Genomic DNA, 123,162 nt, shown 5'->3' on the forward strand with positions numbered 1-123,162 from the left:
CTATGAGCCACTTGGGAGTTAATTTCTGTGTATGGTTTAAGGAAGAGGTCCAACATCATTCTTTTGCATGTGAATATCCAATTATCCCAGCCTCGTTTGTGAAAAAACTATTCTTTTCCTATTAAGTTGCCTTGATACCCTTTTTGAAAATCAATGGACTATGTGAAGTTTCACTTCTGGATCCATTTCCAGAGTTTCAATCTATATGTCTATCTGTATGCCAGAGTCATACAGTATTAATTACTGTAGTTTTGTAGTTTGCTTTTATTCCTCCAAGTAGAATTGTTTTTTAATAAAGAGAATTACAAAAGATGAAGAAATAAGCTCTGAAGGTCCAATGACTTGGTTTTTTCCCAATGTGTATTTTTGAGAGTGAGAGAATGCAAATAGGGGAAGGGCAGAGAGAGGGGAACAGAGGATTCAAAGTAAGCTCTGCATTGAAAGCAGCGAGCTTGATGTGGGGCTCGAACTCATGAACTGCAAGATTATGACTTGAGCTGAAGTTGGAAACTCAGCTGACTGAGCCACCCAGGCACCACCCAATTACTTCCTTTAACAGATCAATTTTTTGACAGAGTAACATCAATTTTAAATACTATTACATAAAGCATGATGGAGAAAAGAAATGTTGCTTTATAATTAGAAAACTTACAATAAAACTTCCCATGAGAAACAAAAACAAGCCATTTTGAAAATAAACATAGTCCATGCCAAGCTAGTATAAAATGAAACCAGGGGTCTTCAAAAAGAAAAAAAATTCCTCCCAATATTTTCTCTCCTTTTTATGGTTTCTGAAATGGGTAAAACTCCCAAACTCAAAGATTGCTGAGCTGTTCTGATTTGGTTCCTTTGGTATCTGTTTTTTCATTATTCTTGTCCTTGGATTTCTCTTCTTTCTTAACATCTACTTTTTTGTTTCCTCAGTTTTTTTCTTGACTTGAGTCTAGCTTTCTTTACTTTTTCATTATGATAGCCACATTTCTATGATCTCCTTTTCCTTCATCCTCAGAATCTTGAGAATCCCTCATCACAAGCTATCTACTTATCTGATGTTCAAATAGAAATTCTCTTGTCTGAATCTTCTCCATCTTCATCTCCACTGTCTTTATGAACAGCATCTTCTGGAACAGTCTGCACCTGGATGCCATGTGCATGAGGTAGCATGTGTAAATTTTTGAATAAATGCTGTTTTATCTTTTCCATAAATTCTGTAGTGTTCTGGTTTGATGAACTAATATGTCATGTTTGAAGAACTAACATGCAGTTTGAAGACTGGTCCAAAATACTCAAAGCAATCATTATATGACAATTCACTGGTAACTTCACAATTAAGGGCAGCTCAAATCTTACATGTTCAATATCAAGCAACATTGTAGACTGTCTATCCACCTGCCCCAAGCCATCAGTTAATGATAAATTGAAAGTTTTTACAACTACTACAATTTAGTATGACCTTTGACCATTAGATTGAAGCAACCAAATCTCATCAAACAGTGAATCTGCACCACACTGTAACCACAGCACTAGGCTGATACATCTCTATTACTTTTGAGATAATAAGCTTACATACCTGCCCATGTGACTTATCATCTATACCATCTCTCATTGGAAAGTTGACAGCAGATTATTTGCCTTTTCTTGGACCAAGATCTCTCAAATCTCCTGTTCCAGGTAAGTATTCCCCATATTTATGTAATGATACAGTCATTACATGGTCTGTTACATAAAAAGCTTCTTGAGCACCATCACCATCATGAATATCAATAATAATATATAAGATTCTCTGATGATACTTCAGAATTCAAGGGTGGCAAGTACAACATCATTAACATAACAGAATCCTAATTCTTCAGATTTCTTAGCATGATGTAATCCTCCAGCCAGTTAACAGCCAGCCAACAGTTTGTGGCCCCAAGTACTAACTGAAAGCTGACAAAATTCAGAGTCTATGAAACTCTGGACAATTGTCTCCATCACCAAATTTCTGCATCTACTTACTATAGTCAGACATGTTCATGTTACCTAGTCTTACTGAATGCAGACATTTGAAGTACTCATCACTGTGGTATTTTGTCATTTCTTCATCCGTGGTTTTATGGGAACTGTATATTTCCATTTTTCTATATAAGCCATAAGTTCGCAGCAGGTTATAGGTCATGAGGATTCTATGAGATTTCATAGGCTGATCCTGTCCATAATAATTTCCAGTATCACTATTTTGGTAATAGCCTTTTCTTGGCACTTATCTAATAGGAAGCCACGTACTCCCAGGCCATTGCTGGCTCCCAGTTCTGGCTCCCCCTCTCCCTCTGCTGCTGGGGCCTCAACCTGACTCAGGGCTGGCAGTGCCAGAGAGAAGGGCAGGCTGAAAGGTGGAGAGAAGAGAGTGAGACAGGAGGGCTCAAGAGCACCTAGTGTATATAGTAAAATTCTGATAGTGATTATCTCTGTTGGGTAACTTTTTTTTCGGTTTGCTTTTCTCCATTTCCCATTTTTTATGTTGAACACTATTCATTGTGATTAGAAGCAAAACATATCAACTGTTAAGTTTTGAAAATACCAATCAAATGACTGGATGGGATAACAAGGGGGAAAAAAAATGTGTGCCGACCAATCCTAAACTGTCTTTATGACCTTATGGGGAATAGTAATTGGAGCCAACCAACCAGCTTCTGCACAGAGGCAAGGGTATGTGGAGCCCTGAATTTCAGGCCAAGGTCCCTGGCTTCAGGAATCAGAAAATTAATAATGGTTAATAGTTTGCAAAAAACAAAGAAAATCATACATTTTGTTTTGGCAAAGTCTGTATTACAAAGGGGAGATCAACAGACAAAAGTAAGCAAAAGCAAATTCCTTTGTCATCTGGTGACACAGGACATCTAAATTGGACTTTCTTTGGTTTCTTTAAAAACCTGCATTGGGGGCACCTGGGTGGCTTAGTGGGTTAAGCATCCGACTTTTGGTTTCAAGTCAGGTCATGATCTCATGGTTCCTGGGTTTGAGCCTGCTTACGGCTCTGTGTGCACTGTGGGTATGGAGCCTGCTTGGGATTCTCTCTCTCCTTCTCTCTGCCCCTCCCCCACTTGCGCTCTCACACTCTCTCTCAAAATAAACAATAAACAAAAAAAACCACCATGATTATACTCAATTACCAAACACAAAATAGTTCCTGGATGACTTACCTGATCTTACTGGTGTACAAACTTTAAATGGCTTCATGGAGATTTGGAGAATTAAAACAATTTGATTCAATTGACTTGGCTATCACCAGTGGATTACTTAATTATGCCATAAATTCAGTGAAGCTAGCAATTGTCCAGAATGTGCATGTGTATGACTTGGGTGGATTTATTTGTATTAACCAAGGGGAAAAGGCACAAAGTATTCTGTTTACCTGAAGCTGCTATTTTTATCCAAAAGTGTCCTGGATCAAACCTCTGGGTTGGGAAACTCCTTGCAATTGAAAAAGACCAAAGACAGTAATGCAATACAGTAGTACCCTGGAACCAAGAAATGGAGAGTGAAATGGTACTTTATCACACTTATCTTTGGTTCATAAAAAAACACTCTTAATTATAGTGGATTGACTAGGCCTGAGCACTCTTAAACTTGCCTAATGAGTGATTTTCTAGAGTTACGGCTATTTTACACACACGTTCAAACATTATCTTTTATTGAGTAATAAGATAGTTCTTAGTGGTAAGAACATTATGGTCAATGTGCAATGATTAATTGTTGAAAAACCAGGGTCTGCAACCCAAACTGCCTAGTCACGAACTTTACTGGAATTGCTGCCTCAAATCGGGAGCTTAGATATCACAATTTTTTCTTTCTGAATTCAGATGTGAATGGAAGAAAATGGGATATGAAGTTTTATGAATCAAAACCCCCCTTTCCTCACTTGTAAAATGGGGTGGGCTAACCAAAACAATAGGTTTTCTTCCTTGTTTCACAAAAGGTTTTTATGAAGATTAAATGACAAAATAATAATGATAGCCACAATTTATACTGGACCTGTCATATTTACCTGACACTGCACTTGTTTAGAAATCTCATTTACTTTTCACTTCAACCATGTCCAGTAGGCTCTTTGTTCACAAGTATAAATGAAGAAACTGATATTCAGAAAGGAAAAATAATTTGAGGTTAGACTTTTCACAAGAAGCACGATTAGAATTTGAACCAAATTCTTTTTTTTTTTTTAATTTTTAACATTTATTATTTTTGGTAGACAGAGTGCGAGCAGGGGAGGGACAGAAAAAGATACAGACCCGAAGCAGGTTCCAGGATCCGAGTTGTCAGCACAGAGCCTGACATGAGGCTTGAACCCATGAACTCTGAGATCATGACCTGAGCTGAAGTCGGTGCTAAACCGACTGAGCCACCCAGGTGCCCCTGAACCAAATTCTGATTATAAAGCACCTCTATTTAAGTGAAGGCTTCCTTTTACCATTTCTACTTTATTTTGTATTTCCTTAAACATTATTTTATAATTATTGGAGTAGGTATTACATGCACATGGTATAAAATATTTAAAAATATACGAAAGGGTGTAAAGTGGAAATGAAGATCTTCCTATACTCTTCTGGTTTCCTTCTTGATATAATCACTGTTACTTATGATGTACACTTTGGGAGATAAAATAGATTAAAAAAACAAAAAAGACACACACATATACATCCCCATTTTCACAGCATCATCCTATAGCATTCTGTTGCTTGCTTAGTAGTCTACTTTATTAAAATAAGGGAATCATAAAAAATATTTTAAAATGAACATTCAAGGATCTTCTAGCCTTTAAATATCATGAACATCAATATGATGAATATTCTTACTTGGGGATTTACTCATGAAGGATAAATTCCTAGTAATAAAAGTGCTTTTTAAATTGTGCATGTGTTCTGAATTTTGATAGATACTGTCACACGGCCTTCCATTAAGGTATTTTACAGTTTACCATTCTATGTGTATATATTTGAGCCACCATGAATACATTTCCATGTAACATGTGAGATACGGGTATTTTTTCCAACTCCCCCAGAGTTTTTCTATTTCTATTGAATAGTCCATCTTTTCCCTCTAAGTTACAAGGAAAAGGCATCCTTATCCTGTACTAAGTTTCCATATATAATTCATTTCTATAATTTAATTGATTAAAGAAGGTATAGTACACTACCTTCAATAACTGTGATTTTTAATTTTAATATTAGGTAGGGTTGTTGTGACTTTCCTTTTAAAGTTTTCACTATCAAATTTGGAATGTTAGATCAAAAAAAGATCTGGTTGATATTTTTATTGAGATCTCATAAACATATAAATTGACTTTGGGAGAATTGCTATTTCTTCTTTCTAATAGAGTAAGTTAATTTGTTAAAAATCTTATATTTCTCTTTAACAGTTTTTTTTCTATAAATCTGAGATTTCTTGTTTATTCCTAAGTATTTTGTTCTTGTTTTTATTTTTTAAATGTTTCTTTATTTTTGAGGGGGGTGCAGAGAGAGAGACAGAGACAGAGACCGAGAATCCCAAGCAGGCTCCATGCTGTCAGCACAGAGTCTGACACAGGGCTTGAACTCACAAACCACAAGATCATTACTTGAGCTGAAATCAAGAGTTGACCACTCAACCGACTGAGCCACCCAGGCACCCGATCCTTGTTTTTATTATTAAAAACTTGCCTTCATTATATTTATAAAGGTTTTATTTTATATAAGGCAGCAATTTATTTTTCTTAAATAATAAATTTGTATCTAACCAATGAATAGTTCTATCTTTGCAATCATTTTCAGATGATTTTCTTGTATTTTCCAGGTACAATTATAACATCTATGAATTTGCCTCCTTACAATTTTTTATCTAGTTCCCTTTTTTGAATTCTAGTAATGGTAGACAGACTTGTTTTATTCCTGATACCAATGGGGATCCTTTTATAAAGTCTTTTATCAATTAGCATGATTTGAGAAGTAGGTTTTCTCTGGCTAAGGGGGCATTCATCTATTCGCATTTTATTAAGGACTTAAAAAATTAACAATGGATGTTACTTATCAAAAGCATTTTCCGTGCAAGTGAGACTACCATGTGATTGTCTCCTAAATACTATTTACATGGTGAGTTTTACTAAACTAGGTTTCCTGGTGTTAGACCATTCCTGTGTTCCTAATTATCGTCCCGTGGTGGTGGTGTAGTTTTTAATGTGATACTAGACTATGTGTTACTAGACTTTTGCATTGATATTTTTAAGATTGGTAGCTGTTTCTGTTTTGTAGTGTTTTGGTCATGCTTGGCACCTTTTCTGCCTCTTCTTTTCTTTGGAACTGTTTAAATGTAAAATCCAACCCCTTGGGGCACCTGGGTGGCTCAGTCAGTTAAGCATCCCTGTTCTGGCTCAGGTCATGGTCTCAGTTTTGAGAGTTCAAGCCCTGTGTCAGGTTCCTTGCTAACAGTGCCATTAACATGGAGCCTGCTTGGGATTCTCTTTCTGCCCTCCTCTGCTCACTCTCTCAAAATAAACAAACTTAAACAAACAAACACCAACACCAGTTAATCACTACAAAAAACTGACATCTTCAGTGTGCATCTAAATGTTTTGGTAAATGCAAAGTGCTCTACAAATATTAACTGTTAGTAACAAATCAGCAATAACCAAAATGCTATGGCATGTGAAGTTCTGAGAGAAAATTTGGATTCAAGAAGGCTGACACTTGCCTTATCTTACAGCTGCAGACACATTTTCTATCCCTTCTTTTTCAAATCTATCATGAAAAATCAGATTCCAGTTCCTATGTGATTCTCATTACTAGAAATCACTGCTCCCTTAATACATTCTGTATGAGTGGAGAGGGCCCTGGAAACCCCAGATCAGCCTTCCCACTCTAGGAAGGCAAAAATGCACCCCAACAATTGCCAGGCACAAATCATTATGCTAAGTGCCTAAACATGTTGTTGAACCCACTTTAAGAACGCTGTAAGGATGTATAAACAGGTTCAGAGACGTTAGGTAACTTCTCACGGTTACAGATTAAGTCCTGACATAGACACTCTACCCTAATCTTTATGTCCTTTTTTTCCCCACGACTCACTTTCCTGCATTTCACATTCATCCTTTTGTTCTGTCATGCAACAAAACTGACCAATACCTGGGCCAGGTCTGAGCAACAGATACCACTCCAAAGTAGAGCAGAATCAGTCCCTGTCCCCAGAAGCTGAACACTTAGGAGAACAGACATTGAACAGGTAACATAAAGTGTGTGAAATGCTACAAAGACAGAAATGTGGAATGTTGACTTAAGCCAGCAGTGTAGGGTGACCTGTCTGAAGACATGAAGACTCACCAGGAGTTAGCAAAGGAAAATCAGAGCTGTATTTAACGTTAAGGGGGAAAAATTGGCCACGTGGATGGAACAATATATGCAAAGGGTCAGAGAGAAAGCACAATGAAGGACCCAGGCTGGAAAGATCAGTGGGGGCCAGATCACAAAAAGCCTTGTATGCACACATCTGGGACTTACTAATCCCAAAGCAACGAGAAGCCATAACTTCAAATTCACAAAATTCCTTCCTCACAGCAAGAGGCAGAAATCACTTAGTACTAAATCACTTCCATTTAATACCCACCAAAGCTTACAGGATAACTGGTTTGAATTAGTTAAATTTCCCTGGTTTGCAACAGCAGATATAGGATACTACGAGGTTGGATTCCACAAGAACCCAAATAAAGAGCTGCTTTCCCTGAAACTCCCCCTTACTGAGCCCCACTGCCCCAACGTCACTGCGAAGTTGTTCCCTACGAGGGAACGGGGAGAGCTTGGGAAGAGCAGGTCCAGGCCTGGCTCTCGAACTAAGACCTGAATTAGTGAATTTAGTTCTACTTTGCACAATTTGCCCTTCCTCCTTCTCAGTGCAACTGCCTCTTCCTTTCCTCCCCTCTTAGACCCACTTGGCAGGGCACGACACTCCAGACTCTTTCCTCTTCTGCTGCTGGCCACATCCCACCAAGAATCAGAACATTCCTTGTTACATTCTGAGTCAGAAAGAGCAGAAACCCTTCTTTCAAGATTCCTCTACCCAGGTAGCAGTGTTCTGAAAAGAGTATAAGAAAAGCCTCAGCAGTTGAGTTAAGCTAATAAATAAACTGGTTACCTAGTTGAAATGAGCAAGATAGCCTTAGGGGCATGTGAAGACAACAGAAAAGAATGGAGACATAAGGAAAAAATACAAATGACTGATAGTAAAATAATTTTATTCAGTTTCTTTTTTAAAAAAGGTAGCATTTCACATATAAATTTAGACTTCAAGATTACAGTGTATATTTGCCAAAAGGAACATCCCTGCAGGAGGGATAGACTTAGAGCCTGAGCGAGCACTTGGAAGCACACTCCAGGGAGAGTTTAAGTGGAAGTGGTTACTTTACAACTTCACAATGCTAGTTCCCTGTTCCTCAACTCTGCCACCAGGGGGCTTATAAGAAAACCCATATCCAACCCTTTGGGGCAACAGCTTTTAGCTTATGGGAATATGAAACATTTCTAGGAAAGAAAGCACAAAGGTCAATGACCCAAATTTCCCACAACAATCATTATTACCTATCTGCAGCAACAATACATGACAGGTGAAGAGTTTATTCTTATAATTCAAAGGTTTTTTGAAGGAGGACTAGAGAACATAAGATTCATTCATAAAAAGACTATATAATAAGCGAAAATGAAACAGATTCTCTCCATATTACAAATGCCTCTCTACTATAAGGCCCAGGGAAAAGACCCACACAAATCTGGGACTCCTTCCCCATAGAAATTGTTTGGCACAACCCGCAAGCTGTCATGAGACTGACACGATCGACAGTGGAAAGATTTCTGCAAGTGGTCCCATGACTTTTCTGTCTGGCTTGAACATCGTATACATGAAAGGTGTCTTAACAAGCTGCACAAACTCAGGCCTAACTATGGGGCACACCGTTTTAGGAAAGCTAATCTGAAGGGGAAAATGGCCCAGATGGAATAGGTCTCCCATAGCCACAGGCTAACTTATAACTCCCTCTGTCATCCTCTCAAGGGATATTAAATCCCCTGGCTGCTCAGGAAGTCAGTGGAATCCTGACTTCCTAGGGAAGGTAAAAGACAGAGAACAACTTTGATTTCAGCATCTCCGAGCCAGGAAAAAAGGAGACAAAGATGACCAAAGATGCTTTCTAAGTTACTCTGTCCCATACTACGTAGGCTCCAGAAGAACAATATTGAGGAGAATCAGTGTGCTAGTAACCACAGCCCTAGGATTCGGCCTTCAGGCAGAGGTACTGGGGCAAATAATTGTACCCCAAGTCCAGTTTTAAAAATAAAAACTTCCTGCAGTTATGATACAATACTGTGCAGTGAACAGCTGGGAACTGTATGATGCTCCTATTTCTGGTTAAAGCCCTGTCCCGCTCTTGGCCACCCAGAGCTGAGAGGTGACCTAAGGAAGGAGTTGTCTGTGGCTAAAAGCCAGGCACCTTAGTTGCAAACGGCCTGGGGCAGTGACGCAGACAGTCATCATTCAAAAGAGGGGAAGTTGGGCCCCAGAGCTGTGGTTCAAAGCGAAGATTTCATCTTACCCAGAACTTCAAACCAAGCTTTATCTCTGAGCCTACTAATGCAATAATAACTAGTGATTAGGAATCCCTGATTGGGTGGCAAGGTACATATCCCAGCATGCCACCAACTCAACTATAGGGAAAAAAAGGTGCAAATAGTAGCAAGTAAATCGTTGCTCAAGTGGAAGATCATTTCCTGGAGAACTTCAGTGGACTAGATACTAATCACATGGATGAATACTGGGACTGGACCCCAAAGAAAGCCTGGGTCCCAGACATGATCAGTCTTTTTTATTTTTTACACTTACCGCATCCTGGCCATCTTCACTGGCCTCCTATGTCTTGAATGGCTGAGCACACATTTCCCCAGGGACCAATGTAAACATTATTCAATAGATCTCAGCTTAGAAGAACACAGCTTGTTATATAATTAATGTCTAACATTCCAGTGCAGGCAGTATCTTAGCATCAGACTTTCCCGGATTTATAAGTACCAGTTTAGAAAGGAACACACACAGGATACTTGATGAACTGTGGCTGAAAAGACATTTGGGTGCCAGGCAGCTGGTTCTACCCTGCAATCAGTTGGTAAGCCAGGGCTATCACAGGAGAGGCAGAACAGAGCGAGCACAGGTTCTCTGTGAATCTGAAGAGTCATATAACCATTGTTCCCACTTAACCCCTTGGGCCACATCTTGATATGGGAGTACATTTCTACCTCTTGCATCAACCTGTGCTCTCCTTGTTTTGGATGGGGCTGTCTCCAGAGGGTTCAAAAGCCTCCTTAGAGAGGAGAGAGCTTTTTCTTTCAGTCCTAACATCTGAATACTTCGAAGCACAAGACGAGTCCATGAACATGCTAGGGATGTTGTTGCCAAAGTAGATCTTACTGTTAGAAGCAATGGCCTGGTACCTTTTGAGCTCCAGATATTCCGGGGTCAATTTGTGCTGTGTGGGGGCAAACAAGAGCAAAGGCATCAGGATACGTGGGTCCAATACTCGTCTCTTTCCTTCCATACATTTCCCCTACTGCTCTCCTGAAAATCACTACTCGACTCTGAGTCATTGCCAATGACCTTCTCTCAATTTGAAGTGTGGCTATCATATTAATAGCTATGTTTTAGACTTGAAGTTCCTTACACAAGCTCCTGTCCTAATGTCAAGAGAAGCTGTTCTTTAAAAAAAAGAGAAAAAAAAAAGATTGAGGAGATGGATTTGGGGGAACAATGGTAGCTAACATTTCTATAGTGACTTGGGCCTAAAAAATGCCTTCATATATACCTTCATATTTCATCTCGCTGAGTTCAACCTAGAATTAGTCTGGAATCTCTGCAGATTCTCTTAAGAGGTAAACAGGTCAATGGATGAGAATGGCAGAGCTTCAAAGGGGCTGGGCTCATATCCTTATAATCAACCATTTGTGACTCTGCTTTTCTTGACCACATTCTAGAAGTGGAAAAGATCTCAAGAAATCACCTGGTCTGGCCTTTTGCCTCTACTTAGAAGCTAGATGTTTAAACTGATTGTGATAGACAGAGGTTTGTCAATCACCAGATCTGTCACAATTTTTGTTGTTTTAATTTAAATCATGGTGCCGAGATGTATCCAACCAAAACCTCTCAGGGTTTTGCTACTAAAACTCATTTCTACTATTCCCTGGAATGTACCCTGGAATGTACTTCCCCCAAAGCCTCTCATAACCTTCCCTGGTAATCGTCTCTTCATCTCAAGTTCCTGGCCTGTCCTCTAGGCCAAAGCCTGTCTTGGCCGTCATAGCCCCCCACCCAACACCTTCCACCCCCTGGGTCTACACTCTCTCCAGTTGATTCATATCTTCTGCTGAAATACTGCCGTCACATCTGGTCACAGTGCATAACCAAATTACCTCCTAATGCTTTATTAATATAATATCAATGTCCGAATAGCATTTTTCAAAATGGCATAAAACTGCTGTCCCTTTCAGCACAAGGCTAACCTCAAGGACGAGATCTTGATACTTGTGCCTGGCTAGCTTCTCCCATAACAGATTTGGATTGCTAGTTTCAAAACTAAAGTTTCTTGGGGCACCTGGGTGGCTCAGTCAGTTGAGCATCTGACTTCGGCTCAGGTCATGATCTCACGGTTTGTGGGTTCTAGTCCCGTCTGGGGTTCTGTGCTGACAGCTAGCTCAGAGCCTGGCGCCTGCTTTGGATTTTGTACCTCCATCTCTCTCTGACCTTCTACAGCTCGCGCTGTCTCTGTCTCTCAAAAATAAAGAAAAAACATAAAAAAAAAAAGGAAAAAACCCCTAAAGTTTCTTATCTTGCCTCCATATTGACCAAATTCCATTGTTTTTATAGAGCTGTGTCTCCAATATGTTAAATTTACTTCTAAATTATACTGGATTTCAAAGTACTGACAACTCTCACTCTATCAACCTATCATACCATGTCTTACCATTTCTTCTGAGCCCAGAGCATGCTGTTCCTTTCTAAATTGAAAGAGTTTAAGACCTGTCTATTCCTTAAATCTTGAACCTAATTCATCAAACCACACCAAACACCCTGGCAACCTCTTTCTCAACTCTTTCAATGTTCTAATCTACAGTGTTCTCTCTGCAATTAATAACTTTATAAACCTTGGTCATATTCTTCTCTGCCCAGAACACACAGGGTTCTAGTTGCCTCTTACCAATTCTGCTAACTAGGCCTGCATTCTCTAGTCCTAAATTAACCTGAGTCCCTATACAAAAACTGTTGACCCATTTCACCCAACCTCTTATCTCAAAGTGTCACACGTGAAATTCTTTACAACTAGAATATTTTTCAAATCTAGTAAACAAGCAGTATTGTTAAGGACTTTTGGAAATGTGTGTCAGGGGAGGGGGTGCTGACTTTCAAATAACTGGTGAGCACTACTGACAAGTCGCAGGCAAGGGCCATGGATGCAAAATAGCCTATAATACACAAGATACCCAGTTTTCAACCATGAAAACTGTTGAAAATTCTATCTCAAAATGCCAAGAAAGTTTATGAGAAAGACTGCACTAAACGAACTTAGCATCTGTGCATAGCTACCTGGAAAGCAGCTCTAAATGGACTTTATTCTTCTCTTGTTACTCCTGTCCTTCCACAAGAAGACCCTCACCTTTCCTGATTACTAAGCCCTGACACAGCAGTACAGATGAATGATTTATAGCATTTGACCTGTGTTCATAGATTTGTCTTTTATCCTAGCTCCCCACTTTTACGAGGAACTATACAAAGTTGTCTCCCCAGTGAGTATGCAATATGACTTGATAAGTGATTGGTTGTTTCTAGAGTGTGTGATGTTAACTAATCTTCTTTGACACTGGACAAATCACCTCTATCACATTAAAGCCCCCCACAAAGAAAAACAAAACCCCAAACACCATAGGAGGGTGGCAGAAAGAGCCAGTCACCTTGTTTGAGGTGGCATATTTGTGTGCAGCATAATACTCAGCATCTGCCTTCGCCTTCTCTCGGGCCAGAAATGCGGCATCTAGCAGGCAAAACAGAGTCAGGGTGTTTAAAACAAAGGAAAATTGCAATCTATTTCCTCAGCTGTGTAAGAGTTCACATTCTATGTTAAGTAGAAGTCTCTTTCTCTACTGCCTGATGTTTTGATCACTTATTTTATTCATTTATTTTTAAAGATTTAATTATTTTGAAGTAATCTCTATACCCAAAGAGGGGCTCAAACTTAACAACCCCAAGATCCAGAGTCATATGCTCTACTGACTGAGCCAGCCAGGAGCTCTTCGATCACTTATTTTAAAGGCATTTAATAGCATTAGCAGTTTTCAAAACCCAGTCCCCAGATTCTTTTCCAAGGGGAATACTCTTGTCATTGTTGAAGAACTCTGCTCATCGGAGCCCACTTCATTTTTCACCTAAAGCTGCTCCTTTTCTCTACCCATCATCACCTCAAAGCCTCACACCCCACCCAGGCTCTAGGCTTCAAGTAAAATAATGAGGACCAGACATGAAAGCTCTGCTCTATGTATTGCACTGTCCCCATCCCCTCCAAACTGGATCGAGAATCAGTTAATGCAGAATAACAGGAAGGAGCAGCACAGAAGCAAAAGAGGCTGAATGTCTGGGCTGGCCTTCAAGACTGTGAGCTCACAACATCAACATCTCCTATATGAAATCTAGGAGCTTGAGAGCCTTTTATGAAAACTGGGGCTGCTTTTTTCCTGGCTAAGATTTTTGTTATTTTTTTGGTTGACAGGTAGGAAAGAAACTAGTGGTGGTAGGGATTTCTTATATATTCTTTACAACTGATTATGGGTAATTCTCATACTGTGCAAGGGCAAAGTGGTAGCTAATAAGCCATAACTTAAGAACAGAAAATGAATGGATGCGTTACCAATAGTCACCAACCAAGAGCAAAACATGTAATAGTAACTAAAAAAAAAAAAACCTGTCTACCAGCATAGCAGGCCAGCCACTTCCTCCAGACCAGATTACTCGGTCTATGGCCCTCCCATCCACCATAATCAAGAACCCAGTCTCTGAAGCAGAGAGGTAGTTCAAGATACTCGGAGCCTCTTTTCTCCCTGATGTACCTTCAATTTCAGAAATGCGCTTTTCAGTTTCTTTCTCCATCACCTTCTGCTGAAACCGAATTTTTGCCACTTGTGCAATCTTCTCTGCTTCTATAATTATACACAAAAAAAGATACATTCAAAAACATTTCTCTAGGTCAGGAAATATTTAGAATCAGCAGCATATAGTCTTAACATTAGTTATATAAGGTTTTATGGGCTGTTTCATTAAGCTTTAAACATCCAGACTGTAAACAACTCAACAAAAAAAAGGGAATTTATTTCCTATTTCACTGTTGACAGTGCTGGTTTTGTGAGAACTGGGAGGGAGTACAAAAGGTAACAGTCCAATCCTTCATGGGATTACACAGTAGCAGTCCACAAGCTAATGGGGAAAATTATACTTTGTGAAAGTACTCAAACCAAAAACAGAGCAACATAAATGCATGGCAACATAGGACAATCTTATAAAATGGCACAGGAGAAAGTAGGAATAAACAAGATAAGTTAAACCAAGAAAGGCCTTGCAGAAGAAATCCTAAAGAAAATAACAGACATGACCTAGGAGGACATGGCAAAAGGCATAAAGACAAGAAGAACAAAGAAGCAGTCACAATGAAGAGGTAATTACAGAGTCACATGACAAGAGAAGACAACAAATAATTAGAATAGAAAGAAAAGTAGAAGACCTCCATCTTGAATAATGGGCAGAAGCATCTAACTTTAATATACTCTGGATCAACTGTTAAGCTACCAGTAGGGAAATGACAAGATGAAAATAATATCAGAGAAGGAGAATTCTGACTATAGACCTTAAAAAAGAAAGCAGGCTAATTCATCTGACACTGTGAAAACAAGTGTTAGGGGTAAACATGTTGGTTGCAGAAGGCAATTACAGGCAGGGAAACCCTCGTCTAATCAAAGGATCGAGGACCAGGGAAAAAAGAGTCTTATTACACTTTCAATTCAATCACTGTAATTCTTGAAGAACAGTCTCAGTTCTCCTGTTCAGCCAAAGAGGCTTTTTTTTAACGCATCCTGGGGAAAGGGTAAAATAGAAAAAAATTTTCTAAGCGTTTTCCTATTTCCAGAAGATCCAGTATTCCTTCAGCATTGACCCCAGTGCATACTTCCCTATTTCCTAATTAGCATAAAAATCAATCTATCACCCCACCTCCCAAACAGACTAAGATGTTCAACTGGGAATAAGAGTAGGCATTTGGAGCCTACAGCTATAACCCAGAGAATCATGTCCCAATGTAGGGAAACTGTTGTGGTCATCCCACTTAACACTATTCTCTGACATGCAGAAATAAACCAAAAGGGAACATGAATAGGGTTCTAGTTCTAGAAAAATGGTGGAATAGGCTGATGAGAAAACCCTTCAGCTAACAACACCTTAAAATATATCAATCTTTTTTAGTGTATGGCTGAGATCGTAAGAAAGAATGAGAGATCCTCAAGAGACATAAGCAAAGGAAGAACTGAGGGGTACAGTGGCAGCTCTGGGGGTGGTTATTAGACAAGTGAGGGAGACGGACCTGGGTTGTTGCCCATTCAGGGCCAGGAGGTGAGGCCTTGAGGCATTAGAACTGGGACTCTCACATAAAACTGACACCACTAACGGGCTTCAATTCCACTGAGACTAAAAATTCCTACCCACCAGACCAGTGAGGAGAAGTAGCCTTTTCTCTACCTAGACACACCACAGTGAAACTGGAATGCCCAAAGACAGAGAAAAATTATAAAGGTAAAAAGAGAAGAGGAAGCCAAACAAAAATGAAACAGTATCACTACAGTGACCAAAAAAAAAGTAAGTTTTGTTGGGCTTAGAACTGTAAGCTAAATTACTAATCTGAGAATGAATAAAATCATTTTGGACCAAGGAAGAATGAGTAAGTTATCCATTCCTTAACATTCACTGAAACAAAACAAAACAACAATAATAAACCAGTAGAAAAAAGAATGAATTGCCAAAAACAATGGAGAGGGAAAAAATTAAGCAGCGCCTATAGATCAAAAAGGATGTATATTGTAAGAATAATAGTAACAATTAAGGAGGGAATAAAAAGAACATAAAACTAAAATACAAGGTAACTGTAAAATTGAGGGACTGTGATAAGAATTAAAGCATTCTAAGGTTTTAAGAGGATAGAATGATTAGCTTTAGACTCTGTCAAGTCAGGTATGCTTATTAACATTTTACAGGCAACGACTAGTAGTTACACATTCTAGAAATGACATAAAACTTCCAAGTAACAGGAAGAAAGGAAAGAATAAAGAAAATCCAATCAATTCAATACCAATTGGAAAAGAGTAAAAAAAGAAGCAAAGGAAAAAATACATGGTAAATAGCACAAAATTAAAAGATACAAACAAATCCAAATATAGCAGTAGCCACAATAAATATAAAAAGACTAAACTCACCAGTTAAAAGACAGATTCTCACATTGGATAAGATAACAAAATCCAGCTATATGCTGTTTACAAGAGACACACCTAAAACATAATGACATAGAAAAGTTGAAAGTAAAAGGATGGGAAAAGATACATCAAGAAAATAACTAACCAAGAGAAATCTGGCATAGTTATAATTTCATTAGACAAAATAGATCTTAAGCCAAAAAGTGTGTCTGGGATAAAGAGGGTTATTACATAACAGGAGCAATTCTCCAGGGAGATGTAACAATCCTGAATGCTCTTAATGACACAGCTCTAAAGTACGTAAAGAAAAAAAATCACGAGTCAACAAATCTATGGTCATGGTGGGAGATTTTAACACCTCTTTCAGTAATTGATAGCTCAAGAAGGCAAAAATTAGAATAGAAGATGTAAACAACACAATTCATAAGCCTGACTGAATGGATATACAGAGAAATTGCATCCAACAAAAAAAGAAAACATATTCAATCTTTTCAAGCACACATAGAACATTTACCGAAAAAGTTCCATGTAGTGATAGGCCACAAAGCAAATTTCAACAAATACTGTAAGGATCCATATAACAGATCATATTTTCTGACTCTCATGCAATAACATTAGAAATCAACAATAAAAAGGTAGCCCCCTATAAGCCCATTCAGTCAGAAATTGAAAAATATACTTTTAATACTTCATAAGTAAAAGAATAAATCATAATGGAAACATTTTTTAAAAATTAAAAATGAACATCAATAAACTACATTTCAAAACATGAATAGAAAAAAAGAAACTTTATAATCTTACATGTTTCAATCAGAAAAGACTGAAAACTAAAAAGCAATTCAAGAAGTTAGAAAAAAACCAGTTAGAAAACTCAAAAAAAAGTAGAGGAATAATACAAATAAGTATAAATAATGTAACTGAAAAGTAAGTGACAATAGAACCAGCCAAATCAAAATGCAGTTCTCTGAAAAGATGAATAAAGTATCACAGACCTCTGGCAATACTAATTCAGCAAAAGAAAAAGCACAAAAAACACAGTACTAGGAATGAAAAGGGGGCAAGCACATTTGGTAGCAGATTTTAAAAATTATAAGGTAATTCTGCAAATTTATGTCCCCAAGTTTGAAATTTCAGATGTGAAACAATTTTCAAGAAAAACATAACTGCTCAAACTTACAAAATCAAATATCTGAACAGATCTATAGTTAGTATAGAAATTAAATCAACAGGCTAAATGTTACCAGCAAAAACAAGCATACAAGAAAGCAAACCCCACTAGACTAAGATGGTTTTTACAAGAGAGTTTCATTAAATCTACAAAGAGGAGATAATAACATATTTTATACAAAATGTTTCAGAACACAGAAAAAGAAGAATGCTTTCCAAATCATTTTGAGGCTAGTGCACCATTAAAAGAAAAAAAAACCAAAAACCAAAACAAAACACCTGACAGTAGGAGTACAAGGAAGAATTATAAGCTGAAATTCATAAACTACAAGTAAAAATGAAGATATATAAAAGTAAAAATTTTAAAGAAATTATCAGCAAGACATATAGAGAAATGCACTGAGGTGCATCTCGTACATCATGATCAAATGGGTTTATCCCAAGGAAGCAAAATAATTCAGAAACAGAAAATCTATTAATATAATTCACATTAAAAACTTTAAAAATAAAAATTAGAAAAAAACATATAGAAAAATATTCTAAAAGTTTTAACAGCCATTCATGAGAAAAACTCTTGACAGGCAAGAAACAGAAAGAAACTTCATGAACCTGAAAAATGTTAAGTACAGCAAACACCACTGGAACTATTTAAAGTTAGGAACAAGACCAGAATACTGGATGCTACCTTTCTTTTCAACACTGAACTCTCAGTCATAACCCTGAAACCAGGAAGATGAGAAGAGTCCAGAGGTGTGGGACTACAAAGGAAAAATGACAACTGTTCTCATCTGAAGACAGTTTGACTGCTCACAAGAGACTATTAGAAACCATAACATTAAAAAATAATAATAATATTTTCAGCAAGATTGCTAAATAAAAACAATGAACAGCAAACCTATACAAAAACAAAAAACAGTTAGAAAATGTGCCTTCAAAATAGATCCTATTGATAATGGCAAAAAGCTTGAGGAATATACAGGAATAAATCTCTAAGACAGAAAGTGCCAGAACTTTAAGAAGAAAATTACGATACTTTCTGAAAGACATTTCTCATAAATGGAGAAATACAACAGATTTATAAGACTCAGTATAAGTCTGAATAAATAAATAAATTCTCTCCAAATTGACATGTATAGGTAATGTAATTCCAATCAAACCTCAAGACAGCATTTTGTAGAACCTGAGCTGGTTCTAAAATTTATAAGGAAGAATAAATGGCCTAGGATAGTCCAATACAATTATAGGAATATTTAGGATAGTAAAGAGGAATAGTTAAGGAGTAACTTGCTCTCCCAAGTAGCAAGACTTGACATACAAAGCGACAGTAATTAAAATAAGGTAATTCTGGAGGACAGACCATGAAATTAAAACAAAATAAAGGTCCCAGCAACAGAACAAATGATATACAGTATCTTGTTATATGCTAGGTGTGGCATAAGAAAAAAGTAGAGAAAAATAATAAATTTTTCAATAAATAGCCTAATATAATTGGCTTGCTATTTGGAAAAAATAAACTGAATTCCAACATCACACTAAACCCTAAAATAAATTCCAGATGGACTCAAGATTTAAATATAAAAAACAAAACTTTAAACCTTTTAGAATAAAATTATTACTTTGGGGTTGGGAAAGAATTCTTAAATAGGATAGAAAAAGTATAAATCAGAATGGAAAAGACATGAATTTGATCACATGAAAATTAAATATCTATGGATATCAAAGACATAAAGTTCAAATGCCACAAAGTGAGAAAAGATATCTGCAATGCATATATCTGGGAAAGGATTAATATCCAGAAGATACAAAGAACTCCTATAAATCAGTTCAAAAAAAGTAATCAAATAATAATATATTAATAAGCAATTCACATACAAAAAAAGAGATCTGTATGACCAATAAACAATAGTCAACTTTACTAGTTATCAGAGAAATACAAACTGAAATTAAAGGATATATGTCCACCATCAAACTAACTTAAAATTTAAAAGGTGATGGTGGTGGGCACTTGAGGGGAAGAGCACTGGGTGTTATATGGAAAACAATTTGACAATAAAATATTATGGAAAAAAAAAATAAAATAGCTTGGGTACAAAAAAAAAAAAAATAAATAAATAAACAAATAAATAAATAAATAAAAGGTCTAATGACTCCAAGAATTGAAGAGGATATGCAGAAATGGGAATTCATTATGGCAGCAAATGAATTGGAACTCAGACTCTGCTGAAGAGAAGGTAAAATGGTAGAATCACTTTGGAGAGCAATTTGGCAATAGCATATATTATAAATTTGAAGATGTATATACCCTATAACCCAGCAATTCTATTTGAAGGTATGTATTCCAGATCAGTGCTTCTTCAACTACCTATGGAAGAGCACCCCCCTTTTTAAAATATTTTAATTTGTTAGGAAACAACATTTTATAAATTATAATAAAAAATTTTTAAAAACAGGGTACAGTTTTTTATTTTAGATTTGACACAAAATAACTATATAATGCTGTAAGAACTTCTAAGCATTCATTGTCAATTTCTGTCATCTCATTATGGATCAGAATCAAAAAGCTGGTGATGTAGGACAGTGACCAACACTACAGGTTGAGCAGCACTACTGCTGGAAAACTCCAATATGCGCACAAAGATATATGGATACTGGTGTTACTGCGGCACTATTCATAATAAAAAAAACCTAGAAACTACCTAACTCTTCAACAGTAATCCATCAGAATGAACTGAGGTTTATTCATAGAATGAAGGTACAAGAGTTAAAAAAAATATGAATAGAACTCAAACAATATTGGTAAGATAAAGGCAAGCTGTGAAGTAAAAGGTAAAGTTTGATACCATTTTTATGGTTTAAGACAATTCTATGAATTATTATTACATAGTTATAATAAAAATATAAAAATATGGACAGAAAGATTACATAAGCTTTCGAATAAAAGCTACTCCGAGAAGACAGGTCAAGAAATAGGACCAGATAAGGGAATACAGGGGGCTTCCAACAGATATACAAACTTATTCTTAAAAGAAAATATGACCTGAAGGAATGTGGCAAATACTAAGCCTTCATTTTATTATTCTCTATACATTTCTGCATATTTGAAATTGTTTATAAAACACTTCTTAAACTTTCAGCATCCCAAGGAACAAACAACCGAGAGACTTAGAGGGCAGTCCAATACACAGTATCCTAGAGTGTTTGGGAAGTCACTGTGATTCAAGTAAGGTGAAAGCAATCCCGCCGCCGTACTGTTGAAGACGGCAACCTCTATCCATCCAGATAAAACTAGGTCCATGTCAACAGCAAGGATGCATGCCATAAATCTGCACTTTAGCCAAAAAACTTCCCATTCTTAAATTGTATGCAAATAAAAACTCTATTCCACAGAGGCTAGAGCCGCCCAAAAACCCTATCCATTTTCCTTGTCCTTGAGAAAAAAAACACATGGTCAAGAGTCAAACCATTTCATTAATTACTGGCACCATCTAGTTTTAAAGGCTGTAGGGCATCTGAATGTACATAAGAGTTTCCAGAATTCTCTACTATGTACAGTGCAATCTTATTTTATCCTATCAATAGCCATCATCAGACTGACAAAGAACAGGACAACAAAATCGTAACACATGTACTTAGAAAGATCCAACTCAGAAAAAAATCAAAGTACCTATAACAGCCTTTTTCCTCTCTGTCTCAGCTTCTTTCTCCACAACCTTTTGTTTCTGTGCAGCTATAAGAAGTTTTGTCTTTTCAGCCTCCCTGTGAAGCAAAATATTGTAAAAATTAGAAATGATATGCAGTCACAGGTAGTAATTCTAACTCTATGGTGAGTCAGAGAACCATTTGCAACAAGAACTTTCTGATCCATTACAGTGCCAAGAGAGGTGTTACCTTATTTTACTTATAATAAATCTGAGGCTGAAAAGTTAAATGATTGGCCCAAAGTCACCCAGATATATGAATCAAATTTATACATTTAAATTTAGTCCGACCTTTTCCTAATTGTATCATGGAAAGGCCTGTGATCTGGAAGTACCCAGAGTATATAAATCTTTCTTTTACTGAGGCCTCCAGCTAGCCCATATAGCAAGCTGGGCCAATTAGCAAAATGCAACCACCTCTGGGCAGATGCAGTCCCTCAGGTACATGGTCTGGCCAGCATAATGGAGCTGGATTTCAGCCCCTCCTCGAGCACTCTTGTGCAGTGGCCCTGTTAGTTGTATGAAAGATAAAATTAGATGGTAGTTATTAAGTAGTGAACTGGTGCTCAATGTAAAGAAGACTTTTCTGAGAACCTGAGTATTCTAATAATGGAAATGGCAGGCCCATCACTAAGCATGTACAAGTGGTAACTGGGTGAGCACATGGCAGAAAAGGTATATAAAAGATTAATATTAGATGGGAGGTTAGTCATCAAAGTGGCTTTTAATTCTGGGATTTCAATAGTCTAAAAAATTAGGAAAGATCCAGATTTATCTGAAAAGTAACTCCAAGAGTTTCCCTAAAACATTTCCCCCTAAAGATCTCTCCTTTCTTCCTGCCAAAATTGATAGACATAAAATAGCATTCTGGATACTACAAATTTTTTGAGGGCAGAGATCATACAGTCTTCATGTTTCCATCACGAGAAGCTATCATACTGAGAGCCTAAGATATTCTGAGCCTTCAATTAAAAAAATTTTTTATACCAATGGATCAGACTCATGATCTACCCAGCCTGGTACTCTGTGCTTTACAGCTTCAAAAGATGAGTTCCTTTTCTACAGATGAAAAGAGCTAATAAAACTGTATAATAAAAGATGTAGACTTGGGAACAGTAAGGACTCAGCAGTATATTACCCCAGGAAGAAGTATTATTACTTCTTGGGCCTCCTATACTTATACAATCTGTTGTATTCTTTACTTGTGCAAAGTTACTTTTCCAGCATTTCGTATTTTTCCTCTTAAAATACCAGCCAAATTTCCTAAAGACTTTTGTTTCTTCTTTTCACACCTGTCATATAAGAATAATACTATCATTTCAACTACAATAGGTATTCCCCTAATATAGATCTTCAGAATACTTTAAAAAATGAATTTCATGTCAAGCAAGTAACTTCTCATTCCCAGTCAGCCCTGGACACAAAAGAGAAGACTACCAGTAGTCCGTCAAGGCAAAGCTTCCCCAAAGCAAATTATAAAGACCTAAGTGTCATTTTGGATACACAACCACATAAAATAAAAAAATCAAACTTTATGCCAGTAAGGTGTTTCTATTCTTACCATTACAACACAATAACACAATATAGGCACTCCCTTCAACCTTACCAGCCAGGACTCCTTCTCTTCTCTATTAGTATTTAATTCAGGATATTCATGTCCAAATTATAGTTCCTTAGCCTTCCAACAATAGTTCTATAGCAAACTGCATCCTTAGCCTCTAAAACTGCTCCTGAAATGTTCATATATAAAGGGAAAACTAATAGCAATCTAGTGATTTAAGACACAAGAATAGATAGCATTATTAGAATTAAAGAATGGAAAATATACACCCCACCCAAGAATGCAGTATCTCATATAGGCGTTTTCTCTACACTGCTATATTAATAAGTAGCCCAAATTAATAAGCCCAAAGTATTGGGCTCCCAAGCATATTACTCACATTAACTCAAAATTTCTTCTTATGGCTTCTGGGATTTTGGGTTTTGTAACACGCACAGCCTAAAAAATAAAAGTGAAAAGCCAAAGTATATTTGAAAAATAAATCTTCAAACTAAATCTACAGAGAAGCTCCTCATATGAAACTAATAAAACAACTATGACATAGCTGCCTATTAACACGTGTGGAGATTCCACTAGAAAATCTGTTTTTCATGCCATCACACCAAGAATCAAAGATACGCTACTTCTCACTTCCTTAAAAAAATGCTTGGCCACGGGAAAAGCCACTCCTATCCACTGAGGAAATAAAACTCCTTTAGGGGAAACGTTCTCCCTTAAGGACCTCTACAAAGCTCTTCAGTTGGATACTTTTGTTTCCTTTTCAGGCCTGCAAACCAAAGAAACAGAAGGAAGGCAAAATTCCAAGATTTAAATTGTAAAGTAGGAAACAGTCAACAACAAAAATAAAAGCAAACTAAGTTCAGGTCCGTATATGCAACTTAATAACAGTGGACAATAAATGTATTTACCACTTCCTAAACCTGTAATCACTCAGTACTGGCTATACATAAACAGTCCAAAGCTGAAGGACAACAAATACGAGTTAACAGCTTACATTCTTTCTTCCTAGGAACTCACTTAGAACAAAGTCTACTTGTCTTTTTTAGACATTGTTTACTAGATACTTTGTTTCCCTAACCATGGTATACTTTGACATTAATTAAGATTATCTATTTGGGAAGTGCAGCTTTTTGAAGGCAGACTTCTTCCTCAGGGACCTGATCTCTCAAATGCTTTTGACTTAACTAGTTAAATATCACTCACCCCCATCTGTATTACAAACACACACAACAAACTCCTGAGCTGAAGAAAGTTTTAATCTCCCTCTGAAAACTGGCTAAACTTTTATACAAAGGATCTAGGTACATAACCTTCTTTTTAAGGCTTTTAAAAGACTTTTGAAAACTTTTAAGCAACACAGCCTTTCCAACACGTGAGAGAACAGTCAAATCTGTAAAGAATTTAAGAGCTATCATAAGCAAATACAAGAATTTGTGAAATGGAATAAGAAGTTGGGGACTGTAGTGAGAAAACTCATTACATGCTGAAGGTGGAGCATGTGAGGCCGTAAGGAACAAGTCACAGAGAAATAAAAATTCATAACAAGCATTTGTGAGAGATGCAAGATTTCACGATGTGACTACCAGAAACACAAATGACTTCCAATATGTTTTAATATGCTCCAGGAGGAAGCACCATTATTTTGCATTTAACTAAGAGACTGGCCATATATTTTTAGTCTTACATTTAAAAAAATTTTTTAATGTTTATTTTTGAGAGAGTGTGAGCAGTGGAGGGGCAAAGAGAGAGGGGGGACAGAGGGTCCAAAGTGGGCTCTGTGCTGATAGCAGAGAATCCAGTGTGGGACTCGAACTCACAAACCACGAATGAGATCATGACCTGAGCCAAAGTTAGACTAGCTCAACCAACTGAACCACACAGGTGCCCCAGTCTTATTTTTTAAAAAGCATAGAATAGAACTATCTTCTGAAGATTTCTAGTATGCTGTATGAGGGAAGCTGAGGAATATACTATGTGCTTGTCAACCTTGGGAATCTCAAAATTTTGAAGTATGTAGTATATCCAAAAACAACGCCCAAGACACCTGTGCGTGTGCATGCACGTGCGCACACACACACACACACACACACACACACACACAGTGAGTAGAGGGGGGGGAAACTGATGAAATGAATATATCAGAATATGTATAACCACTGGATTATAAGCATATATATATTTTTTAAATGCTTATTTTTGAGAAAGAGCACGCACAAGCAGGGAAGGAGCAGAGAGAGAGGGGCACAGAAGACCCTAAACAGGCTCTGTGCTGACAGAAGAGACCCCAGTGTGGGCCTCAAACTCACAAACCATGAGATCATGACCTGAGCCAAAGTCAGACACTCAACTGACTGAGCCACCAAGGTGCCCCTAAGCATATATTTTAAACAGAAAGCTAGCATATAATATAGTCACTCTCTTATATAACACAAGAACAAAAAATTTTAAAAAATATCAAAGATGTATGTTTTCACCACTCAAATTTGCCACAGCAGTTGTTCAAGAAGAAAAATGGAGTATAAATACAATGGGAAAATTTAACATACTGATTATTACAGAGAATGTTTATAAACAAGTATTAGCTGGGTACCTTATCTGTGCCAAGTACTGTTTGTTCTAGGCACTATGAATACAGCAATGAACAAGGTGAGACTGCTCTCATGAAAATGAAAATTTTAAAGGGAGAAAACACAATAGATAACAACAGAAAGCAAATAAATGAATAAAAAAGTTTCAGATAGCTATGAGTGTTATGTGAAGAATTAAAATAGGATGGCTTGGAAACTGGGAAACACTAGGTTGTGGAGGGGAAAATTAAGATTTGTATTTTGGTATAATTATATAAATAAAAAAATCTAAGAAAATTCATAACATTTCAGTCAAGTTAAGATAACACAAATCTAAAGATCTGTTGTATAACATTGCACATACGGTCAATGTATTGTGCACTTAAAAATTTTTAAAGGTAGATTTTGTGTTAAATGTTTATACCACATATACAACACACAAATCCAAGGAAATTAACCAAAATTTTATTAGAGACCGTGAAGTCAGCAAACTACTAGTAGATACATAATAAATTCACCAAGAATCATTTGCATGCCTCCTGTTTATGCAAAAAAAGACAACATATTTAATAGCATTAAAATTCAGTAAATCCATGAGTATTAATTTAATTTGAGATATAGGTTTTTGACCTAGGTCAGAAATTCTAAAAGAGACAAAAATGATGATATGACTAAGTAAAACTATAAACTGTGTTCCTAATTTTAAACTTATATGCCAATTTAGGTACCTGATATAGATTGAAAATATCAATGAAAACTCACCTGGAAGAATAAGCTGGCAGAAATATCAAAGCCCACTATTTTTGAAAAGATAATCTATATTACAAGATTTTAAAAGTGAATAAAAAGTTGAATTATCATAACATATAGTAATATGTTAAAGAAAGAAGGCTGACAAATAGCCTGGAAGTTCTAAAAATGCATTCCAGCTCTTAAAGAAACTTTTAAGACAAGATTAAGCAACTAAAACAATGGAGAACTTGATCAACCGGTTTAAAAACATATTACAAAGTGACATTTTTTTCTTTCAGTAACTGTTTTTATAAAAACAAACTAAATATAACTAAATTTGAAAGATCCTTCTCACAGCTATGCAGAAAATGACATAGATAAAGACAAAAGTGAAAGCGGGCAACATGAAAGGAGGTGAGATGGTATGAGATGGCAGCTTGCCTTAAGGAGGTGACAATGAAGATTGAAGAGTGAACAGTTTTACTTGGATTTTGGTGGTAAAATCAGGAGGATATGGGGTCTAACTAGGTGTCAAGGGTGAGAGCATTGTCAAAGATGCCTTCCACACGTCTAAATTTGTCTGAAGAGAAAGAGGGATTATTACTGACAAGAAGGAAAAAATAAGGGAGAGGCAAATTTGAAGGGGAAAGATTTAGGGCTGAAAAACTAATGAAGGAATAGGAAACAGAAAGATCAATGGAACAAAGTCCAAAAAAACAAGTGCTACATTAATAGGATTTAGCAGGCAATACAAATGGCATTTCAAACAAGGGTACTGGGGGCATAAATTATTCAGTAATTCTTGTCACTACCAAATTGGGGGATGGAGAATTGGAGCCCTACCTCACAACTGACATCACAATGGATTCCAAATGAACTAAAGATTTAAGTCTATTTAAAAAAATTTTTAAACATTTATTTATTTTTGAGAGACAAGGTGTGAATGGGAGAGGAGCAGAGAGAGAGGGAGACAGAATCCAGGCTCCAGGCTCTGAGCTGTTAGCACAGAGCCTCATGTAGGGCTCACACCTACCAACCGTGATATCATGACCTGAGCTGAAGTCGGACATTGAACCGATGGAGCCACCTAAGCACCCCTAAGGTTTATTTATTTTTGAGAGACAGAGAGAGAGAATGCGAGCAGGGGAGAGCCACAGTGAGAGGGAGACAGAGGGTCCAAAGTAGGCTCTGTGCTGGCAGCAGACAGCCTGATGTGGGGCTTGAACTCACAAACCATGAGATCTTGACATGAGCCAAAGTCAATGCTTAATTAACTGAGCCACCCAGGCGCCCAAAGATTTAAATCTAAAAACACAATTGTAAAAGCAGAGAAAAATGTGGTAATTTCCAATTTTATTTAAATTTCTATATTATAAAGTGATGAAAGTGGCTTAAACTATGCCAGCACTGCAAAACACCATAAAGAAAAAATACTAAAATTACTACATAAGTTTAAAGCGTCAGAATTGCCGGTGGGGCTGAGGGAAGACTTAAATGGTAAAAAAAGAAATAGGAGAAATGTTTCCCATGCATTTAAGAATTCTAATAACTGGGGTGCCTGGGTAGCTCAGTTGGTTAAGCGTCCAGCTTCAGCTCAGGTCATGATCTCACAGTTCGTGGGTTCAAACCCCACGTCAGGCTCTGTGCTGACCACTAGCTTAGAGCCTGGAGCCTGCTTTGGATATTCTGTCTCTTTCTCTCTCTGTCCCTCCCCTGTTCACACTGTCTCTGTCTCTCAAAAATAAATAAATGTAAAAAAAAATTTATTTTAAAGAATTCTAATAACATAATTCACAAATGAAGTACAAATGGCCAATAAATGTCCTAGGGCATTCAACCTCAATAATTAATAGAAAATATCAGGATAATTTTTCTAAAAGGATTGAGGGGCAGCAGGCATCTTTTAATTATTTGGTACATTCACAATCTAAAGTATAGGAAACTACAGCTCACCAACACTAATAATGACAGATGTTTAGATACTAAAATTTCTGGAAAGGCCAACTGGCAATATGTATCAAAAAGCCTCCACACAGGGCATACACTTTAACTCATCAATCTCACAATTTATTGTAAGGGGGGTACTTTTTGGGAATAGCACTGGGTGTCATATGTAAAAGATGAATCACTGGGTTCTACTCCTGAAGCCCAAACTACACTGTATGTCAACTAACTTGAATTTAAATTAAAAAAAAAAATAATAAACTAGAAAAAAAAGAATTTATTCTAAGGGAAGGATTGTATAAGTCTGTCATTGCAATGTGTGTGATGGTAAAAACTGGAACCACAGATTGATTAAATAAAACCATTAAAAGGTAGATAACGTAGGGAATCTGTATTTTTGACTTGAAAAGATGTTTATATATGCTGTTAGTGAAAAAGCAGCTATGGTATGATTCCACTTTAGTTTAACATTATTTATACCTATAAATAAATATATGCTCCTCTAGATTAAGAACAATCTAGAAAAATACAACAAACTGTTCTCTCTCCACCAGTATGACTACTGGTGAATTTCATTTTATTATTCATCTTCTTCCCAGTATCTAATTTCTTTACAACATATAGAACATATTTGTATAAATATATTCATAATATACAAAATACAACTACAAGTAAGAAAAAGTAAACAATACAACATAAAAGTGGGCAAAGGATATGAATAGGCAATTGACAAAAGAGCCAAAGAAAAAAATCAAAAGATGCTCAACTTCATTAATAATTAAAGAACTGCAAATCAAAGAGAGATATAATATCACTCTATGGCAAAAATTAGCATGTCTAATTGTTTCAAATGCTTGTGAGGTTTATATAGAAACAAGTATTCACATATACTGCTGGTAAAAATACAGATTTATACAGGCTTTTGAAAAATAATTTGTACATAACAAGGAGATGTGTCAAGAACGTTCACTACCCTATTGCTTATTAATAGCAAAAAATTGGCAACAACAGAGAACTAATTACATAAGGCAAAGAATTCTAGGCAGCTGTTAAGAAGAACGATCTAGATCTCCCAAGTAACAACCTGAGGAGAATCTAAGAATCTGTGACATTCATATTTTTTATCTTTATTTTTTTTCTCATATTTTTTAAACTTTAAAACTGAAAAGCAACTTAAGCCACAAATGAATGGACAACTAAGTGGATTTTATGAAGTTAGCTCTGGACTTTTCAAATGACTTCTTAACTCTGGCGACTCCCCTTCAGTTGGAAATAATGGCACAGCATGAATGAGGAAAGGGAAAACCCTCACCATCTTTCCAGTCTTGTTTCTGAGATCACACATGATCACTCGCAGTGAACGTACACTCTCAACGGTGCAACACTTGAGATATGGGACACCAAAGAGACTTTTCACTTTAGCTGCAGTTAACATTCATCACCACAATAGTCAATCTCCTAGAAACTCTAAGAAAGGACACTAGAGAAGCCATATTATCACTTCTCAGGTAATCCAGACCTACAGCCACACCTTTTAAATGTTGCTGACCATGAATGACCACAGCAAGACATGCATTTTACAGTGACACCCAATATAAACACCTACATACTGACATAAAACAAACAAAAATTCCACAGAATGACAAACTCAGTACATGTCATAGGCTCTGATTTCTTTTTGTCTTCAATTTCATTTTATTTAAAATGCTGGTCATGATTTACTAAAATTAATTTTAGAATCTACTTATGGATTTCAACCCAATCTGAAAATATACCGACCACAAAAGCAGGCAGATAACCTCTCACCATTCTACCTCCTAATGCTACAGCCGCCGCCACCACCGCCACCAAATTCACCTACTACTGTAGTGTTATTCAGGCCATTCTACCCACTTGAAATACTGTCCTTATTCCTTCCCCCTATATATCCTGATAATTCTTCCAAACCCATCTAAAATCCCAACTCAATCATAGTCGCTTCCAGGCAGACTCTCCTGAAATGTTCTCTAACTCTAAACTCTTACAGCAATAATCATCCAATCAGTTAATCTGCCAATTAATCATATGTGACATCTATTTTGACAGAATTATTATTCACATTTTATATTTGAAATCCTCATTCATAATCTTACTGAGACTAATGCCTTACTTTCACTGACTTGTAACCATTATTGTATCTTAATAATGCCTCATGCATAGCAATACATGGATTTCATTTCCTTGTAAGAGTCTGAGCTTATCTGTTCCCATAAGAGTTCAGAAGAAAATGACACCTAGGGTAAGCTACAAGACTATTTTATTTTGCAGAGACCTAAAGTCAAAGTGAGAAAGCTATTCTATAAAGTATTTTAGCACTTCAATTCAATAACTGCTGAATAAACAATGTCCAATAAAATAATAATTAAATTCAAAGCCCTCAAAATTCCTAGAGGATTTCCCTAAGAAAGGGGCTTACCTGTATGGTGAGGCCTGGAGCCATGACGTTCAAATCTTTCTGCAGAGCTTGCTTTAAGTTTTCATCTATTTGATCTGTTTTTGAGGCCAAGAACAACAATTCTCATGATACTCAAAAAAATTTTTTCATTGTATTAATATTGAAAAAAATCCAATCATTATTAGACCTAAAGTTTCCATGGTACTGTTCTTTTGTAGAGCTTAAACCACTTCACATATATGTGAAAATAAAACTGTATATTATAAATGTATAAGTTATTACATATATATTTAAAATTAATATTTAATTTTCCTTTTCTTTGGGAAAAAGTGAAGAATTGTCAAAAAAAGAAATTAAGAAGAAAGATGATAAACAAGTTGTTTGTTGGAAGAAAAATGACAAACATGTTGTTTATCTAATAAATGGAGACTCTAAGTCTCTCTTAATTCAGTGTTGTTACTTTATATGTGTCCTGATTCTCATAAAAAAACAAATTTCTATCCTCAATCTTTAACCCAAATCTCCAAATAACAAAATTTCATTTCCATGGACCTCTGCCTGTTATTTTGGATTTTAAAAGGGAAGGGGTAGAGACACCTGGGTGGCTCAGTAGGTTAAGCATCCAACTTTGGCTCAGATCATGATCTTGTGGTTTGTGGGTTCGAGCCCCATGTCAAGCTCTGTGCTGACAGCTCAGAGCCTGAAGCCTGCTTCAGAATCTATGTGTCCCTCTCTCTCTGCCCCTCCTATGGCTTGTGCTCTCTCTCTCAATAATAAATGTTAAAAAAAATTTTTTTAAATAAAAAGGGACGAAGTAAGCTCATAGGAAGATCTTTGAAGTATACAAGAATGAATAATACACCTATCACTTCACTTGGCCTTGTAACTCATGAATTTTCTACCTCAACAGTACTTTCACTATTATTAAAATGACCAGTGATATGAAAAATCAGGAGTTTTTCTCATACATCTAGTAATTGTCAATCATCAATGAGGGATCAATTAGTAGATCTCTAAAATGATTAACCATCCCTATGCCTGTCTCTCAGAAATTCACTAAGAATTCCAGGAGGAAGAAGTGAGCAATCAACAGCAGCAACCCAATTACAGGTCACAGCTTTCACTATCACAAATGAAAAGTAACTTGAGCAGAAAAGAGTTAACATAGCAGTCCTGAAGCTGTGACCCTTAGAAAGGCCTGTCTGCAAGCTGGCCTTTGGCTGTCACCTGGGAACTTGAATTTGGAAATGATTCCCACTATTCCCAGACTGGTAAGAATGACTCACTGTGCCTAAACTGTTTATACAACCAATGTGGTTTATACTGAACACATGCCTCCCTTCTGGGAGTCTGGAATTTCGTTAGGTACTAGGCAGAGAATGTCTATATGTTAGCCCTCCCCCCCAAATTCTGGGCAATAAGTATCTAATAAGCTTCCCTAGCAGACAACATTTCAGATGTGTTGTAACCTTTTAATACTGAAGTGTATCCTGCATGCCACCACTGGGAGCAGACTCTTGGAAGCTTGTGCCTGGCTTCCTCCAGATTCTACTTTATATCTTTTTTGCTATAATACATCTTAGCTGTGAGTAGATCATATACTGAGTCTTGTCAGTCTTCCTAACAAATCAGCAAATGTGGGGGTGGGTCCTGGGAAACCCCAAGAAACAGACTTCTACTAAATTTCCCCAAATTATCTATTAAAATACCAACAAAGCTAATCTTCACTAAATTATCATAATAAAACAGAATATAGTCTGTAAATAATGATCTTTTTCTAATCTCTATCAAGTTACATATAGTACATTTCAGAAAATGGTTCTCATTCTTAAAATATCTTTTGAGTAACTATTTGCTTAATTTAATCATATGAAATTTTAAACTTAAAAGAAGAGTTTAAAAATAAACGCTCTATTATAAATTCAGAAGAATGTTGAAATAACATAATGTTTACTAATATTGTTATAGTGTCCAGAGTTGACTAAGCTTTCCAACTGATTATTCATATATTTAAAACAAAGACACTCACCAAACAATTCAATGTAAACTTCTTGAAGTGTATGGGCACTGCAAAACTGGTTCAGTTCATGGTGGATTTTATTGAAGATTAAGGTCTTGTCATAATCTGCAGTGTAGTTTCTGACGATATCAAACACTGAAGGAAAGGTACAATCCATTTTTACCCATGTAGCTTCTAACTCAGCCAAGGTAAAAGTTACAATATATATGACGAAAAGTGACAATAGAATAAGTGAAACACAATTCACAAACCTTGAGCATTTCTTGTGCTCAATTTTCAAGATGTTACTACATTTGCAATTCTAATGGGCAAATTTTGAATTCCATATTAAGAAGAGTCTACATTATCTTGGAGGTAATAAGGAACTGTCAAAATTTTCACACAAGGACATGACACAATCACATTTGTACTATGGCAGCAGTATAAAGATGCACTGTGGGTCAGGGAAAGTATAAGGCAATTACTGCAAAGCAAAAGTTTAGCTAAGAGGTAAAGAGGGCCTGACTCGATTGAAGAATAGCTGCGAATAAAAGAAGGAATCAGCTGCTAATGACCATTTTGGAAAAGTGATTATTTGTTTTTCTTCAAATTTTTATTTAAATTCTAGTTAAATAACATATAGTATAGGATTGGTTTTAGGAGTAGAATTTAGTGATTCATCCCTTACATATACCACACAGTGCTCAACATAACACATACCTTCCTTTTTTTTTTTTTTTAATGTTTTTTATTTATTTTTGAGAGACAGAGATAGTGTGAGCAGGCAAGGGTCAAAGAGAGAGGAAGACACAGAATCTGAAGCAGGCTCCAGGCTCTGAGCTGTCAGCACAGAGCCTGATGTGGGGCTCGAACCCATGAACCGTGAGATCATGACCTGAGCCGAAGCCGGAAACTTAACTGACTAAGCCACCCAGGCGCCCCAACACATACCTTCCTTAATACCCATCACCCATGTAGCCCATCTCCTGCCTAACAAAAAGGTAGTTTTTAAAAGCTGTAAAAAAAAGATACCAGGCTAAAAGGAAAGAAGCAAACATTCACTAGGTCAGGCTTTATATCAGGCAATTTACACACATTACCACTTAATCTTCACCAAAAGAAATCCCCAAATTTTGCACAATAGGAAACAAAAACAGAATTTGAAAAATTGCCTAAGGGGCACATACTAGATCACACCAGAATCCGTGCTTTACCTATTAAAACACTGTTTTCTTCCTCCAGACCCAAAGACTAGTTCTACTAGTCTAGGTCCATGGAGGATATCAGGTGTAACTGGATTCCAGATCGCAAGTGATGGACAGGCCATCACTAAATACTTGCTGACTAACTCATTTGCTTGGTCGTTTCCAAAGGAATTGTTGATCCAATAGTTTTCTTATCTCTGGTTAAAGAACCAGCAATAATTTCCCTTTGTCTACTTTTCCAATCATAATCCATTCCACTGATTTGTGGAAAGTAGATGAAAAAAAAGACTAGGAAAATAATTACTGAAAAATATAATCCAAATCCACTTGACAGTAATACAGCTTGCTCTCTACTCTGAAATTCTTTTGCTATCTGTGCCTGTACCAGTGCCATGAGATTTAGCATGAACTTACATTCCAACATACATCTATGTATAATAGTGTGTTGGTATCATGTCTTCTGAAGTAAAATTAAAAAACCCTTAGGGAAAAGGCTCTAACTTCACCTTTTTAAATTGTTTTTGTCAAACACAGTATCTTTATGTATTAATATACATGCAAATTTTAATAATAAGGATACAAATAAAATGACAGATCTTTCAAATACACGGGGTCTTCAAATACAGGGTCTCAAACAGACCCACAAATACATGTGTTCATAGCAGTATTATTCACAATAGTTTAAATGTGGAAGCACGTCAGGTTTCCATCAATGGATAAATGGACAAAATGTAGTATATACACAAAGTATTATTCAGCTTTAGGAAAAAAAACCCTGAAACACATACTACAACATTGATGAACCTAGAGGACAATATGCTAAGTGAATAAACCAGCCACAAAAAGACAAATACTATGATTCCACTTCTATAAGGTACTTAAGAGTAGCAAAATCATAGAGACAGAAAATAAAATGGTAGTTGCCAGAGGCTGGGAAGAAAAGGAAATGGGGAGTTAATGTTTAACGAGTAGTTTCATTTTTGCAAGATGAAAAGAGGTAGATAGTGTTAATGGCTGCACAACAATGTGAATGTTTTTTTTAACGTTTTATTTATTTTTTGAGACAGAGAGAGACAGAATATGAGTGGGAGCAGCAGAGAGAGAGGGAGACACAGAATGTGAAGCAGGCTCCAGTCTCTGAGCTAGCTGTCAGCACAGAGCCCGACGTGGGGCTCAAACCCACCACCGAGAGATCATGACCTGAGCCAAAGTCAGAGGCTCAACCGACTGAGTCACCCAGGTGCCCATGTGAACTTTTTTTAAGATTTTATTTTTAAGTAATCTCTACACCCAACGTGGGGCTTGAACTTACAACCCCAAGACCAATAGTCACATGTTCTACTGAGCTTGCCAGGTGCCGCTGTGAATGTATTTAATACCACTGAATCATATACTGAAAAATACTTGAGATGGCAAATTTTAAGTTATATGTATCTTACCACAATAAAAAAAAAAGGTTGGGGGAAAAACATCAAACATTAAAAAAAAAAAGCAAATCTTTCTTCCTAACTTCTAAGTTTTTGATTTGAATAGTATCCACTCCATCTCTGTGAGTTTTCATCTTTTACCAAGGAAGTGTTTTCCCCATACTGAGAACGTTCATATCACTTTGTAAGTTATAACAAATATCAACTAGAAGTTTTCTATGGTTATAAATCATTGTGGCCCTGGAATTCATCTGTTACCATTTTTAGCATGTGAGAAAATGCTCTCTCATCCTGAGTGGATAAAATGCTACTTTCTAGAAACTCTAGAAATAATTAATGACCATCTTGCTCTTAGAAAACTCAGATGAGAGAAGCGTAACACATCAAGTTGCAGAAAGTCAAGTTGTTTAGGACCTGTGACCTGTTTTCTGTCACCATTCCCCAGAAAAGGAAAAGATTCTCATTTTTTTATAAACACCAGAAATGAATGAGGTCATAACACTCTAAAACTACCCTTTTATTCCTTAAGGAATCTCTTCAGACATAAATACTCTAATTGTAACTACAAAAACAACAGAATATATGGGTACCATACCTGCACAAGGGGCCAGCATATTAACCACTTCTATTCGGTCAATATAGATCATGACCCCACCACTAAAAACAAAGAAATGGAAATAGTGTGAGCTAAATAAAATTCATTTTAATCTCAGATGCCCACAGTGTCAAATATATCCCACATGGTAGAAATTTAGAAGGAAAATCTAAAGACATACACTATTCAATGATTAAAATAACCACTAACCACTATTCAATCACCACTTAAATGTCCCTATATACACTTAATCAGGCTCCTCTCATACCAAGGCTCGCCTCTGCAACTGCAGTAATCAAATCAGCTCACATGAAGACTAAATGTATAACCTAGGGCTACTTGGGCACTCTGTCCTTATTAACTGAAGCCAAGAGCTAAAGCAGTGCACTTCTCAAACTTCTCCATCAAGGAACCAAGTAAAATGGTTCTCCAAGGTGTATTAAGGCCGGCCATGGGCTGACATTTTTTTTTGGTTTCCTGCCTTATCTTAATAATTCATGAAGATTTTTAATCTTTTTAATCTGTATTTATTTTAATATGAAAAAAGACTTTCTCCTCAAACCCTCAAGTAAAACTGACACTCCAGAAAGAGCTTATTAATGGCTTTCTATAATTCCTGGGCTATTAGCACAGACCCCGAGTTACATGTGAACCTCAGTGCAAGATAAATGAAGTTAGAGATTTTGAAATTAAACAACTAGGTCTTCCTAACAACTTACAATGACCTTTTTTTCTTATATAAAAGGTAATACCTTCTCACAGAAAAAAATCTGAGAAAATAGGGAAGCATGAGGATGAAATTTACCCCAAATCTCATCAGCTGCCAATTTTGAGTCCTCTCTAAAGGAAATCCATAAAAGAGAGTTACAGAAAGACCTAGGAAGAACCTGATATCAAATATTTAAGGGAAAAAATAAAAAGAAATTCTCCCTTTTTACAAGCATTTCTGTCTTTCCATAGATGGCCAAGCCTCTATGGCTGTAATACTGATAGTCATTTGAAATAGGGCATTTAAAAAAATACCTTGAATTTTACACTCTTCTTCTGTTACACAATTCGATGTACTGATTATACTCTAGAAATTATTTGGGCTTTGCTTGCTGTTCTGTCCCTAAAATTCTTTAGGGCAGACTTTCAAAGAAAGGTCCCCAGACCAGTAGCAGCAGCAGCATCTGGAATCTTCTGCCAGAAATGCACATTCTTGAGCCTCATTCCAGACTTAATGAGCCAGAAACCATAATCAGATGGCATTAAGTAGTACAGATGATAAGAGGGTGAAATGATTTCATTCAAACTATTTGTTGAGTCCTTCCCCTGAGTCAAGTGCAGGGTTTGGCACTTCATATACATTAACCCTAATCCTCACAATAACTCTGCAAGACAGGTCTCTTTACTCAACTTTTACAAACAAGGAAACTAAGCCTAACTAAATCCATAAAGGCATATATGGGAACAAGGACTATATGGGAACTGTCGTTTTGCTTAGCTATGAAACTAAGTGCTCTAAAAAATAAAGCCTATTAATAAAGCAGATATGGCAGTGCTGATATATGAAGTTAGGTCAGTTGGTTCCAAAACTACTTTTTTCAGTATCCGAATGGCTTCTAAGACAGAAAGCTCAGAGACACGGCTTAACTCAAATAATACTTTAGAAAATAAATCTTCCTGGGTTACTATTATGTCTATCCGAAAGACTAGTTTAAGTAATCACAGTTTATGGACAGAAACTCCACCTGAATTAAAGGGAGGTTGATAAGCAAGGAGAAAAGCTTACCTTGTTCCGCAAGGCACATTTTTAACTTCATCAGTTTGTAGTGTTGTCTGGGGAAAAAAATATTTCATGAATACTCAGGACACACACTGTCAAAGAACCACTGGTCCCAGAAGAAAACCTACAGAGAACTGCTAAGAGGTAAGTATAGAAGAGCTCCATTACAATTTCAGTCCCCAAAGATTAGCTATCAATTTCTTTTTGTATCCTAGTAGATATGAAAAATAACCCAAAATATTTTATGTCTATGTCCTAATCAAGATGCATTTGGACAATCTAGAGTGGGAAGGTTGATTGGGGGTGGGAGCTGGGGGCAAACAAACAAAAGGGTGTCCTTAGAAAGTTTCAATGTTTAGTCTCTCAGAGTCTCTTATTTGCCTGAAGCTGGCCTGGGACTGCGAACTACATGGCTTATCCACAGGATACTACTATTAGGACTTCTGCTCCGAATATGAATTCCACTGCATATTCTGGACACACTAAACCTTCTTTAAGGACACAACAACATATTACTTTATGGAATACAAACGAAAAAGGAAGCATGGTCTGTGTTTTCAGAAGCTCACAATCCAACATAGGACAAAGAATCCTTGTAAAGCAATCTATGACACGTACACAGTAACAGATTATAAACGGAATTGCTGGTATTAAGTGATAAAGAGTAGAGTAATAGTTTGGAAAGCTCCCTGAGGTGAAGTATTTATAAGTCACATCTAGAGGGGGAGAAATAAGAACACATCTTAGGTTCAACAGCTCCTCGTGCCAGGAGCTTCTCCAGTCCTGTGCATAAAGACTATACATTATGAAGAATACACAGGAAGACCTTGTGACTGTCCCTGGCTTTTTGCTTTTTCTGTGCTTAAGTAACAAGTGTTGGCAAATGACTTTCTCTTGGCCCTGCCCATGGGGACCAACACTGTTGTCCTTCCAGTCCAAACCATCCATCTTGCTCTTGCCTGAGTGGGAAGGGAGGCCGGCTCAGCAGAAGACAAAATTAGAGGCAGTCCATCTAGGAAATGGGACCGTGAGGCTCCACTTGTAGAACATCTGGACTGCTATTCTGGGGCTCTTATTTCTGGTGTGTTTGTTGCACAACTGTTGAAATGTTTAATAAAGCTTCATAAACTTAAAAAAGGAGCTATCTTATCAAATACACAAAACTGAGGACAAACCACACGTATAAATGACAGGAAGCAAGCTGGCTTATCTGGAGCATAAGGGGCAATATACAGGAGAGTACAAATTCTGAGAAGAGAACGTGAAATTAGAGGGCCCTAAATGTTCAGTGGGGGCTTGGGCTCTCTCTCCCTAATCCATCTTACATAGAGCCACAAAATGGACCTTTCAAATGTGTTTTTCCTAATTCCTATGCTTATATGTGATGCAGTCCTCATTATCCATCTTATTTGGAGGCAGGAAAACCAGCTGAGAAGCTAAAGTATTGATTTATTTATGTTAATATACTAAAGCCCATGGAAATTGAAAGCTGTCAGTCCAGGAGACAAAACAGGAAGGATGTAATAACTGGTTGCATATAACATTACAGGGGAGAAAAGAACAGAATATAACCCTAGGGTTGGGAGATTAGGGTGATGGTAAACATTAGTGACAGGTTCTAGGCAGAGTGAGGGGAGTCAATGAAGAGTTCACCTTATTTCCTTCAAAACATTAACCAAATTCAATTTCCATATTCCACGTCAACTTTTAATATACATCCCTATTTAAACCTAGAGGAAAGGGACACCTGAGTGGCTCAATAAGTTAAGTGTCCAACTTTGGCTCAAGTCATGATCTCACTGTTGGTGAGTTCAAGCCTGACGTCAGGCTCTGTGCTGACAGCTTGGAGACTGGAGCCTGCTTCTGATTCTGTGTCTCCCTTTCTTTGCCCCTCCCAGACTTGTGCTCTGTCTCTCTCTCTCTCTCAAATAAACAGTAAAAAAAATTAAAGAAAACAACAACAAAAAACCTAGAGGATATTCCCTAGCCAAGAACTAGGAAAGAGTTCAAACATTAAATCCTCAATATCCTATCTTCATGTCCTTTTATAGTTCTTTTAAATTATCCCAAAAATTATCATCTTCACAGTGAATATTTATTTTAAAAGTCTTTGGTTACGTTATATACTTTAAAGGCTGAAAGTTTTCATATTTCCCTAAGCAGAGCTTGTTTTTTTTTTTTTAATTCATTTACAGGATTTCATATTTCCCAAGGCGCTACTTATATATTCCTTTCAACTGCCAAGTTCTTAAGCCACTTGTTTATAAAAGTTGTCTTCTCAAGTGTTCCAAAAATTCCTAAAATAAATTTATGTCTTGTTCTTATAATAACTTTCTTAAAAGAGTTTTATTAATGTAATTCTTTCCTAGAATGTTGTTGTGACCTGTATGAAGAAAGAACATTACTACTGCGCCACAATGAATCTAGCCTTTAATATTTTGTAGATGCAAAGTATATTAGTCTACACTAAAATCTTTTTGTGAATTTCATGTCTTAATAGTTTGACAACTTATTATTATATATGTGTGTGTGTATATATATATATATACACACGGTATATCTGTTACATGCAGTTAATCTCTAGCCCTGTTTTAATGTTACTGTCTGTATCTCTTTTATGTCTCTCTGCATCAGTATGACTCTAAATACTAAGCTCCAAGAAAGCAGAAACAGGTTTGCCTGACTTTGAACAAGGTTTTTAAAAAGCTCCTTATCTCTAAGGATGTATGCAACTGCTAACATCATTAAGGACTGGGCTTTTGGTGAGGTCATGTAACCCTTCTTTCATGGAGTAATAACAACAGTTAAGTGATTTCTGTTAAGTTATATTACCAACTAGTGCCAGAGCCAGAGTCAGAGCCAGAACCTAAGTCTCCAGGTTTCTGGCCCCATGTTCAGGACATTTTGTAAAAAATCAGCTCAATTTAACAACTTTCACCACAAACAGAAAGGTCAGAAATACAAATGTGTTACAACCCCTGCCTTCATGAAGTTTGGAGACTCTCTGGAAAGAAAATTCACAAAGAAACTTCGAGAATACAAACATTATTAAAGGAAACATGACTAAGAGCCAACATTTACCATACAGACTTTAGGAGCTATAGATGAAAAGGATTTGCGATGAGACTTTAAAAGACTGACAAGATTGAGACAGGAGAGCAATAATGAAGGAGAGTTGGTGAGAGAAGAGGTGACAACATGAACCAAGGCAAGAGTGAAAAAATAAACAAGGGAAAACAATATGGAAATAAATCTGACTCGGGAAGAACATTACATTTCACTTCAACAAACACAATTCTTGCACAAAGCCCTCTACAAGGGAACTGGAAGGGAATCTGGAGGGTTTAAGTATTCATAATTAAACTCACTAGCAGGAAGCCTAGACTTAAATTACAAGATTAAAAACACTGAATGTTCCTGAGTTCTGGAAAAATTAGTAGCAGAGATACTACAACAAACTTCTGAATCCAAAGATTTATGATCACACTGAGCTTGCAAAGTAGTCACATATAATCCCGTTATAACAAAAGATATTTACTAAGTGTCTCCCATAGCCAAGATACTGTTTTCAATGAACAGACGCTTATTTCAAATATCCTGGGATGCTGTCATAATCGAACATTCCAAAAGGTTCCATATAAAATTGTGCTTAAGCAGAAAAATTGTGTATAAAAATTCAGATCCTCCTTGTTAACAGTTGCCCAGGAGCTGGCCTCTATGGAAACCAAACACCTTTCTAAACCTAGTAATCAATAGTTTGTACTTCTAATTGTGTTTCAAAGTCCTATTTTATTTTGACATGAGGTACAAAAAACCTGCTGCACACCACTATACAGATGGGGGAAGTCAGTCCTTCCAAGTTGCCTGGCTCATACTTCTACTAACACTTCGAGGGAGTGAGGTGGTTCAAAATCAACCTGTGCTGTGACAGTTGTACTCTGAACTTTGTAACGCCTGCATTTAACTAACTACCACCATTTGCTTAAGCAATAAGGAAGTCCATCTCCACCCATGAATGTGGTAACTATTCTTGTCACACTTGTCTATCCAGAGTGGAGGCTTCCTCGGGAATCACTCACCTGCACAGATCTGAATGTAGTAATGAAAGGCAACATGATATGATAGCCTGGTCCACTGGGGCTAGTTAGTAAAGCTCCTCCCCTGCAAAAAGATGTTTCGATTCAACAAGATTATAAAGACAGAAATCCTCTTTCCAAATCTAAAATGCTATAATAAATATTCACCCTTACCCATGCTATTGACCTACTGAAGCCTCACACAGGAGTTACTCATGATGAACAATAACTGGTATCTAAAATATCTGCCAAAGGTTAAAAAGATCAAATTAAACTGCCAATGTTACACTGTGTTTCATAAGCTCAAACAAGGATACCTCGTCTCCAGCACTGCTCTTGGTACAAAGGATACTCCCTGGTCTTTAAGCTTCTGAGAAATAATTGTGAAAAAGTCTAATGGCTCTCAGTTGTTGTACTTTAAGTGTGTATACATGAGCCAGATTAAAACATAATACATTTAATCACCAAGTTGAAAAAAGGGCAAACTTTCAAATAAAGAAAACTTCTGAGGCTCAAGACTCTTTTATTCTACTTACCTGTATTAAAATACTGAAGGCATAAAGTCTGTGTTATAAATAACAACAAAAACTTGGCATGGAAAAGATGAAGGGTGAAGGGATAAAGCTATAAATAGATGGTATATAAGTTGGGCTTGTTCACCAAATTCTGGAATGTGAGAAATATTTAAGTACATCTTGGAAATTCTAAAAAGGAGGCCTTTGGCAGGCAGCTATAAAAAAGAAGTTCTCTTTTACATAAGTGAATAGTAAATTCATAGAACCTGGCTTATCTTGAAAACATTAATATGCCTGCAAATAATTCATAACAAATAACTAAGAAAAAACGAACTGAAGCCCATCCCTAATTCTTTGAGAGCCATACCTTGAAATGTTCTTTCCTTTGTTTCACCATTAGGAAGACAACACTGAACCAGATGGAAATCTGAACGACTCTGTCATTTGTTATGCTAGATCTCCATCTGCTAAGTCCTATCACTAAAATTGCATTTGAAACTAGCACTTCACGGGTAAGACCGTCTCTAAGATTCAGGATGGATCTGAAAGTTGAAGCTCTTTCAAATACATCATTATTGCAATTTCTCCAAATTGTGCTCTGTCTACATCAAAAGGAACTGGTTGTAACTATGCTGAAAGAAAAGCGATTCCAGCTCCACCAGAGAGCAACACATCCCACGCTATTCCTTTCCTCAATCTGAAAAGAAAGGGTAAGGTGGGAGGAGGATGACCCATCAATGCTATATTTATGTCTCTCAAGGTCCAGAGATTTAACAACTGTCACGGTAATCATGGCCTCCTAAGCCAAAACCAGTCACTGGGGGCTATCAGAAGAAAAAATCGAAGGAACAACCGCAGACAGGACCAGAGTTTCTAAATGGCATCTAGGACTACAAACTAAAAGCCTGTACAAGTGTATGGAATATAACAATGATTTATCCACCTCTTCAATCACAGTGGAGCGACAACTGCCTTCCTTTCTTCCTTCTTCGTTTTTCCCACAAATAACTGAGTTGCTATCTACTAGGAGTAACTGTAGGAACTTCTTAACCTCTGCACAAAACGCACAGAGCACTTAAACCCTTAACTAGAGGGTGCTTGGCCCCCATCCTCCCCTAGGGCTGGGACGACAATCACTTCCTAAGTCTGGAGAGCTCCTCGATGTGCAAGAGACAACTTCGTAGACTCACTCGTCACGGGAGTCCCCTTTCAACCTACTCGGGAACCTGAACTGACTGCACCCGCTGCTCACCTGTAGTACACAGCCAAGTGTCCCTCCTCGATCTTGTGGATGGAGGCGTAGAGGAGGACAACCACCAGACCCACCACTGCGGCCACCAGAACCCGGGCTTGAGTCATATTCATCCTTGTTCCTCCTAGATGAGGGAGGAAAGGATCCCCAGTCCCGTGAGTACCAAGCCCACCCCCTCCAGTTTCCACCCGGTCTCCGGAGACCCGGCGTCCTTCCGCAGGCCGAGGCGGAGAGTTCTGTGCCCCTTTTCTCGCATTCTGCTCTCCTCACACAGCCTACTTCTCCCTCGCCAACTCCTCCGCCCGAAAAGGGCCGCGCGGGCCGCCCCTACTCGGTGAGCGTCCTGACACCCCCAATCTCAACGACCGCTCCACCCCCCCCCCCAACCTCCGCGGAAGGCACCGAGAAGGGGCCAGCCGCAGACCCACGGGGAGGCCGACCCTAAGGCCGCGCCTCACCTATCAGTGACGCATCGCCCCCGCCTGCACGTGCAGCCGCCTCCCCGGCCGCGCCAACCGCCGCCAACAGCCGGCCCCGCCCACTCGCCCGGCACTGCGGCTGCGCAGCCACGCACGCCGACGTACCTCTCGCCGTGCCACTAGAGAGACGGGAGAGCGGGCGGGACAAAATTATCCCGGCCGCCCGCCTCCGGAGCTACTTGCGCTATGCTGGTTTCCTGCTCTGAGAGACAAGGGAAGTCGGAGGTCTGTAGGAAGCAGGGATATAGAGGAAAGGAGAGGGCGCCTGGGACAAGGGATTGGTCAGTTTGTTCATGTGCAGAAACCCACTCCCGCGCTCTCAGTGTGGTAGCTGCTCCGTTTGTCCCTGTGGTTTATACCCTGTGACAAGCACGTGCTTCAGGCACGGATCCTGCACGAATCCATGAGCAATAGACCTGTTGCAAAAAAAGTATTGTGGACATTCAGGAGAGGAAGATATTCAATCTGACTACATCTTTCGCTCTTCAGGTGCCAGAATATTGATACAGTGAGGGCTTTATGAAGATCATCCCAACAGAAACAGAATAAGTACGTGTGTGTGTGTGTGTTTGGGGAGAAGGTCATCCAGGTAGATCAAAGAGTATTGCACCTTTCTTGAAGCAGGAGTGATGGAAAGGAGTGGGATGACAGGCTTGCATGCATTTTTTTTTCTTCAGGGAGAGGGAGCTGGATGATTAGAGAACAGAAAGGCGTTCTTTGTGTTGCAGTCTTATATTCTTTCGAGTTATGGATCATGTGCATATTTTTACCAAAAACAAGACAAAGTAAAGAGATGGGAATGAAATGGATGAGTACAAGGGGAATAAAGGTAGTATATTAAAGTAGGTTGGCAGTAATCCTGTAAGCCTCAAAAGGCTCTGGGGACCAAAACTGGACAAGGGAGATGAGGACCCCGGGGCGCTGTAGCCTTGTGCAGTGAAGTATGGGAAAACAGTACTTAGGGCCCATGGAGTCTGCAAAATGGCTTAGATTGGAGGCAGAGAAGCCAAGTGGTTAGGAAACTTCAGGCCCAAGGCTTACAAAGGTAGTAATGTGGAAATGGGAAGCAGTAAATAGGATTTCAACCCTTCATTAAAACAAGTCCACTCTGCCCTCTCCAATAAATGCACTTACCTATATTGTCCATAGGACTTTTATTACCTACAAATGTCTCGGACTTTGTCTGTTCCAGACACATAATATTAACAAAGCTTAGCTATTTTAACTTCTAGAAAGCAAAATGAAGGAACAACTTGTTCCAGCCTCTATTTTCTGGATGGTTTCTTAGTTTTTCATAATATTGCTGTAATTAGAGAATGAAATGTATACAATTCACAATGGCCATTCCACTCTGAAAAGGTGTGACCCAGTAAAAAATAGTCAACTCATACATCAGAAACAAGTCTGAGGTGGGGCACCTGGGTGGCTCAGTTGGTTGAGTGCTGACATCAGCTCAGCTCATAATCTCGCAATTGATGGGTTCGAGTCCTGCATCAGCCTGCTTTGGTTTTTGTGTCTCCCTCTCTCTCTGCCCTCCCCTCCTTGTGCTCTCTCTCTCAAAAATAAAACAAAACAGGGGCACCTGGGTGGCTCAGTTGGTTAAGCCTCCAACTTTGGCCCGGGTCGGATCTCACGTTCGCGGGTTCGAGCCCCGCATCGGGCTCTGTGCTGACAGCTCAGAGCCTCGAGCCTGTTTCAGATTCTGTGTCTCCCTCTCTCTGACCCTCCCTCTCTCATGCTCTGTCTCTTCTGTATCAAAAATAAATAAAACATTAAAAAAATTTTTAAAAAGTGAGCAATTTAAAAAAATAAAACAAAACATTAAAAAAAGTCTGAGGTGATCTCACTATAATTTACTGTTCTGATTCAGAATAGCTCCCTATAGCACATGGATCAAGCTACACTGACATCACTCCAGGGTAGCCACACCATGTCATAGATCTTTTATCAGTTTATCAGTTATTACAGTGATATTTAGAAAATATGCAGTCATCTAAAACAATAAATTCCTCTTAACAATCATTTCAATGCTTGGATGGCTTGCAGTGTTCAAACTCCCAGATAAGCATTCTTGTAGTGCCTTTGTTAGGGGTTTCTGATTTTACCATCTAGCTCAAAATTCTAACCAACAGGTATCCAATAAATGTTTCATTGATTAAAACCTTCTAGAACTAGAGGGGTGTCTGGGTGGCTTAGTCAGTTAAGTCCGCTCTTGATCTCAGCTCGAGTCCTGATTTCAGAGTTGGGAGATCAAGCCCTGCACTGGGCTCTGTGCTGAGTATGAAGTCTACTTAAAATACATACATACATACATACATACATAAAATAGGGGCAAATGGCTCAATTGGTTAATCATCTGACTCATGATTCTGGCCTAGGTCATGATCTCATGGCTCATGAGTTCAAATCCTATGTTGGGACTGCACTGTCAGTGCAGAGCCTGCCTTGGGATTCTCTCTCTCCCTCTCTTTCTACCCCTCCCCTGCTCTCTCTCTCTCTCTCTCTCAAAATAAATAAAAACAAAAATTAATAAATAAATACATAACATACATACCTAGAACTAGAAAAGAGACAGACTGTCTATTAAAACAGCAGACACAATTTCCATATTTAGAGAAACAGTAGTACCACATGACTGAAAAGTTAGAAGACAGCCCCAAGATTTCAAACTTAGATGATGGAAAAATGACACTACTAACAAAATGAGGATGATGTAACTAAGACCTCAGTTTATACAGCAAGATATAAGCATGGTTTTTAGACATGGAAAGTGATGACAGGATATCACAGGAGAAAAGACTGTATTAAAAGAAGCTACCCAATGCTGTTTTTACTGAAAGTCCTGCTTAATTCCTAAGGAAAGTACAATGAGGGCCCATTATGTGATTCTGTGCTCCAGTTCCACTTCATGGAACCATCGCATTGCCAAACCATATTCAAACATTGTTGTGATCTGATTATAATGAATAAAGATTCTAAAAGTAATTTAAAAATCATTTAATATACAAAGTGGAAATCTGTGTCTACAACATAAAAGCATTTCACATATTTTAAAAAACACATAAGACCTTCTAAATTATTTATTTAACAGATGATAGATCGACAATCCTTTATCTGAAACCCTTAGGGCCCAATGTTTCAGAATTACAAAATTTTCAGATTTTAGAAAAATAATTCAGTGCATATACCATTGTCCATAAACACCCAGAAGGGTCTGTGGCAGCATCCCTTCCCCCCATAATCAAACATGTTAATATTTCCACAGCAAAATAAATGAATATTCACACTAAATGGGATAGGTATATTCAATGTCAGTTCAGGTTAGATTTGCAAGCAAATGAGTTTTGTCACCAAGCTTATGAAAAACGTTATTTTCAGAACATTATATTTGGAATTACAGATAACAAAATGTAGATCTTTATACACTTGTAGGACAAGACATGAAAAATTCATTAAACAAATGACCCATTTTTTACAAATGAAAAAAGTTTTCAAACACATTATAAATTAACATCTTCTTGATATTATTAAATGTACATCTTAAATACATATACACATAGTACACTTAAGATTTATTTGAATCAACTGATTTTAAAGGCGCAGATGCTGGGGCATCTTGGTGGGTCAGTTGGTTAAACCTGACTTCGGCTCAGGTCATGATCTCATGGATTCTGAGTTTGAGCCCCACTGTGGGTTTTGTGCTGACAGCTCAGAGCCTGGAGCCTGCTTCAGATTCTGCATCTCCCTCTCTCTCTGCCCCCTCCCTTGCTCGTGCTCTATGTCTCTGTCTTTCAAAAATAAACATTTAAAAAAATTTTTTAAGACAGATACACAATTCCTTCTCTAAGAAAAGGATACTGTCAAATGTGCAGTGAAAATGAAAATGTTAAAATTACGTTAACTCCTTATGATGCCAGGAAGAGCATTTTTTGTATGCAACACAAGGAGGTAGAGTTTAGTCTTCATGGAGTAGTTTTACTTGTGAGCAATCTCTTCCACAGAAACAAAGGCAAACAACTTTATCTTTGAATACATGTCAGCTGAGGTTTTGTCTTTTGCATATATATATATATGTATATATATATATACACACACACACACACACACACATATATATATATATATATATATATATATATATATATATATATATATAAAACTTTTGGCCTTATGCCCAAAAGTTAAACAGTAAAAGATGTTTTTAGTCAGTTAAATGTTTTGTCAAGTTTGAAGACAAATGGATTGCTGTGCTTGAGTAGCTATCATATTTAAACAAGTCCACTAGCTTAAAAGATTCTGTCTATTCAGAGATCAAAATTACCCAAAGTCAAAATACTGTCTTTGTAAAATCATGCAAATTTTCTGATCATAGTCATTTCTTCCATTTGTTGGTGTCTGAAGAATGATTTCATGGGAGAAAAACAAATTTCCAACACGTGCAGCAACAACTTCCATAGGTTTGGGGACAGTGAATAAGTAGCAAGTCAATCTGTTAACCAACTCCAATCAAGATTCTAAAACAGGCATGAAAAAGTTACAATCAGATGTTGACTATAAGTGGTAGGTTTATGGCTGTTACTTTTTGCAAGTTTTCTGTTTATTTGGACATGTTAAAATCAAAAGTATAAGTAAAATTACAAGTAGAGAGTTTAGTTTTACCTTCTTTCCTGCTCATTAGAAAAGTATTTCCAAGAGTTTCATAAGTATTTGAAGTAAATAATTAATGAAAGGAAATATGAAGAGTTGACCTTGAGACTAAACATAGTAAAGTTCATTAAGTAAACATTTTATTGTAGTTTCTCTAAGTTTTAACAAATCAATAATTCACCATAACAAAATCTTACTATAAATACTTCTTTTATTACTATATTAACATCATTCATTTTGCACACAGTGGTTACTATATTTGAGTTATAGTATAATCCCTGCCCCATCTTCTTAGAGAAAATCGAGTGCTGAAGCAAAAAGGCAGAAACCATTCAATTTCAGTGGTCACATTGCAAAAAAATGTTCCCCCTCATTTAATTTGACCAAATATGCTACTGTTGAAGACTGCTGATGATATAATCTTAGTATATCCGTAACAGAAGACAGGGATTTGAGGTCAAGGATACTCCTCAAATGCTCTTTCTCTTTCTTCAATTCTCCATGTGCATCCCAAATGCCAGAGAAGACTCACATGGAAAGTTTAAAGTGCTTTGTATCCAACAAACCTAAAACGCACACCCATAGTCCATATAAAACTTACCATCATACTACTGCCTTGTTCCTCCTTTGCTTCATGAATAATAGTGCTTAAATGGCCAAGACAGTTCAAATTTTCTTCTATCATTTGTGCTATAGTCTCCCTGTATGATGAAAAAACAAAGCTTTTTCAAATTCAGCAAAGGAGCATATGAATTTTCTCTACCTTCTGGTGTTCAGGGTCAGGATGATCACTGGCTTTCCTGCAACCCTGCAACCCAGCACCCCAATGCAGGTGATTCCTACAGTCTTCAGTTTCCTCATCCCTCTTACCCAGAGGCGGAGTCCTACTCATTAATCCAAGCTGTTGCCTCTGCCCAGCTCTAAAGACAGGAAGTCTACTGTAAGGCCAATCTGACTTTCCTCTGAAATATAAATGGTGCTTACATACATTTTTCTCTCCTGAAAATGATAACTAGAGCACAGCGGGGATAACTGTAGCACAGACAGATGAAAAATCTCTGTTTCTGGAAATTTCCTTTTCCTTACAAGCAGTGAAGAAACATCAGTGTGCTTACTTCAGAGACACAAATATAGGGGTGAAGATACAAAAGATCAGGGAATGTGAAAACTCTGGTTTGAAACTACAGGTGACAGCAATGAAAAAGAAAACAAGCAAGCAGATTCCTGAGGATAGCAAAGAAAAATAGCATCATAGGGGAACTTCCCAGAACTGACAAGTATCCCTGGAAATTAATATTTGAAGGAAATCCTGATTCTTGTTTCCACCTTGCCCACTTTCCTCTTCCATATGGCCTTTATCCTCACCGTTTACCAACTCTCAGTCTCTACCCTACTAGAATCAGTTCTAGGACATGGATTATAGCACTATAAGCTTAGAACTAAATTCTAATTTAGCTCATATTCAACAGATGAAAACATTGAGGCCTACAGATCCCAATCCTTGATGGTTATGTACTATGTGTACATTAAAACTGAAATCAATTTTACTTTCTAACGTATTCCTACTGGAAAATATATTTAAAACTCCTGTCCGACATGCTTTTGCTAACGACCACAACCTCAAATTAGAAATTACCTGTACAGAGGTGACATTTGCAACCATCAGCATCTCCTAACAAACCTAAATGCCTTTAATGAAAGCAAAAAGGTTAGGAGTGTATTAAATTTTATTTGCTTCAACTCTGATTAATGGAGTATTTCCTGATGTCAATCAACTTATAGCCTATGCTGCAGCTGGACATATTGCATTGGGCCAAATCTCTAATGACCCCCAAGATATACCCTGCAACTTGCTTTCTTTAAAAAAATAAAATACCTGATATCAGCTTTCCTTCCTGCCATGTGCTTTTCTCTCATAAAAGCAGAGTACAGAACGTGCAAGTGCATGACTTCCTGAGCAGTGATGTAACATGGCTGCACGTCTGCAAAACTAATTATGGGCAGAGCTTCCAGGTCATGCTGGTGCTGTTGTAGAGGCCTCCATGACTTGTGAGAAAAGCGACAATACACAAGCTAGCAAAGAGCCACTGGCTCTGGATACGGCACATCTTATGCTGAGAAAAATAACAGAAATGGATAGTCATTCAGCTTTCAGCAGAAGAGTAGAAATTAATAAAAGAAAATACAGGGTTTAAAACTTGAAGTTATTATTTGCAAAACTGATTTAAGGCACTGAAAAGTCTGATTTTAGAAATACCAAGTTATAAAACAGAGTAGATTAAACTCGTAATTCATTAGAGGGGTGGCGATCAAGCACCCCAAAATGATAAATACAAAAGACCATAATTTCTGAGATAAATGGTTAAGGAAGAAATAGTTTGGGTAAAAGAATTGATAAGCCAGTAACAGAGAAAGAACTTAGAATATGGATTGAGCTAAATAAATAACATTTGCTGAATATTTACTTCCCAAGCACCTTATAAACATCATCTAACTGAATTTTCACAGTAGTTCCCATTTTATAGGTGAGGAAATGTGGACATTAAAAGAAATCAAGTTAATTGGGGCTCCTGGGTGGCTTAGTTGGTTGAGCGTCTGACTTCAGCTAAGGTCGTGATCCTGTGAGTTATGAGTTCAAGCCCAGCATCAGGCTCTGTGCTGACAGCTCAGAGCCTGGAGCCTGTGTCAGATTCTGTCTTCTTCTCTCTGCCCCTCACCCGCTCATACTCTCTCTCAAAAGTAAATAAACATTTTTTAAAAACTAAAAAAAAAAAATCAAGTTAATTGCACAAGGTTATTACAAAGGGATAATCAGGATTCAACCCTGGTATAAGGTACTGAAGGTAAGCTTTAACACTTTGCTCTCCTGCCTCATTTCTACCACTGCTCTTGATAACTATCTATTGTTGCAAAGTGAACCCACCCATCTTGAGGAGTTACCACGCATGACAGGGGATGTTCACGTTCTGCTGAAGTTGGGGGAAGCCATGCTGATGCCTGAGGGGTTATTGCACCTTCCAGACTGGATCCTACAAGGGACCGGGCAGAACTCTGTGTCTAAAGGGGAAAAAAGTAAATAAAAAGATTACAGGCAAGCACCTCCATTGATTCATACAATTTCCTGTAATATTCCTAAGATTTACACTTCTACCACTACTTTTATGTACAACCAGAATTTCTGTAGTCAAATGCTCTACCACTGAGCTATACCCCCTACAACCAGAATTTCTGTACAAAACTATTCTCTACCTTTATATATTGACCCCTTTTTTTTACTGACTAATACCAAATGTAGCTACCCTTCTCATTCCACTTTAGTTGGAGAAACACAAACACCAAAACCAGTTGAACAAGGGGTTACTTTTTATTAACTGGCCAGGCACATCTACCCCCAAATTGGATTGAGATACTCCAATGGTCTAGGGCTGGAAGGAGTAAATATGAGACTGCAGAGAAGAGAAATAATGAAGGATGATCATAAAATCCTCCATCTGAATTGCTAGTTAGACACCAAACAAAGAACATGAGCATCAACCTAACACAAAATACACACGTCTAAAACTACCCAGATCATGCTGATAAAAAATCCTTTTTGCAGGGAATACCAGCAAATCAATGTCACATTAAATAATTCATTACAAGTTACTTACACAGGCAATTTTAAGGAGATGCCATATTTCTTTCTGCCTCTTTCCCTGCATAAACATGACAGTATTGTCAGCTTCTTTGATGTTACTGAGGGCCATTTCCACCTTGGGCAGTAGATCAATAATCTTCTGCTTACAGCCCAATAACTTGCTGGAGAGATGAAATCAGTGTCAGACAATTATACATCCCCTCCCCCAAACACCATACTCCCACACCCAGCTGGAGAAATGAATCACAGTCAGCATATTTCGTGACTGATCCCCAAAGCGATGCACACAAACAGGACACCTAAATGCACACAGTTGTGGTCCAGCAACACAAGGTATTGCCAGATATCTTCCTGGGTCTAGTGTATGTACCAAAAAGGGATATTACACTTTGAAAGGAACATGATAAAAGTATCCTTGCTTTTCAGTAGGAAATAAAACAATTTTTCTACCTCAGATGACCAAACAGCTCCTTGAGAACCCGGTCCTGACTCTGAACAGTATGCACAATGATCTTCACCATTTCTGTGCTGTCGCTGTAGGAGTGATCTATAAAAGATCTCAGTCAGTAGGTATAACCTTTCTTCTGCATGAACATACAGCCTCCAAACAAAAAAATTCCTAAAAATCTGAAACTAATTTTAATTAATAAGCATCTCAATTTAAATTTAAAACTGGACTTAAATTCTAAAATTATATAATGTAAATATATATATAAATAATTATATATATCAACAGAAAGTATGTGTATTTGTGTGTGTATAAAGCATATACAGGGCGCCTGGGTGGCTCAATCAGTTGAGCATCCAACTTTGGCTGAAGTCATGATCTTGTGGTTCGTGAGCTGGAGCCCCACATCGGGCTCACTGCTGTCAGGATAGAGCCTGCTTGAGATCCTCTGTCCTCCTCTCTCTCAGCTCCTCCCCTGCTCACGTTCTCTCTCTCTCAAAAATAAAAAAAAGTGTATGTAAATTTATCACTGCATCTTCAATAAATCTTAGTTGCCCGTTTTAAGAAGAATGTTTCGCTATCTTTATCCCATATTAACCCAAACCTCAGACACAAATGCAGCTTTCTGGCCAAGAGATCAATTTTTCTTGGATGATTAACATCATTTATTTAGAAACAGTAGGACAAGACATCGAACTTTCACTTATTAAAAAGGAGGTCCTTGGGATTTCATGTTTATCCATCTGTTTACAGCCCATGAAAACTTGGAAAAAAGTGGACTAGCTTAAGCCAAATATGATGCACTAATAATAAAAGGACCTACAGACACCCTGACAGTTCAGTTTGAGGGTAGTATGACATCTTAAACTGCCAGCTGACAAGTGTTCTCAAAGACGATGGCTATGTGGACACAATGAGGTCTACAGTTTACAGGAGATGGTACCTCAGTGAAAACAACAACAACAAAGCATTAATTGTTCTCTTTCAGAAGTGGCATTCAAAGTTTTGAAAAACCCAAAGACTCTTCATAGATTATGCTGGTATTTCCTTGGACAATAATTAATCTCGAATGCAAAAATATTATTTGTTATTACCTACTCAGTTTTCTCATTTAACTCTCACAAGAGCCCTGTGAGATGCCTACTACTGTTACCCACATTTTACTATGAAAGGGGTATCAAAAAAGGTTTTTAAAAAGTTCAGTGTCCTCTGTTATCACTGCAAAGACCTCCCACATAGCTCAGGCTTATTCCACATACATCTCCCTCTTTGTCTCTCCGTTACCAACAACCAGAAACAGGAGCTTCAAACAAGCTTCTCTCCCAACAGCACTCTTTCCTAAATCCTATAGACCAGGACACTTCCCCATAGTACTAGCTCTCTTAGACAGAGACCACAGAACATTAACCTTCTCCAACATATAGAATAAAGAAAGTTGCTTTTCACCATTTTCAGCAGAACAAGCGTCTCAAGTCAACTCTAAATCAGAGAAGACACCAGAGACCATGTATCAAGTATGATTACATAAGCCCCAACAATGGATAAAACAACTTATTACAATTAGTTTGTCACTCAAGGCAATGATCAGTTCAAAGAAGCAACCCAGATAGCAAGTTTATTTCTGGGCTCTATGATATGTTAATATGCTGACAGGACTGCTGCAAAGTTTTTATAAAAAATAACCCAGGGGCGGGTGCCTGAGTAGCTCTATCGGTCAACTGTCTACTCTTAATATCAGTTCAGGTCATGATCTTGAAGTCATGGTATCAAGCCCTACCTCTGGCTCTGCCCCTCCCCTGCTCACTGGCACAGGCTTGCACGTGCTCTCATTCTCTCTCTCTCTCTCTCTCAAAATAAAAACACCCTTAAAAAATAAGTAAAATAAAATCTTAAAAAAAAACAATCCAAACAAATGTTATCACTTACTATAGTGAGTTAATATGACTGAGCCAATGGATGGAATTTTGTATACCTATACCTGCAATACCCAATTCATTGGTCAGAAGACTGGGAGTAATGAATATTGATTAAGGGGGGGGGAAGAAGAAGAATTAGACTTGCTCTATTGGAAGTCTTAAATTTCAATATTTTATTCTAACCACAACTTCCATCACTTAAATCACCTTCTGTCAATATCTTGAACTTTTTTGTCCTTTTCTAAGCAAAATCCTAACCCTGGATCAGTCTAACCATGTGCTCTATCAGTTCCTGCAGCCATACCACTAAACACCAGCAACAAAAATTTATTTTTGGGAGAGAGAGCATGTGTGCCCAAGTGGGAGACGGTCAGAAAGAAGGGGACAGAGGATCTGACACAGGCACTGCACAGTGAGTACAGAGCCTGACTCAGGGTCTGAACTCATGAACTGTGAGATCATGTCCTGAGCCAAAATCAAGAGTCAGCCACTTTACTGACTGAGCCACCTAGGAACCCCTAAACTAAGTATTTAAATATCTATTTATTTACTTAAGAATAACAACAAACTCAACAAACTAAAAACTATTTTCCAAAAACTTTTATTGAGAAAACAGGCTTTGTTTTACCTTTTTGCTTTTGTTTTTACCTTTTTAATCTCACTGCTGATCTTGTCAAAAAAGTTAAAGTACTGAGAAGCTGACAAATTTTAGTTGCTGGGTACAAGTTTTCTTAAATTTGAATTTTTTACCTGAAACATGGAATTTTATCACAGACAACTAACATTGTTGGTTTTTTCCCTTAAAGTGACAGTCATGCTTCATTAACTTTTGAGAAAATACCTGTCACAGTGGCTTTCCTTAATTATTTTTAATGTTTATTTATTTTTGAGAGAGACAGAGCGCAAGCAGGGGAGGGGCAGGAGAGAGAGGGAGACACAGAATTCAAAGCAGGCTCCAGGCTGTCAGCACAGAGCCCAATGCAGGGCTCGAACCCACAAACTTCGAGATCATGGCCTGAGGCAAAGTTAGGCGCTTAACTGACTGAGCCACCCAGGCGCCCCACCACAGTGGCTTTCTTTAAGAAAAACATCAGACTAGTATGCAGCAGAAGTACTTTAGGAGTACTTCCCATTTCATCACACAGAATATTTAAAAGACATGTACCCAAGGGTTGAGATTTAAATAAAATTCTTATTTATGAAGGACAAGCTTAAACGAAGCTTTTTTTAAAGACTATGAATCCATAGAGGTGAAAGTACAACGGCTACTCGCATAGATGGTACTAGTACTTTGATTAATGCTAAGTAAGGAGTAAGCCATTTACCCACCAATGCTTTTGTAGCATCAGTGAAAATGTCAACAAAGTGAAAAAGGCAAATGATGTCTTAGTGTAATGAAAATAGTTTTGACCTCATTGACTCCCTGAAACGGTTTCAGGAGTCCTCAGGGGTTCAAGAACCAGACATTGAGAACTGCTGGTCTAGACTGATTGACTTCTCTATTTCTTCTTGTCTCATTCCCTCCTCACCCTTCTATAATCAGATTTCTGTTTCCAAAATGCCATATTTTGCCAAGATCAACAATGATGTCCAAATTGGTAAGCTGAATGAATATTTTCATCATCATTTTTATAACCCTCTATTGCATTTCATCCTATTGAACACTTTCTTCTTGAAACTCTCTCTGTCCTGTTCCTATAATATCATTCCTTCTATATACGCTACTCATTCCTCAGCCATCTTTGGAGGCTCTTCTGCTTTTAGCCATTTCTTTAATGTTGGTATTCCCTGAGATTCCATCCTTGAGGTTACTCAACCTACTTTTTCATGATTATCACTCTACTCCTTTAGCTGATTACTCTTAAATAGCTAAATATCTATTCCCAACTTGTTTACTAAATCCATATACATATATATGGGTGTGTATGTGTGTTTATACATACACACATACATATACATACCTACAAATATATTTAATACTGTTTATTAGACATCTCTACTTGAATATCCAACTGACATCCTAATGTCAACATGTACAGAAATGAATTCATCTTCTTTTCCCATCAAAACCGTCATCTTTTCTATACTTCCCATTATAGCAAGTGGTCCTTCTGACCATGCACATGCTGCCATAGCCAGAATCTTGAGAGGCATCATGACTGCCTACTCCCGCTCCAGACACTCATATTCAATCTATCACCCAACACTATCAGTTTTACCTCCTAAACGTCTCTCTTGCCCTTACCCTCCTCTCACCCAGCCTCTACAGCTCAGGCTCTCTACCTTTAGCTCATGGCCCACCTTATACTGAGTTATGATTATTTCAAAAGCCTCATAACCAATGCCAGTCTCTAATCTAGACATATTTTAATCCATTATGTGCAATACTACTAGAGGAGTACTTCCAAAATGCTAATCTGATCATGCCATTCTCCTGCTATAAAACTTTTTAAGGTTTCTATTTGCCATCATGATAAAATCCAAACTCATTCCCATAACATACCAGATGCTTTATGATCCAGCCTTCCTCTCCTGAAACTCTATAATCCTGTCACTGCACTTCCTCAAACATGCTAAGTGTTACACGTACATATCTTTACTGATTATACTTGTACATATAAGAGCCTACCTCCTTCCACCTAGTTACTGCTACTTATCCTTTAAGGCTCATCTCAGATGTCATCACCTGCAGGAAAGCTCCTCTAACTACCCCTGACCCCCAGGCAGGGTTAGGGATGTATCTTCTATGTACTTCAAAAATGTCTATAGAAATAAACTGAACAAATTCCATACCACTAAAACCCAATGTAGAGAACATCATGTTATTTGTTAAAATAGAATTTCATATGTATATTAATTTCCATGTGTCTATAAATTTTAAAGTATAAAACATATCTTTTACTTTACTTCTATATTTATAATTTAGGTATATGTAGCTAATTAGGGCAGGCTTCACCTTTCATTTCTCATATAACCTATCAAAACAAATCAATTTTTAATAGAAGGATCATATCTTGCAGATACATACTTTATACTTTCCAAGGCATTTTCACAAACATTCTCTCAAATATCTCACTATACACATTCACTGAGTTAGGAAAGCTAGGTTTCAGCCCCACTTTGCAGAAGAGAAATACAAGATACAAGAAAGTTAGGTATGTGGTCAGTAAAATGCCCAATCTAGAATTCAAGCCTTCTAATGACCACTCCAATGCTCTTGTCAACAGACCATGCTCTGTATTTAGCAGCTGTTCAATAAGAATTGTTTTGCCAATGAAATAAGCAGTGACGTAGTACAGATGAAGGAATCGTTTTAAGATACACCTGCTTTGGGCTAGCACATGGGCCTTTCACTGATCATTCTACACCTGAACCCACCATCTCAAATTCTTTCCAACCTCTCTAATCTTAAGCAGCACTTATTTTTTCCATCTTTCCACATATTTTCTTGCTTCCTTCCTTACCTTTCTTTGAGTTCCTTTATTTCTTTCATTCCTTCCTTTCACTTGCCTTTAACAAATTTTCTATCTCAGTTTTCCCTGCTGCTTTTCCTTTCTAATCTCTTAAATTCTTACCAACTTAAAAGCTGTTGTACCATAAACATCTCTTTAGCAATACCAAAACTGGAATTTATCCTGAAGCTTGTTTAAAATCCAATCCCCTGGATTTGTTAAGTTTATACTGGTCTCCTAAAATGCCTGTGTACAGTGATAAAAGTGTCTTACCTGAAGGTCTGTGCTTTAACTGTTTATATAGATCAATGGCACGCTGTTCCCTAGAAAGAGAAATCATGTGAAGATAATTCAATGATTAATAATCCACAACTTGAAATGAAAAATATTACTTGAATAGAGTATGATCCCATTTTAAAGCAAGTATATATTGCCAATGAACATTTTACAGAAAGTATTTCACCGAGTCATAAGCAAGATCTAAAAAACCAAAGTTAGGGGTACCTGATGGCTTAGTCAGTTAACATCGACTCCTGATTTCAGCTCAGGTCACAATCTCAGTCATGAGATCAAGCCCCACGTCAGGCTCTGTGCTGGGCATGGAGCAAGCCTGGGATTCTCTCTCTCCCTCTCCTTCTGCCCCTATCCCCCCACTTGTGCATGTGCTCTCTATCTCTTTCTCTCAAAATAAATAAATTAATTAATTAATTAATTAAAAAATGGAAATTATATATACTTCATATCTGCTCTGATCTACCATCACATACACAACATCCTTGCCCCAGAAACAGTTAAGTGGGAAAAAAATGATGGCCTGTGATTAGGGGGGGAAAAAAACTGAAATTTCTATCTAGACACTTAGGAAGTTAACCTCATTTAGGACATTTATTAGACAATAATTTGGCCTAGAAGTATGTTAAGTAGGGAAAGAGTCTGTAACTTAGAATGCTTGGAAAATTCTTAACATTCACATGAAAAGATGCTTTTATTAAAAAAGCAAGGGTCAACCCTGAAGTTATTTCCAAAATTTCCTGTGACTAAAAAAAACCTTCCTTTTAAAATATGATGGCAATATATTTGGAGAAAGAAAAACTATAGAAAAGAACAAATACAGGCTTAATCTGCCCAACACACAAAGCATTATCTGCTACAAAAAAAAATTATAGACACTCATACCAATAACACAAGACTTTCTTACAGAGATTCCATCAAGTCTCCCTGACGTCTTCCATAAGGGCTCTTCTGTAGCTCCATGATTTCAGTGTGCAGGGACATGATCTGATCCTCCAGGTAACCAATGACACCCACCTAAAATATGGTGAAACACAAAAGAAACGACAGGCTTACTACTACACAAACTGGAAAAGAACTCAGAGATTAACTTGCTGCAACAGTAGAACTAAATGATTTAATATGAAACACTGATTTTGTTCAAGCTTTTTTATCTTTCAGATTCTGACGCTTAATCTTTCATGCAAGGACAGACTTAACCTATGTTTCTCTATTTTCTCTTCTAACAACAGTAAATTGCTAGTATTTGCTTTCTCCCCCTGAGAAGCAAAGATAGATGTGTCACTAACAAGACAGAGAATTGGCCATCAAAACCACTGCTTCTCAGTTCTATGATTTTTCATTGCCTCTTGTTCCTGACTGCCTTTAATAAGAATGCAGAAAGATAAAGACACTGGATTTCCTACCCAAGGATATCAACTGCCTTACCCAAGTCCTTAGGGTAAGTACTGGCATCCAGGAGAGTAACAATTTAGTGGCACCATGGATAGCTGTAACCAGTAAGAAAGGAGTATGCCACCTAGAGAATGACCAAAACTAGCATGACCATATATATAATTTATTGTTCAAACAAGCATAATTTTGAGAGCGAAAGGGAGTACTATTGCTAATTATGGCAAGGCAAGTATAAACTAGACAGTATAAACCAGGATGTACAGCTACCTATCTAAACCAATCATAAAAATAACAGTGATAACTACCATTTCTTATTTACTCCCATGTAATCTGCATAACCCTACTAAAAAGGTTAAGTCCACATAAAATGGAAATTGAAGTTTAAGTGAGCTTTCAGTTTAATCTCATTTGACCAAAGCCCTTGTTTTTGTTATTAATTAGCTATGGTACTTCCCTCTGTATACACAAAGCATCTACTAGGTTTTTGTCTGATATGCAGGAGTAACATGAAAAATACCCTACATATCAAAACCACAATTTCTAAGAATTACAGAATGAGCTAGTGATTTTTACCTCAGCATAGTGGATAGCCTTTTCTTCCATTTCCTTCCATGCTTTTAACATTTTTTCTGAGGCTAAAAAAAAAAGTCTTAATTGGTTATCTCAGAAATATCCATAGCTTTAATTACTGACCTACCCACCTCCTTGCCATATCAACATCAAAAATGGTGTTAAGGTTGAACTGTCCCTCAAAAAGATATACTGAAGTCCTAATTCAGTGCCTCAGAATGTGACCTTATTTGGAAATAGGGTCACTGCAGATGCAATTAACTAAATTAAGATGAGGTCATCCTGGAGTAGGGTGGATTAATCCAGTATGACTAGTATCCTTATAAGAAGAGAAGAGACACAGTGGCCCAGACATATGAAGGGAGAGCTCTATTTTGACCACAGAGAGAGAGATTAAAGTGCTGCAGCTATAAGCCAAGGAACGCCAAGGAATATTGGCAAACTGTGAGAAGCTAGAAAGCAGCAAGGAAGGAGATTCTTCTCTAAAACTTGCAGAGGGATCATGGCCCTGCCAACACCTTGATTTTGGGTTTTCAAACTTTCGAACTGTGAGACGGTAAATTTCTGTGGTTTTAAGCCACCAGTTTTTAGTAATTTGCTATGGCACCCCTAAGAAGCTAATACAAATGGTTTTCTCCTTAAAAAATGAAGCAAAGTAATACATGAACATGATTTTAAAAAATCAAACACTATAAACAGAAGATAAAAAGAAAAGACTCTCTCTCCCTCCCCTCCACCCTAAGGGTGTTACATAGACATCTACCTTTTTCCCTCATAAGAGAGACCATTTATATACACTTTTCTTTCTTTTTCCCCCCAACTTGAAACATCGCTGCTGTTAAAGATCCAAGTGTTCTTTTAATATCAGTACACAGTCTATGCCATTCTTTTTTAACAGTCATATAAGGCATGCAATTGACAAGTCAAAGATAATTTGATGTGGGGTGCCTGAGTAGTTCAATCAGTTAAGGGTCTGACTCTTCATTTCTGCTCAGCTCATGATTTCATGGTTGTGAGATCAAGCCCCGCTTTGGGCTCTGAACTGAGTATGGGGCCTTCTTGGGATTCTCTCTCCCTCTCCCCTAGTCCCTCTTTCACTCACCCTCGCTCTCTCAAAACAACAAACCAAAAAAAAAAAAATTTGATGAAATAATTATACTGCTTCGCCATTTACCAGAATGCCTATTATACACAAATAGAAATAAAACATTAATCATAGAACCAGGTCTAGTAGGCGAACTTACTTGCCCAGTTGGACACTGCTGATCATTTATTATGAGATATACACCTTGCTCAAGACAAGTATACAAATAGGATTTGTGACAGAATTTGATAGAAAACAAGTACTGGTGGTGACCCCTTCAGCTTATCATTTGAATTTTAAATCTTTTTTTTACATTTCCTTAATATATCTGAAGGGAGAGAGCCTGGAGTTAAATACTGAAAACCTGGAGGCTGTATATTTTTTAAAAATGGGACTCCACAGTGGGTGGTTTGATTGAAAGGAAAAAAAAACTGGAATTATTTGTGTTATTATTTATAGAAAGGTAAGAAGTTTAAGATTTCCCTGGCTAAGGAGTCATCCCAATACAGACGTTGTATCTATTTTAAAAATGAGGCATGAAAATCAAAAGTTCTTAAATTGCCTTTGAATTTTTCTGGAGCAAAACAATTTTAGTACAATTATAGTCCAACTGGGCGGCGGGGGATAGTAAAGTTGCTAAACTAAAGGTTAAAAGAAAGAGCTACTATTCAGTACAAACACCGCTTATGATGACTTGAGGCATCCTGTCTCTTCTTCTAACATGAATATAAATCAGACAATAGGCTATGAGGCAAGAAAGAAAAATAGCAGATGGCTTCGAGACCTGACACTTCTTTCAAACACGTTATCCAAACACTCACATATCCCGTAAGTCATCTGCTCACTGTATCTTTCCAAATCAAGCTGAATGCTTTTGTGGAAAAACTCCAATTTAGCTTTCAGTTGCTGAGATGCTGAGATCAAAGTGTTCTTCATTTTTGTCAGGTTTGCATTATATCTAAGAAGACTTAACCTAAACCATAGCCAAAAAAAAAAATCAGTATTTCAGAAACACTGGACAAAAACTTAATAGCTTAAACTGCCATAAGCCCAAAGCCTAACTTTCTATTACCAATCTATGAGAAACAGTTAATCTCTAGTATCTGCTCTGTAAAGACTCCCTACTTGTGACATCCTAAGATAAAACAATCATCTTATACTAGGACCGTTCAGGAACTACTCTCAAGCCATTGCAATTGGATGATTTTGGACCATTAATAAGAATTCTTTAAATCTTTTAAGAATATTACATTTCAGACTAGCCAAATATTTTAGTATTGCATGAATACTGATTAGTGAAAACAGCAAGATTAATTCTTAAAAACTGATGCACATGACACTGCACCTATAAACAACAGAATCTGCTTACATTGCTGCTCTTTGTCCCTGGAAGAGCCTGCTATAGTCTTCTTTTAGCCCAGACACATAATGTACTGCTTCAGCCCATACTTTACGCAGCTGTATAATTGGAAGTTGTATTTTACTGTCCCGTACTAAATGTAAAAAGATGAGAAAAAGAAGATGCTTGTCACTCTTTGTGATTTCCTGTCCATGTAAATATCATTCCCATAATTCCATTCCCATTGGTTCTAGAAAGAACCAATTGTTAGCATTTCATTCAGTTCAATAGACATTTACTAAGCATCTGCAATCCACAAGCCCTATTCCAGGTATGAGGGAAAATAAAAATGAGTAAGACATAATCATTAAACTTGCAATCATTCTTTTATCTGTCTTTTTTCTTGCTTCTCTCCATCCATAAATACTTTTGTTCTCTATTAATCCAAATTCTTTATTTCTTTCAAGTTCTAAATCAAGTCCCATGTCGTCCATAATCTGTTATGGTCTTTCCTGCCTCTAAATAATAAATTTCATCTCCTGGACTACCAACCCAGGTTCAAGAAAATATATACAGTAAACAGCAATTTAATAAGACATGCTTTCTTCACTGCCGGACTTGCAAAGTTATTTATTGATGGTTATATCTTACCCTTGGTTCTTTAAAAAACTAACAAAAAGGTAACACAGAAAAAAGATTACATAATTTTAGCTCTATGTCCAGTTTTGTTCTTGATTTTACAATACTGCGCTTGATTTTAGTTTTGGGTATACAGAAATTGATCACTTCTTCCAAAGAAAAGAATTAATTCTCACAGGATAAATGAAAACATTTGAACACTGAGCAGTATTCATACAATGAAATGAAATATTTGAATATGTTTAAATAAGGAAGAAGCAACTAGAAAGTAGGTTTAATTAATAGTGGAGATTCATTCTTCTGTGACAGCCCTATTTCACAGAAAGTAAGTCTTTTTCCAAATGACGAATTTAGAGGTGATCTGAAATCTACATTTCACCTTCCAAACTATAAATGCATTTTTAACCACACTTAAAAACCTGAGGTATGAAATACAGAACAGAAATACCAAAAGACCATTTCTACTAACCATATTGAGTCAAAATATTATTTCAGATTTAAACCACACTCAGTGAATGGGCTATACATACTTACCAATATAATTTACACAGTCAGATAAACTTCTGGAAGCAAACGGTCCTTCATATACAGTCTTACTTTTATCAAACAAATATACCATATAGCTATCACAGCCTCTCTGAAAAAGAAATAATTTTTTAAAAAATCCTTGAAAATTCTAGGTTCTCTAAGTACTTGAACATCATATTTCCTAATGTGAAATGCAAATGATTAAAGTCAATGTTCACTAGCATATCTTTTACACATTTAAGATCTAGACTACTATCTAAGAAAAAGAACTGTAGTATGGGCTAAGGTGAAAAAACAATCACCAGACCCAAAAGAACAAAAGTAAAGTCTACCAACATATATCCATACAATGAATACTAGTCAGTAATCAAAAGGAATGAAGTTCTGATACATGCTAGGACATGGATGAACATCCAAAACATTATGCTAAGTGAAAGAACTTAGACACAAGAGACTAATAAAATCTATGATCCCATTTATATGAAATGTTCAGAAAAGTCAAATTACAGAGATAGAAAGTAAATTAGTGGTTGCCTGAACAGAATGGAGATTAGGAGTTAGTGGACATGAAGAATATCATTGGGATGTAAATGTTTTAAAGCTGATTTATAGTATGGCAGCACAATTAGGTAAATTTACTAAAAAAAATGTACACATGAAATGGGTAAATTGCATGAAATATAAAATTTGCCTTAATAAAGTAAAAAGACAAACAATAAGAGGCATGAGCACAATATATTACCATCCATCTATCCTCTGGCAGGATCTATGAGACTGCTTCAAGTACAAAAGAGGAAAAAAAGAGGGGAGAGAACTGGCACCAAAGAGAAAGTCATACAAAGTTCAAAACATATCTTGTTCATCTTGCAAAGCAATGATAAGAGTAAAGAGCAGGATAAAACTAAAATAAGAATTATAAGGTGTGTACCATCACCTCCCCCCTGGGGATTCCAAGTATGCATCAAAAAAAAAAAAAAGCAGGGCATTCAATCCCTCCATGTTAACAGACTTCTCATACTCTTAAGTATATCAGAATTCTCTTACAACTCCATCTAGAACACATTGAGAGGCTGGTTTCCGAGGATCCAGAGAAATTCCTGTCTCAGAAAGAAGCTCTTGTGAACCAGTATTTATTCCAGTTTCACGCTCAATACGAGACTGCAGTGAGTGAAGACTTTCATCAGGTGGTAACAGAAAAGAAATTATCTTCGCAGAAGTCATATTTAGGATGTGTACTATCTGTTAAATGGGAAAAACAGTATTATTGATCATTTACTACATAAACGATTCAGTGTTAGATATTAAAGGGAATATGAGCAAAAGCATTATCTCTGCACTAAACAAGGCTTAATCCTTTTCCAAAGTAAGATCTCCTTCCATAATTATGAAATGACATTCTGAAAACTGAAGAGTAGAGTCTATTTTTCTGTAACAGATGTTAGTTCCAAAGAATAAAGTTTCAAAATTATAGGCATGTACAAATCTAGAAATAAAAACCCTAATTTAAAAAAGCAACATTTATTTATTCTCAGAAACTTATTGTAGATCTGGAAGGAAATGTTCTCATTATAAAGTCCTTAATAGATGCCAACCACAGAGTTAAGTGTTTTCACATAACGTCCTGTTGATTAGATCTTCTAGTTTCCACTTAGGCAAAGAGAGAAACCAGAGCCCTGAAAAGTCTTTTGAAGACATGATTTTAAGTTCTCTTCCTTCTGTTGTCCAGTGTCTTACATGGACTCTGTAGGATAATGGCCAAATAGAAGATATTAAGAAACACTAAAAGAACTAAACTATAAGTCAAAATGCTGTATGTACCATAATAATGTAAAGTATTGTACAGATTCCAAAGGAGTTTACTTGGTGGGAGGAAAGGGATGCTCTCTAAAGGGGGCAATTATGAACTATACTTTGGAAAGGATAGAAAATTAGAACAAGAAAAGATTGAAAGAAGAAAGATTCTTCTAGGTAGAAAACAAGGTAGGCAGAGGCAGGGACGTAAAAAGGGATGACCATAACTAAAGACTATAAACAGTCCAGTTCAAATGTACCTAAAATGATGCCCCTTTATAATAGGAGATAAGGCTACAAGGAGACCAAGACAGATTCTGAACACCAGCGTAAGAGTTTGGACTTTATTCAGTAAGCAAAGAGGAACTACGGAAGGCTTTCTAAATTGGGAATTTGACAAGCTCAGAATTGTTAAAACATCCAAAGAATAAATCTGACAAAATAACTGTATATGTAATTAGAAGAGAAGGAATAGTCAGAAAAGCCATCCCACCTAGGTAACTAGAAAGGTGATAGTACAGGAGTCACAGGAAAAGCTGTAGGAGATTTAATGGAGCAAATGTTCAGTTTTTAATAAATTAAGTCTTGGGTGCCAGTGAGACCACCAAGTTTGGTTACAGAATAGTGATAAACTGAGGAAATTCACAACTGAGGAAATTAATTTGGAAGTAACCCATATTCAGTTTATAGTTAAAGTTATACAACTAAAGAAATTACTAAAGAAAAGATGAAAAACTAATATGGAAAAAGAGAAAAAATAAGGAGAGAGAGACACTTAGGTATAGTTACACTTAGAGGCATATAAGAGGAGGCAAAGAAAGGAATAATTAAATACTTCTGCATTACCATTATCTTCAGTGGCAAGTTAGTATATTTTTTTCAACTTTCCTGCATATTTAAAGTTTTTCATAATATGTAGTTGGAAAACCATGCAATCAGATTCTCTAAAATTTTTAAAAGAAATATTCCAGTAACTGTTTTGATTTTTTTTATGAAAACCAGACATCATTCCTTCTTTGAACAGCATAACACCTTAGAAAATGTTCTACAATAGCAAATAGCAAACCATTTTGCAGTTCATGTGTCTGTGTTTATGCTATTCCCCTACCCGTCTCTTCCCCTGCTCAGTCTCCTGATTAACTCTTAGTTGTCTTTTTTTTTTTTTTTTTTTTTTTGAGAGAGAGACAATGAGCAAGCAGGGTAAGGGGCAGAGGGCAAGAGAGAATCTCAAGCAGGCTCCATGCCCAGCACGGAGCCCAATACGGGGCTTGATCCCATGATCCTGGGATCATGACCTAAGCTGAAATCAAGAGCCAGGTGCTCAACTGACTGAGCCATCTAGGCACTCCAATTAACTCTTTCTTATCTTTCAAAATTTAGTCCTATTATCATGAGTAGGAAGCATCCCTGTATTAATAGTATCCTACACATACCTTATCCTGCACAACTGCACAATAATTATGAGCCTTTAAAGAAGATATTACCATACCTGGGCTATAAAATAAAATAAATTAAATTAAATTAAATAGATAAACATTTGCCCAGATTCACAAATAGGTAAGTCGTGGTCCTACAAACTGAAGTCTACAGACCAGAAGACATATCAAGAGAGCTCTTTCCCTATGCTCCATAACAAGCATTGCTCACAGACCCCACAGAGTGGAAATGATGCTATGATTACCATGATAAATCTGAAAAAATCTGGGATAAAAGATAAAAATTTTCAGGGGCAACAAAGAACTAAGAAATGTTATCAAGTCCTGCTGGGCTAACACACTGAGGAATGATTCATTCCTTGGCACAATAAAAGAAAGCCAAATCAAAAAGGCAGATAACTTTTCAGTGTTAGCCAAGAATGACATCAACAGAGCCCCAAGTTCCTATTTAATAAAGTATGCCAAGATTATAGCAAAACCTTACACGTTATAATTTCTCATTAAAATTTTTTTTTTCCAAAAATAAAATTTAGCCCCATCCTCAACTGGCCTCCTTCCACCTGCAGGACGGCCTTGGATACTCACAGCCAAGCCCTCACCACAGATTCCGCCCCTTCATGTTTCCAGTTTGAGAAACCCTATCTATTCCTTACTACTCAATCAAACAGACATGGAAAGACTGCAGATGAGAATTGTTTCTGGGTATACAGCATAATAGAGCCTCTCATTAATATCAGTGAATATTTACTGAGAACTTGATATATGCCATGCTCTGTACAGAACACAAGGGTAGAGTGGTAGTAGGGTGAGCACTTGTTATTAAAAGAAGTAAGAACCATCCCAGCATTAAAGAAGATAACCTATATAGAGAGGCATGAATGGAAGATGGGAAACAATTAGAAAATATAGTAAATATGATTACATGACAAACTATGTGACAGAAACCAATCAGAGAAAAGGAGAGTTGAATATGTGCCAGTGTAGCTGAGGAGATACAGAGACAGAGACTGAGATCATTTTGGGCAAAGGACGACATCTGTCAAAGGACAGTAATGGATAATGTTCTTGATGGCATAAGGAGCGCTGACAAGCTGATCCTAGCAAAGTAAAGGGTAAGAGAAGCAGGTCTGGGGCAAGCACTTCGTTGGGTGGAACTGTATGAGGAAAGCTCCAAAACCCAGGTAGACCAGTTTAGACTTGACTTGGTAGGCAAAAAAAAAAAAATATGTTGGTTTTTGGGACAGGAGAATAAAAAAGCATTTTCAGAAGATGAGCTGGGAAGTTCATGCTTCATGGACTGGGATGGGGAGGAAGTACAGAGGCATGAAAGCCAGGCAGGAAATTTCCACCACACCAAATCCCATCAGATTATACCTAAATGAAGGAGGCCAATGGCACCAATATGAGAAAGGGGAAAATCCAAAAGATGTTTCATAAAATCAACAAAGACCACTTAGAAGTAAAACTGAGGGGCGCCTGCGTGGCTCAGTCAGTTAAGTGTCTGACTTTGGCTCAGGTCGTGATCTCGCAGTTTGAGAGTTCAAGCCCCTCTGTGCTGTCAGCACAGAGCCTGGAGCCTGCTTTGGATTCCATGTCTCCCTCTCTCTCTGCCCCTCCCCCACTTATGCTCTGTCTCTAAGTCTCTCTCAAAAATAAACATTAAAAAAAATTTTTTAAAGAAAGAAAACTGAGAAGAAGCGCCTAGTTGGCTCAGTTGGTTAAGCGTCTGACTCTTGATTTCAGCTCAGGTCATGATTTCACAGTTCATGGGTCTGAGCCCCACGTTGGGCTCTGCACTGGCAGCATGGGGCCTGCTTGGGATTCTCTCTCTCCCTCTCTCTCTGCCCCTCCTCTGCTCATGTTCTCACTCTCTCTAAAATAAATAAACATTTTTTTTTTTTAAAAAAGAAGTAAAACTGAGAAGGCTTACTAAAGAAATAAAAACATCAGCTCTGAGAATATCATTTTCTTTTCAAATAAGCATCAGGAAAATATTACTAAAATATATTTATGCTTCTTTTCCCAATAAATTTGTAACTTCAATGCAACTCCTATGAAGTAGACCACATTCAAACTAACCTTCAAATTCAGAATGTGATCCATTAATACAAAACATCTCGGCTGCTTCAAAGAAAGATCAACAGGTCCTCCTCTTTGCTGAGGATCCCAATTCAGCATCAACTGAAGCCAGTTTTCCATGGGTTCTACTATTAAACTAGAAAGCATACAAAAATAGGGTGAAAATCTTTATGTTCCAATTTTCCTTTAGTATTATAAAAAAGGTAATTATATAGGTTTCCCATGTCCTTTCTCATTACTCATCTGTGCCATTTGGCATCTTACTTTCAAGTAATTCATGAAACGACAAACTTTTTTTCCATAAAAAACAATCCCAAACCTACATATGTAAGTACTAGCGACTTCAATAGGTGCGCCCAGTTACATTCTCCAAGGAACTCCTTTACTTCAGCATCCCAGAAGTCTTCGTAAAGCAGGAGTTCTTGTTCCCACCAGACCTGTGTTGTCCAATATTATAGCTTCTAGTCACAGGTAGCTATTTGCACTTATACTCACGTTAATTAAAATGAAATAAAATTTAAAATTGAGTCCTGTCACACTACAACCTTTCAAGTGCTCTACAGCCTCATGTGGCTATCACAGATATAAAACTTACTCATCATCACAGAAAGTTCTACTGCTCAATACTACTTGAAACAGACAACAACTCTACTGTTCTTTTATAACCCCAAAGAAACAGAGGTGAACTTCCTCAACTACAATATACTTACCTACAAAGGCTATTTGGTTGAGGTAAATGGCTACTAAACCGAACTTCTCCTGTCATCTCTTCACATGCAAATATACACTTTGGATCCTTCTTCTTAATCTTCTCATGCCTATAATACAGGTTACCTCATTGACAACTGATTCTCACAAACATTCTAAGAGTTTTTGCCATGTAATTTTATTCAATTATGGATTTAAAAGGCAACTGCACAATATAAAGAGGGATAGAAGGGGGAAAAAGCATGTAACTGAAAATTTCCATTCCCATAAAGCACACCAAAGTTCTCTCCCATTCCTTACCAGGTAAATGGCTGCAGATGATGCAAAAAGGGCCTATATCCAGCAATACATTCAAACACCATGGTCCCAAAGCTCCAATAATCAACAGTAGCTGTATAAGGCTTATTCTCAAAGAGCTCTGGGGCCTTAAAAAGGAAAAAAAATGCTTTAAATGTAAACACTATAAGAGAAAAGCTACTTTATTTTTGACCTACTATATTGATGACCTTCAGAAATAAGAACATGAATCCAATACACTTAAATTCAGAAAAACAATACATGTCTCACCAAATATTGCAGTGTTCCCACAAAAGATGTACACAGACTTCCTTGATCAACATCTTTGGCATATCCCAGATCAATTATTTTATGCATAATCTGCAATATAATAAGTATTAAATGATTGAGAGATTTGAAAGGAAAAGGCAACAGTGTCCTTATGAGGCTCTGGAGAGGGTGGTGAGGAAGAGCTTGGGCTCTGGAATATGACAAACATATTTTGAGCCTGAGCTCCACTACTTTTGTGATCTTCATCATTACTTAACTTCTCTCATTGTATTTAGTTTCCTAAATAAAGGTATAACCAACAATCCTTACTTCACAAGAATTGTTATTAGGATTCAATGAAATAATTAAAAAAGAAGAATTTAACACAATGTCTAATACATGGTAAAATTAAGTACAGACTGGCTATTAATATTTATTTTGGTATATTCAGAATAAACTTGATCCATTAACCCAGAAGGCAAAGGTAAGGATGACTTCCAAACTTGAAAAAACATCATACCACTGAGTGAGTAAAGACCTATCTAACTTCAAGAATATCCTGAAGTCTTTGGATACAAAACAAGCAGAAATGGTTGGTTGCCACGCTTACATGAAAGGCTCCTAAAAGAAGCAGCGCCATTAAGGTTTCATCACCTCCAACTGACCACCATGTATTATTAAGTAAAGACCATACAACCCAATTCAAGGTTCAGACTCTTGGCTTTACATCTTGATTAGAATGGAACCTGGGTGGTAGCTGCAGAAAGACTGTTCAAATTATTCTAATAAATACAAGTATTCTAGGAGTCAATCACAATTTCTGGATCTTCTCATGATGAGTCATTTAAGAATCTGACAAATCAAAGTTTAGAATTTTACTTAAATACAGAACTCAGGACTTTTGAGGAGGAGAATGAATTTGTTCTTTCTTAAATAAGAAAGTTAAGTAAGCATACTTTTTTCCCTTTAAAGTAAAGCAAATCCAGGATGCGTGCTTGTTGGATGTTCTATGTAACGGATTAACAAATTATTTTTTGCTCATTATCTATTATCTCTACTAGATACCCGGTTAGAAAACAGAAGTAAGCAAGATAGGTGAAATTCCTTCTCTAATGGAGCCACTGTGTTAGCAGAGGAGACAAACAACTAAACACAAAACCACAGTTCAGTGTTGTGAGGGCTGGAATAGAAAAAGTATAAAATGTTATGGAAAGGCACAGACTTCAAAGACTACACCAAGGAGACTGTATTCAATTGGCATGTAATATTTCTTCAGGTTTCACCTACCTTTCCACCAACATCCTGAAGAACTATGTTTTCAGGTTTTAGATCACGATGTATAATTTTGTTTTCATGCAAATATCGGATCCCAGACCCTAAATAAAGTTTAAAATGTATTTTGAGGTAACAGACACACTGAATTAAAAATAAATTCATCTCAGGGCACCTGGGTGGCTCAGTCAGTTAAGTGTCCAACTCTTGATTTCAGCTCAGGTCATGATCTCACAGTCACAAGATCGAGCCCTGCCTTGTGCTCCATGCTGGGTGTGGAGCCTGCTTAAGATTCTCTCTCTCCCTCTGCCCCTCCCCTACTTCACAAGCTCTTTGTCTCATAAATGAATAAATAAATAATCTCACATTTTGTACAGATCTGCTCTGACACTCAAACTTTACAAAGTTTTTTTGTTTTTTTTTTTAAGTAACCTCTACACCCAACATGGGTCTTAATCTTATGTATCTGAGATCAAGAGTCATATGATCCTCTGACTGAGCCAGCCAGGCACCCATCTGAAGCTCAAATTTACACGGACCATCATAGCTATATGATTAATGATATTATAGCAGTTAACATTCTCTCGGCAGAAAAATCAAGAACATTAAACAAATACTGTAGAATTATATATGTCCTCCTTTATGAGAATGAACATTAAAAAATGGAACAAAGAATTGAGAAAATCCTTACTGATCGATTGAGAAAATCCCTCCAGTTTTCCCTCCCACCTAAATCACCCTCTTAAACTAGACTTGGTCTCCATGACCTAGGGAAAGAGGCAAAATCAAAATATATAGAGAAACATATTCTTGGCTTCTGAGCTTCTTCCAAGGGCCTAAATGCAGGTAATTTTAGGGATTTTTCAGGAACAATTCTGATTAAAAAGAGATTTCATCCTAAGAGTTGACTTGAAAACCTACAACCATGAGATGCAATGCCATTAGTAAATAAAATCACTATATTAAGCAGAGAGGTAGGGAGAGTAAAATTGAATGAGGTCATTTCACACTATTTTTTATCTGTAATTGGAAAAACTATTAGTCAAAATGGACTCCTAGCAAAAAACAAAAATAATAAAAATATCCTAGTTTTAGCATCAACAGCAACAGCTAACTTTTTCTTATTTCTTATAAATGGTAAAAATGTATGCTTTGTACAGTACATCAGAAATTCTCTTTAACTGTCAATATATAGAACCTTTTATAAACCAAAGGGACATTAAATTATGATGGTACTTTCAAATTAATTACATACCTATATCACTCAGTAAAGAAAGTATCTGGCTTTCTTTAAGTCCACAGCAATTTTCTGGTTTGTTGAGTAGCTGAAGAAAAAAAAAAGTCTAAAAGTGTATAATGTCAATATAGCTGGTCAGTAGTAGCAACACATTAGTCACTACACTTTAAGAGAATATTCAATTAAGTTGTAATTAATAAAATATAAGAGGGAAAAAGTTGCCAAAACCATACTGAGGACTTTATGATAAGACTTAAATAAGTAAAGATAAAGAAAGAAATTATCTGAAACTGAAAAAGGCTGAAATAAAAAACCTCACATACATAAAAGTAGCTATAGGGCAGATTTCAAATGAGATGAGAAAGATTTGCAATAGAAAAAACTTATTTGTTTTTGAAAACAACTTCTTTATAAACACCTTAGTCACTGATATTTTGGTCTTACGCCATCAATCCAGTCCCAACCTACAAACACCACCACATACAAAACAAATGCATGTTCTAAATCGGGGGTTAGCAAATGTTCCCAGTAAAGGGCCATTCAGTAAATACTTTAAGCTTTGCGGGCCATACAATCTCTGTCACAACTACTCAACTCTGATGGTATAGTAAGGAAGCAGCCATAAATACAGGTAACAGGCCACCGTTTTCTGACCTTATTCTAGATTATCATATTAAATATGACCCAAACGTTGCTAAGGTTCATGATTTACTATCTTATCATCTTAAACATCCATACTACCTTCCGGAGATCTCCACCAGAACAGTATTCCATTGCTAGAAGAGGAACATCATTAATTAAAAAATTCAATTCTTCAGGTACATCACAGGCCTTTACAACATTGGCATGGTTTAACCTAACAAGAAGGAGAAAACATTATAATTAAAAAGCTTTTTCTAATGAAAAGGGACTGGATTTGAAATGGCAGTTAATTGGGGGGAAGGAGGGGAAGAAAAGCTGGCATCATTTACAATAATAATGCCATTATCAACTTTATATAAATTAACTCATTTACTTATCAAAATAGTCCTACTATAGGTAGATTTATTAATAGTCTCATCACACAGGAGAAAGCAGAAGCACAAATTGGTTAAGTAATATAGGACCACACAGCAAGGAGGTGGTCAAGTAAGGATTTGAATGTGGTGGTATGACTCCAAAGCCTGTATCATACTGGTTCTCCCATAATCACTTACGATGTCACCTTGGGATAATATATTAAAATTATGTCATGTTTCCTTCTAGTTTCAATTGTACATAAATATATTTTAAAATAGATGTTAAAGCTCACTATATACTGTTTTCTAACACCTTTTTTTTTTTTTAAACTTAACAATATACCATCCCAGGCATTATCATCATCATCATCATCATCATCATCATCATGCAATGGACCTCAAAATTGTAAAACATTACCAGGTCCTAGGGCTCTAAGGAAACAGACTCTTCATGTGTAGAGCCTGAGAATTTCTATTGTTAGCAAAGTTTCCTGGTCATTGTACCAGACATTGTGCAATTTTGAGTACCATTAAAGTGAACTGAGAAAAGACACTGGAGTCAGAAAGTACTTATTTCAAATCCAGACTCCATTAGCTACCAGTTGCATGACTCTATGGGCTTCAACCTCTTCATCTATAAAATCAGGATAATACCTAAATACAGAGGAAGTTCCTGTGTAGAAGGATTTACAAAGCATTTAGCATACTGCTTGTGCAGGTTTTAAAACATGTCCACTTCTCCTCCCCTTGAGTGTAGGCTGTACTTGGTGACTCATTTCTAACAAATAGAATGTGGTAGAAAAGATGTTACTTCTGAGGAAAGATCATAAAAGATGTGCACTTTCACCCTGCTCTCTCTCTCAGATCACTCACTTTGGGGGAAGCTAGCTGCCATGTCATGCAAATATCCAAGCTTCCCTACATAGAGGCCCATATGATGAGCAACTGATACCTCTAGCCAAAACCCATATAAATGAGTGTGGAAGTGGATACTCCAGCTCTACTCAAGCCTTTGGATGACTGCAGCTCCATTCAACATTTTGGGATTTTTCAGAAGGGATGTCCTCACTCAGAACCACTAAGCTAAGTCACTCACAAATTCCTAAACCACTGTGAGACACTAAATGTTTGTCTTTTTTTTTTTTAATTTATTTAAGTAATCTCTATACTCCAAGTGGGGTTTGAACTCATAACCCCGATATCAAGAGTCACATGTTCTTCCAACTGAGCCAGCCAGGCACCCCTAAATGTTTGTCTTTTTTTTACTTTTAATGTGCCTTAATTTATCTAAAAAATTTTTTTAATGTTTGTTTATTTTTGAGAGAGAGAGAGAGAGAGAGCGACAGAGTGTAAGTGGGAGAGAGGCAGAGAGAGATGGAGACACAGAATACGAAAAAGGTTCCAGGCTCTGAGCTGTCAGCAAAGAGCCTGACGTGGAACTCGAACTCATGAACCACAAGATCATGACCTCAGCCAAAGCTGCTTAACGAACTGAACCACCCAGGCATCCCACTGTTTGTCATTTTAAGCCACTAAGTTTTGGGATAATTGTGCACAAAGTAATAGATACACTATTCAACAAAAGTAAAGACAGTAGTGATATATTTAACTAGAAAGTATAATATATGAACACTGCCCAATATTCAGAAGAAAAATATTCTGCCCTCAGACAGTGGAGTCTGATAATACCTAGCTGACTTAAAACTAAATCTACTTAATCATAATGTGATGGTATTATTTGAAATAGAACATATATATGTATTTGATAAAAAGGAAAAAATATGTTCCCAAAAAGATCCTGAGAAGAACATATTCCTACCCTCCTTCCCTATGACGACATCTGGCTGGGCTGCAGAACTGGGGAAATAGAAGTCATCAAATACACTTACTTCTTCATGATCTGGATTTCATGGCACCACCGTTCTCTGTTTTTGGTACTTAGCTCTACGCGACATGACTTAATTGCTATTTTGACATCAAGTTCCTGCCAAGATAGAAAATCAACAGAAAAAAATATATTAATTAGTTCTTCTGCAGATTTACTTGCCATCAAAGAAATCTGGAGAAACAAAATTCTTTAGCTTTACTAATTAAACAGATTTAACTACAGTTCTCTTGAGTCAATACTTTTGTTAGGTAAACCCTGAGTCAATTAAACCAATGCTTTAAAACTGACCACCCCAGCCTCCATAGTATGAAAAACTGCAGCAAACATCATATTCAATAGGAAAAAACTGAGAGCTTTTCCCCTAAGGTCAGGAACAAGACAAGAATGTCCACTCTCACCACTTTTATTTAACACAGTCCTAGCCATAGTAATCAGACCACAAAAATAAAGTAAAACTTTTACTATTTGCAGATGACATGATATTGTACACAGGAAACCCTAAAGACTCCACAAAAAACTACTAGAGCTGATGAATGAACTCAGTAAAGTCACAGGATATAAAACCAAAACTCAGAAATCTGTTGCATTTCCATACACTAATACGGAAGTAGCAGAAAGAGAAATTAAGAAAACAATCCCATTTAGGGGCCGCTGGGTGGCTCAGATGGTTAAGCATCTGACTTTGGCTCAAGTCATGATCTCACAGTTCATGAATTCGAGCCCCACGTTGGGCTCTGTGCCGATAGCCCAGAGCCTGGAGCCTGCTTTGACTCTGACTCCCTCTCTCTCTCTACCTCTCTCCTGCTCATGCTCTGTCTCTGTCTCTCAAAAAATAAAATTAAATTCAAAAAAATTGAAAAAAAGAAAACAATCCCGTTTACAACTACACCAAAAATAATAAAATACCTAGGACTAAACATAACCAAAGAGGTGAAAGATCTGTACTCCAAAAACTATAAAACACTGATGAAAGAAATTAAAGACGACACAAGGAAATTGAAAGACATTCCATACTCATTCATTGGAAGAACAAATATTGTTAAAATGTCTATACTACACAAAGCAATCTACAGACTTAAAGCAATCAATATCAAAGTTACCAACAGCATTTTCATAGAACTAAAACAAATAATCCTAAAAATTGTACAGAACCACAAAAGACTCTGAATAGCCAAAGCAATCTTGAAAAATAAAACTAAAACTGAAGGTGTCACACACCCAGATTTCAAGCTATATGCAAAGCTGTAGTGATCAAAATAGAATGCTATTGGCACAAAAATAGATACATAGATCAATGGAATGAATAGAGAGCCCAGAAATAAACCCACGATTATATGCTCAATTAATCTATGACAAAAGAGGCAAGAATATGCAATGGGAAAAAGAGTCTCTTCAACAAATGGTGTTGGGAAAACTGGACAGTTACATCCAGAAAAATGAAACTGGGCCACTTTCTTACACCATAAACAAAAAGAAACTCAAAATGGATTATATATAAACTTGATATCTAAAACCATAAAAATCCTAAAAGAGAACACAGGCAGTACTTTCTCTAACATCAGCCACAGCAACGTTTTTCTGGATATGTCCTCTAAGGAAAAGGAAATCAAAGAAAAAATAAACTATTAGGACTACATCAAAATTAAGTTTCTGCACAGCAAAGGAAACAATCAACAAAACTAAAAGGCAACCTATTGAATGAGAGAAGATATTTACAAATGACATATCTGATAATTTCTTAGATCCAAAATATGTAAAAACTGATGCAATTTAACACACAAAAATCAAATAATCCAATTAAAAAATAAGCAGAAGACACGATCAGACAGTTCTCCAAAGAAGAAACATAGATGGCCTATAATAGATATGTGAAAAGGTGCTCAACATCACTCATTATCAGGGAAATGCAAATCAAAACTACAATGAGATATCATCTCATACCTGTCAGGATGAAAAACACAAGAAACAACAAGTATTGGCAAGGATATGAAGAAAAACCTCATGCACTATTAGTGGGAATGCAAACTCATGTAGCCACTGTGGAAAATAGTATAGAGTTACCTCAAAAAGTTAATAGAAATACCCTATGAAGTAATTCCACTACGGGTATTTACTCAAAAAAAAAAAAAACCACTAATTCAAAGGGATACAGGCACCCTTATGTTTACTACAGCATTATTTACAATAGCCAAATTATGGAAGCAGCCCAAATGTCTATCAATAGGTAAATGGAAAAAAAAGATGTGGTACAGAATGGCAAATTATTCAGCCATAAAAAGGAATGAAATCTTGCCATTTTCAACCACATAGATGGAGCTAGAGAGTATAATACTAAATGAAATATCAGAGATAGGCAAATACTGTATGATTTCACTCATATATGGAATTTAAGAAACAAAACAAACAAGAAACAGACTCTTAACTATAGAGAACAAATTTATGGTTACCAGAATGGGAGGTGGATGAGGGGATGGGTAGAATAGGTGATGAGGACTAAGGAGTACACATCACAGTGAGCACTGAAAAATGTAAAGAATTGTTGGATCACTATAATGTACACCTGACACTAATATAACACAGTATGTTAATTATACTGAAATTAAAATAAAAAACATAATAAAAACATTTTTAAAAGAGAGGGGAAAAAATCATAACAGGTCAAATACTCAAGAAGATTTGACAGACATATATATTTTTTTCTCTCAGAGGAAAAAAAAGTCCTCGTGTATTAACATATTAAGAGTTGAAGATTTTTTTTAAGTTTTAAAAAATTTTTTATGTCTTTTATTTATTTTTGAGAGACAGTGCAAGCAGGGGAGGGTCAGAGAGAGAAGGAGACACAGAATCTGAAGCAGGCTCTAGGCTCTGAGCTAGCCATCAGCACAGAGCCTGACGCGGGGCTCGAACCCACAAACTGTGAGATCATGACCTGAGCTGAAGCTGGACGCTCAACAGACTGAGCTATCCAGGCACCCCTAGAGTTGAAGATTTTAATAATAATTAAGTGAACGCTTCTTTATAGAATGAACCCAAATCTCTTTCACTTGTTTCAGTGATTTAAGAAAAAGTCACACCTGTCACCAAGGTACTTAAGGAACTAATAATTTTTGTTTAGAAATACTCAGAAAAGCTACAAGTTATGAAAAGTGAGACTCTGAGGTCCTAAGTTGGCTTGAGAAGAAAAAAAATCAAACAATCAATCAAACTTCAAACACATCAAAGCATACAAGCAAAAAGTGACTGATCCCATCACAGTTCTCTCTCTAGATCACGGTCTCCTCTCTTGAATACTGAGAACAAACTGAGTGCTGATGGGGGAGGGGAAGTAGGGAAAGGGAGTGATGGGTATGGAAGAGACCACTCACTTGTCAGTATGAGCTCTGGGGGTTACATGAAAACCAACTTGACAATAAACTATAAAAGAAAAAAAGAACACTGTGTCCTATATACAGCTATAAAAATACAAAGCCCTCTCCCCAACAAACTACTTTGCGGGCTTAGTCAAAACAGCTAACAAGGGCCCCAGCCTTCTGTACAACTGGAATGAAGAGGATAATTCAGGGCTACCTGGCCTTACCAGCAAGAAATAGCTTCAATATGACCAACCTAACAAAAAACACTCCAAAATTTGTTCCTAATCTTTACCTTCCAAATGGCATTTAAAAAATCTTAACAATGGTTACACTTCTGTTTCTATAACTATAAAACGAACCTAATTGCTCTTGTTTTGACCTAGTAATTTAGCCAATTCTGACTGAAATTAAGCTCAACCTGATGCAGATTATAGGAAACAGCCAGACGTCATCACATTCTGGCAACAGTAAAAATGCAGCCCAGGAATAGCAGTCCGGACCAAACAGGAGGGAAAAAATATAGTATATGGATGAGGAAACAAGATATAAGTCGTATGGGATATTCTAAATGGGAGCAGAGGGACGGTGAGGGGAAGAAGCGAGAGATAAGACAGTCCATATACACAGAAAGAAGAGAGGAATTAGGACACAATACAATCTAGCCTAACTACAGTCCTCACTCCCTTCAATCTTTCTTTTGTTTTGAGCTGGTACCTGGCTCTCGCTGGGTCCCATGCAAGCTTTTACCACCACGGAGACAGTGTGGTACAACCATGTACAACATTAAGCCCTTAAACATGGGAATATTCCAGAGACAGATAGTGGCGACTTGCACAACAATGTGAATGTATGTAATGCCACAGAACTGTACACTTAAAAATGGTAAAAATGGTTAATGTTATGTCTACTTTACCACAATAAAAAGTTGGAAAATACGAAGTTAAATTAGTTTCTTTACTAAAATACTTCCCAGAGCTTTTAAGACGCGACGGTGGATTATAATTCTCCAAATGAAACAATAGTACATGCAGCATTTACCCAATGTATTTGACCATAGTATCCTTTTTTCAAAACATTTCACAGGATTAGTTTTTCGAAGTACACTTTGAGAAGTGCTACTCTGTTCCTTAGGAAGAATTTTTTGGTTATTTTTGCCATGTTTCCACATAACTTGACAAATACCTTTGTTATATAGGTTACCACATTGTACTTGAGTGTTTCTGTGTTTGCCTCTCCCACTAGACTTGAAATCTGCTTAAGGGCAGAAAATACTACCTTTGTTGACTTGGGTACCATCAGCATCCAGCATAATAATCAGATAAACCATTTCACATCCTTTTCTCTTCCTCATTGTGATTTAAGAGGATGTAGATAAAATACTGAGATGTGGCTTCCACTAAAACCCAAGGATCTTGAAAGCTGTTATGGGCAAATTCTAAGCCTGGCTTGGAAAAGCAATGATGCTGTTAGGACAGGGGATTTCTTCTCTTTTCACTACAGGCCCTGTCATCAAATGTCCCAGTTTGGGGGAAGGGCCAGTCTAGACACTTGGAAAGTAACTGAGAGATTTCTAAGATTCTAGAGGAGCCCAAATCTCTTCCATTTAAAATTAATGAATTTTAGGGGCCTCTGGGTGGCTCAGTTGGTTAAGCATCTGATTGTTGGTTTCAGCTCAGGTCATAATCTCACAGTTCATGAGTTCAAGCCCCAGGTCGGGTTCTGTGCTGGCAGTGCAGAGCCAGCTTGGGATCCTCTCTGCCCCTCTCTCTGCCCCTCCCCTGCTTGCTCTCATGCTCTCTCTCTCTCTCAAAATAAATAAATAAACTTAAACAAAGTAATGAACTCCATAAACACTCCCATCTCCCCTACCTCCAAAAATATATTACGGGCCCTCTACCCACACCCCTAACTCCTTAAAACAGCAAATCTTCAATTCATGTCTCCATTCACAGGCCGACTGCAAACATTTCAATAATATTTCAACTGCTCATCCTGTCCTATGTTTTTCATTCATATTTTCCTTTTACAAACAAAAACTTCATTTAAAAAAACAGGAACATCATTAAAAAAATTTTTTTTAATGTTTATTTTTGAGAGACAGAGAGAGCGTGAGCAGGGGAAGGGCAGAGAGAAAAGGAGACACAGACTCTGAAGCAGGTTCCAGGCTCTGAGCTGTCAGCACAGAGCCTGACGCTGGGCTTGAACCCACGAACTGCAAGATCATGACCTGAGCCGAAGTCGCCGCTTAACGGACTGAGCCACCCAGGTGCCCAGGAACATCACTTTCATTTTTTAAGGTCAACTAATAATGGTTAAGATGATAATAGCAACCACAGAGCAGCAGCAGGAGCTAACATTTAACAGCTTATCTTAGGCCAGGTTCTGTACTTAGTTTTACACATATTATTACCTTATTTAACTCTCAAACAGACCCAGGATGTATATAATTATTGTAACCATTTTACAGATGACAAAACAAAGGCTATACTGCAAGGATAATTACTCAAGGGCCTGTATCTGTAAAAGGTTTACATGTTATCAGGAGAGCATGACTCTCCTCAAAGGGCAATGTGTAAGGTGGTGGGGATGTGCAATAGTTCATTTTTCTGGAGAAAGGGTTCACAGCTTTTATAGGTATGTCGAAAGATGCATAGCTCAAACATGAGTATTAACTGCTGCTACAATGGTTAAACATTTACAACTCAATCACAACAAAATTCCTGAGCCTGATGTTACCTGTCTTCCACCGACTAGACCACCTCGCACCCAATCTACTCCCTTCTCTTAGGAAGCCATGACCATTTCACCAGCTGATCGTCACACTGTTCCCTACCCAGAGGGCATCCTCAAATCTGAAGTCTATCCCATGCTTCCAGAAGCTTAACTGTGGACCCACCAGGAAACCTTCCTTGTCTACTCCAAATCCCTACAGATATCACGTAATCTCCAAACACACACACACGCATTCGAACAGACCACCCCCTTCCTCACCCATTCGTGCTCACAGTACACACCCTTATGTGCATCTGCCTCGCACACCCCGGCACTCTCTACATTCAGAGACACACATACGCACCGTCACACCCAGTAAACAACTTGTCACATCTTGACATTCATACCAAAAGTTCCCCCTCAGACCTCTATCTCACCACACGGACCCAGGACCTCAGATACAACCTCGGACTCAGTCACCAGACTCACAAGCACAATATCACACACTCACTCACTCACACAGGCTCACCGGACCACAGAACTGCCCAAAGGCTCACCGACCATCTCTCACGTACTGACAGTCACCGGGTTCCAAAGACGCCCTGACAAACACCCACCGCCGCTCCCTCTCGCGCCCCACCTCACCCGATGCTGGTACAGGCAGACATTCCCGAAGCCGCCGGTGCCCAGCCGCTCGCGCATCTCCCAGGGCCCGCCCGCACCCGGCCGCAGCCCCGGGGGCCGCTCCATGGGGCGGGAGGACAAGCGGCCTCAGGTTCCGCCACTGTTCCGAGGCCGGTTCCGGGCCGACGAGGCTCGCGCGTCTGTCTTCTCGCGAGAAGTATGCGTCATTTCCGGTAACGGCCGCAGGAATAGCTCTACCCCAGCTTCTCCCGGAGGCTGACCGGCTCGCGAAAGGCTAGAGGGAGTGCGAGGGCGTACTCAGTCCGCTAGGTCCTCTGAGCATTTTCCTGGCCGAAAAAGCCCATATGTTTTCCCAGTCTTCAAAACTATAAGCTGTCCAATCCTTTCAAGTCACTTTCTAAACTTCACATGGTCTCCACCCCGTCTACATTTCACTTTTCTTCAAACCTCTGCCATCTATTCAACTCCACCACCCACCGAACTGGCGTGGGCAAAAGACACCAATGAATCCAAATATTGCAGAATCCGAAAAACTAGAAAGAATCCTGCACTAGCAGGCCCACTGATGCATTACATTTTACAGTCCTTTTGTTTTTTAATGATTAATCATCTGCCATAGACAAGTTGGGCTCAGCTTTTTTGTACACGTGTTCCAGGAAATCTCGGAAGACAAGGATGTGACGCTGTTGTGGAGTAAGGCCTCACAGAACTTGCAGTCGAGCAGTGTATCATTTATGGGTTTGCCAGTGCCGTAGTTCCTCATTGCGGGACTGTTTCTGATGCGTGATGCAGGGTTTCAGAGGCCGGCTTCAGGAATGCTATTGGTGCAACAAGTATAGAAGGTGCCGTAGCATAGAAGAACCAGCTTTCCATTTTCACCGAGTTGGTCCTATGCCTCAGGCTCACAGAACTTGGGAGATAGTCAATCACTCCAAGTATAATAATCAGGATGGAATCGAATCCAGTTCTCTGAAGAAATATATCAGTTGCATTAAGCGGTCATTTGAACCCCTTTGAGATCCTGTGCGCTTGGACCATCGATTGCACAGCCCCACATGTGACCTCAGTACTTATATTCTGATGAACACTTTGTGACCCATAGTTGTGTTACAACGGATGTCATATCCTGAGATGCATAAAATTGGATACACCACACCAGTGTTGCTGGCTGCTCTGAAAGCACTGAACTGGTTTCTAGCAGAGCATATGAGTCTATTAAGTCAGAATACTTGAATAGTTCAACCCTAATGTTGGGCACTGCGCGGCATCATGCTATTTATAGGTGGTAGCAGATTCTAGGGGCCCACATGTGCTTAGCTGCCATGGAATTGGAGTATCAGACATGGAGATGACAGCAACTGGTACTTCCCAAACGTGGAGTTGGGCAGACTGCACAGATGATTGTAGTACCAATCGCCCCTAACAGTGCAAAGCTCTGTCTGCAAGGTATACTGCAAGCTGGCATGAGAGTGTGTCTGATCTGCATTGGTTAGGCCAAATTCTCAGAACACTCACTTGGAAAAGCTAGGGAGGGACACTGAGGACCTGCGGATACTGATGAGTGGCTGACCCCGAGGTAGCCATATTTGCAGGAACCAGATTGTTTCCCATAGTTCACTCTTTGAACATCCCCATTCTCAGGGGTGCTGCATAGCTTGTTTTTAAATCCTGGGACGGTTAACATCAGGCTTCACAATTTTCCAAGTTTGAGAGTCTGTTTTTTCATGTGTAAAATAGAGATAATACTTACCTCATAGATACTTTGTGAGGATTAAGTGAAACACTGTCTGGGCCGTAAGTGCCCAATATAAAGGAACAATTATTTTTCTTTTGGCTTCCAAGACATAGCATTCTCCTGTGATCTTTCCCTCCCCCTTCTCTATGTACTTGTGAATCACTCCATTTCCAAGGACCCCTTAAATATGGATACTTCTTAGGAGTCATCTTCAGCTCAGGACTATATTCACCCTATCTTATTTTCATCCATTCTCATTATTTTAGCTATGGCCCATACCCTGATGATCCCCAAAGCGCTATCACTGACCCAGCTTTCCATGCATTTAGAACTGCCTAACAGCATACTACAACTCAACATATCCAAAGCAGAACTCATCATCTTTTCTTAAAATCTGCCCCTTCTCTTCCCAGTTAGACTGTAAACTCCAATAACACGGACCATGTTGGGACATGGCCATACTCCTGGAACGTACAAAAATACCTGAGACATAAAAGTTCAGTATTTGCTAAAGGGCTGAAAGAACTCCTTTATATCAATAAAATGAATAGTTAATTGACTATAATAATGCTGTAAGAGAATGAATGCTGTAAGAGAAAAATGGCAAAGGCTTTGGGTCCTTCTTCGCCCTTGACTGTTCAGGGGAGACGCCACCTGTGAGATCCTGGAATAACAGCTGGGCCTAAAGCCCCAGACCATATCACTCACACACACACACACACACACACACACACACACACACACACACAACATCATCTCAGTGGTACAGGTAATATGAACATAATTCCCAACCATGGAAAAGCATTCAGTTTTATTTGACAGTTTAAATGGTTTTGAAAATGCTGATTAACATAAGTTGTACTTGGAGCAGGATGACAAACATGCTTATTTTAACACAGGATTTTCTTCCTAGAAATTATTTCAAAAAAATATTCAATCTTGGGCCTCTTGCTGCAGGCAGGTTCCATGGGAATGCACAAAAAAGAGGCAGAGAAACAGTCCCCATGGGAGACTGTAATTTCTTTAAAAAACAGGCTACTACTACTTCCTGTCAAGTTCATAAAGTGCCTTTTCCCTTTGTTTAGTCATCCAGAGTAAAGTCAAAGGGCTCAAAGTCTTTCCGGAAGCGGCGAGCCAGCATCTCTTCCTCTTCCTTGGTGACCTGACATTGCCTCCAGTCAGACTTGTCAGGAATATTAAGGATGGCTTCACTGGCCAGTACCTCCCTGCAGAAATAAGTAAAAATAGACAGTATTAGCCTAAAGCCCCCTCCTCTATTTTTCTTCAGCTAGAGAGCTCTCTTCAGCATAACCCAAGGAATGTATGCAAATTCTTCTTTGTTCAGACCATTTTCTCTTGCCCTGAGGACCATCTCTGCTATTCTATCAAAATCATATTCATCTTAAGTGACCAGCTCAGGTCCTACCTCTTTCCTAAACCTTCAAACCTTACTTACTTCTCTCTCTTTTGAACAGTTTGGAACTACATTATTGGCAACAGTACAAAGAAGGCAGGCCCTGGTGTCAGAAAGATTAGAGGCTTAATTCCACCCCTAGCTCAACCACTTGCTGTCTCTGACTTGAATGGATTACTTCATTGCTGAATCTTGATTTCCTCACCTATGAAATGCAAAATAAAGTTTTGTGAGTTATGAAGATAACACAATCCAGGCACCAAACTAGTTGTGACTACATCTTGTCTCAAACTCCCGTTTTGTCATCCCAATTAGACCATGAGTTTGCTGAGGGCATGGTGCAGATCAGGCCTAGTATCCTCTATCTCACTGACTTTCTGCCTCTCCTATAGGACTCAGGCATACATAGGCACAACAGCACAGGCTCGATGTGAACAAAACAACTTATCATGGCACTCAGGGCTAAGGAATAACTATATACTAACACATACACTTATATACAGGCTACCTTCTAATTGTCACTACTTTAGATTTTTATTTTTACTCATTTTGATATATTAGAAATAACTCTATTGGGGGTATATGGCTAGTCTACCTCAGTTATTAGAGTATGTGATACTTGATCTCAGGGTTATGAGTTTGAGCCCCACATTGAATGCAGAGATTTAAAAAAATAAAATCTCTTTTTCTAAACATAATTCAGTAGCTATGATTTGTTTTTTAATTGTTTATTTATTTTTGAGAGAGGGAGAAAGAGGGCAAGTGGGGAAGGAGCAAAGAGAGAGGGAGACATAGGATCCAAAGTGGCCTCTGTGCCAACAGCAGAGAGCCTGATAGAAGGCTTGAACTTATGAACCATGAGATCCTGACCTGAGTTGAAATCAAGAGTCAGATGCTTAATCAACTGAGCCACCCCAGTGCCCCCGCAAAATAAAATCTTTAGGAGCATCTGAGTGGCTCAGTCAAGTGTCCAACTTTAGCTCAGAAGAGCCAAAACAAATCACATGAGTCTTCTAAAAGTTACGGGATCTGTGCTCAAGTTCTAGCTCCCTGGGCAAACTGGAGCCTACTTTTCATCTATAAAATGAAGACAGAACCACCTTTCTTTTTTAATTAAAAAAAAAATTTTTTTAATGTTTTTAAATTTATTTTTGAGAGACAGAGACAGCGCGAGCAGGGGAGGGTCAGAGAGAAGGAGATACAGAATCCGAAGCAGGCTTCAGGCTCTGAGCTAGTGGTCAGCAGAGAGCCCGACGTGGGGCTTGAACCCATGAATCATGAGTTCATGACCTGACCTGAGCCAAAGCCAGACGCTTAACCGACTGAGCCACCCAGGCACCCCTCCTTTTTTTTTTTAATTTTTCTTTTTATGTTTTTAGAATCACCTTTCTTGTACAGTGGGAAGAAAAATGTCTTTTCAAGTACTTAGTTAACTATAAAATGCTCTATAACTGTATATTGGTATTTTGAAATACCAATGTATTTCAAATGTCAATGTTGAAAATAGTCAATGTTGAAAAGACAACAAACTATCCTGAGCACAAAATCATTCAGAAAGGCTTATGTGCCTGTGTGTATCTGCAGTTATGTGCCTATGGCATCAGTGTCTACATCTGCATCTGTTGCTAAGGCAACAACAAAAGATAATGTCAGATGTTTGAAGTCCCTAATCACACCTACTCTCACTTATCAATTATCTATTTGAAAATGTAGATAACTACATTTCCTGGACTTATCCAATGGTAGCAATCTCTTGGAGGCTTCCCAAATTAGTCCTAAAAGGGTTCAAAATTGATTCAAAGCTCAATTCTTTTTTTTTTTTTTTTTAAAGGGGGGCGGCAGAGGGAGAGAACCTCAAGCATGTTCCACACCCACCAAAGAAGCCTACACGGGGCTTGATCTCATGACCATGAGATCATGTCCTGAGCCAATATCAAGAATCAGACACTTAACCAACTGAGCCACCCAGGGACCTCAAAGCTCAGTTTGAACTAGGGAAGGAAACAACTGCACATCAGACAATAGCAACACATAATCTATTCTGCACATCTACTCTCTTCCTTCCATACGCTATTTCTTCTTGGCAGCAACTTCCTGTCTTCAGTTGGCCTAGTTGATGCCATTCCCTACATGGCTTCAGTCATGTCTGATATGAGGAGCATAAATGAAGCCTCTTCTAGGCCTTAGGACACTACAGAATAATGAGGTTAAAATCTCATGTTTAGGAGATCAATGTACCTGGGTTTGAACCCTCCATGTGTGCTCCGGAACAAGCTACCTAATCCCTCTAGAGCCATACTGTCCACTTACAGGAGTCACTAGCCAGATATAGCAATTTAAATTTTAATCCTAATTAAAATTAAGTTAAAAATTTAGTTCCTCAGTAGCCACATGTGGCTAATGATTACTGTATAGGCAGTGCAGATTTATAAATCATTTCCATCATCATGGCAAGTTCTGCAGGTACAGCTCTAGAGCCTCATTTTCCATTTTGGTAAACTGGGATGACAGTACCTATCTTACAGAATTGGGAAGATTAAATGAGCAATGCATGTAAAGCTTTTGGCACAGTACCTGGCACAGGACATATGCTCAATTAACGGTAGCACTTCAGTCCTTTGGGCTAGAAGGCCCACACCCAAACATTTGCCCTCTAAATCTCTCTCAGACTCAATGTCAGCTTCTTCTTAAAGCCTTTCACAAAGTAGAAATAAGCTCTCCCTTTTCTGAATTTCTAAAGTCCATTGTTCATCAGAACTTTGTTACGGTACTTTTCATATTCTGCATTATGTTACTGCCACATAAGCAAAAATGTGACTGGCCCTAAGACAATGTTCCTTGGGGCAAGGACTGTTTCCTATTTGGCTTTTTGTTCAACTGTCTATGCAGCCCACTAATCTGTTCATAATAGACCTCGTGAAAATATATTTGAAATAAAGAAAAGTATACAAACCTTCCAAACTGCAAAGGAAAATTCTTTTTAATTCTGTGGAAAAGTTTCTCTCCTGTGTCAAGTTCAACATAAAAATATGCTGCTCCTGGCTGTGCAATCTAAAGTGAACAGAGTTGTATGAGGACATATCGTAGTACTTTGAAACTCTGAAACCTAGCTCATCTCTTATAAACTTTAATTTGGCAACAAATTCAGTCTAAAAGCCCAAGAAAAAGAATGTGAACAGTACAGACCCCAAAGTACTTAGTGAAACAGAGTTTTGTGAAGATATTACAAAGATCCTCCCAGTGTTACCCATCCTTCAAAGTTCCCGCCTTAGGAAATACCTCATTTTTTCTGCTCTTCCCAAGAATGACTAAAGGCATTGCTTCAATGCCATCCTCATCGCCAGTCTAATCAGCATCCCATGCTGCAGGTAAAAACTGTCTACCTGCCTACTGAATATTTTGGGGATGCCTTGGTAGTGCCTCAGGCTCAACATGTTAGCAACCACATTTTTACTTCTCTCTGAACGTCCTTCCCCTCCTCTTTCACCTGCTTGAGGTCAGAGTGCTCTGGGATTTCCAACAGCTCTATCTGTTGCTGCTCTGCCTGGGTAATGAAGGCGTCTTTAATGTCATCAGTAGCGCAGCAGCTGAGTGGCACAGGAATGACCTGGGGTCGGGGGTGAGGGAGGTAGACAGGAAAACTATTTGTACAGGTCCCAGAGAAGTCATGCCTCCTGCACAGTCCCCGAGAAGTAGCAAATCCATCACAGGGGTGGAGAAATACCCCTCAGCAGAGATTTTCCTCAAGCCAGCCAGGCTTGTGTCAGCCTGTCTGTAAGGACTTAAACTTATGAGATAGCTTGCCACATGTGGGAGTCAATCCCTGACGCAGGAAAGGCTAGAGAGATCTCTCTGTCATCAAGCCCTTGCCAGCTCCTATATAATATATGTGGCAGAGTCAGGCCCATTTGAAAATTTAACAAATGTGCCAGAAAGAAAACCACCACAACCACAAACCAATTATCCATAAGCAGTCTCCAAACTTCTGAGCTGATAGCCCCTTCAGAGCTCTGGGGCTATTTCTTACCTTTAAGACTTCACTCATGCTGGGCCTCACACAAATACCCACTTTCTTCTAACTACGTAACAAGGCCCAAATCTTTCTTGAAACCTTTCTCAACTATCCCTTCCTTTTTTAAACAAAGCACTTACTAACTGTGCTGGCCCACTCATACTGACCAAGCACTTGCCTGTGAAATCTCTGGATTTATTACCAGAGACTCTCTAACCTTTTAAATGAACACGATTCAACCGTTAATATAAACGTTTATATTAGGTATTTTAAATACTAAACATTTAAATATGTAAAAATTTAAATATTTAATTCAGATCAGAATCCTATATTTAAATATTAAATAATAATTGGTATTACTTAAATATTTGTCCATATCCAGGTCCTCATAGGGTCCTTCCAAGTTCCTGGCTGGAGACCACCTACCTGTAGCTGGAGGTGATGGCTCTTATAATTTCTCTCAAACAGAACACACCGTTTCCCTCGACTCTTAAAGAACCGCCTCAGTGTCACCTTGTACTTCTCCACCTCTTCCACCACCTCTGCCGAAAGTTCCACCACTGACTGGTAGTGCCCAATGGGCAGGATGAGGACATGGTCATCGGATAAGCCTCCTTTGGCCAGGGCAAGGTAGCACTAAAGAGAGAACACACACAATCAAGACATCAAAGCCACAGGTACAATTCTTCAGGAAGAAAAACCTATACAAAGAGTGAGCATGGGGTGCAGAAAAAGCGCTTGAGAATTAACAGAAATTCTGTGACTTTAAAAAACCTCATTTTAGAGGTTATAACAAGAACCTAGTAAAGAATAAGTTCCATGTAACATATTTTTATCCAGCTATCAAATGAACTTGGAGCAAATAAATGGCACACTAGCAGGCTTTTGGCTTCAAAAAGAAAATTGAAAGAGACAAGAACAAAGAGTTGGTTTTCCCTACCAAGCTCCAAACTGGAAAACAATTTTTCAGTTATTATGGCCTTCAACCACAGAAAGACACCACTTGATTTCAAAATGACCACTTTCCCCATAATTAACATCAAATCCCGCGCCCCACTCCTAAACATACCCTTTGGGTTCACAAAAAAAGGCAAAGATGTCATGATTAGCACCCAGTGTCCCTATAGCCTTAAGCTGCTGCCTAATCTCTACAAAATCAAAGCAAACATAAAATCTAATGGGGTGGAAGGAAGGAGAAAGCCCAGTAGAAAACTATGGTTTCTAACAGTGGATGTCAACAGCTAAACAGCAATTAAAGATATTTCTGTCAAAACCAAACATGCAAGACTGCTACACAGTCAGACACTCTTTAAAAGGAAAAGATTATGAGTAGAGAAATGGCCAGTCAATATCTACACAGGCAAATATACTAGAGTTTTAGAAGAAGCAATCCAACATTTCCTTACAGTGCTGTGAATTCAAAGTTAAGACTGAAGGAAGGAGTAATTGACACTGAGAAAATCCGACAGAAAGACAGAAGAGGTATCAGAAACAAATTTAAAGGATGATCATCCTTGATTTACTTGGCATAGAGGACCAAGCACACCTACAAACTTAATCTTCCAGATGACTGAGGTTCATCGGAATTTCATAAGTGCTCATTTTCTTAATTTTTAAAAATGTTTTATGTTGTTATTTTTGATAGAGACAGAGCTGGAACGTGACCAGAGGAAGGGCAGACAGAGAGGGAGATACAGAATCTGAAGCAGGCTCCAGGCCTGAGCTGTCAGCACAGAACCTAATGTGGGGTTCAAACTCATGAACTGTGAGATCATGACCTGAGCCAAAGTCGACCTCTTAACCAACTGAGCCACCCGGGTGGCTCTTAATTCTTACAACTATTTTTGATTGTATGCTTTAAAAGGCTACTCTTGAAGCCTGAGTCTTCTAGCCTTTTCTTTATGTCAAAGGGTCACTGCCATAAACATCAGCTTTCATAGGTTTTAGAAGGTGTCTAGTCCAGACTAAAATGCACCCCTTGCCCCGAATGTGGTACCCCCCAGTTCTTGTGAATAGTTTCACACTTGCCCAATCTCTTCCTTCTTCAATCTCTCACCTTCTGTTCTATACTTGAATTATCTCTAAAAATGTGTAAATAAGACCTGAATAAATGTTTCTCCCATAAGTAAAATGCATCAATTATTTTGGACTCTTAGCAGCACTTCCCTCCTTTTACGTTTGTGGTCATGGGCCATTAGTACAGTTCCACGTGTATCCTTTGAGAAAGGCATGGCGAAGATAAAGAAAGCCAAGACAAAAAAGTAGTGAGAGGAGATCAAAAGGAATGGTTGCAGGGAAGAGATTCTAAATTCTCTGCCAGATACCCAAAGGTCCCAGAAGTTCCCAAGAGGTTTCTTCTACTAGACAAAGGGCAATGGAGGTGAGTACAGACTTGAATACTGGGCAGGCTCTAGGCTAAAATTTTCATATGGCCTCCTGCTTGGAGTGCTGGGCTGGGTCACAAAATAAGACCTGAGATATTTTTTGCCTCTCTAGCTTCAGGCCTAGATGAAAAGGAAAGAGGTTTCCTTAATCATTCCCTACACACATACCCAAGGCTAGATAACCCTGGGCAATTAAAAGGTGAATGGAAAGGAAAGGTTAATTCTCCCTGAGGCCTACGGTAGCCCTGAGCTAAGTCACCTGTTCGAAATCTCTCTTCCCCTGTGTGCCATTCTGAAGTACTGAAGCTTCCCAAACAGAAGGCAGTCCGAAGCCTACCTACCTTACAAGTTGTGTGGGAGAGAAGGATGGCATAAACTAATCCAAAGAGGAAAACAAGGGCCAAGAGAGATAATCCAAAAAGGGCATTCCTGTAAACCCAAAACCTTTTCAAGTTTGCTTTTCTTCCCACTGAAGAGTTCATCCATAGACTCCATGACCCAATTAGGTCATAGGCCTTGACTCCATTAGGGCTCCCCACCCCTAGAGATAGGAGTGTGCCAATAATCAAGACATAAAAATTTACACGTAGAAGACTAGGACTCTTCAGTCTGAAACTATAAAGGCAGAAAGGGATGTGACTGGAGAAGTAAATGATGATGAAATTGAGACTCTGGTCACTCTATAAGAGGCCATAATAAAGGGCCCTCAGGATAAGTTGAGGAAATGGTTACCCTTAGAAACCAAAATTAGAATAAATCAATGAAAAAGAGATGAAAGTCTCTATTTTGCAGAAACAGTACACATTAAGAAATGGTCTATAACTGTTTCCATCAAGGGCCACGGGAAAGAGCCAATTCATGTTTCAAGTGACTAGGGTGTAACCGTAAACCTGAAAATTTAGCTTTCTTCATTCTAAGTGAATAAAAAAGAGGGATAAGGGTCTATATATATAGATCCCAGGAAAACAGGATCAAAGACCAGTATTATTCAACACCTAAACGAGTCCTGACCAAGGAAAAGTATCTGGCGAAGTCTGAAATAGACCACTTTACAGTGAGACACACATAATTCATCGGTTTCCATAGCTTGAATAAAATCATCCTGAAGGTCATCCAGTTATTTGATTCAGTGTTACCAAGCAACCCTGTAATTATTATCTTGGGTTCCCAGTTAGCCAACACTAAGAATGTGCATATGGGTATTCTTCTTTCAGGAAGCTATATCCTCTATTACAAGGCAAAACTGAGAATTTATCACTAGTCTTTTAAGTAATTATTTAGTATAAATTAATAGGAAGATAAAGAAGTATATGAAGGCATTGCCCTAGGAGATACACCTATTTGTCAGAGAGAAAGGTAGGCAGGGGGCAATCTTGTGAATCTGGCACTACGAAATCACAGGAGAATTGCTATAATCAAAAACACACACAATAATGTTGGAAATGCGGAGAAAACAACAACCCTCATACACTGCTAGTGGGATATAAGATGGTACTGCCATTTTGGAAAATAGTTTGGGCAGTTTCATAAAAAATTAAACATAAATTTATCAGCAATTCCATTCCTAGGTATCTATTCAAAAGAAATGAAAATATATGTCCAAGGACATGCATGCAAATGTTCATAGCAGCATTATTCCTAATAGCTATCAAGTGGAAACACCCCCAAAACCCATTAACTGATAAATATATAGAATGGAATACTATTTGACAGTAGAAAGAAATGAAGTACTGATTCATGCTACAACATGAATAAGCCTCAAGAATATCTGCTGAACAAAAAGAGCCAGACACAAAGGTCACATATTGTATGATTCCATTTATATGAAATGTCCAGAAAAGGCAAACCTACGTATGGAGACAGAAAGCAGACTAGCGGGTGCCTGGGGCTGAGGATGGGGATGGGGATTAACTGTAAATGGGCAGGAGTGAAGGATATATTCTAAAACTGTGTTATGTGATGACTGTACAACTTGGTAAGCTTACTAAGAATTGGTGAAGTATTAAAGTGGGTAAATCTTATGATACATAAATCATAACTTTACTAAGGTAATAAAAAACAAACAAGTAAAAGGTCCAAGGAAGTAACTCACATGTGTGCCAATGTTGACCACCAAGTGCTTTTCCACTTCAGGGCTGGCAAGGCAAAACCAGCAAGGTCCTGGAGGCTGAGCTTCATATGGAAGAAAGCACATGTTACTATGGTGCAAGCACTCCACCATATAATTACCCTTCAGAATTCAGCCTTGTCTGATCTTTATACTTGCAAAGATTGGTATACAGCACTGCCGCAAAGAGCTTGTCCTACTGTGCTTCTACTGTGACCCCTGTGACCCTACCATGTTCATCAGTGTAACTAACCTCTATTAGAAAAGCTCTGAATCTGCAACCAATTCACAGGTGGATAACCACAAGTGGATGACCACATGCTGGCCAAAGTAGCATGTAACTAGCAACAGGCTGCACTGAAAGAACACTGGGCTGGATGTCAGGAGTCCCAAATATAGCCCCAGCTACGCCCCCAGCTCGCCACATGACTCTGCGTAATAAGCTTACCCCACCAAGGTCAGTTTCTTCAAGCTGAAACAAGTGGTGGAGAAAAAGGATATCAATGAAATAACCTTAAATTCCTTTTTACCACTTTGATTATTCTATTATTTTATGAACCTCATTAGTTTTGTAGGGTCTTTACCTCATATGTTTGATAGACATCAGGGAAGGGAAGGAGCTGTCTCCACAGTTCTGCCAAGGAATAGCTCAGATATTCTCCAAATCAGGCCATCTTAGTAGTATTTTATTTTTGGTCTTAATGACTCATCGTACAGTTTTCTTCTGACAGAAAAGGCTCTCTTAGCGCTACCATGTCCCACATAAGATCTGAAATGAGTCACTGCTCACACGGGACACCTCAGGGACCAGAGTACTTACGAGGTTTGCGAGGCTGCTTCGGGGGAGGGGAAGACTTGCTGCCTCTGCCTGTAGATGGGCGCTTCCTTCCCTGCTTCTCGTTTAAATCAAAGAAAAACTGACAGGCTGATTCTTCCTGGAATGGCCAAAGGCAGAAGAGTAAACGTTATTAAACTAATCCTTAGGCAAGGAACCAACCATTCACATACAAGGGAACATCCTGCCATGTTACATGTATCTTTTCTTCTACCTACTCTAGATAAGAAAAATACCTTCCTAATCCTGATGCCTGGACTCTCAGTCATACTTCTCAACACTTACCCAAAAGAGCACCAAATTCATCTTTTTGAAAAAGCAAGTTAAAATGCAAGTTACAGAGCAATTCTTGCCTAAAACAGAACAGTATGAAGCCCTCCAAATGCCTTTTCCTCTCTCTCTTAGTAGGGCCTCAGTGTAGTCCTACGATCTGACAGGTCAGTCAAGTCTAACTGAGCTTTAATTAAAAAGATGAGAAGATTGTTCAAAACGAAAAGGTCTGAGAAAGCAGACGATGCATACTAGTCAGGAAACTTGACACTCTTTGCTTTAATGTGGGAAAATTTATTTCAGAAAAGTTTGCTATTTTAGGAAATTTCTTCAGAGTGAGTCCTATTTACCCACTAGCACTTGTTATAAAATCACAAATTACATTTCTAAAAAGCTGTTGATCCTTGCCTGAAAAGTTAAAAATAAAGTCTCACCTTTGACAAAGAAAGACTTAACATCTGTAATGCCAACACCTGAGCCAAATTTAGATAAGGACATAAAATATGAAACTTGTTAATCCCAAGCTACAATAAAAAAACACTGCGCTTACATGAAATCGAAGACTTTCTAAACACCATCATAATTTCCCAAGGAAAAACAAGAAGATTTAGATTCTAGGGAATAAATTGGTCTTATGAGCTAAACTATAACCAGGAAAAGTACACGTGTAATGAACAGGGATGCCCAGAAAATGCCACCTCTCAATCAGAACACACCTCTGGGGCAGGATTTGGCTTTCCTATGGATGCTTCCTTCCCAGATTTTCTGTAAGGGTTTTCAGTAACATCAGGAGGCTGTTTCACCAGTTCTGCTGCATCCATTAGTTTCATGGGAACAATACTGAATGCATAAAGATACTGTGGAGGTAAAAAAACAACAAACATAACATTAAGGAAATACCGTTTATCCAAATGTAATCAACCTCATTTATTCACAGAAGTTTCAGAAACTGAGTAAAAGTAAAAGAACAGCAACTGGCCTGTTTATGGCTCAGAGAATACACAATAAATCAAATGTCAATTTAGTGATCTCTGTAGAAGTTAACCAAGGCTGATGAAGTCACAAGCAACAAATCAAAGCCCTAACCCTTACAAAAATCAGCTTATACATGAAACAACTATCACTACAAGGCTCAGGAGGGACTTGTTCTATAACCCTTGTAGACAAACTGCTTCTGTCTCTGATTCTTCTATCTTTGTGTACTTTTTGTCAACAGAATTGTGGCACTGCCATTCTTTCTTTTCTAATGAAAACTAAATTGGACACCTTAATGTTTCCCTCTGTTATTATACAATTCTGCAGTATACACTGATGAGTTTTCTTAGGGACTAATAGAAAGAAGTTAAATATTCATATAGATATCTAGACTCTCACACTAATGGCACAGTTATTGAAATCTTTAGATGGTATAGGAATAGAAATTTAACCTCAGTGCTGACCACATAAATGCAACTAATTAACAATGACACACAATCCTCCATCCATCACTTTGGGAAAAGCTTCAGTAAAAAATTGACACTACTTCGCGAGTATACTGTTGGTGGGGGTGTAAACTGGAACAAAATTTTGAGATGAATTTAATGATGCTTGCCAAATTTAAAAATGTCCCTACTTTTTTACTATAGTCAAGAAACTTTTTGGGGCGCCTGGGTGGCTCAGTCGGTTAAGTCTCCGGCTTCGGCTCAGGTCAGATCTCACGTTCGTGGGTTCGAGCCCCGCGTCAGGCTCTGTGCTGACAGCTAGATCAGAGCCTGGAGCCTGCTTCCGGTTCTGTGTCTCCTTCTCTCTCCGCCCCTCCCCCTCTCATGCTCTGTCTCTCTCTGTATCAAAAATAAATAAAACATTAAAAAAAAATTTAAAAAAAAAAAAAGGAAACTTTTTGAGTTGCATAAGGCTAAGGCTACCGCGCCCCTGAGAGTAAAGCAATCGTAAAATATCGCTATCATAAAAATAGTGAAAATACTGTAAGTGCTATTGAGCCTTGAAAGGGCAATAAAAAAAATCACAAATCTAAACTTACTAAGAACACATTGGGCTTAAAAGTTTAAGATACTATGGAAAAAATATGTAGTTGGTTATCTTTTCTATGCACATTGTTTATGACATGCTACAGAATAATCTTCACATTATTTATCTTCCTATTCTTCCCTTGCCTGATTGTTTTAATTTTAACTGTTTCAATCCAAAATATACTGCTTTTACCCTAGAGAATCAGAAATGCTCACAGGGAAGTGAGAAAAACAGCATACGTTTCTGGTATATTCTCTTTCATTCACCTGCATTGTTTTCCAGTACAAAGATAGATTCCAGGTATCACTAAGATTTCCTAAAGCCAAGGAGGGAGTAGGCAAATCCTATAAAGCCTTTTATTATTTCTGCTAAATGAAGTTGCTAAAAGAAGCAAAGCAAGAGTACCATCTGAGGGCAAACTCATGAATACCTACAAAGCCAACTACATGGATGTGGGAAGAAAGCAAGTTCATTCACTTGAAATTTTGCCTTTGTTCCACTGGGCCTATTTTCCTAAACGCTTCTCTAAAATCCCCTACAAAGGACCCAAGGAAAGCTGACTTTTTATTACCACATCTTTATAAAGGAGTCACTAAAGTGCTCGGACCTTGCAAATAGGGAGAAGAAAGATCTGAATGCTAACCTGGCAAAAGAAACATTGTCAGGCAGACAATGAATATTAACCCACCATCAAATACTCAAATCTTTACCTTTTTCTTTTCTGGATTTCCAACACTTGCCAGAGCTATGAACCTGGTGGCATGCTGTGTGGTTTCCTGCAGAACGATGTGGTTTCTATAATACATTTGACAGACAGCAGGTTACCAACAAACTTTACTTTTCACTTACAATTATGAAATATGTACACTCCGTGGAACCACAAGAGAGCACAGATTGTAAATCCATCACTACCAGTAACATAATCTCAGATGTTACCTGTAAATCTAGTAAGACACTCATCCCTACACTTCACAGGGCTATTGTTAGAAAAAAATGAGATCGGGGCGCCAGGGTGGCTCAGTCGGTTAAGCCTGACTTTGGCTCAGGTCAGATCTCACGTTCATGGGTTGGAGCCCCGTGTCAGGCTCTGTGCTGACAGCTAGCTCAGAGCCTGGAGCCTGCTTCTGGTTCTGGTCTCCCTCTCTCTCTGACTCTCCCCGTCTCATGCTCTGTCTCTCTCTGTATCAAAAATAAATAAAACATTAAAAAAATTAAAAAAAAAAAAGAAAAAAAATGAGATCACAAATCTGAAAAGCACAAAAACTCCAATATTTGGTTTTCGTTTTTTTTTAAATATTTTTTAATGTTTTATTTATTTTTGAAACAGAGAGAGACAGAGCATGAGCAGGGAGGGGCAGAGGGAGAGGGAGACACAGAATCGGAAGCAGGCTCCAGGCCCTGAGCTGTCAGCACAGAGCCCGACGCGGGGCTCGAACCCATGAATGTGAGATCATGACCTGAGCTGAAGTCAGACGCTTAACCAACTGAGCCACCCAGGCGCCCGTCCAATATTTCATTTTAAAAGAAGTTGTAAAATTGGCAAAATGCTGATAATTGCTGAAGTTGGGTAATGGGTATAGGAGGGTTCATTACACTATTCTTTTTAGTGTAATAAAAAGCTATAAGAATGAAAACCAAAAAGAAATTAGTTTTAAGAAGGAAAACTATGCGTCAAATAGAAATTTGTAGTATGGTTTCATTTTTCTATGAAAAGTTAAAAACAAACACAGGACTGTCTATACTTTACAAAAAAAATGATAACCAAAATACTTCTTGGGGCTTTTCTATGTTTTACAAGTATCCTACATTAAGCAACTTTTATAATTAAATGAAAAAATGTTACGGGTTATATAGCAAGTTGACCATTAATATTATTATTATATATTAGCAAGTTGACCATTAATACAGATAGCAACCATCAGAGCTCTTTCCTTTCCTTATGCTACAGAAATTTCCTGAATCATCACAAAATATAATTTTATTTAAAAAATCTAGCATAGTACCATTTTATATAAACAGATACACAAATATGTTTTATATTCACATTATTGAAAAGGATATAAGCCAAAATATGGTTTGTCTGTTACTACCTGTTTCTTTAAAGAGAGGAAGTACATTCATAATTGGTATAAGGCAAAAGTCATGCTGCTTCATATGCAACTTTCTCCAACTTTTAGAATCACTGAAATACGTTTACTCACAATTAAACAGAAGCTTTAACAATACAAGCAGACATTAAGGAAAAATAGCTGAATGTCTTGCACAAGTGTCTTTCTTTAGAGCAAGTAGTGACTAGGGCAGTGACCTCAAGAACTGCTAGTACTTCCCACTGTTAGGTTATCCAGCTATTCAGGTGTAGTAGGCAAAATAATACTGCCCTAAGATGTCCACGTCCTAATCCCCATAACTTATGAATGTTACCGTATATAGAAAGAAGAATTAAGGTGACCGATGAAATTAATCAGTTGCTAATCAACTAACCTTCGTATAGGGAGATGATCCTGAACTACCTAGGCAGACCCGACATAATTACAAGATTCCTCAAAAGTGAAAGAGGAAAATACAGGCCTATCTCAAGAAGCAAGAAACATCTCAAATATACAACCTACCCTTACACCTAAAGGAGCTAGAAAAAGAAGGACAAACAAAACCCCATACCAAGAAGAAGGAAAAAACAAAAATTAGACAAGAAATAAACAAAATAGAAACTAAAAAACAGTGAAACAGATCAATGAAACCAGGAAAAGATAAAAAAAAAAATTGATAAACCTTTTGCCAGACTCATCAAAAAGAAAAAAAGAGACTCATATAAGCAAAATTAGAAATGAAAGAGGAAAAATAACAAGCAACACCACAAAGGATTATAATGAAAAAATCATATGCCAACAAATTGGATAACCTAGGGAAAAAAAGGATAAATTCCTAGAAACATAGCCTCCCTTGGGGTGCCTGGGTGGCTCAGTCCGTGAAGCATCCATCTTCGGCTCAGGTCATGATCTCCCAGTTCGTGAGTTCAAGCCTCACATCAGGCTCTGTGCTGACAGCTCAGAGGCTGAAGCCTGTTTCAGATTCTGTGTCTCTCTCTGCCCGTCCCCTGCTCATGCTTGCTCGTGCTCTCTCTCTCTCTCTCAAAAATAAATAAATATTAAAAGAAAGAAAGAAACTTGGCCTCCAAAAACTGAATCAGGAAGAAACAGAAAATTTGAATAGACTGATTGCCAAGCAATGAAATTGAATCAATAACCAAAAACTCCCCACAAATTAAAGTCCAGGACAAGATGGTTTCACAAATGAATTCTATCATTTAAAGAAGAGTTAATACCTATTCTTGTCACACTATTCCAAAAAGAAAGCTTCCAGATTCATTCTATGAGGCCAGCATTACCCTGATACCAAAATCTGATATAGACACTACAAGAAAAGAGAACTACAGGCCAATAACTTTGATGACACAGACGCAAAATTTCTCAACAGAATATTAGCAAACTCAACCCAACAATACATTAAAAAATCATTCACCATTATCAAGTGGGATTTAGTCCTCCAATGCAAGGATGGTTCAAAATTCGCAAATCAATGTGATACATCACATCAACAAGAGAAAAGAGAAAAACCATTGGATCATTTCAATGGATGCAGAAAAAGCATTTGACAAAGTACAAAATCCATTCGTGATAAAAAAAAAAAAATCCTCAATAAAGTAGGGTTAGAGGGAACATACCTCAACATAATAAAGGTCATATATCAAAAACTCACAGCAAACATCATACCCAATGGGGGAAAACTGAGAGCTTCCTAAGGTCAGGAACACCACAGGGATATCAACTCTCACACCACTTTATTCAACATAGTACTGGAAGTCTTAGCCACAGCAATCAGACCACTAAAAAGAAATCAAAGGCATCCAAATTGCAAAGGAAGAAGTGAAACTTACACTATGGCAGATGACATGATACTATATACAGAACACTCTAAAGACTCCACAAAAAAACGACTAGAACTGATAAATGAATTCAGTAAAGTCACAGGATATTACATCAATATACAGAAATCGGTTGCATTTCTATACACTAAAAATGAAGTAGAAATTAAGAAAGAAAAATTAACAAAACAATCCCATTTATAACTGCATCAATTATAAAATACCTAGGAATAAAGTTAACCAAGGAAGTAAAAAACTTGTACTCAGATAACTATAAAACACAGATGAAAGAAATTGAAGACAACACTAACAAATGGAAAGATAATGGAAAGATATTCCATACTCATGGATTGGGAGGACACATACTATTAAAATGTCCCTACTACCAAAAGCAATCTAGATTTAATGCAATCACCATCATATACCAACAGCATTTTTCACAGAATTAGAATAAAAATCCTAAAGGTGGTATGAAACCACAACTGACCCTGAAGAGCCAAAGCAATTTTGAAAAAGAAGAAGAAAAATGGAGGTATCACAATCTCAGATTTCAAAATATTCTACAAAACTATATTAATCAAAACACGATGATACTGGCACAAAACCAGTCACACAGATCAATAGAGCAGAATAGAGAGCCCAGAAACAGACCCACAATTAAACATTCAATCAATTAATTTTTGACAAAGTAAGAATATGCAATGGTAAAAGACTGTTCCACAAATGGTATTGGGAAAAGTGGACAGCTACATGCAAAAGAATGAAGCTGGGGGCGCCTGGGTGGCTCAGTCGGTTGAACGTCTGACTGCAGCTCAGGTCATGATCTCGCAGTTTGTGGGTTCGAGCCCCATGTTGGGCTCTGTGCTGACAGCTACTCAGAGCCTGGAGCCTGCTTCTGATTCTGTGTGTCCCTCTCTCTCTCTCTGCCCCTCCTCTGCTCATGATCTTCCTCTCTCTGTCTCTCAAAAATAAATGTCAGATTAAGGGAGATTACTGAATACTGAAAACGAACCATGGACTGAAGGGGGAGGGGGAGGAAGGGGGTGATGGTCATGGTTGGGGGCACTTGTGGGGAGAAGCACTGGGTGTTATATGGAAACCAATTTGACAATAAACTATTAATAAATAAATAAATAAATAAATATAAAAAAAAGAATGAAGCTGGACAATACTCTTATACTATACACAAAAACAAACCCAAAATGGATTAAAGACATAAATATGAGACCTGAAATCATAAAAATCCTAGAACACAGGCAGTAATTTCTCTCTGACACTGGCAATGGCAACATTTTTCTAGGTATGTCTCATAAAGCAAAGGAAAGAAAGGCAAACATGAACTATTGGGACTATGTCAAAATAAAAAGCTTCTGCACCACAAAGGAAACAATCAACAAAACAAAAAGACAACCTACTGAATGGGAGAAGAGATTTGCAAATGACATATCTGATAAGGGGTTAGTATACAAAATATACTAAAAAACTTAACAACTCAACACCAAAAACACAATCCAATTTAAAACAGACATTTCTCCAATATGAACAGACATTTCTCCAAAGACATGGAGATGGCCAACAGACATATGTAAAGATGCTCAACAACACTCAACATCAGAGAAATGCAAATCAAAACCACAGTGAGATTTACCTCACACCTGTCAGAATGGCTAAATTCAAAAACACAAGAAACAAGCATTGGCGAGGATGTAGAGAAAAGGAACTCTCGTGCAATGCTGATGGGAATGCAAGCTGGTGCAGCCACTGTGGAAAACAGTATAGCAGTTCCTCAAAACATGTAAAGTAGATTTACTATATGATCCAGTAATTCCACTAATGCACTTTTACCCAAAGAATACAAAAACACTAATTCAAAAAGATATATGCACTTCTTTGTTTACTGCAGCATTATTTACAATAGCCAAAATATGGAAGCAATACAAGTGTCCGTTGATTAATGAATAGATAAGGCAGATGTATATGTACACAATGGAGTATTATTACCCAACCATTAAAAAGAATGAAATCTTGCCATTTGCAACAACATGGATGCAGCTAGAGTGTATTATGATAATTGAAACAAGTCAGTCAGAGAAGACAAATACCAAATTATTTCACTCATATGTTGGAATTTTGGAAACAAAACAAAGAAAAAAAGAAGAGACAAACAAAAAACCAGACTCCTAAATACAGAGAACAAACTGATGGGTTTTACAGAGGAGAGGTGGGTGGGGAGATGGGTAAAATAGGTGAAGGGGATTAAGGGTACACTTTTTGCAATGAGCACTGAATAATGTATAGAATTGCTGAATCATTATGTTGTACACTGAAACTAATATAACACTGTATGTTAATTACACTAGGATTTTTTTAAAAAGTGGAAGAGGGAAGAAGAAAAGTCAGAGGGAAAAGCGACTATAGAAGGTAAGAGTGACAAGATTTAACCAGAGACACTGGCTTTAAGATGGAGCCAGGGGGCCATGAGCCATGGAACATAGGTGATCTCTAGAAACTTAAAAAGGGAAATAAACATTCTACTGTAGAACCTCCAGAAATGAACACAACCTGGCCATTACTTTGATTTTAGCCCAGTGAGACCTGGGTCAAACTTCTGACCCATAGAACTATAAGATAATAAACTGTATTGTTTTAAGCTACAAAGTGTGTGGCATTGTTTAAAATAGCAATAGAAAATACTACAGGGAAACTGCAAGTACCCATAAAAAGCTGTGAAGATGTCTCCCTCATTGATTTTAAAATAAAAATGACTGATGAAATTTGCTACCTCTGAACAGTGTTTTTAGTGATAATAAACTGCTCCTCAAAGGAAGCAAAACACTAACAATAACATTCACAATATAGGAAAGCAAAGCATGGGACTGACTGTAATTCTAGGTGCAAATGTTAGTGGAAATTTACCGATGTTAGTATTTTTATCATTCTGGTTATGAAATTTTGTTACTGTTCTGGTTGAAAATTTGCACAGACTTGTCTTTTTTTAACAGATTTATTAAGATCCAATTCAAATACTATACAATTCAGCCATCTAAAGTATATAATTCAATAATTCTTAGCATATTCACAGAACTGTGTAAACATCACCACAGTCTAATTTTAGAACATTTTTCTCACCAGTAAAAGTAACCCTGTACCTATCTGCAGGCACTCCCCATGTCCCTCCACTAGCCCTGGCAAACTCTACTTTCTATCTCTATGTATTTGCCTACTCTGGACATTTTATATAAATGGAATCATATAATACGCAGTCTTCTGTGTGCGGCTTCTTTGATTTAGCATAATGTTTTCAAGGTTCACCCACGTAGCCTATCTGTACTCCATTCCTTTTTCTTGAATAACATTCCAAAGAATGGATATATCACTTTTTCTTTACTCATTCATCACATGATGGACGTTTGGGTTGTTTCCAATTTTTGACTATTATGAATAATGCTGTTATGATTATTTGTGTACAAATTATTGCATGGACCAGTGTTTTTATTTCACTTGGGACAAGAGTGGAATTTTTGGGTCAGATAGTGACTCTATATTTAAATCTTTTGAAGAACTGCCAACAGTTTGGCAAAGCGTCTGCACCAGCAATGCCACCAGCAACACATCAGGGTTCGAATGCCTCCACATCCTCGCCAACACTTATTATCTGCCTTATTGCTTGTAGCCATCTTAGTGAATGTCAAGTGGTATCTCACTGTGGTCTGCATTTGGATTACCCTAATTGTTTAATGACATGAGCATCCTTTCATGTGTCTACTGGCCTGTGGTACGTTTTTCATAGAAATGTGTAATGAGATCCTTAAAAGTTGGATAAGTTTTGAGAGGCTTGTTCCCATAACCTGTTTTTAGTGCAGGATTTCAGAGAACAATAAACTTTTCTAGAATGTATATATACAAAGATACTTTATATCTTAGGCTTTGAGATTACAGGAAAGGATAGGTTATTTTTTTATGACAGGGGTGGGGAGGTGAGAACATGCACGTGCATGTGTCGGGGGCGGCAGAAAGAGAGAAAGAGAATCCCAAGCAGGCTCTGAGCTGTCATTGAGGAGCCCAATGTGGGGCTTGATCCCATGAACCTCAAGATCATGTTCTGATCTGAAATCAAGAGTCAGATGCCTAACCAATGGAGCCACCCAGTCACCCTAGGAAAAACGTTTTTATAAATCATTTTAGAAATTATCCATGCTCTTTATCAGTGAAGATAATCCAGAGCTAACTTAATTCTATCAGTCATAAACCACTGGCTTTACAGTCTCTGCAAGACATGCTTTAAGAACTCCACCTTCAGGGGTACCTGGGTGGCTTAGTTGGTTAAGCGTCAGACTTCTGGTTTCAGCTCAGATCATGATTTCAAGGTTGGTGAGACTGAGTCTCGTGTTGGGCTCTGCGCTGACAGTAAGAAGCCTGCTCAGTATTCTCTCTTTCTCCATCTCTCTCTGCCCCTCCCCATCTCACACACACACTTTTCTGTCTCTCTCAAAATAAATGAACATTAAAAAAAAACCCACCTCCAAACTCAAACTAAGAAAGACCAAAAAAACAAAAAATTGATGCAAGTTCTTGATTCTTAAGCTGAAATACTGCTGATGTGATTATGCTGAGAAATGAGTTTTCAAGACTGTACAAGGAATACTGGTTTGACCTGTCGTGCTATGCTATATAACGCTGTAAGGGTTAAAACAGTATTGTTACTTCAGACCCGCAAACCATGAAGGGGCTGTATACAGTCCAATCCCTTGTATTTCAAATTAGGAAACAAACTCAGAAGAGCTGAGTAGTTTGAGAGCCACTCACTTCAGTGCCTGAGTAACCGAGAGGAATGAAGATGCTACATGGCTAACGTGAACAGGGGAAGTTCCCACAGAAGATCCCAGGCAAATTCTTCAATAAGCCAAAATAATGAAACGCTACTCACCGATAGGGAAGTCTCTCATAGTAGGTCTTTTCCAAAGCCGCAAAATGATATCTTGGTTTCAAGTCTATGGCAAGACTGGAGACCAAAGCAGAGCCACATTTTTTGGTATCCACTTCTCCCTAGGAAAAAGAAACTTGGTCATCATAACAGACCTAGGAGTTATCAAGAAATGCAAAGAAATCACAAGACAATTTAAATGTCTTGGAAATTTTTATGTCGATACAAATTTAGGCAGTAGGATTTGGAAAGTGAATTCCATACTTGTGGCAATCAGAGAAATCTCAAACACAGAAGAGGAAGCGGGCTATTGTTAAGTGCAGAGAAGGCAACTGCAGGAAGCAGGGGTTAAAAGGTAAGGTAAGCCCTCTGTACTAATACCCGAAATAGGGTTTATTCCAATCTTTTTTGGAAAGTAAGCTTCTCTCTCGAGCCCACACACTATGCTTCTATAATTTACATTGTTGTACATCCATAGTTCTGACATGCAGACAGTCAGAGTCAATGCGAAAAAATAAAAATTAAAAGCTAGCTTTCAGGGTCCTTAGGATCCACAGAACATTCAGAATGGAATATTCAATGACTTCATGACATAAGCATGCAATCCTTTATTTTGCTTCAGTCAAGAAAGGTGTGGTCTGTGGAAGGGCACAACCACGCCCTGGCCAAAGTTTGTAACAAAAGGTCATCAAAAATATCAACCTTATTCCCCGAACATCCCTAGCTTTCATTAACAACAAATTATGTGATCTCTCATCCATATTACTTATGACCTTAAGAAAAAGTATTAGCTGAAAATAAAGAAATTACCAAAGTTAGTGTCCCACTAAGTAAAGCAAGAAATTCGTCCTTTTACTTACGCTCGCTTCCTTCAGATTTGTGCTGAAGGGCAGGGAATCAGCCCTGAGGTTAATCATAGTAAGAGGAGACTGATAAACTGCATTGTTTTCTCACCTATAAAGATCTTATGTAGTCTTTTATAAACTTTAATCAAATCCTTTTGCTAGTATCCCCAAAATGAAGGGGCCTCATTGTTCTTAACCTTCCTCACAGTGTATTATGTGTCTTCCTTCCTTCCACTTAGTCCTCCTCCTCTGTATCTTCCCTAGTCTGCCACACCTTTGCACTGTGACCACCACTGCCCCCTGAATTCTAGAAGAACGGCCACGGATTTATGGAAGAGCAAGACAGCACTATCTTTTCTCCTTTCATTACCCCCCACCCCCAACAATGCCTGGTATCTTGTTGGCTATTTTGGTCCAGACACACGTGATGAAGTTTCTGGATCATTACTGATAACTCTGCATCTACTAATTGATATTTGTCTCTAAATGCATTCTTAGGTTTCCCTTCACTGAAACTTGGCTGATGCTTTCTGCCCTCACAATCAACCTTTCAAGACCTTCCTGAGGCTTATTCCCACGAATGTGATAGTGGTCACTCACCAATCTGATATACATCCTTTTCTAGACTGTTTATTAAAATATTAAAATCAAATGTAATGGTGAACTCCAATGCATCCCAACATTAAAGCTTTCACATTAGAGGGTTAACAAGTTTTCAACCTCTCTTTTCCCATCTGTAGATCACTATCTTTCATCTCGTAATGACTGCCATTAAAAAAAATATTTTGAAGTGTGCCTGAGTGGCTAAGTCAGTTGAGTGTCCAACTCTTGATTCTGGTTTAAGTTGTGATCTCACAGTCATGGCTTTGATCCCTGTGAGGTTTGGTGTGGAGCATGGAGCCTGCTTAGGTTGGTCTCTCTCTCTCTCTCTCTCAAAAATAAAATTTAAACTAGGAAAAAACATTAAAAAGTATTTTAAAAGCCAAAATACTATAATGTGGACCAGAAAATGGGGGGGAATACAATTGAAGAGCAGCCACTAACTGCAAATCTTTTAACTAAAAATTAGTGAACCCTCAAAACACATTAAGAGGAAGCTTTAAAGAAGGCACTTGTGCAGAGAATATAAAGGATCCCTCACTTATAATTAAAATTTTAGCAATCTCATCTGTGAATCATGCTTTCTTTCTTTTTTTTTTCATTTTTTGAATCATGCTTTCATAGGATCAACCAGTTTTAAAGTTTTTGCTTTGATCAATTGATATGCTTTTAAATACCCTGAAACAATTTACAAAACATTTCTACTGAAAGGTCCTAAGAGGTGAAATATTCAGTATAAAGAGCAAAAAGAAGAGCCCAAAATAAGTCAGTGCAATTTGCTTACAGAAATTCCAACTGAACAAGCACTACTCACAGAAGAATTCCCATAGTTCCCCACATACTTGGGCCATGGGGATGTGAGCAAGATATCAACACCCTTAAACTGGGATGTTGAACACAGCATTGTCCTCAGGGAAGACACATCCTTGGGACTAAAACCGTAACCTGGGGCTGGCTCATCTACGGACTCTGTCCCACTGAGGTACACAATCTGCAGCCCCGAACTTCCAGTGAAGACACCTTTACGACCTGGGTTCAAAGAAAAACGGACACGTTTTAGTCAAAACTACAGAAATGTTATGATGGTGATGAATCTCTCTCCCCACGCCATGACTTGCCTACCTCCCTGTCATTCTCCATGTCTGAATGAGCGCACACTCTTCGAGGCCCCTCTTCTGGCTGCAGGGTCTCAGTGGTGGAAGGCTACAACTGTGTTCCTGTTCAAGGAGAGCAGCCCTTATGTAGAGGCCGCTGGAGCCCGTGGGCCAGTCTGTTTACTCCAGACGCCTTACAAATGAAAGTGTTGGGAAGCAGTGATTAAGAAAAAGCTTTCCTGTCTTCTGGAAGAGACTCTATATGGATTAAAAGAAACCCAGGGGTGCCTGGGTGGCTCAGCCAGTTAAGGGTCCAACTCCTGATTTAGGCTCAGGTCATGATCTCACAGTTTATGGGATCAAGCCCTACATCAGGCTCTTCACTGACAGTGCAGAGCCTTCTTGGGATTCTCTCTCTCCCTCTTTTTCTGCCCCTCTCCCATGCTCTCTCTCAAAACATTAAACATTAAACAAGAAACATTAAAAAGAAAATAAAAGGAGGAGCGCCCAGGTGGCTCAGTCAGTTAAGTATCTGACTCTTGATTTCAGCTCAGATCATGATCTCACAGTTCATGAGTCTGAAACCTGCATGGAGCTCTGCACCAACAGTGGGAAGCCTACTTGGGATCTCTCTCTCTGCCCCTCCTCCACTCACACTGTCTATCTCTCTCTCTCTCAAAACAAATGAACTTTAAAAGAAAAAAAATAAAAAGAAAGAAACCCAGACACCTGGACCCAGAGAGCAGTAACAAGAAAACTGAGCTGCAGTTCTGAGGAAAGTACAGTACAGAATACACATACTCTTCACGCAGGCAGCAATTTCCAACGGAAGGAAAACCTCTGGAAAGAGCAACTGGGAAAAACTAGAGACTCTACCCTCTTTTAAATGAATTTCTGGCTTGGGCCCTTGATTCTGTTTCTTCCTGAGGCCTTCAAGACCTTGCTCCATCAATTTTCACCTTCCTTTCACATACAGAGTCTCCTCTACTCAGCTGGCTCTTTCTACTCAGAAAAGAATCAAGTATTAAACATACTAATAGACATACTAATTACTAAAGGAACATGCCAATCAACACACATACTAATAAAAAACTAGTAAAAGAACTCACACACTAATCGAAAACTCCGTTCTCTTCTGTTTCCAATTTCTCAAAAGAGCAGTCCATGCTAAGTGCTTTACCTCTTAGTTCCTGAGCCCACTGTACTTTGGTCTCCATCTCCCACTATTCTCTTAAAGGTCATGAATCACCCTGTAACTGTCAATGGTCTCTCCTCCCAAATCAGTCTCTCTTCACTGAGAATCTACAAACTTGACCATATCTTTACCTCCCCAAACACTGCTCCGATCACTTTTAGCAATTTTGCCTGTCGTCTAGATGAAGATTATATGCCCCCACTACAGAGCAGTGCTTTCTTTCTCATTGTATTTCCTCTGAAACAATGTGATCCTTCTCGGCTTTGTTTTCCATCTTTAAGGGACCAACTCCCCAAACCCTACTCTTTCACATTGGCCTTGTTTATATACTCTAGAAAGATCACTTCCAGTTACATGTTGGATGTTCTGCCAACACTTCAAACTCACTATCACGTGTTCACTATCAAGTTCGTTGTCTGCTCCTCCTACTGGATCTCTAAAAATCTCTTTCACAGAAATAACCCAGGTACCTCCATGCTCTTTCCACTCCTGGCACTAAATTCATGTGGTAAATGGCTACCATATATACCTCCAGTAGAGGTCTTAATCCAAATCCAGTAACTACACAAGTTCAGGCCTATGTTAAGACCTACAACAAAAGGATTTCAAAATGGGTATCTTCCAACAGTGGTTAAAAACAACAAACAAAAATCCGTCCCACAAGTTTTTGCCTAAAGGAGCCCCATGTGATTGAAGCAAGATAAGACAAGATTGCTTACATGAGGGCCACAGCCAGATGTAGAGAATAAAGGCCAAGGTGGACTATGGTGGGGAAGAATGGGGAGGACACTTAGAGCGAAAGAAATGTAGACGCTTTCCAGAGAAGTAAGAGACCAAGAAAGAGACACTGAGAAGAACAGTGGAGTCCTTTTAGGAAAAAATAAGTTGAATGATCCAAGAAGCCATAGACTGACAGCAGGTGAGGAGAAAGCAAAAACAAATCTGACAGTGCTTTTTTAAATGGCCAGACATTAAAAAGAATCACTAAAGGCGATTCAAGAGGATAAAGAGGGAACAACTTTAAACCAAAATTAAAAGTGGACCTGGAACCAGAGAAAGAACAAAAGGAGTGAAAAATTTGAGGATCAGCACTAAAAACTTAAAATCAGCACGAAAAGCTTAGTGAGACACAGAGCTATAGCTAGTGAGGAATCTAACAAACAAGTTGTGTATATCTAGCAATGTTACATGGTGAGACAACATCATGGAACTATTTTCAACATAATTTATACCTTAAGGAGTCCCTATGCTATAGCCAAGTAGTTGATTTCTCTAGTTGGCCACACGAGTATATGCTGGGTTGTGGGAGTACAAGGAGATTGGGAGGAGGTGGGAGAGACTACAAAGAAAAAACTGCCAGAGTCTTAAGGGTATAGACACAGATTTGGGGAAAGAACCCCATTTTCTCAGCAGTAATGGCAGAAGAATTCAGCCACAAATTTCCTGGGAGACTAATTCCTACGGATACTTTATTATGTCCATCACAAACACAAAAAAATATCAACTTACCCAGATAAGTAATGTTTTCAGCTAATTCACACCCATCAGCATCTTGGAAATATTTTACTGTTTCCTGGTTATTAGCACCCAGCACGTATGTCTGAATAGGAGCTGGTGAGAGAAACAGACATGACACCATGCAGTTACGAGATCTGATTTGGAACTTGAGAAGTATTTCCCCACAGGAAAAATAATCACAGCAAAAGTAAGGAGTCTGCAATCCTGTCTGCTGAACATGTCTACCACTTAGGATATCCTATCCAACCTGTGGCCTGACCATTAAATCGTGTCACTAGGTTAGTGAAGTGACATCTTTAAGAGAATGGTTAATGTAGAATAAGGAAAACACAGACCCTAAAGAGCTTCATAAAAAAATAAATTAAGGGGCGCCTGGGTGGCTCAGTAAGTTAAGCGTCCGGCTTTGGCTCAGGTCATGATCTCACTGTTCATGGGTTCAAGTCCTGCATCAGGCTCTGTGCTGACAACTAGCTCAGAGCCTGGAGCCTGCTTCGGATTCTGTGTCTCCCTCTCTCTCTGACCCTCCCCTGCTCGCACTGTCTCTCTGTCTCTCAAAAATAAATAAAAGACATAAAAAATTTTTTTTAATTAAGAAAAACAAAGGGCACCTGCGTGGCTTAGTCAATTAGTGTCCAACTTAGGCTCAAGTCATGATCTCACAGTTTGAGCCCCACGTCGGGCTCTCTGCTGACAACTCAGAGCCTGGAGCCTGCTTCAGATTCTGTGTCTCCCTTTCTCTTTGCCCTTCCCCGCTTATGCTCTGTCTCTCAAAAATAAATAAACATTAAAAGAAATTTTAAAGATTTTTAAAAAAAATGAAACACTCAAACTGGAAAAAGGAAAGGACACATATTGCTGCATTTCTTCAATTCCTGTCCACTTAGAATTATTTTTCTAAACCAAATCCAACCATACTCAAAATGTGAAATTTTTAAAAATCTTATTTATTTTTATTTTAGAGAGAGAAAGAGTGCACGCACAAGCAGGAAAGAGGGGCAGAGGGAGAGAGAGAATCCTTTCTTTTAAAAATGTTTATTTATTTTGAAAGTGTGCTGCATGCATGCATGAGCAGGGAAAAGAGGGAGAGGGAGAGAGAGATAGGGAGGGAGAGAAAGAAAGAAAGAATCCAAAATAGGCCCTGCACTGTAAGCCTGGCACTGGACTTAGGGGCTCGATCTCATGAACTGTGAGATCATGGCCTGAGCCGAAATCAAGAGCGGGTCACCTGACCAACTGAGCCACCCAGGTGCCTGAGAGAGAATGTTAAGCAGGCCCCATGCTCAGTGTGTAGTCTGACACGGGGCTCAACCCCACTACCCTGGGATCGTGATCTGAGCCGAAATTAAGGGTTGGATGCTCAACTGACTAAGCCACCCAAGTGCCCCCAAAATGTGAACATTTAGATGCATAGGCATCCTTCCCAGCTCAACGTGGTGCTCAGAGGAAAATTCTTAAATAACTACTATGTGTGAAAAGCAACCCAGCAAGAACTGTGTAACCTTAAAGCTTTGTTAAAAATCAATTGTTAAATATAAATAATTTCTATACCTTTCTTGATGCCAGTTTTATACTCTTCCCATTCAGCATCTGGAGTGGAGCCAAAGAAATTTCCTACACACAACAGCAGCTAAAATGAGTTTTTTAAACAGATATATGAGATTTTTTATCAAACAATGCATAATTGATAGTAACATAATTCAGCTAATTATCCTACGGCCTCACACTATGTTTTTTCCTTAATCAGTCTGCAGAATCTCAACACATAATTCTTTAGCAGCAATTGCAGAAGTTAAGCTGAATCTATAAATTACTAAATTTTGGCTCACTGGCCATCAAATCCAAGTTAGGGATGGGGAAGAGGAGGTCAGGGAAAGATGGAGAAATCTACTTCCAAGAATCTCTCTCCAAATACAAAACTTTCAAGTATTAGATACCCCGAGAAGATACAGGGCACAAAAAACACATCTCCTGCCTGTTGTCTTTACTCAATCTTTAACCCCATGACCAGATTATCACCATACCCATAATACTCTTCCGTACACCAGGGGTCTACAGTCTAGTTGGCATCCCCACATAACATTTACATAAGGCTCTTCGGCCTGTGAAGCATCTGCACATGTTATCTGACTTAATCCATACCATACACTCATGAAATATATCTGTGATTCCCAAACCCAGTGGTTAGAATCACCTAGGGAGGTTTTGCTTGTCTGTTTTCAGTTTTGTGAATAGTAAGAAAGTAACAAGTATAAAAAGTACAAAAAATTCAAAAAGTATAAAAAGGTAAAGAGGTCTCCCTTTATCATTCTGCAGCTACTAAGTTCCTGTGCTCACGAAAGGAACTCAATGTAACAAAAAAAGGTGAATATGTGTTCAGTTGAGAAATGAAAAATGAAGTCCAAACTTTATTTTAGTATGTTTGACTATACCAGTAAAATTAGAGTCAGTAAAAGGAAACGTCTTACGTCAAAGTTTCCACTTTTCTTCTGAATTGCTCGAACTCTATTGAATAAAACATCAAACTTTCCTTCAACATCTCCACAAGCCAAGCTGCAAACGAGAGATAAATGTTAAGGCAATTGAGGAAACTTGAATGGGCCATCAGACTCTCATATAAATTTATATGAAAAAGGCTACAATAGGAGGCATGCAGGAAGTATTAAGGGGCAGAGAGGCAGAAAGTGGCAAGAGCTGAGGTTTATAAGGCAGACTGGCCCTGAATTGTGATGTAACTTGTTCCATCATCTCATTTCTGAGTTTTTATAATTCCGACTTACAGTTTTTCTATTTCTCATACCATTTTTTTAATGCCTTTGAACTCATCTTGAAATATAGTTCTTACTGTTTTGTCAGTATGTCTTTCTGATGTGTCCATATCACTGACCATTTTTTTAAGTTTATTTTTATTTATTTTGAGAGCTAGAGAGCAAGCAGGGGAGGGGCAGAGAGAGAGAGGGAGAGCATTCCAGGCAGACTCCATGCTGGCATCACAGAGCCTGATGCAGGGCTCAAGCCCAAGGAACTGTGAGATCATTACCTGAGCTGAAAGCAAGAGCAGACACTTAACTGACTGAGCCAGCCAGGCACCCCATCACTGAACATTTTCAAACTGGGTAGTGACATGTTTCAGAAAGTTCCTTTTAGTAACAGAGTGAAGGAACTGGAGGAATAAGTGACTATAAGCAAAAATATTACCAAAAAGGGGAATACTGAATGAAGATGAAAAGGACAGAAACAGATGACAAATTTAGAATTCTGAACACCGGAATACAATTTGGACTGGGGAAGTAGGGTGGGAAGTGAGGGAGGAGGAGCAATGGAGGACAGTCTAAGGCAGACCCAGGGTCCTGTGATGTAACAGAGGCACAATCAGGGAGAGATCTAAGGAATCCGGTACTGGATACAAAGTAGGGAGCATGCTTACATTTATTTCCTCTGATGCCATCTCTTCTTCCTAACCAGTCTAAATTAAGCTAACAGTTTAATATTCTTTCCTTAAAAACATTAAGAGAACCCCACTACCGAGGCACCTGGGTGGTTCAGTTGGTTGAACGTCTGACTTCAGCTCAGGTCCTGATCTCACAGGTGAGCTAGAGCTTCGCGCCAGACTTGCTGCTGTCAGCGGGGAACCAGCTTCAGATCCTCTGTCCTGCTCTCTCTGCCCCTTCCCTGCTCACGCTCTCTTTCTCTCAAAAATAAGTAAACATTAAGAAAAGAGAGAGAGAACTCCACTGCCTGCAGAGCCACAGCCTTCCACAAGTCCTCTCTCCTTTTCCCCAGGGCTTTCTCCAATTTTCCGTAACAGAAACCTCCTTGACTGTCACTCTGGTCACTCTCTGCCTCTGCCATTCTCTAGGGTAGTTACTTCTAACAGCCCTACACTATGCTTCCTGCGTCTAAGTTTTTCCCATCCTTCAAGGCCCAGCAAATCTCTAAAGCCTTCTTGACTTGTTCAGAAAGTCTTGCTCTTCTGAAACTTCAGAAACTCACATAAGCATCTCAGAGCAAGCTCTGTAATAAACTACTATGTGTTTCTATTTACCTTCTGAGGACGACCTCTTCTAGGAAGCCCTCCAGTCTCTACCAGTCACCAATTCCTGGTGCTCCCACAGGATCCTGTACCCCCTCTATTGTGGCAGTTGTCACATGGATTTATAACTGTTTCTCGGAGAGCCATCATCCAGTTTGTACATCATAGGATGCCTCAAAATTCATCATCTCCCCAACTCAGCCCTTTTCCAGTGTTTTTCTATTCCACTGAAGGGCAGAAATTTAGGACCCCACAGTGCCGACTGCTTCTCAAAGCCAAACCTTTTCCAAGCCCTGTTAATCTCATCTCCTTAATAAACCTTGAATCCCTGCACTTTTCATCTGCTATCACTCTACCTAATCCTAGCTGTCTTCTTCTTTGGCTCTAATTTGTTCTTACACTGCAGCCAGAATCGCTTTTTAAAACAAAAATATGATCCCACCAAGGAGTTCTTAAACATTTCAATGGCCTTAGGATAAAGACAAAAATGCGAACCAACCCTCCCTTCCCTGATTCCTCACAATAAACCAAATATCCCTATTATACTCCCTCCCAGAACCGTGAAGATTCACTTCCTGACATTTATCGACATTAATCTAGATTCTCTGGTTAATATCAGTTCAAAACTCTAAGCTCCATTAGAGCAGGAACTCCATGTCTGCAACGTCTAGCACAGCGCCTGGCATAGAGCAATTTTCAATAAATATTTGTTGAGTGGATTGATGGATGGATGTACACTCTTCACCCCAGCGCCTCCTCGCAAAAAAGTGCGCCAGGGCAGCAGCCCTATCTATCTAGTCTGTTCATAACAGACCAGGGCCCCGTCAATAGGCCCCCTGCCTAGGAGTTTTCGTTAATCAATAAATGGGCTGTGGGGAGAAGTGAAGTGGAAACGTGTCAGAGCCCAGGACGGCCTAAGATGGAGGAAGCCTGACGCTGGCAGCTTCCGCCTCTCCCACCACGGGTGGCCGGGACAGTGTCCTCTCGGAAGCGAAAAGAGACCGGCCCCCACCAGGCAAAGACATGATCGGAGCTCACCAGCCGCCACCACGCTCCCACCCCGGCCTTTTCCTCCTCCCTTCCAGTCACCAGAAAGACCCAGACAGCAGACGCGCGCGCGCGCGCGCACGCACACGCACACACACACACACACACACACACACACACACACACACACACACACACCCACACAGGCGCGCGCGCACGCTTCTGAGCTATGGTCACTCACAGGCGCAGCGGTTTCTGAGCCATTTGTCCCAACAGCCTGAGTTCGGGTGACCACCGAAAACTGAGACCCGGAATCCGTACTCCTAGAAAACCCCGGAGGCACAGCACTAAGACGCGGGCGCACCCAGCCAATGAGGGTTCGCTTATCTACGGAGAGAGCCGAGGGACAGAAGCCTTTCCCAGCTGGCTGGGCCTCCGAGCAATCAAGGAAGGAGAGCAGTGAAGGAAGCGAGGGGAAATGACAAAAAGGATTCCAATTACGTTTTTTGGTTTTTTGGTTTTTTTCCGGAGCAGTTGAAGTTATCGAGCTGCTAGAAAGCTCCCAACCCAATGGTGGGCCCTAATCTAACCATGTCGGTCCAATGGGCAAGACAGACTCTGTCCACACACGCTTTTTTTTTTTTTTTTTGTAAAGTTAAAAGAATATGGGCTCGTGGGTGGCTCAGTTGGTTGAGACTTCGGCTCAGGTCATGATCTCATGGTTCGTGGGTTCGAGCTCAGCATCGGGTTCTGTGCTGACAGCTAGCTCAGAGTCTGGAGTCTGTCTTATGATTCTGTGTCTCCCTCTCTCTCTGACCCTCCCCTGCTCACACTGTCTCTCTCAAAAATAAATGAAACATTAAAAAAAAAAAAGAATAATGACCATCACCTTGATGCAGTAAGTGTCAACGTTACCACAGTTTTTTCCTTCATCTCTCTCTCTCCTTTAAGGTGCACAAGCACTTTTATTATCACTGACTCATTTGAAAGTAAATTGCAGATATCAAGAATACCTTAACATGAAATTCCTAAGAATAAGGACATCCCCTATATCACCAAAATACTGTTAAGGCACCTAAGAAAATTAATTAATTCAATTATATAATCTAACATATATCCATATTTAAAGTTGTCCATTTGTTCTCCCCCCCCCTTTTTTTTTAAATATCTGGGGCTTGTTTTCACTCAGGATACAATTGAGTTTCACACTTGTATTCAGTTCTTTAGTCTTTTAAAATCTACAATTGCCCACATGCATTTTTTGTTGTTTTTCCTGACATTGACTTTTTGGGGAAGTTCAGTTCCATTTGTAGGAGACAACAGTGTGTAAGAAAATGGAAGCAAAGGAGAGAGTTCCTGACAACCCAGGGGCATGAAAAGTTCAGCCAAGTAATTAAAAATTAACTGAAACATAAATTATTTTAAGCAATAACCACAAAGTTCTGGTTTTCCTCCCTTTGGAGGGATTTATTAAATTCCCTGGCTTATTAACTATTGATGCCCTGCTTTGATGGGACACTGAGCATGTGTCTTTTTCTACTTTTAGGGTGATTCAGCACCTAGGAGTAGAAGTCAAGATTGAATCTAGAAGAAGGGTAGAAATTTGCCAAACATGGGCAGGGATTAACTTCAGGAAAAGGAAACAAAAGTAAGATATGAGATCTCATCAGTGGAATTCTATATTATCTTTACAACTTCCTTGCAAATCTAAATTGACACTGAAATATAAAGTTTATGGAAAGAAAGCTCATCCATGGAGATTTAAGCTAGCTCAAGATAGCTGAATATAGTTCAAGTGTCAGAGTAATAGGAAATGAAATTGAAAAAATGAAAGAAATAGGGGTCTTGATCCACGCTAGGCGGTCTGGCTTTAGAATACACATTCATGGGCTCCTGAGTGGCTAAGTCGGTTAAGCATCCGACTTCAGCCCTGGTCATGATCTCGCAGTGTGAGTTTAAGCCCCACATCTGAGCTGTCAGCACAGAGCCTGAAGCCTGCTTCAGATTCTGTGTTTTCTTCTCTCTCTGCCTCTCCCCTGCTCACACTCTGTCTCTGTCTGTCTCTCAAAAATAAACATTAAAAATTTTTTTAAATTAGAATGCACATTCTTCTCATGAGTGTGGAACATTCCTCGGGACAGATAATATGTTAGGCCACAAAACAAGTCTCAACAAATTCAAGTATAAATTATATCAAGTATCTTTTCTAATCACAATGGGATGAGACTTGAGGCACCTGGGTGGCTCAGTTGGTTAAGTGTCTAACTCTTGATTTCAGCTCAGGTCATAATCTTGAAGTTCAACCCCTTGGTGCTGACAGCACAGAGCCTACTTAGGATTCTGATTCTCTCTCTCTCTCCAACTCTCCTTCTGTCCCTCCCCTGCTCGTGCATGAGAACGTCCTCTCTCTCAAAATAAATAAACTTTTAAAAAATGATATGAAACTAGAACTCAATGAAAAATAAGGAAGAAAATGAGAAAGTTTAAAAAATACATGGAAGTTAAACAGAACACTCCTGAACAACTAATAGACCAAAGAAATCATAAGGAAAAAATCTTGACACAAATGAAATGGAAACACACACCCCAAAACTTATGGAATGAAACAAAAGCAGTTCTATGAGGAAAGTTGGTAACTATAAATGCCTATACTAATAAGAAAGGTCTCAGATAAAACAACCTAATATTACAAATCAAAGAATAGAAAAAGAATAAGAAACTAAGTCTAAGGTAAGCAGAAGGCAGAAAATAATCCAGATTATACCAGAAATAAATGAAATAGAGAATAGGAAAACAATAGAAAAGATCAAAGGAAACTGAGCTGGTTTTTGAAAAAGATAAACAAAATTGACAAACCTTTAGCTAGACTAACCAAGAAAAAGAGGGGACTCAAATAAATAAAATTATCAGTGAAAAGGGACACATTTCCACCAATTCTACACAAATACAAAGGAGCATAACAGACTACTGTGAACAATTATATGCCAATATACTGGACAAACAAGCAGAAATGGATAAATTTCCAGAAACATAAAATTTACCAAGACTGAATCAAGAACAAATGGAAAATCTGAACAAACCAATAATGAGTAAGGAGTCTGAATCAGTAATCAAACAACTCCCAATAAAGAAAATCCCAAGATTGCATTATTTCACTGGTGTATTCTACCAAACAGTTAAAGAAGAACTAATGCAATGTCTTTCAAACTCATATAAAAAACCGAAGAGGAAGAAACACTCTCAGGTTCATTATGTGAGGTCAGAATTACCCAATACCAAAGCCAGGCAGTTAAGGATACTATAAGAAAACTATAAGCCAATATCCCTGATTAATAGAGATATAGAATTCTCAGCAAAATACTGGCAAACTGAATTCAACAGCACACTAAGGGGATCATACACCATGATCAAATGGAACTTGTCCCTGAGATTAAGGATTGTTCAACATACTGGAATTGATAATTGCAATAAACCTCATTAATAGAAGAAAGAAAAATAAAAAAATCATATGTTCATCTCAATAGATGTAGGAAAAGCATTTGACAAAATTCAACATCCTTTCATGATTAAAAAAAAACTCCCAACAAATTTTACATAGAAGGAATGTACATAGAAGGAAATTTTATATAGTAAAAGTGATATATGACAAGCCCACAGCTAACATCATACTCAGTGGTCAAAGTGTGAAGCTTTTTCTCTAAGATCAAGCACAAGACAAGGGTGCCCACTCTTACCACTTCTATTCCACACGGTGCCAGAAGTCCTAGCCAATGAAAGATATCCGAATTGGAAAGTAAGCAGTAAAATTGTCTGTTTGCAGAAGAAATCATCTTGTTTATAAATCTTAAAGACTCTAACAACAACAACAAAAACAGAATAAATGAACTCAGTAAAGTTGCAGGATAGAAATTCAATGTACAAAAATCAGTTGTGTTTGTATACACTAATAATAAACTATATGAACATGAAATAAACAATCCTGTTTATAATAGCATCAAAAACAGTAAGATACCTAGGAATAAATTTAACCAAAAAGGTTAAAAATCTGTACACTGAAAACTGTAAGATATTGATGAAAGAAACTAAAGATACAAGTAAGTGAAAAGGTATTTTGTGCTTATGGATAGAAGAATTAATATTACTAAAGTGTCTATACTACCCAAAGCCATCTACAGGTTAATGCAATCTCTATCAAAATCCAACGGCATTTTTCACAGAAATGGAAAAAAACAATCCTAAAATTTGCATGGAACCACAAAAGACACTGAACAGCCAAAACAATCTTGAGAAAGTAGAACAAATTTTGAGGCATCACTCTTCCTGATTTTACACTATGTTACAAAGCAATATCAATCAAAACAGTATAGTACTGACTTAAAAAAAAAAAAAAAAGGCTGGTAGAGCAGAATCAAAAGCCCAGAAATAAACCTATGCATGTACAGTCAGCTAATATTTGACAAAGGAGCCAAGGATATTCAATGGGCAAAGGACAGTTTCTTCAATAAACGGTATTGGGAAAACTGGATATTCACATGCAAAAGAATGAAACCGGACCCCTTGTCTTACACCACTCATAAGTGTTAATTCGAAATGGATTAAGGACTTAACTATAAGACCTAAACTGTAACACTCCTAAAAGAAAGAGAAAGCACTTAGACATTGGTCTTGGCAATGATTTTTTTGGATATGACACCAAAAGCACAAGCAGCAAAAACAAACATTAATAATTAGGACCACATCAAACTAAAAAACTTCTGCACAGCAAAAGGAATAATCAACAAAATGAAAATGCAACCTACAGAATAGTAGAAAATATTTACAAACCATCTATCTGAGAAGGGGTAATATCCAAAATATATAAGGAACTCAAACAACTCAATAGCGAAAAAGCAAACAATCTTATTTTCAAAATGGGCAAAGGGGAGTGCCTGGGTAACTCGGTTGGTTAAGTGTCCAACTCTTGGTCTCAGCTCAGGTCTCAATCTCATGGTCTTGAATTTCAGGCTGTGCATTGGGTTTCATGCTGGGCATGAAGCTAGTTTAAAAAATTATAATAACGAAAATAAAAATGAGAAAAGGACCTGAATAGACATTTCTCCAAAGACATACCAATGGCCAATAAATACATGAACATGATTAGTCATCAGGGAAATGCAAATCAAAACCACAATGAGGTTATTATCACCTCACACCTGTTAAAATGGCTATTATTACAAAGGTTAGAGATAAATGTTGGCGAGGAAAAACCTTGTGTACTGCCAGTGAGAATGCAAATTGGTACAGCCACTATGGAAAACAGCATGAAGCTTCTGCAAGAAATTAGAAAGAGAACTATCATATTATCCCGTACTATCCAGAAATCCCACTTCTATGTATATATCCAAAGGAAATGAAATCATTATCTCAGTGAGATACCCGGCACCCCCACATTCACTACAGCATTATTCATGATAGCCAATACATGAAAACGACCTAAGTGTCCAGGGATGGATGAATGAAGAAATTGTAGTGTATACGTTTACAATGAAAAAAGGAAATCCTGCCATTTGTGATAACATGGATGAAGCTTAAGGGCATTATGCTAAGTGAAGTAAGTCAGAGAAACACAAATACTGTACAATCTCATACGTGAAACCTAAAAAAAAACCAAACTCATAGAAACAGAGTAGATTGGTGGTTGCCAGGAGTTGGGACAGTAGGAAAAATGGGAAGATGTTGGTCAAAGGGCTATGACTTCCAGTCATGAGTAAGTTCTAGGGATCTAATGTACAGCACGGTGACTGTAGTTAACAATACTGTATTGTTAGTAACTGTAGTAACAACTGTACAGTTGACTCTTGAATAACACAGGAGTTAGGGGTACGCTCAAAAATCTGTATGTAACTCTTGACTCCCCCCACTGTTGACTGGAAACCTTACTAATTACAAACAGTTGATCATATATTTTACATATGATATATATTATACACTGTCTTCTTAAAGTGAGCTAGCAAACAAAAAACATTAAGAAAAACATAAAAAAATACACTTAGAGTACTCTACTGTATTTATCTAACAAAAGCCGCATGTAGATGGACCCAGCCCGATCAAACACACGCTGTTCATGGGTCAACTGTGTCTGCAAGTTGCTAAGAGAGGAGATCTTAACTGTCCTCACCAAACACGCAGAAAAGGTAACTATGTGGCATGATGGCTGTTAGCTAACCTAAAAGGTAATCATTTCATAATATGTACATATACCAAATCATCATACTGTACATCATAAACTTACATGTTATGTCAATTATAGCTCAATAAAGTTGGGGAAAAAATAAAGAACTTACACCCCACGCCCCCAACAAAACATACACACACACACACACACACACACACACACACACACACAGAAAATATCGGTATTTTCACCTTTATCTTGGTAACGCCCTGTATCCTGAATGTAACTGGGTAGCTTGTTCACTATATACATCAATTCCAAAATACTAGTTTCCGTGTCAGGATATATATCTGGCCAAATGTTTCAAATCTTACATGAAAAACAGTTATACAAAGTTTATAATAAAGAACCAAAGGGAATCACATTAAACAAGTTCATCCTCAGCAACACAAAAGTGAAGTGAAATATTTCATTAAAATTTTGGTTTCTAAGTAAAAAAAAAAAAAAAAAAGCCTGGCTTTTTCAAAGAGGCTATGAGAAGTCACTAAAGGAGTC

General features: G+C 38.1%; 3 protein-coding genes, 1 long non-coding RNA gene, 1 other non-coding gene and 1 pseudogene across 13 annotated transcripts; 1 reads left to right on the forward strand and 5 right to left on the reverse strand.

Annotated features, from left to right (window-relative positions):
• Window positions 1-697: 697 nt before the first annotated feature.
• LOC115276280 lies at window positions 698-3,219 on the reverse strand (annotated as a pseudogene).
• Window positions 3,220-8,222: 5,003 nt separating this feature from the next.
• On the reverse strand, window positions 8,223-44,017 carry ERLIN1 (ER lipid raft associated 1). The gene is made up of 12 exons (XM_029932369.1): window positions 43,940-44,017; window positions 43,482-43,605; window positions 41,718-41,799; window positions 37,645-37,691; window positions 35,871-35,932; window positions 32,674-32,799; window positions 30,666-30,739; window positions 23,347-23,405; window positions 21,373-21,464; window positions 14,139-14,228; window positions 12,990-13,069; window positions 8,223-10,516 (listed from the first exon to the last, which is right to left on the reverse strand). Exons 2-12 carry the CDS (start codon window positions 43,592-43,594, stop codon window positions 10,295-10,297), a joined length of 1,047 nt encoding a protein of 348 aa, XP_029788229.1. The 5' UTR covers window positions 43,595-43,605; window positions 43,940-44,017; the 3' UTR covers window positions 8,223-10,294.
• Window positions 44,018-48,090: 4,073 nt separating this feature from the next.
• CHUK (component of inhibitor of nuclear factor kappa B kinase complex) lies at window positions 48,091-82,735 on the reverse strand. 5 transcript variants are annotated; one of them, XM_029932372.1, is made up of 21 exons: window positions 82,572-82,735; window positions 75,863-75,957; window positions 73,717-73,831; window positions 72,994-73,063; window positions 71,754-71,842; window positions 70,488-70,577; window positions 70,221-70,345; window positions 69,923-70,030; window positions 69,213-69,348; window positions 64,951-65,145; window positions 63,913-64,015; window positions 62,770-62,893; window positions 62,222-62,373; window positions 60,320-60,381; window positions 59,259-59,368; window positions 58,334-58,383; window positions 52,695-52,791; window positions 52,258-52,405; window positions 51,548-51,664; window positions 49,209-49,308; window positions 48,097-48,474 (listed from the first exon to the last, which is right to left on the reverse strand). In XM_029932372.1, exons 1-20 carry the CDS (start codon window positions 82,674-82,676, stop codon window positions 49,240-49,242), a joined length of 2,160 nt encoding a protein of 719 aa, XP_029788232.1. In that variant the 5' UTR covers window positions 82,677-82,735; the 3' UTR covers window positions 48,097-48,474; window positions 49,209-49,239. The 5 variants fall into 5 exon arrangements, 4 of the variants coding, with proteins under 4 accessions (XP_029788230.1, XP_029788232.1, XP_029788231.1 ...); XM_029932371.1 differs by having other exon boundaries at window positions 48,098-48,474; window positions 51,531-51,664; XR_003905690.1 differs by lacking the exon at window positions 48,097-48,474 and adding an exon at window positions 50,484-50,721 and having other exon boundaries at window positions 49,229-49,308; window positions 51,531-51,664.
• LOC115285774 lies at window positions 59,735-71,167 on the forward strand. The gene is made up of 2 exons (XR_003905691.1): window positions 59,735-59,792; window positions 70,918-71,167. It is a non-coding gene; the product is annotated as an uncharacterized LOC115285774 (long non-coding RNA).
• Window positions 82,736-85,097: 2,362 nt separating the features above from the next.
• Window positions 85,098-116,819, reverse strand: CWF19L1 (CWF19 like cell cycle control factor 1). 5 transcript variants are annotated; one of them, XM_029932374.1, is made up of 14 exons: window positions 116,695-116,819; window positions 113,902-113,986; window positions 112,985-113,063; window positions 111,428-111,529; window positions 108,444-108,658; window positions 106,188-106,306; window positions 98,049-98,133; window positions 96,045-96,185; window positions 95,044-95,158; window positions 94,209-94,288; window positions 90,159-90,368; window positions 89,208-89,327; window positions 88,674-88,771; window positions 85,098-85,532 (listed from the first exon to the last, which is right to left on the reverse strand). In XM_029932374.1, the coding sequence occupies exons 1-14, from the start codon at window positions 116,715-116,717 to the stop codon at window positions 85,388-85,390; spliced, it is 1,617 nt and encodes a 538-aa protein (XP_029788234.1). In that variant the 5' UTR covers window positions 116,718-116,819; the 3' UTR covers window positions 85,098-85,387. The 5 variants fall into 5 exon arrangements, with proteins under 5 accessions (XP_029788234.1, XP_029788235.1, XP_029788237.1 ...); XM_029932375.1 differs by lacking the exons at window positions 112,985-113,063; window positions 113,902-113,986 and adding an exon at window positions 108,752-108,846 and having other exon boundaries at window positions 116,695-116,789; XM_029932377.1 differs by lacking the exons at window positions 112,985-113,063; window positions 113,902-113,986 and having other exon boundaries at window positions 116,695-116,766.
• Window positions 89,526-89,671, reverse strand: LOC115286196. Its single transcript, XR_003905939.1, has one exon. It is a non-coding gene; the product is annotated as a small nucleolar RNA SNORA12 (small nucleolar RNA).
• Window positions 116,820-123,162: the final 6,343 nt, after the last annotated feature.

This window comes from Suricata suricatta, chromosome 2 (genome assembly GCF_006229205.1).
Source record: "Suricata suricatta isolate VVHF042 chromosome 2, meerkat_22Aug2017_6uvM2_HiC, whole genome shotgun sequence".
NCBI classification, from domain to species: domain Eukaryota; kingdom Metazoa; phylum Chordata; class Mammalia; order Carnivora; family Herpestidae; genus Suricata; species Suricata suricatta.

Excerpts from the sequence above, each read along its gene's own strand:
- CHUK (XM_029932370.1), bottom strand. The coding sequence starts at position 82,676 with ATGGAGCGGCCCCCGGGGCTGCGGCCGGGTGCGGGCGGGCCCTGGGAG. Across the intron at positions 64,016-64,950 it reads AATGTGTTCTAGATGGAGTT|AGAGGCTGTGATAGCTATAT; the intron begins GTAAGAGAATTC and ends TTTCTTTTTCAG. Across the intron at positions 52,792-58,333 it reads GTTAAAGCACAGACCTTCAG|ATCACTCCTACAGCGACAGC; the intron begins GTAAGACACTTT and ends GATCTTTTATAG.
- ERLIN1 (XM_029932369.1), bottom strand. The coding sequence starts at position 43,594 with ATGAATATGACTCAAGCCCGGGTTCTGGTGGCCGCAGTGGTGGGTCTG. Across the intron at positions 32,800-35,870 it reads TATGCTGGCCCCTTGTGCAG|TGTTTGATATCGTCAGAAAC; the intron begins GTATGGTACCCA and ends CCTTTCCTTCAG. Across the intron at positions 30,740-32,673 it reads AGTTTACATTGAATTGTTTG|ATCAAATAGATGAAAACTTA; the intron begins GTGAGTGTCTTT and ends CCTCAAAAACAG.
- CWF19L1 (XM_029932374.1), bottom strand. The coding sequence starts at position 116,717 with ATGGCTCAGAAACCGCTGCGCCT. Across the intron at positions 111,530-112,984 it reads TAAAACTGGCATCAAGAAAG|CTCCTATTCAGACATACGTG; the intron begins GTATAGAAATTA and ends TTCTCTCACCAG. Across the intron at positions 96,186-98,048 it reads GAAATCCAGAAAAGAAAAAG|TATCTTTATGCATTCAGTAT; the intron begins GTAAAGATTTGA and ends TTACCTCCACAG.